We start from the raw sequence: 137,873 nt of genomic DNA, 5'->3' as shown, positions 1-137,873 counted from the left end.
TTGTTGAATATAAGAGGAAAATCTATTCAGTGTAACAATATTATTATCAGGAGTATTATGACTGATCTCTGAGGAAGGAGGAATCCTCTTGAGTGAAAGAGATTGTGGGTAAGTGCTAAATATATCCCACCACTTGATTTTTATATTTTTCTCCAGACGAGGAATGTATTCAAAGTTCTTAGAAGTATTTTAATTAATAGAATATTCCCATTTGACAATACATGGGATTTGATATATGGCCATGAAGTAAAGATGATAGTCGATTTGGTCAGAACAAGTATTATGCTCACTGAATTTATGTTGGAAAGTTTGAAAGGAATCAGGTAGTATTAGGGTAGAAGATCCCCAAATAAAGAACCAATGACGGAACCAATTGGAAAATCTCTCAAGTATAGGCATTTTAAATTGAATATACCATGAGTGAGAATTATTTGGATTTTGGTAAAAAAAGACTTTATGCCAAGCTTCAAGATATTCTGCATATCGATAATATTTATATTGATATTCTGTATTTAATAATTTTTTTCCTTGCGTGGGGTTATTACCCCAATCTTCATATGTCAAGAACTTTTTGATTTGTAACTTGAAGTAGGCATATACATTCGTATTGTCTTGGAAGAAGTGGACAATTGAAACTGAACCTGTTTCTATTAAAACAGACTCATACTATTTTCTAGTTTTGATGTCATTAAGAGGGCTTAAATGGTTTTGGAGATACAAGGGGGCTAATTTATTTGGGTTGATATGAACATGTTTGTCATCAATGATAATATCAGCAATAAAAGCATTGTCAATATATACTAACTTGGTAGAAGAGGAGGACGATTTATATGGGATTTGGGCTGGAGAAAAAGCAGGACTGGATGATGTATTATGCTGTGGACTTTGGATAAAATATTCGGGTACATTGGTAGATCTTAATGGAGACATGGGTTGTATTGGTAAAAACGGTTGGCTGAGCACTGGGAGCTCAGATGGATGTAAAGGAACTAAGTCCATTGAGGTTTTCCCTTTATATTTTTGAGATGTATTGGGATGAATATTCTTATTTTCATGAAAAAGTTGCAATCCGTAAAGGAGTGGCTCTTCAGGTGGAAGAGGTATATATATATATATATATATATATATATATATATATATATATATATATATATATATATATATATATATAGTATGCGGTTTGTATAGAGCCGAGGCTCTAAACTAGAGCCTACCTTTAAATAGTATCGCAAAATGTGGTTTAGCACTGAAAATCTTTGTGATAGCCTTAAAACATATTTTGATCTTTATTTATAAAATATAAAACATTGTTTGGCATTGTTGGGGTAGCGTTTTAGGTTATAGTGATTTTTTTGTTGTGATTCTATAGGTTCTCTTTGGGTTTTTGTACATTAAAGGCTTTATGAGAGTTTGTATTCAAATATTTGATATAGTGAAACATAAACTTAGCAGGAGTATGCTGGACCGAGATAAGCAAATGTTTTTTGCCGATACTTTGACATCGTTTTACATGCTAGGCCAGTCGAGTTGGAACCCTATATTGCTTGGGCATAGAGCACAAACCAAGGTGCGCTAGCAGGGTCATCCTTTGATGAGATCCGAATTGCCCAAGAGAGTGAGCCAAGGAACTGTGTGGCCCTTGTGTATGATAGTAGGTCTCTAGAGACAAGAGCTAAAACCATATCACTGAATCATTACACGACATGTACATATGATAGTCATATCGGGAAAGCAAGTCACCATTGAGAGTGAAGCATGTACATGGGTGAGATATTATCTGTATGCACCATAAAACTGTGATTACATCATGCGTAATCTATGGACTGAGATTGTGTCCCCTTGCCTATTGGCTGTCTTTGGAAGCCCAATCATAAACCCGTGCATTAGCCTATGGGTCATTGAAACTACCGGTTAAGTTTGAGAAAGTTAGTATGGATTATAGTCCACAATAAAATGAGTGCTTGCTCTTAACGATAATATAATTCCTAAATCTAGTCAGATCCGATTCCCTTCAAAATTATTTGGATTTAATTATTTTGATGTTAAATAATTTTAGATTGATTATTTGAATTTTTATGGGTATCTAGATATTTTATTTTTCCAAAAAGAAATAATATTTATTTCTAATATTCTAAAAATTATTCTATGAATTATAATTTACTAATTATATGGGGGGCCACCATGGGTTATGGGCCCATCATACAATATATCACATGGGAAAATTATGTGGGCCCACATGAGGCAACTTAGGGTAGCGCGCCACACCCAAATTGAATTATACTTTATGTTTTTTTATTGAAGCCACCAAAGTTATCAATCAAGTTGATAATATAGAATGATTTGAAATTATAGATTACTGATTTCAATTAATATATCATGTGTATGATGATTATAGAAAATTAAAGTATAATTGATAATATTTTTCATATTTTATTATTTGATCGGATTATGTTTAAAAAGTTGAAGGATAATGTTCTAACACCTTCTTTTGAATCATAATGGCTAATCTAATAAATGGATAACTTAAATATCTCACCCCATTGGTCTTTTATGATCAATGGGTTGGATCCAATCTCCATAAAGATGACTAATCCTAAGGAAACCCTAACCCTTGAAAACTTTATAAATAGAGGCCCTATCTCCCCTAATCTCATTCTCTCTTAGTAATTTAGTAATATGGTAAGAGTAGGGGGCACACCCCAAGATAGGCTCAAGAGGGGGCATGCCCCACTCACTTAGATTGCTTAAGTCATTGAGGCCTTAACTTGATTCTAGTTGTTCTATGCTCTCATAATTGTTAAGGGTTGCAGTCTTGACTTTCTCATATTTTGTAAATCTGAGATAGATCGTTGATCTTATGCGCCAATGGAGGAGGAGACTTGGTGTAAGGTGTATTAAGTCTAGTTATGATAATCTTTCGGCATCTTACTTTGTGCTTTGTAGTCTTTTTATTTTCTTGTACTTTCTTATTCACATAGCATTATGTTAATTTTGTTTAATGAATAAAAGAAGTAGTTAGTGGCAACAAGTGATAGCCTTTTTTGGTTACTTATTTGCTTATTTTGAGTAAATTTTATTGTACTTGGACCTTTGTAAGGGTTATAATCGGTAAAAATAAAATAAAGAAATTATATACACCATGTTAGATCACCTTGTCCAACTTTAAGTTCTATTTTAGAATCCCATTTAGGTTCGAAGCGCTCAAGAAATGCCACCGTTTTGTAAGTGAAAGAGAAATTGAAATACCAGCATTCATTGATATGAAAGTTCCTTAGAAAATTTTATCATTGAGAAATGGACCCGGTTTCTATGCGACCAAGCTCGCATATGTAGAAATGTGGGCCTCTTAATTTTTTAGATGGATTTTAAAACTTAATTTTTAAAGACATGTAAGGTCTAACATAGAGATCATCAATATGAATAAATAAATAAATTTTTAAAACTAAAAATAATAATTCTAGTAGGAAAGCATTTGAATCGTTAATTTCTAATGTTGTTAGATGGAACACCTACTTGCATCCATCTTAAAGATGGATGTTTTACACTTTCTAAACCACAATTATAGAAATGCGGTCCAGCGTGAAACAATTTTCCTTTAGAAATTAAGACGATATTTGAAAATACAAGTTTTAGTAGACTATGTACAAAACATGGAAATCGTAACTAGTACTCACTCAATTTGTCATGGTGCACACCTTGTTGATAGGTTTACATTTGATCCCCACATATAACTTCATTACTTGGTTTATAACTTTTTGGCACTTCCTATCATCAGATACTCTTCAAAAAAACTTTTTCAACATATGTTTGGTTCTCTTCATGAAATTGTTTGAGAGGGCTACCTTGCTTCCCTCTTTTTGCAGGTCAATAGTGATCAAGTTCAATGTCCATTCTATAAAAAGATCTGGCTAATTTAATGTTAGTACCACCTTTACAAAAGACCTTGGGTTCTAAATGCACAAGCTATTACATGAGAGAAGGCAAGAAGACGAGCAATGAGAAATAACAAGAGAAGGGACACTAAAAGAAGCATTTCACTAACTTTCTTTGCTAGAAACACAACACATACACTACACTTTCACTTGCTTGGATAGCTTTGCTTATAGTTCACCTCTTTAAGTAGAGTTTCATACAACCAATTGAGAAGTGGCCCTTACCCCATTTACAGCAACAAATACTCACTACATAACATGTTTGATTCCCAATTTCAATAACTGACGATCCACTATAGCTCAAATGACTATCCATTATACATTAAGTAATCATTACCACTTAGAGAAAATGGTGCATGTCTACTAACCCACAAGGTAGAACATGAATTAACTACTACACTACTAAGAGAGAGAAGCTAGGAGGTAGGATTGCCGTTAGTTAAACAAGTAGTTTGAATTACATTCAACACACACTCCCTTGTTTAAAACTAGTTTAACTATGAGTGATTCATGCAACTTGCAGAATATCTCTTTTAGGAGTGCTTTTGTGAAACCATCAGCAATTTGGTCCTCCGTGTTGCAATACTGAAACTTGCTATCTCTTCTTTCCACGAGCTCTCAAATAATATTAAGATGAATTTATTTAGATTTCGTCATCCAACAAAACATGTGAAATTTTGTCATTGTAATGGATGATTTATTTTTGCAGAATGTGCTTATGGTTCTTTCTTGTTTTCCGTTCAAGTCGAATAAGATTCTAATTAGCCCCACATTTTGGCATGACGCACTTGTGGCAGCGATGTGTTTGGTTTTGGAACTAGAAAGAGCAACAAATGTGCTTGTCATGTCATCTGTACATCCTGTGAAGTCAGTATTAGTATAAGATACAGGCATATAAAGTTATCGACATGATAATATCTGATCCCAAAATTCAATATTCCATCGACATATAATTCGGACACTCTTCGCTGCATGAAGACGGGGCTTACTTGGATTGTACATAAATCTAGAAAGCATACTCCTAACAAATATTTTATCTGGATTTGTACAACTGATATAAATCAACCCACCAATCAAATTTCTATATTCTTCAATACTGGTTTTCTCCACCAGCCATCTAATATGAGCTTTTCATTTGTATTCATGAGATTTTTTGTTGGCTTACAATTCGGCATACCAACCGTTTTCAATAGATAACATAGATATTTTTCTTGACATAAGTAACATCCATGAGAGTCTTGAATAGCTTTAATTCCCAAAAAATAGTGTAGAATATCCAAGTCTGTCATTTCAGACTTTGGCATCATATTTTTCTTAAATTCATTTATCAAACCCAAAGAATTGACTATAAATATCATATCATCAGCATATGGGTAAGCTATGAGAATTTCATCCATACCTTGTGCTTTAACATAGGTTGGCTCATCTACTTTTCTTAAAATTGTTGTCAAGGAAATATTGTCAAGTTTTCTATTGGACTAAGTAGTGAATTTTCATATTAAATCTACTTGATTCCAATAGCTTCTTTCTATCGGAGCAGGTCGACTGATGCAAAATCAATTTTGATGGATAAATCACTCTCTTTATAGCTGCATCTTCAAATCCAAACAAAGCGTGCAAATTCACATGATTGATAAATATCGATAGGACTCCTTAGTCCCCTTGGAGGTGACTCTGAAAATTCTGTTTGCGATGTAGATGGGCTTGCAGGAGCACTCGAAGATCCTTCCTCTTCTACAAGTACAACATATTTTTCTACACCACTTTCCCAATTCCAAGAATCATCATTCTCATTAAAGATAACATCTCGATTTACAATTAACTCATTTTTAGCATGATATAAAGTCTACATCCTTTTGTTTCATCACTATGTCTAACAAAAGTGCATTTTGTACTCTTATCATCTATCAATTTCCTTTTTTCTAAAGGAATATGAGCATACACTGTAGAGCCAAATATCTTTAGGTTCTCACATTCAGTTTCCTCCCATACCAAGCTTCATATGAAGTTTGGCCTTTGAGTTTTTTTTGTAATAACAACTGATTAGATAAACTTTAGAGTCAGAGCTTCAGCCCAAAAAGTCTTTGGAAGTCCTTCATGCACCTCATAGCCCTCACAATTATCAAATTCTCACACTCAGTGGCTTCATTTGGTTGTGGACTGAAGCTTGTTGTGAGTCCTCTATGAATTCCTGCATTTTTGCGAAGCATAAAAATGCATTATTTTATCACCCTTCATATGATAAGTTCAATTACTAAGATACCAAATATTTTCAGCAAGCTCAACATTTTCATTAAGACATAAGTGAAACAAATTTTCTTTCCAACTTTTCATCATTTGTTTTCTCATCATAAAAATTTGCCCAATCTTGACCTATACCAGTAGTCATTCTTGCGAAGAGTCTTAGGTTTATATGAAGAGACTCAATGTCCATTAAACATATGATTATACATACTTATCTTTTATAGACAAATTAAATATGACAACAATAGAATAAATCCTACATACCTAAACCATACCCAAACTTACCATAAAGTACATATACTCTACCAACCCTTCCCATATGTGCCAATTGCAATATATACTTTTTATATTAACCCAATAGACAATATACACACTCTCCCTCAAACTTAAGATGCTAGAGAGAGCAATTGGAGTTTGAACACTAAGTTGTGAAAATGAGCAGTTGGATCTTCAAGTGTATAGCATGATCAGTAGATGCAGTGGTTGCCATGGTCAGATTGCTTGATCAACAAGCACAGAAAGCAGCGGCGGATCAACATGCCTATGGCCTTAGGAACTGAGGGCCATATCAGAGTAAGCTTGTTCAATTAGACAAATTCATCGAGACAACTGAATGAACAAATTGACACTTGAAAGAGACAACAGAACTCGGTTTGGATTCGAGACAGATTCAGTTGCTCGCAGACCAGAACAGACATGATCGAGTAACAGGACAACAAACTCGATAAAATAACACGAAAATGAAATAAATTTTTTTTTTTTTTTTTTTCAATTTTAGAGGGTTGATTTTAAAAAGAGTTTCGGTTATGATTTTAGATCTGGAGAAGGAGCTTCAAACTGAGTCCAAAGACTTTTAGTGAGTTTTTTTATTTTTTTTTGAGACGATTGTCCGAGGCTGTTTTTCAAACCGTAAAAAGATGGTTCACCGTGAAAGGAAAGAGAAACCTAAGCAAAGATGAGGAGAGAGATAGACGTCATGAAAACAAGAGATCTGTGAATATGACAAGAAGAGAACAATGGATACCAAAAAAAACCAGAAGAGAAAAACCCAATAAGAAAGTGGTTCAAAAGCTCACGCACTCCTAGAAGACAAAGACCCAATTCATATTTTCTCTCTCTGCCCGGATCTCACACCCCAGTGAAAAGGCGACATGTGAAGATTTCTTTGCTTATGGCAATTTCTCTCTCCAGGAGAAGAGTGATAGAAATTTGTTGCGACAAAAAATTCAAAATATAGAATAAAAATGATTCTGCACAAATGAATAGATCTTTCACCCAATAAAGAAAATTTCCACTAATGCATGCATTCAATATGGTAAACAAAACAGAAGTACAATCAAATAGTATGGACACTCATTTTTGAGGTTATGCGTACCTCTTTTGCTTATCCCGGAAAAAATTTATAACTACGGATGCATTTCAAAAATCGATCGAAAGAGGTTTTTTTAATGTTAAAAAATCATCTAATTGATCATCTCATCTCGGCATTGAGATGTATGGCTATGAAAAAAAAAAAAGATTTTGAGTCCTAAAAATAGTGCATCGTACAACACATTATCTGGACCGTTCATTTTCGAGAATTTTATATGTTTATAGATCTATTTGATTTTAATCATTTTAGGAGTTTAAAATTTTATAATTTGATATGAAAATAGATTTTGAGATAATCCTATGAATATTTTACATCAAAATTATATGTTATGATAAATTTGTAATTGATTTTAATTATTTTTGGAGTTTAAAATTTTATAATTTGATATAAAAATAGATTTTGAGATAATGGTATGAATAGTTTATATCAAAATTATATATTATGATAAAATTTGAAAGTGGCCTCAATTAGATTGTTTAAGGTTACAACACACCATTTACCGATATTACCGATATCATTTGTTTTGGTCCGATGATTGATACATGAGGGCCCTTTTGTAGAACTTTGAACCGCCTCTAGTGAGCGCTTAGAGCAACCGCCATCTCTGGACGGTTTTCTTACTTGATTAGAGAGCAAGCGCCTTTGAACCTTGCATTTGTTTTGATCACCGCTTTGTCTTTTTACGCACCGTGTCGACGATTGGTTGAAGAGTGATGGGACAAATTACTTTTTTAACAAAGAAGACAAAGTGTTGTAGGAAAATATTTAAGAGACTTGGCAAGTCCGTGGAGTAGTAATGGGGTACATTCCAAGCGCGTGGCGCAAGACGTGAGAGGTTGCAACTATTTACAGTGGCTCAGGCTCAATCTCAAGCTCAGGCTCAGGCTCAGGCTCAGGCAGTACCGTGACCAAACAACAGCAACAACAGCATCCGGCAGCGGGCAGCAACGTAAAATGACTAGAAATCTGTTTCACGAGTAGAATGATCCTTAAACCACTAGAATATACAGCAGCCGGAATGCAACAGATGTCGTGTCGATCCGTTGTAGCGATTTTCTGCACAAGCCTCAATATCAAGACTTGCATATTGCTGAAGATTTATCTTTAAAATCTACCTAGCTCTGATTAGCCTCGTCTTGGATAACAAAAAGTGACAGCAGAGCAGGATCCAAGAAAGAATTCCATAAAGAAAAATAGATATTAACGATTACTCGCCCACTGTCCCTTCCAAAATATCGGCCTTTGAAGATATAAATCCCAGATCCACGGATTCCTCAACATCGAGTTGGTAAAAAAAGCCGAATTACAATCCAATCATGTATGATTCAAAAAAAATCATGGAAAACCTTTTGCTTGTTTATACTATTTGTTTCTTTTTCTGCGGGAATTACTTGTATCCCACTATCTCATTACCATTATTAGATTAGAGAGTCGAAAATGTCTCGACAGAGAGACATATCCGAGAGTCGAAACATGAGTCAACAGAAAGTCGAAACACGACTCGACAGAAGTTGTATCGACTGAATCAGCAATAGAATCGACGACAGTGTTTTAAGGACGAGGAATGGACGCAGCTAAGATCTAGCACTGATACCATGTGAATGTGAAGAGTATCAGGTTTCTCTGAAAGGACTCGTTGGTGTTGGTATTCTTTTTGGTTGTATCTTTGCTTTTGCTTATCCCCATGGATTCTTTAGATCAGAAGCTCCTCAAACACAGCAGCACAGGACTTCTTTTCGTGTAAACGATTTTGCTGTAGAATTTTTTGCTGGTTTAGATTAATCTGCATGTTGGGATCACGCTGAAGATTTCAGATTTCATGGTGCCTCTTCTTCATAGTGTTTCTGCAACTCTATGATATAGGATTCCTCTAGAATTTCTATGGAAAGGTGATGAATTTAGGGGAATAATTGAATCTGATAAGGTTAGTGTATAGAGAGATTGATTTTCCTAAAAAAAAGAAAAAAAAAAAAGAAGATGAAAAAAACAACGAAATTTCCTGCCTCACTTCATGAATAACTCTTTAAATTGTTATTTCTGGTCTGTTTACTACAATTGTCACATTGTCTTGTTTCTTATCTGTAATTTGTTCATTATATTATAATAATTGATTATATTTTGTTAAATTTCCAAATTTGCATGATTTGGCATAACATCAAATTTCGTAGAACCATGATTTTGCCTTGAATTGCCCTCACTGGACCTCAGTGCATTAGAATTTGGGAGTGTCATGAATTCTTGTTTTACCCAGTCCTCACCTTCTCTCTTGATCTGTGACTTTTGAGTCACCCAAACTAGAAATAGATAAACAACGAACAAAATTTTGAGTCCATTTTCAATGTATGAAACTGCTGGTCTCATTTTGATTACATTCAAATACATTTTTTGGCACAATGGCAATGGATTAGACCTTCCTTTAAAGTTTTGATTGCGATGTTTGTTATTGTGCACGTTTAAGCTAAAACAGAAAATGGTTTCAGTGGTACCAAGTTACCAACTAAACTTGTTCTTCCTCTTATCAAAAGAACACCAATCCCAATCCAAAGCAATAACAAGAGGGATTGTGATGCAATTATGTGGAGATATTTCACATTGAGCATCATTGGTGGGTTCAAATATTTCATTTGGGGGGCTTGCAATTTTCTAACCTTGGACACTGAGTTATTTTTTATAAAGTTAACTGGTATTAACAAGAAAAGAGTAAGTTACAAGAGATGGGTGTAGCAGGCCTTACAAAAAAAGGGTACCACCCCGTAGGCAAAGGTAAAAATACCTTTAGTAAAGCCAAAAAGAGGCCGCTATTGACAACAACACGTTGGCAAAGCAAAAACACCGAAGGGTTTATAGAGCACTCTGTTTACATGTATGCAGTACACACAAAAGGAAAAAGAGCAAGAAAACAACAGTGGCCTGAATGAACGCAGGATTACTGAAGGGCTATATGGTCAGAGAGGTTAGCTCCATCATTTGCCAGTAGGTACGCCAGACGTAGGTATCCTAACAATTGTGGTAAAGGATCAGATGCCAATTGTTAGAAAAGTAGATGAAGGAATTCCTGCGAACTCTTTGGAATTGGTTGCCCAGAAAGTGACCATAGAGAAGATTTTATGGAGTACCAGGGGCTGTTGGTAACTTCCCCTGAAAATTCTATGGTTCCTTTTGTTCCAAATGACCCAAAGTAAGGCTGCCGTGGTTGTTTTCCACATAGTTATGCCGGCTTTCGGCCATAGTGCAACGAAGTCTATGGCTTGTAGATTAGGCACAGAGGGTGGGGTGACCCATTGGACGCCGAAGAGATCTAGGATATTATTCCATAAGAAACTCGCTTGTTCGCAGTAGATGAAGAGGTGTGCATTGGTTTCCTCCTTGGTAAGCCACATGATGCACCTATTAGGGGTGTGGACCCCTCTCTTTTGCAGTTGATCTACCGTCAAGGCTCTTTGGTAGCAAGCTAACCAATTAAACAGTTAGACTCTTTGGGGGGCTATAGATGACCAAGCTTTAACATGAACAATAGCGGTGGTTTGAGCCACACTATGGGGTTGGGTGAGTGTTTTATAGAAAGAGGCCACCGTGAAGCAGCCAGAGGGGGATGGAGTCCATACTAAGGAATCATTACCAGTAGGAGGTAAGTTGCACTCATGTAAGGCTGCTAAAAGTTGGTTGAAGGGAGGTACCTCAGCTTCAAAGAGATTTCGTCTGAAGGATGGGTTCCAAATTCGTTTCGTTCCCAAAAGAACCATTTCCTCGGACACCTTAGAATGGAGAAGAGGGAAGGGTAAAGTTTCTTGAAGGGGGTATGACCGAACCAAAGATCTGACCAGAATTTAACCCTGGCCCCTTCTCTTGCATGCAATCTAGTGAACTTTATGAAAAGTTTGAGGGAATGGTTTATGGAATTCCAAAAACCAGAAGCTCTGTTTCAACGTGTTTCTTGTGGTACCCAAGACGAGGTCGGCATATGATACTTGCTACGAATCACTTGGGCCCACAGCGCGTCTGACTGAGTGGCTAGATGCCACCACCATATCCCAAGCCGAGCCAGGTTATGCTTTCTAAGGGATTTGATACCCAGCCCCCCTTGAGATTTCGGTCTACAGACTTTGTCCCACGATAAGAGATGGAACTTAGTTTTTCTGGTTGTCCAGACCAAAGGAAGTTTTTGGATACCTGTTCTAATCTATGGGCCACAGAGGCAAGGATATGGAACATGGACATAAGATAGACATGGATGTTGGCAAGGGTTGCATTTATCAGGGTTCTACGTCCTGCCATGGAAAGGAATCTACTCTTCCACCCGGCTAAGCGTTTATCCACCTTTTCAATAACGTTAGACCATAGGTTCCTTTTGGGTTTACCAATTTCTAGTGGTAGACCTAGATAAGTATAGGGGAGGTTCTCTATTAAGCAAGGCCAACTTGGAATAAGAGATCTGATATGGTTAGGCGTTAAATCAACTCCCAACATTTTGGATTTAGGCATGTTTATTTTGAAACCAGTAGCCTCCTGGAACATCTTAGGAATATCCTACGATTTTTGACTTCAGTGGGGTGAGAATCTAGCAAAACGAGTGTGTCATCTGTGAACTGCAGATGGGAAACTACAGTCCCTTGAGAGGAGCTCATGAAACCAGAGATTAGGCCTGCTTGAAATAAGCGGGTAGGGGATCTGCTGAAGACCTCAGAAACAATGGTAAAAAGAAAGGGGGAGAGAGGGTCTCCTTGTTGAAGTCCCCTGGAGGCAGGAAAGAAGCCTTTTGGGGAACCGTTAATAATAACTGAGAAGTGGGGGCTGAAGTAGCATCCTTTCACCCACTTCCTTCAGATATTTTCAAAACCCATTCTAAGGAGAACTTGGTCAAGTAGCAACCATTCGATATGGTCATAAGCTTTCTCCCAGTCGATCTTGAAGATAAGGCCTAGTTTCTTGAGACTGCGTCTAGAATTGATACATTCATGTGCCACGACTATCGCGTTCAGAATTTGCCTGTCTTTGATGAAAGAAGTTTAGGAGGGGGAGATAACAGAAGGGAGGACTTTTTAAAGCCTAGTAGCCAACACCTTGGATAGGATCTTGTACGAGGAATTGATGAGGCTTATAGACCGAAAGAGTTTTAGTTCATCAGCTCCTCGTACTTTGGGGATCAAGGGAATAAAAGTAGCGTTCATCACCTCGTGAATAATTCCCCTGGAGTGAAATTCTTCAAAGAAAGATAGGATGTCTTGTCGGAAGGTGTTCCATAAGGTTTTAAAAGGCACTATGGGGTAGCCATCGGGTCCAGGGGCCTTATCATTGGCAAGGTTGTTGATGGCGGATAGAATTTCAGCCTCAGAGAAAGGTCTTTGGATCCAAAGTTGCCTCAGTGAAAGGTCTTTGGATCCAAAGTTTGGATTGGGCTGAGATAGAAGGGAAATTCTGAGAAGTCATCCTAGATCTGCGGACCTGGGGGACCGTAAATAAATTACGAAAGTAATCTAGGATAGCTATCTTGATGTCACCCTTATCAGTAAGAAGAACATTATCCTTTTTTTGGGTGGAGATGGTGTTGTCCCTTCTCCTGCAATTCACAGTTCGGTGAAAGAAACTAGTGTTTAGATCTCCTGCTTTGAGCTATTTGACATGAGATCTCTGTTACCAAAACAGTTCTTCTTTTTTAAGATTGGCAAAGTAATCCATACGTGCAGAAGATCTAGAGGTTGACTCTTGCTAGGTCAATAGTCAGGTTTCCTCTAGGATGTCCAAAGAATGGATAACTTGGAGAAGGGAATTTTTGATTAGGGTGTAGTTACCAGGGCGAGTCGAGCTCCAGTGTTTCAGTGCAACTTTAAGAAGTTGAAGTTTTGTTTGAAACATGTACCAAGTGTGGAAAAAGAGTTCCTCCATACAAGGTTCAACTCTAGGAGGGAGACCTCTTGCAGCCACGCCAGTTTGAATCTGAATTGTTTCGGGCCTCTATGCACTACGACTGTGTCTAAGATAATAGGGTAGTGGTCAGAGGTGGTTTTGGTCAGGGTGGAAGCATGAGATCTAGGAAAAGCTTTCTTCCAATCAACAGAGAAAAGAAATTTATCTTGCTTTGAGCAGTTGAGTTGTTGTGCATGGTTGGACCATGTGAATCTATTCCCTTGGATAGGATGTCTATGAGCTCATTGTGAGATATGAAGTCTGAGAAGGCCTGCATACCTCTTGGATTGGAAATGGGAGTGTTTCTTTCTTGAGCCTAACAAATAATATTGAAATCCCTCGCCCCAGGCACTAGCAGGGGTGGGGAAGGGAGGCAATTTGATCAAGTTCTAACCAGAATTGGCCCTTGAGAGCGTCGTTGTTTGGGTCATACACTCCTATGAATTTCCAGTTGAAACTGTCTGAGGATCTAGAGAGGAGGATGGTTAGCAGGGTCTACGACCCCAAACCTGCCTGATTTGCTGGAGGGTAGGATTAGGCATTTTTGTTTTTGAAAGGGCTAAAATGGTAGGTAAGAATGTTGCAGTCAAGTCTATGACTGTTGATTTTTTCTGAGGCTGACCCAAGCCTCTAATGTTCCAAGGCAAGAGCTTCATGGACGTAGGTTATGGGGTGGGAACTCTCTTGGAGGAGGTCAATCTAGGTGACCTTCTCGGGTGCTCAGTGGGACAGGTCCACTGAAGAGAGTGGTTACGATCTGAATGAGCGAAGGAAGAAAAAAGATTAACAATCTCCCTATGACCATTAGGTCCCACCTTCATGCGGCTATGAGCGTCGGCCTGGATAAAGCGGTGCGCTGGTCCCTCAGGTCCTTCATATTCGAAACCCATAATCTTATAGATGTTCTTTATCTTATTCAGGTCTCTCTTGTTGTCATCATCATTTTGACTGCCTACAGTTGGTCCTTGATAGGTGGACTTCACTGTGCTCTGATCATCGACATCAACCGTAAGCTCGTTAGGGCTGGAAACTGCTAGAGACGAGTTAGTAGGTTCGACTACAGTGAGTTAGTCGGTGCCAATAGGGTTCAGAGCAGAGGAGGGTGGAGAAGGGATGTCTATAGAAACAACCATGGAAACCGCAGGTGAGGAGAAGGACGAGGAGGCGGTATCCAGGGGAGGCAGGGGAGAAACAAGGCTAAGTGTGGCAAGAGGTAGCGCATGGTTCCTCAGAGAGAGATAGTGGGAGCAAGGGGGAGGAAAAGAGAGGTGGGAGGGAGGTATAGATAGAAAAAGAGGGGTTGTGCACCAACGACAAGGAGGGGAAGAGGAGAGAGGAAGAGGCGAGTGGGGTTGAGGGTGGAAGAGCACCTCTGGGGGGAATAGAGCGAGGTTGCGCAGCAGGAAGGTAGGGCAGATACTGATGCAGGAAAACTTTCGAGGGATCCGTTGCCCAAAAAATAGCAGGGGGAGGGGGACATGCGAGAAACATGTTTGCTTGCTGGACGTTGATCAAGCGGGGCAAGAAATGGATATATGGAGAGACAGAGGCGGCAACATCTTCAGGTGGAGGCAGAGAAGGATCATTGGAGAGGATTGTGTCCACTCCAAAAGGGTAAAGGGCACTATCCATGACAACATGGGGTATGGGAAGGGGGGGTAAAGATGGGGAGAAAGGGGAGGCGTGAAGAGGGTGAAGGAGGAAAAGGCAAGGGAAAAGGGAGTAAGACCAAGAGGGCTGTGGGGGAAAGAGGGGTACGGGGTGAGAGAACAGAGGAGGGGAGGGGAATAAAAAGAGGATCAAAGCCGAAAGAGAAGAGAGCAGGGAGGAGGGGGGGCAGGGGTGGGGGCAAAGTGAGGGCTGGACAGATGCGAGATTAACGTCACAGGGAGCAAGGGGAAGAGGGGGAAGAGGGCGGAGGGGTGGGGCATGGGGAATGGGGAGGGGAGGGTAAGGGATGGGGTGAAACATCAACAGGGGGGCACGTGTCACAAGGAGAGGGGATAGGGGTGAGGCTCGAGGTCGGCACAAAGCGCGGAGAGCCGTCAAGCGCTGGGGGAGGGGAGGGCGGGAGCCCTTCTGACGAGGTCGGTGGCAGCAGAGGACGCTGACGAGCCGACATGCTTAGAGACGCGTGGCAAGAGGGCGGCGGGGATAGCAACGAGAGGGACGGCTCGTTTATAGCAATGTGGTCCATGTGGTCTGTCGAGGGAGGCTGGGGCAGAAGAGGAAGAGGAGGTGTCCCATCACCTGCCACTTGGTCAGAACTAGGGGGCGATAGGGGGCAGGTGAATGTTGGACAAGGCAAGGAAGGTCCAGCGGATGGAGTGGAAAAAAAACCCTGTTGGACAAGTTGACAAAAAGGAGCAAGCAGGTCAAGGTCCGGATTAGAGAGGGAGGGGTTTACGTCTAGAAGGGGTGGGCTGCAGGGGGAGTGGAGAAGGAGGGGCCGGGCAGTTAGTCTCAACCCGAGGAAGACCATTTAGTAGAGAACATCAGTGTGGCGAGTTGTGACGACCTGACTTATTACCGCCCTGGTTAGGGGGAGGCACCGAGAGTCTGCGTTTGTGGCTCTTTTTCCTAGTTACCACCGACCAGAAGGAAAATTTTTCCAGCGACGGAGCAGGAGCCGGGTGACGAAAATAACAGGCAGAGGGCAGGGAAGCATGTAACCGTCAGCTTCAATCTAGATAGATTTTGGGATCCGGGAGGGGTCGAGAACCTCCAAAAGGAGGCGGATGGAGCCCAACGGAAGGGATTCCATGGAACTCTAGTGGATAGAGATGAGGGATCCGCAAGCAGCTGCGAGATTGGGAAAGGTATCAGGGGACCAAAAGTGAAGGGGGATGCGAGACAGGGTGAGCCAAATGCGCTGATTTTTGTAAACCCCTTCCGTGGGGGACCATTTCCAGAGGGAACACGAAGCTCCGTTGAAGAAGAGGCCAGACGAGTCAGTGAGGGCACCTTGGGCACTTTCAGATGAGGGGAAGGAGAACAAAAATTCCCCACTAGAAAGGCAACTGCAAATAAGGTTGGGCTCCATCCAGTGGTATTTGGCCCAATCTTCAATCCCTCTAAGATCATCACACATGGGCTCAAAACTACCTATGAGAGAGGCTGAGAGTCTGGATTTAAGGGCTGCAAAGTCCACAGGGGCAGCAGTGATGCAAAAAGGAAGGATAGGGGAAGAGCCCAAAGGGTTCAAGGGCAAGAGGTCAGACGGGTGATGGAGGACTAGCTCAAAGAGGAAAGGGGGGAGGGGGGGCTATCTTGGCTGGAACGGATGAAGCAATGATATTAGCGAAGGAAGGCTCGAGGCCAAGGGGCCGAGGAGTCTTCAAAGAAAGAAGGGATGGGGGATAGGAGGAAAGATGCGCCTGAAGGTGGTTTGAAGCCAGTTCAAGAGGGGGCCACGGGAGCGAGGAGCCTGCGGCCGAGAAGTCGCAGGTCTAGTTTTCTTGGCGGAAGACTTGGGGGAGCGAGGAGCCAGTTCGAGAGGGGGCCACAGGAGCGAGGAGCCTGTAGACGAGAAGTCACAGGTCTAGCTTTCATGGCGGAAGACTTGGGGGAGCGAGGAGCCAGTTCGAGAGGGGGCCACAAGAGTGAGGAGCCTGCTAACGAGAAGTCGCAGGTCTAGCTTTCATGGCGGAAGACTTGGGGGAGCGAGGAGCCAATTCGAGAGGGGGCCACCTTGGACACTGAGTTTCATATCGATTCTTGTATGTTGGTCCTATTATGGAACTTGAACTTTGCACAACATGATGACACCAACTGAAACGGATGCCAATTTGACGTGGAAGCTCATCAAAATATGTATTTAGAGTTGTTTTCTGAGAGGCATCAATATTGGTTCATATTTTTGGGGAATATAGCTGCCAAATTTTCTTGCCCCACAAGTGTTCCTTATCTCGTGCCTAAAGAAGAAGTTTGCTGTCCAAGGACTAATATCTAGTCAGCCAATGGATTTTATTACATATTTAGAATGTAAATTGGGGGTTTTAAATGTCACAAACATTACATGGTTATCAAACAAAAACTAGCTTTCATGTTTATTAGTTCACCATGAGTTGAGATTGTAGTCTTCTGAAATCAAAGGAGTCATATTCTAGGAGAACGTGCTTTGCACCTTTTCTGTTTCACCTTTCAAAATGATATCTTTTTTTTAGTGAAATTGACACCCTTCCAAAATGATATCTTGAGCTAAATTTGTAGTGGTTTCGATCCAATATAGAAGCATGTCATGGAAATGGAAATACTTGGCACATTGAAGAGGGACATGCAATAAATGGGAGTGCTGGTTAGGGTGGATTTAATGAGGGTGATTCTACCCCCAAAGGAAAAGAATCGTTCCAACCAGCAAATTTCCAGTTGAATTTCTAAACCATACCCAAACTTACCATACATTTACACTATCAACCCTTCCCATATATACTTTCTATATTAACCCGATACATAATATACACTTTCTTTTTACAATTCTCGACAAAAACAATCGCCTTTCAATTAGAGTAAATTAGAATCCCTATTTTTGTGCCAACAGTTTTTTCACTGGCCCATCGATTTGTGTATATATCGTTGAGGAGGTTCACGATTACCTCCATTGGGATGCTTCTGGCAAATAGGTTATTCCATTAACTCGGAAGTTTTGCGTTCCACCTTCTCTTCTATCATGCATTTTTCGCAATAAGTTAATCGACCTTTACACGAGCATGTCTTTAGATCAACTTTTGATTGAAAGGTATGTTCGACTGATTTTTCTGAGGATCTCTTCACGCTTTCCTCTTGTGCTTGCAGAGAACTCGTTAGAAGATTCAAAGACAAAGAGTAGAATCTTTGGATACCTCAATTGCAATTACAATGTGATCAAATTTAGGAGTAAGGCCTTGTCAAAACCTTTCCAACTACTTTTTGATCATTTAATAATTCAGCAAGAAATCTAAATTGATTTACATTGGAAGAAAGTGTCATGCTTGCTTTGATGTTTTAGTTGAAGTTGTTTTTGGAAATATGGTCTCATCCACAACCTCTTCAATGTAAAACAAGCCCTTGGCATCCTGCTTTTTTATTCCTCTAGCTCCGCATGATGGGCTACAATAAGCAGTATCATCGAATTCGCTTCACTTCGCCGAAGCCATTTAGACTGAAGCGAAGCGAAGTTTGGTGCTGACGCTTCGATTATATTCAAGCCGCTTAGGGATGCTTCAGTCATATTCAAGTTTGCTACAGGCCAATTAGGCCGAAGTAAAGCAATATCTAAATTTTTTATTTTTTGAAATTTTTATTTTTACTTTTTTATTTTTATTTTTATATATTTTAGATATAAATATCTAATTTACTTATATTAAATTTTAAAAAATCCGAAGTCTTCCTCCGAATTAGCCAAAGCACCAAATTATTCATTTGTCTCACCAAACCAAAAAACACTCTGAAACGAATCTGACAACATTGACAATAAGCCTTATTTATTGTCAAACTTTTTTTTGTCCTTTTTTTGAGTAAGTCCGTGGTAGGAACAAAGAAGAGATGTATCACTGCTAAAGTCACACTTAAGCCCAATACCGATTCTTTATAATACTAATTGAAAAAAAAGAAGAAGGTTTTTTTGGGTAGGTCGAATCAAACTTGAGAACTATTGTCATACTTTGACTATCCATTCTCAACTAGTTCCCATAAATCATAATGACTGAACATAATTTTTCATTTTAATGCTCCAAAACTTATTGGAACCATTTTTTGGAGAAATACTGACAGCATTCTAGTGCCTGCCATTGTTGTTACCTTGTCTTTCCTTTTTGTTTTCTTCTTTCTTTCTACTTCTTCAATCCATTCATGTCAATCAACCTCAACTTCTAATGAACCTTGCGCTGATACCAAATGTTGTTGGGTTCTAAATGCACAAGTTATTATAAGAGAGAAGATAAAATAACGAGAAAACCCTTCATTCACCTTTTTTTTTATGGAATTAAGTACAAACGCACCCCACACGTTCACCCCCTCAGCTCACTTTGTTTGTAGTATGCCTCTTTAAATAGAAATTCATACTGCTGATTGAGAAGTAGCTTGTACCCCACTTATAGGGGTGGCAATGGACTCGGAGACCAGACATCCGGACCTGACCCAACTCGGGTTTAGGTAAAGGTCCAAGAATTGGACCAAAATATTGGACATGAGCACTATTCGGGTCCGGGTTCAAATATTGGACTCGAACACTATTTGGGTGTAAATCCATGTGGACCCAACCCAAATAGTGTTATTATATAAATAATATTTAATTAAACATAATTATCTATTTTTTGTTATAATATTTAAATAATATTTGTATATATTTAACATGATATTTAAATGTATCTATTTTATTTTTGGGTTGGGTTCAATCAGATCCAGATGGGTCCATGTCTAGTCGGGTCCAATATCGGGTCCAGGTCCGATAACTTTGAACATGATCTTGGGTTTGACCCGATATGTTGCCACCTCTACCCATTTACAGCAATAACTTCCCACTAACACCAAATGTTTGTCTCACTTACAATAACTAACTTAGTATTACTGACAACCCCCCTGTAATTGAAAGAAAGTTTATATATAGGCGAGGCTCTAAATAATTAATTTAAGACGCACCTCAAAAATTCACTTAAGCAATAAAACAATTAATTTAGGATGCACCTCAAAAATTCACTTACGCAATAAGCTACCATTAATACTTACAAAGAGACAATGGTGCATAACAACCAATCCATTAGGTAGAACATGTGATAACCACTACATCATTAAGGGTGTGTTTGATGCCTGGACTTTTGGAGTGGGAGGGAGTCTCCCACAAATTATGGATGACCGCTCTTCCAACAATTTCAGAAGGGTGACGTTTCAAATACAGATCAGTTTTGATGCTAAAAAAAATTATTGTCTGGAAGGCTGCACTTCCACACAGCGACTTCCATGCAGCGAAATCAAACAAGGAAGTGGGACGTTTAATTCTTGCTTCCAAAAATTCCCTAAAATCAAACACGCCTAGTGGTTAGTAACAAAAATAGTATGAATTAGAGGATACTTGCTAATGCAGCTTTTTCACTGGTGAGTACATTTGTACATGCAATGCCATCACATATCATTCATATGATAAACAGTAGATCATATGTTTGGAAATAAGTTAGTAGTGGAAAGGTTTGCTTACTAGCTTATATCAACGCCTTATTGAATTCTTGTGAAGCATGACTCATGTTTTGGTCCCTGAAATGGGATTCTGTATAGCTCCAACCGACCTTCAGTTGAACAATGTTCCTGATTATCACAATAACAAATAAATGTTACCCAAACGAATCATCACATTTTTAGTCAAGGTGGTATCAGCTGGTTTTAATAGCATTATGTTTCAAGTTCCATTTCTATGTAACCTTCCATATGAACTGTGAAGTTAAATGTACCTGAAAAAGAGCAGTACTAGGATGGGTGACTTCCCAGGAAGTCCTTGTGCTGCATCCATTTATGGGTAGGGGTTCGTCATCCCCACTGATTTACTTACGAGTAGAGGCCTGTCATCCCCACCAATTCACCCAAAACTAAAAATAAAAAAGAAAAAAAACATTAACTCACCCCAAAAAGAATTATCACATTCGAGAGCCAATTACTATATATTTTATGGGTTTGCTTTTACTCAGATGATATTTATTAGGAAAAGGTTTAGGGTCATGGTGGTAGCCGCCCCACCCCCACCCCCACCCCCACCCCCACCCCCTACACACACACTCTAGTTACCCATGTTGTGGTTTTCATTTTCATTGAGATTACCTCACTGACACCTTTCAAAAACTACCTCCTAAACTATTTGAAAAAATAGATAGGAGCCTTTCATCCCCACCAAATTACCCAAAAAAACATGATGATGCTTATTTTGTTATTGCCTCTAATGAGGCAGCGAAGCAACGTGATATTGGCGCGGCTCAATCTGATTATAAGACCTGCTCTTCTAAGGACTTCTCATCTGATTGAGCCGTTCCAATACCACGATTCGAGTTCCATGTTAATGGAGATATCTCCTCCCATTGGTTTTGAAATCCTCTATTGATTTTGAAATACTCTATTGATGGTGATGATATGTCGATGGGATTCATGGCCGTGATCACCGTAATAAATGTCACCAGCTGAATGGATGGATTATGAGGACGACGATGATGATGTTCAAGAAATTGAATGGTAATGAAGATGGCTATAAAATGAAATAAATGCTCATCAATCAAATTGAATGTAGGGGTGGGGTGGGGTGTAGAAATAAGGAGGGTGCAAGGGAACAGTTGAGTTGTCAAAATCATGAATTCAAACAAGAATGAAAGGGTCATGAAATGGAAATGGGTAGAGAGAGAGTGGTTGAGGAAAGAGAAAGGCAGGCTTATTTTAGTTTTAGTTGAGTGTTTGGTCAGCTAAGGACGAGGACAAGTTCCAGATTCCCACCAATAGACTTCTCCAACCAGAGATCACCCACTTCTGTCTCATGCTCCAACGGCTACCAAAATCCTTTTGAAAGGAAAACTAATTGACTTGCAATGATTTTATAACCATTTCGAGTAATATGATTTGAATAAATAACTAAAAACTAACCTTGCTCTTTATTTAAAATCTGTACGCCAGTCGCACCTCAAAAAGGTCATTTGGATGCTAAAAAATCTTCAAATTTATCATCTAGACCTCAAGATGCATGGACTTGAGAAAAATTCCATTTCAAGTCTTGGAAACAGTCTATCTTGTAACGTATTTTTGAAATGTCAATTTTTAAGATTTTTCAAGTGTTATGTTTGATATACATTATTTTTGGAGCTTTAAACTTTATAATTAGATATAAAAATAAAGTTTCAAACCAACATAGAGATTTTCAAGACCGAAAATCATATTCCAGTACTATTTAAAGGTGCGCCTTACTGTCACCTACTCGGGCCTCAGCCCTATACAAACCACACCGATCGGATTGTTTCATTGATTATTTGGGGCCTCATCCCTATACAAACCACACCCATCGGATTGTTTCATAATCTTTTTGTATATAATTTGGATGTATTTATCAAAGATCGGTGAGTGTTTTTTTTTATTTTTCTCTTCTTTTAAAATTTTTAAAACCATCCCAAATTGTAAATCAGTTTTTTTTTAAATCTATTTTTGAAATCTCTCACGCTCTCTTTGTGGGCCTGTTTAGGGTTACAGTGTCTACAGAGAGAGAGACCTTTCCATGAGTAGTAGGATACTTGACATCACCTTAAGGATCATCATACTCATTATTTTAAATAAAGATGGTGGGTGGTTAATTAGGTTTTTATAAGCGTTTGGACTAATGGCAGTCTTAACATTTTCTCTCTCTTCATAAAAAAGATACTTTCTACAGTCGCCTCAACAGAACGTACCACCTTCCATTCCCACTGTTAATACATTAAAACGTATTATAATAAAATTGAAGGGCTGCCTCAGACCTTCACAATTTACAAGTATAAAAGAAAATTGAATTGAAATATTCCTTTAGGAAGCATATAGAGAGTGGGGGAAAATAATTGTCCTTTAACAAAAAGCAACAAATGCTTCTAAAATCTTGTATTAGATTGGAATGCGTCCAAGGCTCCAGCATTAGCAAAGGGCAACTGGTGGAGACCAGTGGCCTACCACCAATAGTTGAGAACTGGGTCCTGGACCATGTCTTATATGATCTATTACCTTTCCAATTCCCAATTTCCTTGAATAAATTCAATAATTTCGATGTGTGAGCATTCTTCATTTGTTTTGATTCCTCTTTATTTGTTAATCATATTATTATACTTCATAATTCATGGATAATAATTCGTGGATACATAATGTGCTATTTTGTAAGGGATTGTATACAATGAGACCATTTACTTTTGATACAAGGTGGTCACAATAAATTTAATAGCGTGGATGTGTCATAAAGTTCAAAAAAATTTCTTTTGAAGTTTGAGCTTGGACAATAGAATAATTGCAACCACCCAATTTCATTTAAAAGGTGCAGGCCTAGGCATGTGAAAAAAAATTAAAGCCTCAACTCAACTTTATCTTGAAAACACTTGAGAAAAACCCCTCAATGATGGCTTTAAAATCTAATTCTACCACTAATTATGAAATTTGTTATTAAAAAATTGGTACCATCTCACCAATCTATGAATACTTGAAAATGGACAGCCTACATAACATGTTCTAATATACACTATTTTTAGGGATTGAAATTATTTTATTCATGATAGTCAAGATCGAGAGATCGATTTGAAGGTTTTCAAAGTTCAAAACTACAATGTTCAGTGAGACCTGAGACTTGACTTTACTTTTCTAATAAAGACTAGGCCTTATTTAACCTTTTCTTTTATAAAAACAAAATGTTATATGGTCAAACATTTCATCAAAATAAAAACTATGTTGTGTATTATATGTTCTTCAATATCCAGTTTTCAACATCAAATAAGATCAGCATGCAAGGCACTATCTGATAGCAAGGAAAGTTCAATTTACCACATGCATATGAATCCATGGTTCAAACTTCCAAAAGACAAGTTTTCTTTGGAAAACATGACTCATAAATGAAGAGGATTTCTCCTTCATATTAGACCACAATTCAAATACTGAAGTTTAACTTTAATTCCTTGGTAGTATGGAAAAACAAGAAGCATCTCTCTCACTACCCCACATTGCACTTAGTGACGAAGGGTATGGAACAAAATTCAGATTTCCATTCCTCCACTGAATCTACCTGCATTCCTGGTTTTGATTTAACCTACAAAAGATGGGACAAAGACTAACTACAACAAGATAGCACAAATAAAACCTGCCAAATGAAGGCCATGGCAACCCCTTTGGCCTTTCCTCAGTCCTTACTCTTCATCACAGAACATAAAGACTAACCAGTTTCTCTCTCCAATTCTACAAACAATAAAGTTCTTAAAAGACCATGGTGAAAGAACAGTTAGTGGTGGGGCTTATTCTTTTTAGGGAAACCCAAAGGGTGATGAAGCTTAAAAGAGGAATAGAAAGTGATTTCTTCATCTTCACCACATCCAAATAGACTGTGAATAATGGAAAAATTAAAAGAAATGGCTTCCTTAGGTCATTAATGGCAGCTGCGAGCTTGGGTATCTCCATGATCTCTATAAAAATTATGTATGATTTTTAGCAAATATATAATGCTTAAAATTCCTAGAATTATTTATTATGTTTTAAATATTTTTATTAAAAAATTATAAAAAATATTTGCTATGTAATTATGTTATGAATAATTTTTCGAGATTCTTTGTTTTGTGGACTATTTCTTCTTTTCAATATGTCGATAAATTTGATATTGTTATCTTTATATGATATTTCATTTAGTTTTTATATGATATTTCATTCCTTTGGTGAACATTGAGTGTTCTGAAATAAAGAGTTTCTCTCGTTTCGACTAAATTAAGGATAGACATGCTTTCTATTTTGTGTTAGTTGTTTTACTCTTATTTTTATTCAATAATTCTAAATATTTTATTATTTATCGTTTGGATTAGTCTACAACTACCAACAAAAATAAGGGAAAGGTTTATATGCTTTTCCTACAGAATAGGAGTTCTATCCTCCCCCAACTATCCAAGTGTCTAATTTTGATCTAGAGAGCCATTCACCGTTTGAGCTTAGATCCGACGTTTCAAAGTTTTTTTTTTTATACAATTTGTATGAATATGAAATTTGGTACGTGCCATCTTTTATTTGGGGCGCACCTATAAAAAATATTAAAATTAAATTTTCGATAAAATATAATAACCAAAATACCCTTTACAGCTTTCAAGGGTATTTTGGTCATTGTTTTATTGAAAATATTTTTTTTATATTTTTTACTAGTGCAAGTTTAATAAAGGAATGAACGTACAAAATTTGGTGTCAAAATAGTTTATTGAAAAAAAAATTAAAAATAAAATAGTGTAGAGATGTGACATTGTGATTGGGACAATTTTAGCCCTCCATTCAGAATGGACGGTTGAATAAGGGGAAGGATAGAGCTTCTATGCTGTAAGGGAAGCATAGAAAGCTTGCCCCAAAAATAATATCAATTTTAAACTATTTCATTATCTTATTTCTAAACTTTAATTGGCAAGCTTTCTGTGCTTGCCCTACAGCATAAAACTTTTATACTTCTCCTTATCCAACTGTCCATTCTGAATGGACGGCTAAAATGGCTCCAATCACAATGTCACGTCTCTACATGATTTTATTTTTAATATTTTTTTGCCAAATATTTTGACACCATAGTTTGGGCGTCCAATCATCTCTTAAAATCGCATTAATAAAAAATATTATAAATAAAATTAAATCACCAAAATACCCCTAAAAATTTTAAGGGGTATTTTGGTTATTATATTTTATTAAAAAAATATTTTAAATTTTTTTTTAGGTGTGCCCAAATGAAAAGATGAGTCGTACCAAATTTCACATTATACAACATGTATAAAAAAAATTAAAAATAAAATACTCTGAGGCATCGGATCTAAATCAAATAGTGAGTGGCTCACTTGATCAAAATTGAACGGCTGGATAGTAGGGGAAGCATAGATCTTCTATGTTGTAGGGGAAGTATAGAAACCTTTCCCAACTTTAATAGCTTAAGTTCTTTATCAGTAATTCATAATTTTACATAAAAATTATTATGCTTTGTAAATAAGTGAACTAAATTTAAAATTAAATTATCAGTTTTCAAATATTTTAAGTGATATCAATTTTATTTATTTATTTTTCTAATTCCTACTTTTCAATGGTTTTTAAATTACATTATGATTGATTTAAGAGATTTTCAAATGATAAGAAAGCTTAGTATTGTATGGTACCCATATACGTTTTATTTTTATGGGTAATTGTATTATCTATTGATTTCTTCGAAACTAGCTATTTTTCTTTTTTTGAAATCTGAAATTAGAAGTAGAAATTTAATGTGTCTCAAATAAATTGAAATTTCTAAAATTACATCTTTTATGTATTTACATTTAAATTTTTAATATTTTGAAATTTCATTTATGATTCATTTTCTATTTTTTTGAGAACTTTCAAAATACAAAAAGTTGATGTTATTTTTTAGCAAATTTTACGTATTTTGAAAATAGTTTATAACCAGTTTCCAAATGTCAAAGCACGAATTTTTTTTCTTTTCAAGTTTTTTTTATTTTTTTTATTTTACCCTTTAACTTGATGTTGGAAGTATTAGACTGATTTTTTATTTTAATTTAATTTCTTTGATCATATGGAGCGGTCCAAAACTTCCAAAGTTTTTTAAAGGTATACGGTCCTATATTAGAGACATTTGACCAAAATTTCTAAAAAAAAAAAAAAAGAGCAGATAGGGGCGGTCCGATATCCGGTATAACTAACATAACCTCACCCAAAGAAAAGCTTTTCAAACCCTTTATGGTGACACAAAGGCCTAATCTATCAAAAAATCGTTAAAATGAGGCGAAATTTCGTAAAGTCTACGAGCATGTTTTTTAGAAATTTTGGTGTACCTTTAAAAATTATGATTTGACATAATTTTATGGAATCTTAAGTAATGAGAGCTATAGAGAGAGATACAAGATTTAGAGGCTAGAGATGGGACTTAAGGTAAAAAAGCATGTGAGACTAGAGATGAGTAAAACTAAAAAAAACATGTCCTCTCAACATGAATTTTTTTTTTTGAACATTCATATTACATGATTATTTACGTGATCGTTTATTTCATTTTTACGTACAACACACGTAATCCCACTAATTATATATACGTATGAGGTTTTAATCAAGTAAGTACTTTATAACTAGATATGAGAATAGAGTGCAAATTGTATTGTGAGGGCCATTTGTTGTTTATTGAATGTTGACAGTGTCCTTTCATTAAGGGTGCAGTTGGCATACCGATGCTTCCGTAATTGTAGAGGTAAGGTGTACCTTCAAATTTTATCATGGTGTATAATTTTGATGTAAAATGTTCTTAGGATTATCTAAAAATTTATTTTTATATCTAATTATAAAATTTTAAAATGGTTAAAATCAAGTAGATCTAAAACATATGAAAATCTTGAAAATAGATGGTGTAGATAATATGTAGTAAAATGTACTATTTATGAGACTTAGAACTTTTTACTTTTCATGATTATACATCTCTATGTCGAGATGATCAATCAATGGGACCTTTTCGATGGATGTTTGAGATGCATCCGTAGATCTATATTATAAAATTGCATCCTTATATAAACGTTTTCCTTTCATTAATGTTAATGTTGTCCAGATGTACAGGCGCAATAGTATAGTGCTACATGAAATTAAGCATATGTACAGGAATTTGAAAACCCCCCTCTCTCTCTCTAACTTCATGCAAGTAAGCGTGACAAGAGTGGAATGCTTGGTCTTCCCTTCGTGTTTCTCCCGACTTCGAGGGTTAACAAAAAAATAAAAAATAAATAGAAAAATTATATAAGGTCCCATCCTTATCCTATTGAAGTAAGGTGTACCTTAAAGGTCTATTCAAGAAGATTATTTCGATACCGGAAAACCCTTGCTTGATCATCTCAAACTCGATATCGGAAAAAAAAGAAAAAAAAAAAAAAAAAATTTTAAGTCGTAAAAATAATGCATCTTAAAACACATTATCTGGACCGTCCATTTAAAAGATTTTCAGAAATTGATACATATGATCAATCTGCATTATTTTAGAGCTTTAAATTTTTGAATTAGGAGTAGAAATATATGTTTAGATCTTTGGACACCAAAATTGCATTTTCTAGTACAGTTTAGAGGTGTGCCTTGTTTTGATTGTTTAAGGTCGATGCCTTATACAAACCTCATCCTTTTAAGAAAAAGAAAATGTTTCTATACTTCCCCTACAACATAGAAGATATATACTTCCCCCTCCATCCAGTTGTCTAATTTAGATCAAGTGAGCCACTAACTGTTTGATCTAGATCCAAATCCTCAGAGTATTTATTTTTTTACAAATTGTATGAATGTAAAATTTGGTACATGCCATCTTCTTGATGAGACACACCAAAAAAAATATTAATTTTTTTATTATAGAAAATAATGATCAAAATACCCTTTGCAGCTTTTAGGGGTATTTTGGTCATTTTATTGAGAATATTTAGTTTATATGTTTTACAAGTATGAGTTTAAGAGAGGAGTGGATGCCCAAATTTTGGTGTTAAAATATTTTGTAAAGTAAAAAGCAAAAAAAAGTAAAATAATCAATAAGGTGCACATTCAAATAATGTTGAAATATGTAGTTTCACCGTAAAAAATGTTTATGATGGCTTGAAAATTTTATTTTTATCTTATTATAAAATCTAAAGATTAAATATTGGTATCGATCGAGTAGATCTAGAAAAACTTGGACAATCTTAAAAATTGATGGTCTAGATAATACATTACAAGATACACTATTTCTAAGCCATGAAATCTATTTTTTCTCATGTCCATATAACTTAAGATCGAGATTATCGAATTAAAGTTTTTTCAGCATTGAAACAACCTCTTCTAGTGAACTTTTGAGGTGTATCTTAATTTGATTGTTTAGATATTAAAAAATAAAAATAAAAATTAGATTTTAAGTCACAAAAACAGTACAACATATTATTTAGATTGTCTACTTTCAAGATTTTTAATTATATATGTACACCATTTTTAAAGCTTTAAATTTTATAATTAGAGGCCATACCATATTTCCGTGCTATCACAATGGTTTGTAGCTCTAAAACTGCATCGTTGAGAATGATTTGGAGGTGTACGGTAAAGATCGGTGCCTTGTACACCATATACTAATTACAAATATACCCATCCATCCACATGCCAACACTGTCCGAGCTTTTATTTTTGCCCTTCACAAAAAAAATGTTGAAAACAAATAGGAGGGGGGAATACGACATATGCACTCTTTTTGAACTACACATGACCTACCTGATAGCTCATTGGTAACAACTTGGGCCCCCACTCTCTCTCTCTCTATATCTCTCTCTACACATGACCTAGAATGTTTATGTTCACAGTTTAATTATGGGTGTAACTGATAGTTAACATTAAATCACTATTGAGAACTTACCCAAAAAACATCACTATTGAGAGCAAAATAAGCTTTGTTTATTAGCGCTGAAATTAAGCCAAATTTAAGGGAGGTTAGTTTTTTAGAGAACCTATCGAAAACAGAAAACATTCTACTCCCTTCATACAGTGAAAATTTGCAAGATACTTAGGTGCTTTTTGAAAGTCTTACATCTCTCTCTAGAAAGGATCTGAAAAGAAAATGCAGGCTCTACAATCATCAACCTTACAGTATACCTATTTTGAGATCTGGGCTTGGCACCCATTCTAAACTTTTGTACTTTTTTTCATGTATAGATTTTCAAATTAGTAATGTGGCTTGTGCGTCGGGGAAGCACAAGTACCTTCTCTCCAAAAGAAAGACAAATTAACGGTTTAAATTTTTCTTCAAATTTTTTTTTTAGATTTTTAAATTTATTTATTTTTACAATTTCATGTTGTACCTATTAGAGAACATGTAAAACTAGATCCAAAACACATCTAAAAAATGGATCATGAAAAGGGGATGCATAGTTACATGTGAATCCTAGGACTCATATAAACCGTGTCCTTATAAATTTAAGTATGTACTTTTGCTTTATGCGAAACTTGTTTCCAGACCTGAAAAACATTTCTAATATTCCAAAATGGTCCATATTTTTTTGAAATTTATGTGGAGGTTTTCTCTTTGTTGTCACTTTTTTTATTATAAGTTTACCACCTCTCCAATGTTACAAATATCGAATTAATTTTTATTTTAATTCTTTTCTTTTTATTTTTCTAGGTAATATGAAGCCGCAACTATTGGACCGACCTATTTCTAGAGGAGTCCGATATCGGGAACATCGAATTGTCCCGTCATTCCACATGATGGGTACGAATGTGGCGGTCCAATATGTTGCAGATTGGTTGCAGATTGGACAAAGTTATAAAAGAAAAATAATCATGCCATCCGATGTTTGAGACATCGGGGACAACTGAATTACCTTAGTACTACATACTATAGTAACTTGGCCTTATTTTGTTGATTTTGGCAGGAGTTTTGGTATCAAGGGGTGGCACATGGGTTAGAGAGACAACTGATAATCTTTATCTCGCCCATGAAGATTATTAGTTGGAACGTGCGTGGTCTCTGTGCTGATCAACGCAAGAAGGAAGTCAATTTTCTGATTTCTAAATTTGAACATTTTGCTTTTATTATGCAAAAAATTAAGTGTGTTTCGCCCTCTCTTTTGGATGTTAAGACTTTGTGGGGTAATGGTTCTGTGTGCTTTAAGGGTGTAGATGCTATTGGATTTTTCTGGTGGTCTGTGGGTTCTTTGGGACCCAACAGCTTTGCCTTGCTTGGATATTTTTAAGTCTGATAGGTTCTTGGCAATTACTTTTGAAAGTCTTGTCAGGAGTTTCCGTTAGGTACTTATTAATGTGTATGGGCCTAATATTGCTACCCTTAAATGTGTCTTTTTGGATGATTTGAAATATTTTATTTCCTCTTCAAGACTTCTTGTTTGCATTGGAGGGGATTTTAACTTTATTCGCCACCCAGATGAAATTTCAACTTTTTCTCGGTTTAATTTTCATATATGCATCTATTTAATGACTTCATTATGGAGAATAATTTATTAGATCTTCCTACTACTGGAGCTCACTTTACTTGGTCCAATAGTTGTTCATCCAATCTGATTATGTTCAAGATTGACCGCTTTCTTGTCTCAGAGGCTTGGGAAAGAGTATTCCCTTTGATCAAGGTTAATGCTCTTACCAAACTTTCCTCTGATCACCTCCTTATCTGTCTTCATAATGAGGAGGTATTATATAGGCCTAGACCTTTTCGTTTTGATATTCACTGGCTGGATGAACCTGAAATTGTGGATATCATCAATCATACTTGGGGTACTTATTATGTTTTGGGCTGTTTTGGCTTCCGTCTTCATAATAAGCTAATATGCTTAAAGCACAAACTCATCTCTTGGGAAAAAAGAAAACCAGTATCAACTTAAAGGCAAGATTGATTCTACTTTGATGGACTTAGAGATGATTGAAAATTCTATTAAGGAAAACCAAGTTTTATCTGATGAGATGATTGTTAATAAAAATTCTCTGCTTAATACGCTACATGATCGCTTTAGGATGGATGACATTTATTGGAAACAGAGATTAAAAGTTAAATGACTTAAAGAGGGTGACAAAAATACCAAAATTTTTCATGCTATCGCGAATGTGTGTAGAAGGCAAAATGATATTTCTACTATTTCTCTACCGAGTGTATCGAAAGGTGACATTTCAGCTCGTGATGAGGCCATTGTTCAACACTTTGAATATGTTTTCTCTAGTAATTTTAACCTTTGGGTTATCTTAGATGGTGTTCCTTTTAAATATCTGCCACCTTTTTTGGTTTCTGATATGGAAAGGGATGTTACTATGAAAGAAGCTAGATTGACAATTTTTGCTCTTCCTGGGGATAAAGTCCCTGGCTTTGATGGTTTTCCTCTTATTTCGTTCAACGTTTTTGGGATCTACTATACGATCATATTTATTTAATGGTCAAGGAATTTATGTCCACTAGGAGTATTCTCAAGGGTATTAATTATACTTATATTTTTTTAATTAAAAAAAAAGATATTATTGCTGATATTGGAAATATTAGGCCGATTAGTCTCTTGTATAGTCTTTATAAAATTATTACAAAAGTTTTAATAGAGAGAATTAAGTTGGTTCTCCCTTTTGTTATCTCTGATGAACAATAGGCCTTTATTAGAGACCGCACGATTATGAATAGCATTCTTATTGCCCAGGAATGCATTCACTCTAGAAATCTTTCTGAGCAACCAGGAGTGGTTATTAATTTGGATATGGAGAATACCTTTGACAGAGTTGAATGTCAAGTGCTCATTAAGATTATGAGAAGAATGAGTTTTGGTGTCATATGGATTTTTCGAATTATGGGGTGCATTTCTTCGGCCCATTTTTCGGTTCTTATTAACGGATCTCGTAAATGGTTCTTCCATGCTTCTAGGGGTATTAGACAAGAAGACCCTCTATCACATTTTCTTTCTACCTTAGTAGCATAAGGTTTTAGCCTGATGTTTAAGAATGTTGTAAATGTAGGTCTTTTACAGGTTTTCAAGTTTCCTCATTTGGGAATACTATTTCACATTTGCAATATGCAAATGATACCCTGATTTTTTGTAATGCTAGTGAAGAGTAAATGAAGAATCTGAACACATTCCTCCTATGTTGTCAGCTAGCTTTGGGCCTCAAAGTAAATTTTCATAAGATTTCAATTGTGGACATCTCTTTCTCTAACAGTCTTTTGGATTCTCTTACTTCAATTTTGGGTTGTAGAGTTCGGAAGTTTCCCCTTAAATATGTAGGGGTTTCTATCTCTGATCATAAGCTCACTCGTGCAACCTAGGACCCTCTTATTCACAGGTATCAAGTTAAATTAGACCTATGGAAGACCAATGCAATTTTTCGGTGGACGTATCACTTTGGTTAAATTTACCTATGCACATCTTCCTATTTATTTGATGTCAGTCCTACAAATACCTAGTGAAGCAATCAAGCTTATTGAAAAAAACACGCGAAACTTCATTTAGGGTAATATGGAGGATAACCATAGAAAGTTTCATTTCAGTGAACTAGGACCAAGTTTGTATGTCGTCAAAGTTAGGGGGTTTGGTTATTAGAAAGCTTAAACTTATAAAATGGGTGCTTATATCCAAATGATGATGAAGAATCTTTCAAAACTCTTCTCATCTCTAGAATGATGTGTTAATTGCTAAATATGGTTTCGATCATCTCACCCACTTGATTAATAAAGGTAGAGGCGACAAATTCACCTCACAAATTCGGACTGAGGATTCCATACTTAGACTGAAGGGCAATTTTGAAAAAATTAAAGAAAGCAGGTGGATTGACTTTCTATGTAATTTTTGCCTATAAACGGAGCATTTTCGTATTTTAGAAAAAATTTTAGGGGTCGTATATAAATCACTCTTTTCATTAAGTCTAGGCCTTATAGAAACTTCATCCTTTTTCTTTTACTACACATTCTCCTTAAAAATATTATTATTCGGAGAAAATCGGAGTTCATTGCTTTCGATATTCAAGGTGCGGTTTGTATAGGGCCTAGGCTCTAAACAATCAAATTAGAGCCTACCTTAAAATAATGTCAAGAAATATGGTTTCAATATTGGAAATTTTTGTGTTAGCCTTAATATATATTTTCATCTTTATTTTTAAAGTTTAAAGCTTCAAAAATAGTGTAGATCGACATATCTATGAGAACTTGAAAATCTTGAAAATTGACGGTCCAAAAATGCGTTACAAAATACACTATTATTTTCAAAAACTTGAGATCCATTTTTTTTCTCTTGTTTATACATCTAGAGTCGAGATGATAAATTTGAGGATATTTAGGCATCAAAACAATCTCTTCTAATGAAATTTTTGAGGTAGGCTCTAATTTGATTGTTTAAAGCCTCGGCTCTATATAAACTTTTCCCTTCAAAATATTGATATTCCAGTAACCAGGATGTGTCTAACTGTTATTGAATTTATGGTGCAGTTTGTACAGAGCTTAGGTTTTAAACAATCAAATTAGAGCCTACCTTCGAACAATATCGAGAAAAGTGGTTTCAATATTAGAAATCTTTGTGATAGTCTTAAAATATATTTTCATATTTATTTATAAAATTCAAAGCTTCAAAAATAATGTAGATCAATATATCTATGAAAATTTGAAAATCTTGAAAACTGACTATCCAAAAATGCATTACAAAATACACAATTTCTAAACCTTGAAATCCATTTTTTTCTCATGTCCGTGCATCTTGATGTCGAGATGATCAATTTGATGATATTTGGGTATCAAAACAACTTCTTCTAATGAAGTTTTTGAGGTAGGCTCAAATTTTATTGTTTAGAGCCTCAACACTATATAAACTTTTCCCTTCATAGGTTTGACCAATATGTTCCCTAAAGCATGTTTAATTTATGTCTCTCCATAATCTCCCTCCTATATCTCATCACAAGTCCATTTTTAATTTATCTTCTTCCATGTTTATGGAGAAACAAAGTTGAGAGACAAGTTTAAGAATGCCCGTGGAAAACATGTTTAATTTATGTCTCTCCATAATCTCCCTCCTATATCTCATCACAAGTCTATGTTTAATTTATCTTCTTCCATGTTTATGGAGAAACAAAGTTGAGAGACAAGTTTTAGAATGCCCGTGGAAAACATGGAATGAATCATAAGGTCCGTCACAGTGCATATTCCAAGGTAAATAATATTTTTACATGAATTCGAGAAGAGTAATTCTCGAGTTGATGGTTTGAAGGTAATCTCTCATTGATGATTTAAAGCTAATCATTATCAATGCCATGGTTTTAATTGCGGCTCCGTTATGTATGGAACGGAAACCTGTGTGCATGTATTGGTTGTTTTCATGCATGTGCATGTGAGTGTATGAGAGAGAGACTAGTTTTTGCAAACTCGGCCGGTCCAACTCAGGCCAGGCAATTTAGAACTAGCCGAGGCACAGGCTGATCCGGTTTTGATTGGTTTAGGTAGTCCGGCGGGGTATTTTAAAAATAATTCAAAAACCAAGTGATTTGTTTGCAATGTGCTTTAAATGTTGTCATTTTGTAAAAAATTGGAAAGTGTTTCGGCCATATATACTTATTTTTATTTTATATTATTTCTAATGTGCTCTTAGGTACAAATCTATTTTTTAAGTCCAATTTGTCCGTACTTTACCGTTTTATTTGGATATGTTTTGTTTAATTATATTTTAAATATACTTTCATATTTATTTGGATTTCTTTATGTATTTTTTTTTATTTTTTTAATACTTTTTGGACCGGCCTTGACCTGCGAGTTAAGCCGGGTGAACCGGCCGGTTTGACAATTACTTAAACGCTGCCCTTGACCAATTTCTTTCTTTGGTTCAATTTGTCCAGCAGAGGGAGAGACATTTTCATTGAGAGCTGTTGCGAGAGGTGGTGAGGATGAAGATTTAGGGATTGTTTGCCACAATTAGGGTGCTCTTCTACAAAGGTTCTCATAGCCAAATAGAAATTACGAGGAAATTTTTTTTTTTTTTTATAAAGAGCCCATTTGGATTCTTGAATTTTTTAATCTTAAGAAAAGTCGATCATGGAATTATGATTTATTGGAATTGAGATTCCCTGAAATACAAATCTAGTGTATGTTGTTTGGATCGTATCCGGCAGAAATCAAGGAAATATAAATTCCTTGTTTGGATTGTTTGGAAATCTTTTTTGAGATAGTTTCTCTCTTTAAAATTTTTATATACTCTCTCTCTCTAAAATCTGATATAATTTCTCTGTCTAAGATTTTGAGATGCCTTTCTCTATAGTTTTTCTCTATAAATTTTTTATATAGTTTCTCTCCCTAAATAATTTCATGTAGTTTTTCTCTCTAAAATTTCAAGATTCTTTCTCTGTCTAAAATTTAAAATTTGAACTAGTTTCTTTCAAAAACTTTTAAAATAGTTTCTCTCTCTAAAAAGTTTAGGTACTTTCTCACTCTAAAATTTGATATAGTTACTCTCTAAAATTTTAAGATGCTCTCTCTCTCTAAAACTTAAATTTTAATATAGCTTCTCTCTCTAAAATATTTTAGATAGTTTCTCCCTCTAAAATAGTTCAGGTCGTTTGTCACTCTAAAATTTGATATAGTTACTCTCTTTAAAACTTAAATTTTGAGATAGTCTTCCTCTAAAACTTTTTTGTAGTTTTTCTATCCAAAATTTTAAATATACTTTCTCTATAAAACTTAAAATTTGATATAGTTTCTGTATCTATATGTTTTAAATAGTTTATCTCTCTAAAAATTTCAAGACTTTCTCTATCTAAAATTTGATATAGTTTCTTTCTCTAAAATTTTAATATATTTTATCTTTCTAAAACTAAAAATTTGAGATAATTTCTCTCTTTAAAATGTTCAAATAGTTTCTTTATCTAAAATTTTAATATGCTCTCTATAGAATTTTAAATTTGTGAAAATTTCTCTATCTACAAATTTTTTAAATAGTTTCTCTTTAAAGTTTTAAAATATTTTCTCTTTCTAAAACTTTAAATTTTAGATAGTTTCTCTCTCTAAAACTTTTCAAGCAGTTTCTCAATCTAAAATTAGATATATCTAATCTCTAAAACTTTCTCTCTATCTCTCTAAAACTTAAAAATTGATATGCTTCTTTCTAAAAAATTTTAAGTAGTTCATCTCTCTAAAATTCAATGTAGTTTCTCTCTCTAAAATTTTAAAATAACTTTTCTCTCTAAAATTATGATTTGAGATAGTTTCTGTCTCTAGAATTTAATACAGTCTATCTAAAACTTCAAATTTGAGATAGTTTATCTCTAGTTGAAATTATTTATCTCTCTAAAAAGATTTGTGTATTTTCTCTCTCTATAAAATTTTGTATGCTTTCTCTCTTTAATATTTGATATAGTTTCCATCTCCAAAATTTTAATATGTTTTATGTCTCTAAAATTTTATATAGTTTCCCTCTCTAAACTATTAATATTTTTTTGTTTTTCAGAAGCAAAATGGATCATTTTGGTGGAATTGAGATATCAAAAATTTAGGCTTAAAATGAGGATTCAGGAATCCCATAAAAATCTCAATTCCAATGGAAATGTCGATTCTAAGCGAACCAAATACAATTAGCCTTACTTTTCCAAGAAAAGTTCCTCCTAGAAATCTGAATCCAAATAACCAAACGGACCTAAGATTTTTTATTTCATTGGTATCATTGATTTTTCATTGATAGAGAAATATACTTAAAATGGAAAACTTAATTGCCATGGCTTTTTTTGTGTCTTCTTAGTCATAAAACATCGATTTTATTTATTTTTTATTGTCTCAAGTAAAATAAGAAAGATAGACATAAATATTTCAATTATAATTATATAATATGAATACTATTTACCTTCGGTACAAGAAGGTTGACAATCTGTTTGAGCTGTGAGAGAGAACCTTGTTATACGTTGTGGTTCAAAAAATTGATCCAGTGATTACGACATACTCGTAATGATTGCGATATCTTCGTTTTACCAAAATAGATAGTAGTTATTGCCTTCAAATAGATGATCTATCAATTAAGGTGGCATGGCTTTCATGGTTTTCGTTTAGCCTCTGTGAAGGGTTTTGGACATACTCTCCACTTTAAATGGGTGGCATTGTGTTGGTATGCACTGTTTGCCTTTTGTATTTCGACCCCGGTCTCCACCCCTGTCTATATTTATCGTAGAGTACGCTGGAGCACCACATGGATTATAATTCTATCTGGAGAAGGGATGTTCACCCTTCTCCATTCTTGTCGCATGCGATGCAATGGAGCACCATAGTGATTGTGCTCATATCCCAATGTGTCCCACCCTAAAACATCTTCAACGACTCATTGGCATAGAATTCAAAGGTAATTTAAATATGGAAAATTGTTTCATACAAGTTGGACTGCACTCTCTATATATGCGGTCCAGAAAGTGTGAAACACAAGTAAGTGTTCCATTTAAAACAATGAAAACTAATGCTTCAAATTTTTTTCACTAGATTTGTTATTTCTAGTTTTTAAAATTTATTTATTTTTTCATATTCATGATCTCCGTGTTAGAGATTACATACTCTTTAAAATTAAATCCTAAAATCCATCTCAAACGTGGGCTTGACCGCATAGAAAGTTATAATTGTTTTTAGATGCACCACCTATTTGCATCCATCTTTGAGATGGATGCTTTATAACTCTGAACCGCATATTGTAGAAATGTGGTGCAGCCTGCATGAAACAATTTTCTATAAGCAAATATACAGTTTGCTCCCACGATAGTATATAAGCGTTTGAGATTCTAGAGTTATAGACTATTGATATGACTCTTTATAGTATTAGGATCATTTACCAACTCTAAATATAATTCTTGTATTTGTTCTTGAAAATTGGAAAATAGTTTGATAGGGCTGCAGCTCTAACAAAATAAGTAAAGCCTCACTTTCATCAAAAATTGTAATTCAATGTTTGGAAAACCTTTAAATGGATCATCTCATCTTGAACATTATGGTCAGTAAAAGCATAGGATTTCAAATTTTAAAAATAGTATATATTATAATTAAATTATCTATGCTGTCCATTTTTCACTAAAAATAAGTATTCACAGATCTGCATGATCTGTACTATTTTTTGAGTTTCGAATTTTATTGTCAGCGATGGAAATTGATTTTAGAACCATCATGGAGATTTTCGATAACGAAAGTATTTTCTCGATAAGGATTTGAGGTGCAACTATAGTTTGTTTTCAGGGTGGGTGTGACACCCTAGGTGGTACTTCATGGGCCCTACATATATGCAATGGTGGACCCATTAATATATTGGGCCTCCCATGCAATATTAAAATTACATTAAAAGTAATTATATGATTTTTAGAAATTCATAAAATCAAATTTGAATATTTAAATCAATCTATAATGAATATCTCTGTTTTTGTAAATCCAAATTTGATAAATAAAATATCCAAAGATTTCGAAAAATTCAAATAATAATTCTAAAATCATATACCATTAAACAAACATAATTAAATTCATTAAATGGGAAAAAGATCCATATGGTCTATGAATTAAATAAATAAAAGCTTGGGCACTTCACCTTCAACTGTGGATTACGATCCACACTTGCTTTATCAAACCAACCCAGTATTTCTCATGACCCACAGTCCATGCAGGGGCTCATTAGTGGGTCACCAAAGTTTGGCCAATGAGCTAAAGGGTCGTAATCCCAATTTTTGGATTTCAGGTTCTCCCCTAGAGACGTACCAAGGTCACCTAGACCTAATTCGACCATAACTCCTATGGCGCAGAGGGGCATCTCACACACATACATAAGCTTCACCCTAAAATGTGGTTTGTTTCTCAAAACAGCTATCATTATGCCGTGTGATGGCTTACGAATGAGGCTTTGGTCCCTATTTCTGAAGTCTACCATCACACACAAGAGTCACACAATCCCTTGACTCACTCATCCAGGTATACTTCGACTTCATCAAGGGATGATCTATTAGAACCCTTATCAAGTAGTTTTTTATGCCCAGGTAACATAGATGTTTCCCAACCGACTGGCCTAGCTCGTTAGGCTCAGTCTGGTATCAGCAAACATTGTTTGCTTAGTATAGCCCACGAGGGGCCATACTCTCAATGAGTTCATGTTCTACTATATTATTTCATTTTACCAGCACATAAGGCATTTAATGACCACACTCACTCAACAACTTCATCCATTAAAAAATGGAAAGTGGCTTGATAGGGCTGCAACCCCATCAGAATTAGTTCATATTCACTGCCTAACTCATGTAAAATTGCAATTCAAGCATTAAAAAAACTTTACTTCGATCATCTCAACTTGAACATTATGATTGTAAAAAAAGTAGAAGAAAGGATTTCAAGCTCTAAAACTAGTGTATATTATAACAAATTATCTAGACCATCCATATTGCCCTAAAAATATTCACAGATCCACAAATCTTACCCATTTTTTAGTTTAAAATTTTATTGTCGGCATTGGAAAATTTTATAGCCATTAGAGAGATTTCCATCACAGAAAGTCCTTTCCATATGAGGATTTTTACTTGGTTATAATGCTGCCGTTGAAAATATTGTAAATTTATTTTTATTTTTTCTTTTTTTTTCTTTTTTTAAGTAATTCAACGGGGAAGACAGGCCTGCCTTTTTTTATCAAGTAGATTAAGACAGGCCTACCTGTTTTATCAAGTAGATTAAGATAGGCCTGCCTGTTTTATCAATTAGATTAAGACATGCCTGCCTGTTTTATCAAGTAGATTAAGAGTTAAAACTTTTTGAAGGTGTTAGTGGTGGGAATGAAAACCACAGCGTGGTGACTTGGCTGTGGGGCACTTGTTGGGTTTATGTAGCCTTTAAAGGCCTTATGAGTGTGTATTGAAATACTTTCATTATAGTGAAACATAAACTTAGTGGGAGTGTGGTCTCTTGATGACTATACTAAGCAAATGATGTTTGCTTATACCGGACTGTGTTTATCGATCTAGGTCAGACGGTTGGAAAACTCAAGGTACCTGAACATAAAGAATTAACCGATGAGGGTTTTGGGTTAGCCCTTGATGAGGTCAAAGCTTATGCCTAGATGAAAGAGCCGAGGGACTGTGTGACCCTTGTGTGTGATAGTAGGCTTACTGAGACGGGGTCCAAGACCTCATCCATGTTCCATCACACGGTATGCATATTAATAGATCATTTGGAAAAGCCAAATATCCACCTTTAAGTGAAGCGTATGCATATGCGAGAGATACTCCTATGCGCCATAGAGCTGTGGTCGCATCAGGTCGTGATGACCTTAACTTGTCTCTAGGGGAGGACCTGTAATTCACAAACTGGGATTGCGACCCCTTGGCTTATCGGCCAGACTTTGGTGACCCGCTAATGAGCCCTTGGATGGACTGTGGGTCATGAGAAACATTGGGTCGGTTCGATAAAACAAATGTGGTCTGTAGTCCACAATTGAAGGTGGAGTACCCTGTGATCGTTCATAGAATTCCTGAACCATATGGATCCACTTCCCATTATATTAATTTAATTGTGTTCATTTTATTATTAAAGTATTTTAGATTTATTATTTGAATTTTTATAAGTCCTTTGATATTTTATTTCTTATTTTTAGACTTATAAAAATAAAGTTATTAATTTGCAAAATTATAATGTCTTAAAATTCATTTTGTTTAATTTTAAAATATTTATTAAAAAAAATACATGAGGGGCCCATAGTGTACATGGGTCCACCATGGGGGTATTAGGTAGGGCCCCACATACCATACATGGGTGGTACGCCCCACCCTTGGATACCTTCTATTGTTGCTTTGTCATCAAGTTTATTAAATATGATAACTCTATCTTGTAGCATATGGTCAAATATTGATTAGGAAATATTGACCATATCTTATCTTGATTATTGAAGGAATATCTTGACTTAATATTATTGAAATATTCTTATGGAAAATATGAGATGGAATATGCAATTTATGGTATGCACTATATCTTTAATAGATTTAAATTATGTAAATATATTGATGGGAAAATGATTTAAGGAAAGGGGGATAATGGTTTATGCACTTTCCATAATGTTGATGACCCATCTATGAAATGGATGACTCAGATCTCTCACCTCACAAGTCACCTTAATCAACAGTCCATATTCAATCTCAAGAAAGAGGCAAATTATGGGAAATCCTAAAGAAACCCTAGACCTACATTTTACTATAAATAGGGGGTGCTCTCCCTCATCTCTACACACCTCTCTCTCTCCCATAAACTCTCTCTCTCTTCCCTAGGGGCTACGCCCCCCTCTCTCTACTCTTTGATTTTCTCTCTCTACTCTCTCTCTCTTAAAAAGACCCAAGGGGGCACGCCCCAACATAGAGACTCTCTCTCTCTCTCATGATCTAATCTAAGGGTTGGGAAAATTAGGGTTTGAGCCTAATTATTTTGGAGTTAGGTTTTTGTAGAGATTTAAGGGTGGTTACTTAGTTTGGCTGAAATTAGCTTTCCCGGTTTGAGATTGAAGCCAGATCGTTGATCTCGAGCCATTGGATGTGGTGACTTGGTGTGGGGTGTAAAAAGTCTGGTTGAGGTAATCTCCGACATCTTTTCTTTTATTTGTTATTTCTTTTATTTTGTATTCTCAAGCACAGTATTAGGTTGTATGAATGGCATCAAGTAGTTGAGATTTATTTATTTTATTGATATGTTTTTTTTTTTTTTGGAATTTCTATTGTTTGTAATAAGACCATCTGTGAGTGATATTGTTGCCAAAGTTATAAGGGGTGATTATTATTAAAAAAAAAATTGTATTTCTCTGACAAAAGAGCACATAGGTCTTTCTTTCAGCACCTCCACACCAACCCATCTCCTTTCCTTGAAGTAGCAAGTCTCAGGATTTGAGCCCTATCCTTTGGTGAGAATGGAGCAAGAGACCTCATCTTGGGCTCCGTAATACTATCATCAAGGCCGGAGGCTGTTCTCAAATATTGTGAAAGTTTACTCTGTTATAATGCAGTTCCGTTTCAAATTTATCAACAGGACCTTTCAAGGCTCCGAGAAGGTACCTGGGGTAATTTCGTTTCAAATTTGTTTGAAATACACCTTCACGCAATTATGTTTCCATTTTGTCCGAAATACATGGGCATTTTTGGTCATGCTGGTCTTGAAATGTCGCTACAAATAGCAGCTCGGAAATGCATGGAAAGACAGGAGATTATTGGTTAATTGGAGAGAGAAAGAGAGAGATTATAATATCATTGGGCACCCGCTTGAGAGAGAGAGGATCAAAAAGTCAGTTTTTGAGCTGTAAGTTATAGTGAGTTGAGGAATTCTAGTTTTCTAGAGAGAGAAAGAGAGTTGAAATATTGTTTTTCTTAGAGAAAGAACAAGTAAACAGATTTGGGTTGTTTTTGTAGAGAGAGAGAGAGAGGGGTCTTGAGAGTTTGTTTTTTTGGTTGAAAAAATGGCAAATGGGGAAGAGGTGAGTAACAAACATATCATACTAAAGGACTATATGACTGGTTTTCCCAAAGAAACAGACTTGGAAATGGTGTTGAGCACCATTAAAGTCAAAGTACCATAAGGGTCTAAGGGTGTTGTGGTGAAGAACCTCTACCCTTCCTATGACCCTTATATGAGGGTTCTAATGACCGAGCAAGACTTTCTGAGCTATTTCGAGTCCTACAAGCCTGGTTCTGTGAGTGCCTCTCTCTTTGACAGTGTCTTCTTTATTGTTGGAAAATAGGGGCATTTCTGTCTTTTGAGGGAAAGATTAGGGGCTTAGAGTTTTTGGTATTTTTAGTTGAGTTATTTTTATTTTGGGATTGTAGACCATTTACCTTTAGGGGCTATTTGGATACTTAGAAATATATTGTCTCTGAAATATTACTGGCGTAATACGTTACCTGTAAATGAATTGTTATTGTTTGGGTAGTATTTAGATGCAACCTGAGAAATACAATGTTATTGTTTGGCTATATCTGGAAGAAATATAGGAAATGCATTACCAACATTTTACCAGCACGTGCCTATAAACTATCATTTCTTTTTTTTTGTCACAACATTCCACTAAAATGCAGAATTATCATTTCTTTCTTTTTTGTTACAAAATTCCACCAAAATATGGAATTAAAATCATCATCACACCATTCTAAAAAGATTTCTAATAATAACATCATCACCGTTTCAAAAAGATTTTCTAATAATAACTTGTACTGTTTTACAGTCATCATGACACCATTTCCTATATATTTTACATGCGTTTGACACTTACATGGAATCACATGTCTTCTAACATAACATTGGTTACATGATAAGTCATTGGAACGATATGATTGGAATAACATGATTTTATTATGATTAGCCTTATTTTTTTTTTATAGAAGTCTTTCAAATGTCTCTCTATATAGTTTCAAATAAACAATAAATTTATGATACTTAATTCAAAATCTCTATGGTACGAGTTCAAAAATAGGAAAAAGATTGATTAGTAAACTAGAAGGTTTGTAATTGCAATATAAAATTTTGAGGTATTGGAGGAGACAAAATAGGTATGTTATTTCAATTGAGACTTTCGTAATCTCTTATGAGGATCATGTTGTGTGAAATTTTTTATTATGATTGTATTGTGTAATTTATCATTGATTATTGGTTTTTATTTTTATCATTTTTTTTTATATGACAGTTGATGCCTTCAGATAAGGGGACGAGCTTAAAAAGGGAGGGATCACCTATGCTAGTTATTATGAAGAGAGAGGGTTTACAAGAGATTTTTTTAATCAGGAATAGGGTAGGAAAAAACGCACGCGAAAGATTTCCCAAAATTACCCGTCACTCCCGTAATAGATTTTTCACTTATCACCGCATGGATGTTTTGATGTTTTGGGAAATCTCGCGTAATCTCTTTCCATTTCCTTATGATTTAGTGTAATGCCATATTTCGTTGTAATCTATTGTCATGTAATATTTTTCTAGGTATAGCACACGAAATATTACTATTACTTACATCCATACAATATGAAATTTGATAGCTTGAGTGTTTCACAAAGTTTGAGAAATTTTTTTTTGAACTTTGAGCTTGGTCAATGACATAAATGAAATCATCCAATTTCACATCCAATTGTCAAGATTTATTGTGACAACTTGTACTAAAGGGAAATGATCTTATTATATATTTTCCCCCTTTTTTTTTGGTGATGTGTACCCATTTTTTAAGTGGAAATTATCAGATATATGCTTTGAAGTTTTGGATCTTACTAATGGGTATGGTTTGCATAAGGTTGCAATCTTAAATAATCCAATTAAGGCGCACCTCTAAATTTATCATGAAATGTATTTTTAGACTAAAGCATTCTTTGAATTGCCTAAAAATCTATTCCAACTCTGATAATAAAATTTGAAGGACCCGGTTTGTATGCGGCCAAGCCCGCATATGTAGAAATGCGGGTTTCTTACTAAATCTATTTTTGAGATGGACTTTAAGACTTAATTTTTAAGGACATGTAATCCCTAACATTGAGATCATGAATATGAAAAAATAAATAAATTCTAAAAACTAAACATACTAATTCTAGTAGGAAAACATTTGGATCGTTAGTTTTTATTGTTTTTAGATGGAACACCTACTTGTATCCATCTTTAAGATGGATGTTATACACTTTATGGACCGCATATGTAGAATTGCGGTCCAACCTGTATGAAACAAGTTTCCTTTTAAAAACTCCTCCAAAAATAGTTCAATCAAGGGGATCTATAAACATATGAAAATCTTGAAAATGAGCGGTTTGAATAATATGTTGCAAGTGCACTATTTCTGAGACTCGAAATCTTTTTTTTTTTTTTTTTCATATTCATACACCACATTCATTGTTGATGTCCAAGAATAAGAATAGAAAGAAAAAAAGGGGAGGTGAGGCCTCTGGCAGTAGGAGGGGTTGGAACAAATGAGGATCATGGAATGTGAGGGGTTTAGGCAGTGACCTCAACTATCAGAACACACTGTAGGAGGAAGAATTGAGATGGTTTCTGTCTATAGTAATGTCATTTGAACGGGGGAGCACATTGCTCAAAGTGTCTTCTCGAATGGGAAATTGATCACTAAAGGTAGTACACTTACTGGACTATGTGAACCACGTTTCTAAAACAAAAGAACTTCTTCCCCGGTCTACTCAGGAAGTTCGGACTGAAAGGGCCTTACAAGTCTATAGCGTGAAGCGAGTGCTTGACAGCGATATTTGATGAAATAGGAGTGAGACGTTCCCCTTTCAAATTGCTCTCGATGTCGAGATGATCAATCAAAGGGTTCTTCAGAGGACATTAAAACAACATTTTCCAACAGATTTTTGAGGTGCAACCTTAATTCTACATTTTTAAGGTTACAACTTACACAAACTTTTTTCATTACAAATATACCAAAACCTCACTCAATATACACTTAACCATTTTTCTTTTTCTTTTTTCCTATCAATGGCATGCCCATTTTTGCCCTTATTGCGGACTTGATACATCTATAATATTGCAACCACTACGCATCTAATGCATCAATAATAGTAGTTTAAAACCACAATGAACTTATTAGGCCTGTGATGATACCCCACAGACCTAGTTGGTCCATAGAGGGGGTGAATTTGAGGACCCTCTACAGTGGCTTAGGCATCGTCATACGTGCTTTATGCCATGGACCTACAAGGTTCGTGATGGGATCGCCACAGAAGCACCAGGTTCGTGGTGACGTTAAAGGTTCTCCTGGGGCAAACAATCAAGAGATGTGTTCGATCCATGGCGGTTTTGTAGCATCACAGATGTATCAAATCCTAAACGAGGGAAAAATGAGTATTAATAAAAAAGTGGGGAAACTGAGTATGAGTGTAAAATGTGAGATTTCAGTATAATAAGTAATATCCAAAATTTTGAGGAATACATCTCATAATTTCCCATTTTTATGTTCTTCATGGGGTGGCGATTGGGTTGACTTGAATTGGGTCCAGGTTCAAGTATTGGACCTAGTAAGTTGGGTTCGGTTCCAAATGACTTGGATTTAGGTTCGAATTTGACCTTATTGGGACGAGTCGAGTCCGGGCTGTGGTTTCTCAAATATTGGTGTATTATTTTTAAAAAAATTTATATCAGGTCGCAATCTCACTCATAGAAGTAAGGCTGCTATAGTCCAAGTCGTCTATATAGATAGAGTAAATTTAGTACTACCTTAGTAATGTCTTAAAAGGTGTACATTTTTTTAAATAATATTTAAAATATGTATCAAGTCTATATCATCTAACTAAAATGAACGATGTAGAATATTGGAACCTTACTTCTGCAAGTAAAGTTGCAACCTTATACAAACCACACCCTTATTATAGTACATTGCTGGATTATTTTGGTTAATAAATTCAAGGATTTTTATAAACAGACTGGGTAAAATTACTGGATTTACCTTTTGATTGATAAGTTCGATAATTTTACTAGGAGGTCCTACTCCCCCTATTTTTATTATTTTTTTTCAATTTCGTTTTGTAGTATGAGGTTTCAAACATCGATGTGCTTATTTTTAAATTTTTTTTATTTCCTACTTTTTGGCATTTGCAGGGCAGTTTAATATCTAATAAATTAAATTGTCCCAGTCATGAGGCAGTTTGATAAATGCAACATTGGATTGCCACCCTACATTTTTTGGTCCAAACTCGATTTCTTCTTATGTTATTTTCCTTCCCATGCCTAGTCATTTGGAATGTTTTACAATTATTTAATATTTGTGCATTTACAACTATTCCAACTCAAGATTGTCTAGGCTTTTATCGGTATTTTCAAATAAAATCAAAAGATATGGGTAGTGTTAAATTTTTATCTCTTATAAGTAACTTGATAAAAGGTGAAGTTTGTATAAGGTGCCCACCTCATACTGTATTTAAAAAAAAAAAAACATATTTTTAAGTATAAACTAGTCTCTTTGGATTCGGCCAAGTCCACTTAAAGTCAACTGAGACATCTCGAAGTTGGTGAAGTAACTCTGCCTCGCCCTAGTGGTAACATGAGTTGGTTGCCCAACTCGCCAGGCACCAAAAACGACTAAAAAAATATAAAAAAGTGAAAATATGAAAAAAATTTAGAAAAAACCAATATATTGGTTAGAAATATGTTTTTAGATTATTTAAATAGTTTTTATGTGATTTGGGAATTGTAATTTTGTTTTTTTTTTTTTGTAAATATTAAGATTATAAATACAAAATTTTCAATAACTCGGTCAAGTCCACTCAAACTGCACCAATAAGATTCTATTCACTCTCTTAACTTTTTTCTTATTTTTTAAAAGCTTTTTACTTCTCTTTTTTGACTTATTACAATTTGTTGGGGTGCACATAACTCGGCCAAGTCCACTCACTGTGCCAAGTTACTCGCCTCAGCCAAGGGCCGAGTACCATGGCTAAGGCGATCTTTAAATCATTGCTATAAAATATTGTGGAAACTGCTATTACTTCATATGATCTGATATAGTATGACATCATCTACTTGGAATATTATTTGTACTACAAAAACTAATAAATAGCACCACATTGGAAATATCTATTCCACCTCTTACCAATGACAAAATTAATTCTGTTAAAAAAACTTTGTAATAAACGGCAAGATTGTCCCATAAATATTAAGTTAATGAAATACTCCAAAGAGAACAGTGTATTCAAACCTAAAGAATAGACTCTCCCTTTATTTCCCCATATTTTATGTTCTTTCGATGCTTTTGGTCATAATAATATGTTATTTCAATGCATGTGTAGTTTAATTTTTGTGCTACTTATCATAATCTTATTTATCAAAATTAAAATTATAAGTCTTAAGTGATTATGGGATGTCAAAGGTCCTTGATTCAGAGCACTCTTGTAACAATTCTAAAACTTTTGGAAAAAAAATAAAAATAAAATAAATAAAATAAAAATAAAATTATATATATATATATATTAATGGTGTTAATAGAAATAAATAAAAAATAAATAAATAAATAAAATAAATAAATAAAATAAACTAAATAAATAAAATACTTACAGGAAATAACTAATTTTGAAGTGATAGTTCATTATGTCGAAAATAATTAGTATTATCTCATAATGATTAGTATTATGCCTAATATTCATTGGCCGATAACTTCACATTTTTTCTTGAGGATGCGGAGCATTAGCTTTTTATAAAAATGTTTTAATAATAACAAAAGTTTTGGATGGTGCCATTGTATTTGGGTGGACCTTAAGTCCACCATCAATTTCTTCAAGGTTTTACATGAAAAGTTGGTTTTGGCCATTTAGGTGGCAACTGAACGACCACATTCTTGGGGCGTGACACTTCTTAACTGACGTGTCACGAATGCCTTTTTTTTCTCTCTCCTTCCATACACTGCCTCTTTCTTTATCTCTCTCCTTCCATACACCGCCTCTCTCTTTATCTCTCTCTATATCTCTTTTGCCTATCTACACATTCAGTTAACCCACGAGTTGAGTATAGAGGAGAGTCTAAATAAGAATACCAGAGAGAGAAAATGGGAGGAACGGCCCCATAATGAGCTTAGTAGGATTACCCTGTGATGTCGCATGGAGCACACTATCTTTGAAGATCCACAGTCATCAAAAGTAAGTGATCTTATTGTATCAAAAAATAATTTTTTTAGTAAAAATTGTGATATTTTATCTGTTATAAAATATTTTAAATGCTGTAAATTATTAGGAATAAATGTGATATTTTCGCTTTTAGTAAAATTGTGAGATTTTTTTCTGCTGTTTTTGAATATTTAGACATTGTAAATTTCATATGCAAATGATTGCCTTATTATTTGAAAACTGATATTTTTGCAATTGATTATAGCATTGTCTGTGAAATGTTTATTTGTGAATTAACATCCCATAAATTGTAATAATTCCGTAGTCTTGAATTTTTATAAGAGTTTTTCTATACATATTAGATTGGCAATTATGCTAGAATGTCTTTATGATATGCTACCTTTCTAAATTTGAGCCCAAAATATTTGACTGGTTATTTTTGAAATGTTGTTGAAAGTGACTGTTATTAATGGTTTCAATGAAATTCATATTAATAATTTCAGTGATATGTTGAGTACATGATATTGCTGCTTTCGAATGTTTAAAGAGATTTAGAAATACTTTAAGTATGCAAGTGGACTCATCCGGTTCGCCGGTGAGGTATGAGTGGACCTATCCGGTACGATGGTAGGGATTAAGTGGACTCATCCGGTACGCCGGTGAGGTATAATTGTACCTACAGGGATTAAGTGGACCTATCTGGGACGTCGATAGGGATTAAGTTGGCCCATCAGGACGCTGATGGGGTATATAGGTGACCTACTTGGGATGCCAGTAGGGTAATTTGTGAAACCCTTTGATTTATGCACTGTCGTTAAAATATTATATGCATTTCAATTATTCGGATTATACTTAATTATGCATTTTTTAAAGTGAAACTGTTAATGCATTTCTGTTAATAGATCTCCTTTTTGAAAATATTGATATCTTTCAACCATGATTATTTTTAGGATTATGATGATCACTTACCGAATAGCCAAACTCATCAAATTATGGTAAACAATTTTTTTCAGGATAACTGCGGTTTTATTTTGAGTGCTCGTCAGGATCAACTCTGGAAGATATTGTAGTTGTGCTTAAACTTCTTTTGTTACTTTGTAAGAATTCGCCATTGTAAATTTTTCCCAAAAAAAGATGTATATATGTTTTGACTGTCACATCTTAGGAATTTCCGTATTGTAAAATCTTGGGGCGTGACAACTTTGATTTCAAAAAAGGTCACTTGGTTTGGGGAAAAACTGGTTGGGAAGAGTTTATCTTGATTACAAAGAACATAAACACTAAAAAAAATCACACACACCAAAGCATCTCTTTCTTAGTGCATTGGTATTTTAGGTATTTCTCTTTTTTACAATCCTTTTTCATTTTCTGCTACAAGTGAATTGTTTTAAGGCGAGTCTTGATGTACTCAATATCACTAATAATTTATTTTTTTAATAAAATTAATCCTGATGGTGAATTATTTGTTATTTGGTGGTGTCCATTATTAAGTTGAATGAGATAAACTTATAGGCAGTTTAACATATAAATTTGTAGTTTTAAAAGTTGAAGTTATTTTACTCAAAGTATTTTCTTAAAATCACACAAAAGCTTAAAATGCCAAAAAATAAAATATTTAGATAATATTATATAGGAAAAGTTTATGTAAGGTTGATACCTTAAAGTATAGAATTAAGGTGCATCTCTAAAAACCTTTGAAAATTGATATTTGGATGTTGAAAAAATTTCTAATTGATCATATCAACATCAAGATATATATTAAATGCTGTAAAAAAGAGATTTCAAGTCCTAAAAATGGTACGCCTAGCCACATATTATCTGGACCGTCTTGATCTGAACAATTTTTGGAGCTTAAAATTTTATAATTGGAGATAAAAATAGATTCTCACATCATCTTAAGAATTGTCGACACCAGAATTGCACCTCTTGATAGATTGGATCCACAAACCACCCCAAAAATAATACAAACAACTTCTATTATGCAAAATGCAAAGTATGTAACAAACAACTATCAAATGTTATCCAAAGTATATTAATTTCAAATCAAATAGTCTATTCCAGATAGAATTAATTGCCATGCAAAAAAGCTCTTAGTGGGTCTTATCTTGATAGTATGTCAATCACCTTTTCTCATATTATTGTAACTTATATCATAATAAATTTACAGCTAAATCAATTTTCTAGCATTTTTGGTTTTCTCTTACCAGTTGCTCATTTTCTTGATAATATTAAAAAGGAGTAGATGCTTATTGTATGACACCTTCTTTGGTGCCTTCAGAAACATTTAGGGCCAGTATAGATGGATCCATTGATGGGTCCTCGTGAAAATGGAACTCTAGATGTTCTATTAAGGCACCTGCCGACTCAACCATCATTTTGCCAAATTTACTTTTAATTCCTTTTCATGTTCAAACAAGAGAATTCTAAGTTTTATGCTTTGCAATTTTTTGTAGAAACGCTTGGGTTGATAGCCTATGCCGTATTTCTCGAGGTTTGCTCCATAAAGAAAGGTGAATATGTATATGTCGAAGCAACATCAGGAGCAATTGGCGAACTTGTTGGCCAATATGCTAAATCGATAGGTTGCAATGTAGTAGGTGTAGAAACGAAAAATAATCCACGAAAACAATAAAAAAGAAACAAATACAAAAAAAAGAGACAACCAACCACAATGCAAAGATATACATGGTTCCGCAACGTGCCTACATCCAAAGAAGACGAGAGCTTCTTTATTAGCAATGGAGATATGGTTATATTAGCTCTCTTCCTTACGCCTCTCTGTTCTTTCTGATTATAAAGAAATCTACGTTTTTCCCCTTAACCCTAAATGAATGCCCCATCGCAACAACATATATTAAATCGTAACAATGTATATCGAGTCGCAATAATATATATCGAGTCCCAGATAGATGGTACAAATTATCGAAATACGCTAAGTACAGATATATTGAATCCCCATGTACGGATATCAGAAATTTTCCTAGGGGGCTGCCGCCCTGGAACCCCTGCAGGGGCCAAGTCAACCAAGTCTACCTACGTCGGACACTCCTCCGGGCCTCAAGCCCTTCAGGCCTTCCGTCCTCCGAAGTTGTCCTTTTGACTATACCTTGACAAACATCAATCCTCAACAGTTGGAAGTGATGGTTCTAAAGAAAAGGTACTATACACTTTCACTTTAAGCTTTCTTTTTTCAATAAATGATGTAAGATTGTAGTTTTGGTTTTAGATGGAAGCAATATGCTGAATTGCAAGAAAATTCATGGCCCTTCTAGGTTGATTTATTGAAGACAAAGTTTGGTTTTGATAAAACTTTCAACTATAAAGTGGAGCAGGGCTTGGTGGGCACTTTGAAAAGGTATAATCTTTACATATTAATACTTTAACCCCTGGACACCTCATTTTTGGGGTTGTATCAAGATGAGACTTTCTGACACCGGGGACATTAGAAGTTTGTTCAGAAGACAAGGTTTGGGATTGAATCCAAGACATCTTGTGCCAAGTTCTTGAGTGCACCTCTTCATCAATTGCACTTAATTGTGATAAATATAAGAAAAAATATCTCCTTACCCCCCATTTTTCGGTTTAATTTCACAATAGACCCAAAGTTTTAATAGATATCTTTGGGCATAAAAATGTAGATTTTATTTTTTTCTAATCCCCTGAGTAATTTAAACTGTTTTTTTAGGTCAAACAAATCTAAAAAGACATGCATTTTCTAAAAACCATCCTCCCAAACTTATCTCTCTTTTTCTCTCTCCCTGTGCCCCTTCTCTCTGTCTTTCCCATCTCTCTCCCCGTCTTTCCCATCTCTCCCCTCACTCTCTCTCTTCATGTTTCCCATATGTCTCCCTTCACTCGCTCTCCTCCTAAATTTACCTTTGGAAAATGGTTTGATCCCTATCAAAATAAGTAAAGCTTCACTTTATAACTCATCAAAAATTGCAATTCTAGCATTGGAAAACCGTTAAATCGATACTTTAGCTAGAATACTATGGTTGTAAAATAAAAAAAAATAGACTTCAAGCTCTAAAAATAGTGTATATTGTAACAAATTATCTAGACCGTTCATTTTGCCCCAAAAAATAAGTGTTAAAAAATCCGTAAAATCTATATCATTTTCTGAGTTTCAAATTTTATTGTTGGTTTTGAAAATTGATTTTAGAACCATGATGAAGATTATTACCACATAGGATTTGATCTTTAAATCATGGAAAAGGTTTATATAAGGGCGAGGCCCTAAATAATTAAATTAAGGTGTACCTCAAAATATCATTAGATTTCAATGCTAAAAAATCATCAAATTGATCATCTCAACCTCAAGATGAATGGACATAAAAGAATGGATTTCAAGTCTTGGAAATAGGTCATCTTGTAATCCATTTTGGGACCATTAATGTTCAATATTTTTAAATCTTTATTGATATGCTTGATTTACCCTATTTTTGAAGTTTTAAATTTTAAAATTAGATATGAAATAAATTTTAAGGCCATCACAAAGATTTCCAGTATTGAAACATCTTTCGACACTATATGAAGGTGTGTCTTACTTTGATGATTTATATCATTGCTATAAACTATTGTGGAAACCGATATTACCGCAGAGGATCTGATATAGTATGACATCATCTATATGGAATTTTTATTGTTCTACAAAAATTGATAAATCGCACTACACTTTTCTAGAAATATCTATTTTACCTCTTATCAATGACAAAATTAGTCTATCCAATAAATATTAAGTTAATGAAATACTCCAAAGAGAATAGACTATTAATACCTAAATAATGGACACTTTTTCTTCTTTCTTTCCCCCTTATTTTCTGTTCTTTCAACGCTTTTAGTCATAATAATATGTTCTTTCATTGCATGCATAATTTTATTTTTGTGCTACTTATCATAATCTTATTTGTCAAACCTTTAGTATTATTCTTTCACAGGTCATACATGGTTATGAGTTGTCAAAGGTCCTTGATTCAGGGTTCCTTGAATTCAAGAAAGGTCATTCGGTTTGGGAAATAGCTGGATGGGAAGAGTTCAACTTGATTACAAAGATATAAACACTCGAAAAAAATCACACACACTAAAGTACATGTTTCTTACTGCACTGGTAATTTAGGTATTTATCATTTTTACCATCCTTTTTCATTTTCTCCTACAAGTGAATTATGTTAGAGTCTTGATCTACTCAATATCACTAATAATTTATTGTTCTAATAAAATTAATCATGATAGTGAATTATTTGTTGCTTGGTGGTGTCTATTATTAGGTTGTATGAGATAAACTTATAGGTATAAGTCTGTCTTTTTAAAAGTTAAGTTATTTTGAATAAAATAACTTGCTTAAAATCACACTTTTTTATCCAGAAATAGCGAAAAAGTATAAAAAATAATAATAATTGAATAATACTATATAGGAAAAACTTTATATAAGGTTCACACATTAAAATATAGAATTAAGGTGCATCTCTAAAATCCTTTAAAAAATGTTGTTTGAATGTTGGATAAACATCTAATTGATCATCCCAACATCATGGTATATGGTTATGGAGGGGAAAAAAAAAAAAGATTCCAAGTCCTAAAAATAGTACTTCTTGCGACGCATTATCTGGATCATCTTGATTTGAACTATTTTTGGAGTTTAAATTTTTACAATTAGATATAAAAATAGATTCTCACATCTTTCTAAGAAATTTCGACACCAAAATTTCATCTCATGACAAAGATTGAAGCGCACCTTAATTTATTTGTTGAAGGTTGCAACCTTATGCAAACCACACCCTATTATGCATAAGGAAAATTGTTTCATGTGGGCTAGACCACATTTCGATATATGAATGTGTAAAGCGCAAGTAGATGTTCCATCTAAAAACAATGGAAACTAACGATCCAAATGTTTTATTAATAGAATTATTATTTTTAGTTTTTAAAAATGTATTTATTTTTTCGTAATCATGATCTCCATGTTAGAGAGTACATGTCCTTAACAATTAAGTTTTAAAATCCATTTAAAAAATATATTTATTAAGAGGCCCGAATTTTAACATATGCGATCTCGGCCGCATAGAAACCGGGTCCTATATATAATACAGAGTATATAATAAACGGCTAGCAAATGGTATCCAAAGTATATTAATTTCAAATAAGATAGTCTGCTCCAGATAAAAATAGTTGTCATGTGAAAAGGCTCTTCGTCGATCTTATCTAGCTAATATGTCAATTACCCTTTATCTTATTATTGTAACTTATATCATAATGAATATATAGCTACACCAGTTTTCTAGTATTTCTGGTTTTCTTTTACAAGTTACTCACTTTCTTAATTACACAAAAAATGAGTAAGTGCTAGTTGTATGACACCTTCTTTGGTTCCTTCATAAATATTTAGGGCCAGTATGGATGGAACCTTGATGGGCCCTATACAATTACCTTCATTTTTTTTTTCCCACTTTTGAATTTAAAATTGGAACTTGGTGAAAATGGAACTTAAGATTATCTATTAAGGCACCTGCCGACTCAACCACCTTTGCTGAAGTTGCTTGTATTTCCTTTTTATATTGGGACACAAGAATGCAAAGTTTTATGGTTTGTAAGTTTATGTGGGAATGCCCGGGATGACAGTCTATGCTGGATTTTTCGAGGTTTGCTCACCAAAAAAAGGTGAATATGTGTATGTCTCAGTAACATCAAGCGCAGTTGGCCAACTTGTTGGCCAATATGCTAAATTAGTAGGTCGCTATGTAGTTGAAAGTGCTGGTTCTAATGAAAAGGTATTACACACTCTCACTTAGCTCATTTTCTTCATCAGAAAATGATGTAATATTGTAGTTTTAGTTTTAGATGGAAGCAATATGCTGGCTTGCAAGAAATTCATGGCCCTTCTATGTTGATTTATTGAAGACAAAGTTTGGTTTTGATGAAGCTTTCAACTATAAAGAGGAGAATGACTTGGTGGCCACTTTGAAAAGGTATAATCTTCACATGTTACCAATTTAACACCTAAACATTCCATTTTCAGGGTTGGATTGACACTTTCCGACACATGGGACATTAAAAGTTGGGGATTGAATCTAAGACCTCTTGTGCAAGTTCTTATAGGGCACCTCTGCATCAATTACACTTAATTGTAATAAATATAATTTTTTTGTTATGTAGTCATTAAAATTTATTATCCTATTATAAAATAAAATCGTATAGATATGTCTCCTTGTGCCCTATTTTAGGTGCCAAATCTGACACCTACATATATCGGATTCGGGAACTTTTTATCTGTCTAGTATTCATGCGTAAGGCCATTCGTCTATGTATGAGGTTCTCACTTCTGTTAAATTTTCAATACAGGCACATCATTTTGATTTGGAGCTGCCAAAACATGAAATGACTCTAACAGTATGCATTGTGCCCTACTGTTTCCATCACCATCCAACCATCGATTGTTAATTGAATTCTGATTAACTACAAGATTCTGGACTTTTTCATATTCCGAACTATCATAGTATAACTTCCCATCTCTGAAATTATACTCCATGACACAATCTTTTGTCTCTCTAATGTGTTACTTTATTTATCTCCATCAAGTACTTCCCTCACGGCATAGACATCTACTTTGAGAATATGGGGGGTGCCATGCATGATGCAGTTCTTTTAAATATGAGAGAACATGGCCGGATTGCAGCTTGTGGAATGATATCTCAATACAATAAAGAGAAGCCTAAAGGAGTGCACATCCTCTTTTAGCTTATAGAGCAAAGAGAATTCATGTAAAAGGATTTGCACTGTTTGGTTATTGGCATATGTATCTTCAGTTTCTGGAGACCACAATTAAGAGCATCAAAGAGGGGAAGATGGCTTATGTGAAAGACATTGTTGAAGGCCTCGAGAATGCACCCTCGGCTCTCGTTGGACTCTTATTTGGTCGAAATGTTGGGAAGCAAGTAGTTTTGGTGGCTCGTGAATGATGCATCGCAATACTTGAAAACTCGGTGAATCTGTCTTGAACTCCCCTGAGATACTCAGACTAAGTAGGTTGCTAAGTTCGAAACAGGATCCTTGGGTACTAGCCGTGTCTCACAGGTTCCCAAGCTTTGTCGTTGGTTTTTTTAACACTTTGCAATCCTATGACAGATTCAGCTTAGTAGAGTTGTATGAGTCAAGCTCCCAACCCTAACTATTCCTATCTCCAGTCCTTGCTTCGAAACCCTTAAGCATGGTATTACTACTCTCAATCAACATCCCCAAAAAAAAAAAAAAATTTGTGCTAGTTGCTGCAATGTCTCGTCCAGTCAAGATATGAGCTATTTGAATATGTTAATGTTATATGTGTGTAACTTTATGTGGTGATTTTATCTGTGGCTTAAGAGCTTTCTTATTATGTCCAAAATGTCACTCCCCTGTGTTTATATACTTTTTGTTTTTTTGGTAATTCAATGGGAAAGAGAGGCCTCTAGCCATTTTTTTAAAATAATATAAAAGTTAGTTTTTGAAAGTGACAGTGAGGTGGTGAGGTGGTGTCTGTTAGAATAAAAATGACAACGTGATGACTAGGGTATGGGGGGCTATCACCACGGCCCAGCCCCTTTCCCAAACTGAGCTTCCCAAACTGAGCCTTGACTTTTCAAAGGATTGAAAAGGAAAATGATGTCTTAAAACACATGTTTGTTCGCTATGGTCATGAGTTTATGATATCATAAAACGTCATAAATTGGTGGAGTGTTTGGCCAACAAACATGTGGTAATTGTAGCTAAATCAGTCAACCTCAATCATAACTTTAGTAAATGGAAAATATATGGATACTGCCTATACAACACTCAAAAGTGAGTTGTTATGCATTAGATACTCTGAACAGTGTAAAGTAACTAGAAGATGATCTTTAGTTTATTCAAAACCTAGAGTTGTTTATCTCTTCATCTCTCAAATGGAGGGTCCAGGGCCATTCTTTGAGGGGGGATTCTATTTGGAGCAATTTTGGACCTTTAGATTAAAAATTTTAAATTTTAAATTATTTTTAGGAATGAGTAAAGATGACATGAAAAATTGCATAAAAAAGGGAATTGTATTAAATTAAAAAACATGGACTTGTTTATCTCTTCATCTCACAAATGGAGGGTTCAGAGCCATTCTTTGAGGGGCCGATTCTATTTTGAGCGATTTTGGACCTTTGGATTAATTTTTTAAAATTTTAAATTATTTTTTGGAATGAGTAAAGGTGACATGAAAAATTACATAAAAAGGGGAAATGTATTAAATTACCTGCAATAAATGGACAGGTGAACATTGTACGTATTTCTTTTTATTTAATTTTAAAATATCTATAAAAACTCATGGTCTTGAGTACAAGTTGGCAAAATGTTAAATAGTACATCTCTATGAATATTTTGATAAATTTCCTGGAAAAAAAAGTAGCCTGACTTTGTTTGTTAGGTAGGAGATCATGTGAAGTGGTAGTCTTGCTAGACCACTCGTACTTGAGGTTGTGATGATCAATTTGAGGACTTTTAAGCATCAAAACAACCTCTTCTAGTAAAAATTTTAAGGTGACCTTAATATGATTGTTTAAAGCCTCAACTTTATATAAAGTTTTCCTTTCCTAAAGGTATAAGAGTTGTAGGGTCTAGTTTCGATTGTCCATTATCCTCCATCGTTTGTTTATGAGCAAAATATTCAAGTTTTGGTCCACCCCACTATTCATGGGCAAGGGACATTTCTTGTGCTTGCTTATATAAAACTAGGGGTGGCAATGAGTTGAGTCTAGGTCCAGGTCCGACACTAGACCTAATCGGATTTGATCTGACCCAAAAATTAAATTATCTATACATTTAACTACATTTAAATATATTCATATATTGGGAGGCGAAAATATTACTAGAACTAGACCCAAGAGGAATAGGATCCGCACCGATTCGGGTCTAAGATTTGAACCCATCCCCAACCTATCAGGTCCAATTTTTGGACCCATACCAGACCAAATCCGAATTATCCCTAGGGTCCTGGGTCCATTGCCACCCCTACATAAAACCTTAGCTCATTGATTCAAAAGGATTTGGAAGTGCTTGTGTTTATGAGTAACAATAGAAATACAAGAACATCCAAAGTGGACCTAAACTTTTTCAAAAGCACTCACACTTTTTCTTTTTTTTCCTTTTTTTTCTTTTTTTTTTAATAAAAAACTCACTTTCGACAACTTTTTTTTAGCTATGCTTATGGGCTTATGAATTATGATTCCAAAAAAAGTCATAGGGTGGACAGTTGGTCCCACCAAACATGTGATAATTGTACGTAATTCATTCAACGACACCAATTCCCTTCCACTAAAGGGAGAATGCACTATCTCAATCTCATTGTGCATTATTGAACTAAAAAAGTGATATGATCTCATGGATCATATTCTGTGTTTATTCCCACGGTAAAATCTTTTCACATAAACTTTTAAAGTTGAAAAAAAGTTCATAGAAGATTGCAACCTTATACTTATATTATAGAGCTTTTTTCTAATTATTTGGGGCCAACTACATGAATCCTGGTTTTCTATATTGTTGAAGTAAGGTGCACCTCGAAAATCGCTTTCTTGCGTGACTCGTAGATCGACCACTATGCTCAATTTAATAGGGCGGAGAGGTCATGTGTTCTTTCTCACTGGAAGGCTTTCTCTTTTGCGGTTAGGTTGCCGAAGGGGTCTCGGGTGGACAAGAGTAGAGAAGAGCCATCAAGATTGAACATGTGTGCAGGGCAAGGGCCATAGCCGAGTAAGGTGAGCATCAGAGGTGAACATACTAACGTAAAAAAAGTCAAGCAATTGAGTGAGGTGCTGGTAGAAAAGAGTGTTTCGAAATTGGAAAACTTTTTCAATTAATCATCTTGACCTCGATATGTAGGTGTAAAGGAAAAAAAACAGTCGAGTCTTAAAAAATAGTTCATCCTATGACAAGTTATTTAGATCGTCAATTTTAAGATTTTAAAGTATTTAAAGATCTTTTGCATTATTTTTGGAATTTCAAATTTCTTAATCATGGTTGAACATGGATTTTCAAGTCATCGGAAGGTTTAGCACCGAAACCAAGGTAAAAAATATCGAACCGGAATGGTTAACTAGATATGGAGTTGGAAGCGGTTCAATCTGGCCAAACCTGGCTAGTCTTGGGCGGTCGAAAATTTGTTAAGAAAATAAAAATATATATAAAAAATATAATAAAATATGAAAATTATATGTAAAGCATGATTAAACAAATCACTTCCAAATTAAGTTGAAAATTAATTTTAAAAATCGATTTTAAGAAATTGATTTGTGCCCAAAGATATTTTTGAAATTTTCCAAAAAAGAGAGCAAAATGTAAAAATAAGTATTAATGGCCAAAATGATTTCAAATCTTTGCCAAGATTATGAAAACTTTAAAAAATGCATTACAAACAAAATCCTTTATCTTTTGGGATTTTATATAATTATTTTTAATTTTTTTTAAAAATACCTGGCCGGTTCACCAAAACCGACCGAAACCAGAACCGGACAGTTTCGATCTAACCGGGTCTAACCTAACGGTTAGAATTTGAACCACCCGATTTTTTCTACACTGACTGGAACTACTTCTTCCAAAACAATTTAGAGGTGCGCTTTACTTGTACACTATAAGGTCCGCAGGTTATACAGACCGCACCCTTTAAAATTGTTGGATGTTGCCATCTCAAGCTTGGCCACTAATTTTAATAACATAAAATTCATTTTCACCTCACATGTGCCTGAATGTTCGAAGATTGCCCAATTTTGGATTGTCGGGTCTAATTGTTCAGAATCCAAAAATCAATATTTTTTCTTGAAATTATAATCTCGTGATTTTTAAAATTGAGTTAGATTTGAATAAGTTTTCTTCTTGAGGGAGTAAGTGTACAACATACTCCCCTAGGAGCATACCATACACGCTCTTTTAGAATGCCCTCGAAGGACATGGTAAAAAAAAAAACAAAAAATATATATCTCAAATAGGAAAAGTTCATATAGAGTTGAGGCTCTAAACAATCAAAGTAGAGCTTACCTCAAAATTTTCACTAGAAGAGGTTGTTGTGATGCTCATATATTCTCGAATTGATCATCTCCACATCAAGATGTATGAACATGAGAAAAAAATTTGATTTAAAATTTTGGAAACAGTGTATTTTGTAACGCATTTATGAACCATCAATTTTCATTTTTCATAGATATGTCGATCTACACTATTTTTAAAAGCTTTAAACTTTATAGATAAAAATGAAATATATTTTGAGTCTATCACAAATATTTCCAGTATTGAAACCACATTTCTCGACACTATTTGAAAGTAGGCTCTAATTTGATTGTTTAGAACCCAGGTTCTTTACAAACCGCACGCCTCAAAATAGTGGAGTAAGGAAGTTACATAAATAATGGAGCAAGGAAGGTAACACATGGGCTAAGGAAGTTCCCTAAATAATGGAGCAGAAAAAGTGACATAGTAAACAGCCCATATGGCGTGCTCCCATGGGAGATTTGTATAAGCATGCTCCCTCAAGCAAAAGAGCTACCCATGATCCAAGTCGAAGACAGACCCAATCCACCGAGTTAGGTTGGGTTTTGGTCTATAAATTTTTAAAAAAAAGTACAAAAAGTTGTTTTATATATTTTATAGCATATTGTTAAATATTATTTTTATATATTTTCTACTAATATATAATTATATACTAGGTCGATCTCTAGCCGGACCGAACCCTACTTATAAGATCCAAGCTGGTCACAGGTTCAACAACGGTCAGGTCAAAGTCAAGGTCAAGTGGACCTAAACCCAACCCATTGGATCCAGTGTCTAGGTCCAGACCTTGAGCCGGTTGGGTCGACCCTTGGGTCCACATGTCGACCAGACCCAATTATCAACTCAAGTTACTAGGTTGAGGATGTTACTGTGGGAAATGGGAGGGTTAAATGGGGCAAAAGAAACAAAATATGTTATAATTTCTCTGATCCTAGGCATGATGCATTTTTTCAAGCCAATATTTGTTCCTTACTAATAAGATGCAATATGAATCTAAGTTTTTACCAGACAAATTTGTCTTCGGGATACATAAGCAGATGATTAAGAAAATTATCTTACCAATATAAATGAACAAATATTGTGAGTTCTAGAACACTTGAGTTGCCTCTTTACATAGAGAAAACTCTAACAAAAAAAACACTTTGTAAAGAAAAAAACTTTTGTATTTTAAACTTGTACCCGAACCGGAGGAAACAAGTTCCTAATTATAGTAAGATAAAATGTTTTTTCACCATTACATCTTTCAAATTCTCAGCCCATCTACTGGAATGGCATGTGTTTACTTGTGGGGCACATTTTGTGCTACACAACAATCCACCAAATCTATGCAAGTTGACGTGGGGCACATTATTGGGATGTTACTGTAATCCACAGTTGGTTATGCTTGTTGCGGTAAGTTATAATAAAGCCACGAGCTTAACCTGCACACGTACTTAAGTGCCTTATGCACCGATCACCTTTTCACAAACACACATGGGTCCGTACGCTACTTTTGTATAGGCCTTTTCCCCATTTGGCACTTAAAACACAATAAAGAGGATATTATCCATATCTTAGATATGCCTTAACTAAACACATTACTTTTCTCTCTACAAATAAGATAAATCATACTTCTCAATATATTGCACTTTCCAAAACACTATAAAATAAAAATGATTGTCTACTATGATTTTTGGCATAAGGAGGCCACAATCATTTTTAGCCATTGGGTGTAAAATCCAATAGATAAAAGTGTCATAATACTTGAGAAAGTTTGTTTGGGACTTTATGCCTCAACAATGTCACATCCTCAACCATCCGATTTCAAATTTAATGGTCAATAATGATTGTGATCTCCTTGTATAAAAAATAACTCGTCTCATTATATATAATTTCGAAATAAAAACGACATTGTTTTGACACAAGGTATTCTCTAAAGCAAATTACGACAGTCATCTGCAAAATTTGAAACCTCAATGTTCTCCTACGTAATATTTTACCTAAGGGAGTAAACAAAAATTATGCATGCTCCCACCAGAGCATACAATCCCTTTACAACAGTAAACCCAGATCTAATACCTCTTTTTGGTTGTTGAGTGGTTCAAAAATTGGTGTAAAGTTAATTGGGCTAGGACTCCGAAAATATCATAGATTTTTCACATTTTATGAGTAAATCACTCACCACCACAAAGATAACCGAAGTAGTATCCGCACATTGTGCCTTAAAAGCGAAGCATACCAAATTGGTGGTCGGTCAAGAAAATGTACTGATGTGCGCTTTGATTTGTTAGATGTTGGTCACTGCGAAACTGCATCTGTAATCCAATTCCTACAGCTGAACTACCCAAGAAAGAATCAATGAGAGCCATATATATGGTAGGCATAGCCGATAGGCGTCGTCTCTGAGTGTGAGAGAGAGAGATGAACTACCCAAGAAAGAATGGACTCGGTTGATAAATAGTAAGCGCAGGCTTGGAGGTTGTCTGAGAGAGAGAGAGAGATAGAGGTCCCCTCGGAGATCAGTGTTTTGCTCTTTGGAGAGAGAGAATAAAAAAGTTGCCCAAGTTGGGTTTTTTTAGAAAAAATGGCAATTGAAGAAGAGGTGAGTAACAAGCAGATCATATTCAAGGACTTTGTGACTGGTTTCCCCAAAGAAACAGATATGGAAATGGCATCAAGCACCATCAAATTGAAGGTATCAGAAGGCCCATGGCCATTCTGGTAAAGAACCTCTATCTCTCATGTGACCCTTACATGAGGCTTCGGATGTCAAAACCAAGCCCACAAAGCTATTTCCCTTGCTTTACACCTGGTTTTGTAAGTCCTTCTCATTAACCTACATTTTCATCTCTTTCCTTTAATTACAGTGACATTGTTATCATTGAGGTGAATATTTTAGACTGCTTTTTATGGATGATGACTAGCTTTTTAGGGAGAAAGTTTATCAGTCTGAAATGTACAAAGGAAGTTGTTGTAGAAAATGGGAAGTGACTATGCACAAAGCTCAATTTTGTATGTTTAATAATAGGAAAAAGTTTATATAAGGATGCAACCTTATAATAATGTAGAACCACAGATGCACCTCAAAAATCCATCCAAAAAGGTAGTTTTAATGTTAAAAAACCATTTGATTGATCATCTCAACATCGAGATGTATGACCATGAAAAATAAAAAGATTTTAAGTCTAAAAAATAGTGCATTTTACAATAAATTATCTACATTGTTCATTTTCAAGATTTGATCTCCCTGATTTTAACCATTTTTAAAATTTAAAATTTTAACCATTTTTAAAATTTTATAATTAGATATAAAAATAGATTTTGAGATAATCCTAATAATATTTTACATCAAAATTATATACTATGATAAAATTTGAAGGTGCACCTTACCTCTACAGCTACGGATGCATATGGATGCTAACTGCACCATTTATAATAAAGAAAAGAGAGATGGGGCATGTAATAGTTGTTAGTATTTTTTATTTGGAAAATTACTTAGTGATTTTAAAATAATGTTTTTCAAAACTATAATTTTTAGAAAAATTTCTTTTGTTTTACCCGTAAAGACAGAATTAGAGGGTTTTAGTTCCAGATTTAAGAGTTAGGAGAGAGTGAAGTTTATATAGAGAAAAACCCTCTCCCTTTATGTTCATGGATCAAAGGAGAGAGAAGCCCATGTGGAGCATGAGATGCATGGTCAGAAGAGTACTTTGAGGTGTGCAGATGCATCCTTAGGCCATATATAAGAGCGAGTCGCGCTGGTGGCTTCCTACTTGACAACCGGCAAGTTTTTAAGATGGCTCACTACAATTAACCAGAGTGATCGAGCTAGTGAGTACTTCGGTAGGTCAAAGTGACCGAGAAACTGGTGCAACCCAACCAACCGGCCCAAGCGATGTAGCCACGCAGCCAAAGTAGTGTCACATGATGAGCACAATGGAACAAAACAATGTGTTCCTTGGCCCAACATGACAATTACAACCATTGACACCGTTGGAAATTCAACCATGACTAAAATTGCCTTTGGAAATTCAACCATTATGACTAAAATTGTTTCATGTGGGCTGGAGTCCAAAAAGGGTAAAGCATCTATTTTAAATATGGATACAAGTGGGTGTTCCATCTAGAAACAATGAAAACTAACGGTCCAAATGTTTTCTTACCATAAATATTATTTTAGTTTATAAAATTTATTTATTTTTTCATATTCATCATCTCCATGTTAGAGATTATATGTACTAAAAACTTAAGTCCAAAAATCCATCTCAAAAATAGAATTATTAATTGGCCTGCATTTCTACATATGCGGGATTGGCTGTATAGAAACCAAGTCCTTATGACTATTGACAATCTAATTACGCTAGAGTTGTAACGAATCGATTTTCACAGGCCGTCAACAACAAAAAATGGGGGAAACGTCATCCGAATTGATTTATTTTTTCAGAATTTGTTTTGTACTTGTTATTTGAATTGTAAAAACTTGTTATTTGAATTGTATTTAACATATTCTCTTTGTTATTTTTATAGGTAGTAACAGATGTTGGGGTATCTAAAGTCCTAGACTCCGGGCACTGTGATTACCAAGAAGGTGACTTGATTTGGGGCATCACTAGATGGGAAGAGTTCAGCTTGATAACAATGACCAATATGGTCACTAAGATAATATCCACTTATCTACCTCTTTCTTACGACACTGGAATTTTAGGTTTTTCTCCTTTATGCGCTCTTTTTTTCCTTTTCACCATTAGAGAGTCAGAGAGACAACAATATTATGTCAACATTCCTATAGAGAGAGGGAAAGAGCGGTAGATTTTACGTTAACACATATAAACACACAGACACACACATATACAAACACACAAAGAGCGAGAAGTCTTATGCCGTGTAGGAAAATCGATCCGGAAAGGTTAACCGGACATGGAGCTGGAAGTGGTTCTCACTACTAATTGGTTAACTGGTTGGTTCAATAGACCTAACTGAGCAAGTCCCAGGCGGTTAAAAAAAGTATTAAAAAATAAAAAATACAAAAAAAATCTAATAAAATATGAAAAGTATATTTAAAACATGATTACACAAATCACATCCAAATGAAGTAGAAAATTAATAGAAAAATGGATTTTAAAGAATCGATTTGTGCCCAGAAGTATTTTTGAAATTTTCTAAAAAGATGGGAAAATAGAAAAAAATATTATTGGGCAAAACAATTTCCAATCTATGCGAATAGGGAAAAGGTTATATAGAGTTGAGGCTCTAAACAATCAAATTTGAGCCTACCTCAAAAATTTCACCAGAAGAAGTTGTTTTGATGCCTAATTTTCTTCAAATTGGTCATCTCGACATCAAGATGCACGATATGAGAAAAACTTGGATTTCAAGTTTTGGAAGTAGTGTATTTTGTAACGCATTTTTTGACTGTCAATTTTAAAGATTTTGAAGTTTTTGTATATCTCTCGATCTACACTATTTTTGAAGCTTTAAACTTTATAAATAAATATGAAAATGTATTTTAAGGCTATCAAAAAGATTTTCAGTATCGAAACCACATTTCTCGACACTATTTGAAGGTAGGCTCTAGTTTGATTATTTAAAGCCTAGCCTCTATACAAACCGCACACTTGCCAATATGATGAAAAATATTAAAAAAATGCATTACAATTTTTATATAATTTTTTCAAATTTTTTTAAAATACCCAAACGGTTCATCAAAACCAACTGAAACCATAACTATCCAATGGCGGGTTCTAATCTAACCAGGTGGTTAGAATTTGAACCGCTCGATTTTTCCTACATTGGTCTTATGTTCTCATTCAGAGAGCAAGGGAGGTCTATGTTAACACACACGCACACAGAGGAATTTGATGTTAGCATTTATAGAGCGAGAGAGAGAGAGAGAGAGAGAGAGAGAGAGAGAGAGAGAGAGAAGCTGAAAAAGAGCCCTATTTTGCTTGTAGGTATTCCCGGATTGACAGCCTATGTAGGATTTATTGAGGTCTGCTCACCAAAGAAAGGAGAATATGTGTATGTTTCAGCAGCTTCTGGGGCAGTTGGCCAACTTGTTGGCCAATTTGCCAAGTCAATTGGTTGCCATGTAGTTGGTAGTGCTGGTTCAAAAGAAAAGGTCATATACATTTTCACTTTGTTTCAATTTTTTGTGTCATATAATATAAAATATGAGATTGTATACTATAAGACCATTTACCTTCAGTGTAAAATCACAATTAGTCATCTACTGTGAAATTTGACAGCTTGGAATGTCACAAAATAAAAAAGATTCTTTTTTCGAGTTTTTAGCCTAGGAAATAGGATACCCACAACAATCAGGTTTCATATGTAATAGCCAAAATTGATTGTAACCTCCTTGTAACAAAGACAAACAATTTTATTATAATTTCTTTATCGAAATCTTGTGTTTTTAATCTCACAATGGGTTCTTATACCAATCCTATTGCCCATTTAGGTTGATTTATTGAAGACCAGATTTGGGTTTGATGAAGCTTTCAATTATAAAGAAGAGCATGATATGACAGCTGCATTGAAAAGGTGGGTTCTCTTAATGTGAAAGTTAACTCATTTGATACCATGTCATTGTCCTCTTGTTAAAGTTTTAGCTTGTAGTGTCCGCATAATTATGCTAAGCTACTGATATACGCTTATCAGTTGTTGACTTGCTTAAGTAGAGGCATTAAAAGGCTTTAAGTAGGAGTATCCAGTGGTATATTTCCTTAGTTTTAGACTCGCAATTCTCGTGGCCAATTAGGAGATATTCATATATTATTTTTATATTATAAACAATTTAAAAAATATTTCAAAAGTAAATTTGGTTGGATTGATGACGATTCGGCAAATATTTATCCATGAGAGACTTGCCTAGTTTTGTAATAGGACTGGGAGTCCCTCTAACCCGAGAGACTTGCCTCCTTGCCAATGTTACTATTTTTTGTTTTGTAACATGTATTTCAAAATAACATTATATTATTTTATGTAGTTTTTTTAAACTTTATTTTATAGAAAGAGAAAGGTGAGGGTTTTCAGTCCTATATTGAAGAGGAGAGTATGGATTTGAGTGGTTTTTGTGGAAACGAAAAGCAATCCACGAAAACAAGAAAGAAGAAACAAACACAAAAGAAAGAGACAACCAACCACAACACAAAGATATACTTGGTTCGGCAACGTGCCTACGTCCACGGGAGATTAGAGATTCTTTACTAACAAATGGAGAATAGGGTTACAATTCGTTCTCTTCCTCTCGCCTCTCTGTTTTTATTTTTATCTAATTACAAAGAGATCTACGTTTTTTCCCTTAACCCTTTACTTTGGATGAACTCTCAATCGCAACGATATATATTAAATCCCAGATAGATGATATAAATTACCAAAATACCCTAGTACGTATATATATATCAAGTCTCAAATATATCGAATCCCATGTATGGATATATCAAAACCTTAGCATATATATTTCCTCATAATACAAGACATCAATCCTCAACAATCTCCACTTTGGCTTGAATTCTGTCGAGCTACCATGAAGATGTCTTCATCTCCATACCTCCTTCAAGGTACGCTATTGTACCCCACCTGCCATATGGTGCTTCCCTCTCTCTCAACAATGAGAGACACTAAGCAAGTCCAAACAAAGCTTGAACTTCTCCGTGGTGACCGACGTTGTAAGTATATTTGCATGGTTGTCATTCATATGAATTTTCTTCAGGTAAATGATTCTTTCTAACACAAGCTCCATGATCATGTGATATCTCACATCAATGTGTTTTATCTTTGTATGAAATACTTGATTCTTTACAAGATTTATGGCACTCTGACTATCACAATGCAGTATAGTACCTTCTTGCTCCACCCCCAACTCACGAGCCAAACCAGTCTACCAGATCGCCTCCTTTGCAGCCTCAACTGCTACCATGTACTCTGCCTCTATCATAGACATGGCAATAGTGGGCTGAAGAATTGCCTTCTATGAGATAGGTCCACCTGCTATTGTGAAGACATACCCTATAGTAGACCTTCGCTTGTTTAAATCACCAGCATAGTCGAAATCGACATATCACACCAGTTCCGTAAAGCTTATCTTCCTATTGAACATAATTCCGAGATCTGAGGTCCCGCTCAGATATCTGAAAATCCATTTAACAGCATTTCAATGCTCCCTTCCAAGATTACTCATGTATCGACTAACAACACTGACAGCATGAGATAAATCCAGCCTACTACAAACCATAGCATACATGAGGCTTCCGATTGCGTTAGCATAGGGCACCAGAGACATCTGCTCTATCTCCTCATTCGTTGTGGGATATTGCCGTTCAGATAACTTGTAGTGACTCGCCAATGGTGGCCTTTTCCATGTTAAAACGCTCCAGCATCTTTTCTACATACCTTTTCTAAGTTACCCAGAGTTTACTTCCACTTCTATCTTTATGAATCTCCACACCAAGGATCATATTAGCAGCTCCTAGGTACTTCATATCAAACTCAAAACTTAACATAGACTTGAGAGAAGTTATGTTATATGCATTCTTGGCAGCGATGAGCATGTCGTTACCATAAAGCATCAAGAGAATAAGGGAATTATAATCAAGAACTTTAAAATAAACACAACAATCATATTCACTTATTGAATAGCTAATACGCACCATAAAAGAGTCGAAGTGCTTTTACCATTGCCTGGGAAATTGCTTAAGATCATAAAGCGATCTCTTGAGCAAGCAAACTTGATCTTTCTTTCCATGCACCTTGAAGCCTTAAGGTTGCTCCATAAAGATTTGTTCCTACAAATCACCATGAAGAAACGTTGTCTTCACGTCAAGCTATTCTAGTTCCAAATCAAACATGGTTATTAAAGCAAGTAATAGCCTTATTGAAGTGTGTTTGACAACCGGAGAGAATTTTTCATTATAGTCCACTCTTTCTTTCTGAGCATAGCCCTTTGTTACGAGCCTAACCTTGAATCTCTAACATTCTATTTCTGTTACTGCCTCTTTCTTCCGAAAGATCCACTTGCACCTAATTACTTTCCTTCCCTTGGGCCTCTTGACAAGCTCTCAAGGCTTGTTCTTTTTCAAAGACTTCATCTCCTCCATCATGGCTATCATCCATTTATCATTCTTTGCGTCACTTAGAGCATCTTTGAAGGAGTCGATTTCTCCAGTACCAACAGTTAAAGCAAATGCTACCATGTCCTCAAAGCCGTATCTCATAGGGGCTTTGTGAATACGTTTTTTTTTTTCCTTTTGCCAAACTGTACTATGTGATTGCTATTGTTCTGGAATGCTGTTAGATGATTTTTCATCTTCTGGTGTTTCAGACTCTTTTAGCTCCATATGGACTATCGATCTTTCTTCATCACTTTCATATATTAATACTTTAACATCTTACATGTTGATTGACTTCACCATGTGAGATTCATCAAACACAACATCCCTGCTAAGCACAACCTTTATGTGAAGTAAGATCCCAAAGCTTGAATCCCTTCACTCCCTTCTCAAAACTAAGAAAGATGCATTGCTTAGACTTAGGTCTAACTTGGAACGTTTTCCACTTTGCACAAGGACATAGGCTGGACATCTGAAGATCCTTAGCATAGAGTAATCCACCGGCCTTCCTGTCCACATCTCTTATGGAATTTTGCAATCAATTGCTGTAAATGGTGAGCTATTAACGATGAAACATATCATGTTAACTGCTTCTGCCTAGAAACGTTTCTTCAAATCTGCATTCAATCTCATACTACAAGCTCTTTCCAAAAGAGTTTTGTTCACCCTCTCAGCCACACCATGTTGCTGAGGAGTTTCTGGGGTGGTAAAGTGACGTACAATCCCATCTTCTTTACAGAATTATTGAAATTCTTTAGACTTGTACTTCCCTCCATTATCTGATATCAAGCATTTCAATTTCTTTCATGTTTTCCTTTCTAGCTCTGCCTTCTATTGTTTAAACTTCATGAATGCTTCACTTTTATGTTTCATGAAGTATACCCATACCTTTTTTGAGTAATCATTAATGAAGGTAATGAAGTATTCTACCTCACCCTTGGATTTGATTAGTGAAAGCCCCCATCCATCAGTGTGTACATAGCCTAGTATATCCTTGCTCGTATAAATTACAGTTTTGAATCGAATCTTGCACTGTTTATCGAAAACACAGTACTTACAGAAATCTAGTTTACATGCTCTGACACTCTTCAATAATTTTCTTTTATGAAGTTCCATCATACCTCGTTCACTCATATACCCTAAACGCATATGCCACAGATTTGTGTCATCTGTGTTGGACTCAACATCTGTGGTTATAGAAGCTCCACCTGTAACTGTATTCCTTATCAACCTGTATAGGTTCCCAGTTATCTGATCTTTCATGACAACCATATATCCCTTACTAACTTTGAGGACTCCACTTGTTGTTGTATACTTGCAACCAGTCAAATCAAGAGCCCCTAGAGATATTAAGGTTTTCTTTAATTGTGGGACATGCCTTACATCTGATAAGGTTCGTACTATCCCATCAAACATCTTGATTTTGATAGTTCTTATTCCAATGGTCTTGCATACCGCATCATTCCCCATTAGAACAGACCCACCACTATATGATTTGTAGGTTTCGAACCAGTTCCTATTTGGACACATATGAAAAGAACAACCAGAATCTAAAATCCAAGAATCAGTAACTTGATTCTTACCTGAAGATAGAGAGAGAAGATCTTCATCATATCCGTCAGAGCTATAGGTCACGCTAGCTTCATCAGATGTTTTTTCTATTTATATCCTCCTTTCTTTTCAGGCAGTTTCTCTTCATATAACATTCCTTTTTGCAGTAATAACAAATAAATTTGCTCTTCCCTTTTGATTTTGACTGACTTCTGCTTCCAGATCTCTTTTGATTTAATATGCCCCTTTCATGATTTTCTTTGTGTTTTTCAAAGAAACCTTCTCCTTAAGATTTAATACTGCTAATCTTCTTCCTTGTCTCGTTTGACATAAGAGTAGCAGTGACTTCGCCTTTCTCAAGAGTCTCCTTCCCATACAATGGTGTCGTAACCAGGTGAACGTATGATCCTAGAAGCGAAGCCACCAGAAGTAGGGCCTTGTCTTCATCCTCGATTTCGAGCTCAAGGCTTGCTAATTGGCTTATGATTTGGTTGAACTCACTGAGATATTCAAGTAGATCTGTACCTTCTTCCATCTGAAGAGAACACAACTTCTTCTTCAAGAATAACTTGTTCGTCAGAGATTTCGTCATGTAGATACTCTCGAGTTTTATCCAAACCTCAGGAGCAGTTTCAAGATCCACCGCATAACGCAAGGCGTCATATGAGAGATTCAGACGAATCACACTTACCGCCTTTTCCTCCATCTTTTGCCACTCTTCATCATCCATCTTTGCTAGTTTCTTCGATTTCCCTAACAAAGCCCTAACCAGACCTTGCTGTATCCAAAGATCATTCATCTTTCGTCGTCAAAGGGTGAAATTGTTCTTTCCATTGACCCTCTCAATGTCATACTTGACGCTTGAGCCATTTCCTATCATCATGGTAGCAAACTCCAGAACGCGGAATAACCTTGTAGGCTTTGATACCTATTTGTGGAAACGAAAAACAATATACGAAAACAAAAAAGAAGAAACAAACACAAAAGAAAGAGATAATCAATCACAACGCAAAGATATACGTGGTTCGGCAACGTGCCTACGTCCACGGGAGATTATAGCTTCTTTACTGATAATGAAGAATAAGGTTACAATTCGCTCTCTTCCTCACACCTCTCTATTTTTATCTTTATCTAATTACAAAGCGATTTGTGTTTTTTCCCTTAACCATTAACTTTGGATGAACCCCCAATCGCGACGATATATATCGAGTCCCAGATAGATGGTATAAATTACCAAAATACCTTTGTACGGATATATATATTAAGTCCCAGATATATCGAATCCCATGTAAGAATATATCCGAACTTTGGCAGATATGTTTCGTCAGAATACAATACATCACTCATCAACAATATTTAAGTACAAACATTCTCATGCTTTATACTTTTAGAACAAATGTGAGAATGATGATGCATATGCGGAGCATGCGAAGTGTACGGGTGGGTGCAAAGGTGCTTGATGGCTCACTTTGTACGCTCGCATCGGCATAGCCTCTTAGAGCTCTATAAAAATGGTCTTTTTTCTCATAGGAGATACACACTTTCTCACACCTAGGGGTGGCAACAGATTGCATCTTGGTCCAGTAGGATTTGGATCCAATTGTACCCAAATTCAATAGACCCGACCTAAAAATTAAAATATATATGTATTTAACTATACTTAAATATATTTTATATATTGGGGCCTGAAAAATATTACAAAACCCGAATAATGTTCTTGGACCCTGACCCGTCCCGTCGAGTCAAAGTTTTGGACCCATACTTGGACCTAGATCGGGTCTACCCCTTGGATCCTGGGATGGGTCTGGGCCCATTGACACCCCTACTCACACCAGTCTCACTGCAATTTTCTAGAAAATAGAGCACTTATCCCTCTCTCCCTCTATCTCTTTGTTTTTCCTCTCTCTCTCTCTCTCTCTCTCTCTCTCTCTGAAAACGTAAGACTCTAGTCTCAGGTGCATAGAGCTTTGAAACATCAAAAAAGACATTTTTGTTTTGCTATATCCCGAGGACGAATTGTCCTTCATATGCACACCTATACTGATCTGAAAGGGGGACAAATATCGTCTTGAAAAAGCACTATGTGTGCCCACAAACAATAATGGACTTTGATTAGTTTGTTATTAATTTTTGCCCCCTTTATCACGCAATCAATTTCCAACAACCAAAAGGCTTTCACATCTACTCTAGTAATATAAGTGGCTCTCTCTCTCAAATATGGTGTTATACTTTCATGTATTAGGTACTTTCCAAAAGGCATAGACATCTACTTTGAGAATGTAGGTGGCCCCATGCTTGATGCAGTGCTCTTAAACATGAGAGACCATGGCCGAATCTCTATATGTGGAATGATCTCACAATATAATAGAGATAAACCAGAGGGGGCACCCAACCTCTTTTCCTTGGTAACAAAGCAAATTCGCATGGAAGGATTCTTAGTATATGATCATAAGCACTTATACCTGCAGTTTCTGGAGACAACAACTAAGAGCATTAGGGAGGGGAAGATATGTTATGTGGAAGATATTGTTGAAGGCCTCGAGAACGCACCCACGTCCCTTATTGGACTCTTCTCGGGTCGAAATGTTGGTAAACAAGTGGTTCTACTTGCTCATGAATAATATTTTTTTTTTTTTCTTATTTTCGAATGTCATGAATGATGCATGTATGCTACATGTTCTTGACTGGTGTGGAGGAATGTGGAAGGCCTCGAGAATGCGCCGTATGCCCTTATTGAAGTCTTCTCGTGTTTAAATGTCGAGAAACAAGTGGCTTTGCTTGCTCGTAAATGATTTTTTTTTATTTATTTTGAACAATGTGAACGATGCATGTTGTTACATGCTCTTAACCAGCAAAGTACTAAGTTCTTGGCTCTTCATGCAGAGGGCTCTTCATATGAAGGATTGAGTTATTGTTCTCTGAGTGGATTTCTATGGTGTTTTATGTTTCAGTATTATGGTATTTATGTGTGTGATTGTTAAGACTATGATGATGATGGTGTGTGATTGTTGTTGGTTGTTATGTACATTGTTTAAAGAGAGGGATTGTCTACAAATAGGTCATTTATCTTTTTTACATAGAGGTCACAAATCATTCCCATTCATTAAATGTCAAAATAGATGACTTCGGATGAGTCAGGACCGGGAATTTGTTTTGTAGAACTTCGTATCTATTATATGTTACTCTTACAACCTTCTATTTTGAAATTTAAGGGACAAGAATAATTGTGACTTCCATGTACAAAAGACAAATGATATCTTTGTAGACAATGTCTTAAGGCGTGTTTGTTTGGTTGAAAGATTTTTTTCTCCAATTTGATAAAAGTTATGTGTTTGACAAGCAAGAACTTTTATTTCTTTCTAAAAGATATCTTTCAACAAAGTTTCCATTTCTTTGTTAAAACATAAAAGTTTAAGTTCCTAAAAAGGGATAGGAACAAACATTTTGTCACTATTCATTATTAACTATCTACAACATAATTTATTATATTATATATTTATATTTATTTTATTAATGTAATTTGTATTATATAGTATATATAGATTATAGATTATATATAATATATAAATATATATATTTATGATATCATATATAATATATAAAATAATATATAAAATATAGAGAAAGTATACAATGAGGCCATTTACCTTGAGTACAATGTGGTCACAATTAATCTTGACCATTGGATGTGAAATTGGGTGGTTACATTTATTTCATTGACTAAGTTTAAAGTTCAAAAGAAATTTTCTCAAACTTTGTGACACACCCGTGCTATCATATTTCACATGGGATAGTTGTAAATTATACTGAACTCCCTATACCAAAAGTAAATGGTCTCATTGTATACAATCCCATATAATAAATAGGGTGCGGTTTGTATAGGGCCTACGCTCTAAACTATCAAATTAGAGCCTACCTTCAAATAGTATCGAGAAATGTGTTTCAATATTGGAAATTTTTGTGATAGCCTTAAAATATATTTTTATGTTTATTTATAAAATTTAAAGCTTAAAAAATAATGCAAATCGACAGATCTATGAAAAATTGGAAATCTTGACGCTCCAAATGTGCGTTACAAAATACACTGTTTCCAAAACTTGAAATCCATTTTTTTCTCATGCCTATGCTTCGTGATGTTATTTGAGCATCACAACAATCTTTTCTAGTGAAAATTTTGAGATAGGCTGTAATTTAATTGTTTAGAGCCTCGGTTCTATATGAACTTTTCCCAATAAATACTGGACAGCTGTATGGATGAGAGAAAGTGAAAGCAATCAATTTGGAGAGAGAATGATTTCACATTCAGATTTAAGGGAGAGAAAACTATCAATTAGAATTTCACGCATTAGATTATTGGCTATGGAGTTTTTTGGAAAGCAAAAAATAGGAGTCCTCAAAAGGATGAGAGAGATGAGCATGTAATGTAGAGAGAGAACGATTTAATATTGAAGAGAAAATTATGAATTCGAAATTTATGGAGTTGAATCAAGGAGTTTTCTTGAAACCAAAAAAATAGAAAAGTCCACATTTTAAAAAATCTAAGATCGATAGATCTTAGACCTTTTAAAGAACAAAAGAAAAGCCTTTGGTAAATTGTATCCATAAATTACGGGAGAAGATAACAATTCCCATGAAAATAGATCCCTACCCCAATGATAACGCCCTCTCTCTCCCCCCTTTGCCCCTCCAAGATCGCATCTCTGTCTCACTATCTCTCTCCTCTCCGAAAGGTCATGCCCATTTAAAAACTTTTTCACTTTTGGAGGTCACTTGCTCTGCACTGTTTTTATAAAGTAGGGTTTTTTTTTTTATTTTTTTACATGTATCCACCTTCAGTAAAGGGAAAGGTTAGTATACGGCCAAACTGAGAGTCAGTCCGACCATCACAGTTGTATTTTATATTTTAATTTTAATATTTTTTATAATATCCAAATCACTTAAAAATTTAGAGGCGGGTTATCTAAAAACAGAAAAATCTAATAAAAATATCAAAACAAAATTTATAAAAAAAATAAATAGACCAAAATACTCCAAAACTTTTGAGAAGTATTTTAGTTAATTTATATTTTATGAATTATTTTTTAATACTTTTATTTGGTGCACCTAATGAGAAAAATAGAAACTTAAAATTTCATTTATTTGTATTTGTAAAAAGAAATTAAAAATTAAATATAAAATGAAGTCGTGATTGCCAGTTCGGCCTAGATTTAAGCCTCGTAGCTGTGTATTAATGGGCCTATGCCATAATTTCCCATAGATAAATTCGGCACCTTAAATTATAGAATTAAGATGCACCTAAAATATCATCGGAAAAGACTATTGTGACGTTAAAAAACTATCTAATTGATCATCTCGACATCAAGATGTTAAAAACATGATTTCAAAATTCAAAAGTACATCTTGCAACACATTATCTAGACCATCTATTTTCAAGATTTTCATAAATTTATAAATCTACTTTATTTTAATTTATTTTTAGATATTAAAATTTTATAATTAAAGATAAAAATAGATTTTAAGATCATTCGGTGTGATTTGTATAGAGCCTAGACTCTAAACAATCAAATTAGAGCCTACTTTTAAATAGTGTCGAGAAATGAAAATCTTTATTATAGCTTTGAAATATATTTTTATATTTATTTATAAAATTAAAAGTTTAAAAAATAATGTAAATCGGTAGATCTATGAAAACTTGAAAATTTTAAAAATTAACAGTCTAAAAATGTGTTACAAAATATACTATTTTTAAAACTTAAAATATATTTTTTTTTTAGTAAAAATTTCCAGATAGGCTCATATTTGATTGCTTAGAGCCTCCGTATAAACTTTTTCCATCTGAAAATTTCGACAACACTAAATTTAATAAAGTTTGGATGTGCACATTATTTTAATCGTTTAAAGTTGCAACATTCAAACCTCACCTTATCTTTTAGATAAAATATAAGGGCAGGGTCTCCATTTGTCGGCCTCAGCTCCATTAATGGACAGTATTTCTCAAGGGATATCCGTGGGCACGTGATGCAAGTTGACAAGGTGACAATAATGCAAGTATGGAGGCCGAAGAATAGAAAATAAAAAAATGGAGGAATAGAGAGAGTGGTTTTAGAGAGAGAGAGGGAGGGAGGGGAGGAGTGAAGAACTCGAGGTGTATTTAAAAATGGAGAGAGGAGAGAGGGAGAAGAATCGCCGCTGTCATTTGCAGAAAGAGATAAGGCTCTGAGAACCTGGGTATTGCTCTTTAGAGAGAGAAACACAAGCCCATATAAGTGTTTTCTCTGGTAGAGAGAGATAGGGATCAAAAGTGTTCGTTCTTTTTGCTCTCAGAGAATGGCGCTAGGAGAGGCGGTGAAGAACATGCAGATCATATTGAAAAACTATGTGACTGGTTCTCCGAAAGAGACGGACTTCGAAATGGTGCCAAGCTCTCTGAAACTGAAGGTACCAGAAGGGTCTAGGGGAGTTTTGGTGAAGAATCTCTACCTCTCTTGTGACCCTTACCTGAGGTTTAGCATGTCGAAACCGAAAACCCCAAGCTATTCCTCTGATTCCAAGCCTGGCTCTGTAAGTGCCATCTACTTAACTATTTCCTCTGCTTTCATCGCTTCCGATTCGATTTTTATTTTTATTTTTATTTTGTTATCGTGTGCGTTGATCTCATTAGCAATTGTCTGTTTTAATCAATTACAGTGAAGCTGGCTTTTGTTTAGTTTTTTTATTGTTTTATGTGCTAGTTTCTTGCTTGATTTCCTCTGTTTTAATTGCCATTTTGAAACCCATCTGGATTGTGAATTGCCCAAGAACGATCCTGTTCTTTGGGTGATATGTTGGGGGTTTTGAGCAGTGGTTTTAAAAAAAGGATCGGAGCTCCGGATCGAGCACCCCAAAAACCCATCCGGATCAGTGAATCGGGGGATCAGGAGATCGGGAATAGGTCGAATTGGTCGGATTTAGCCTTAAAAAAATCCAAAAAAATTATTAAAATTCATTATGAATGATGTTTTTTAATAATCCAATAAAAAATGAGCCACTATTAGAACTTTCATTTTTTTCATCAATATACAAATATTGAAATGTTCTTTACCTGCACAAACTATTGATAACCATTAAATTACATCACACAAAATGATAAGCATAAAATTATTATGGATGAAGTATATCATCATGGACTACAATAAAGAATGAATTAAATCGATAAAAAAATGGCCCCTAAAATCTTGAATCGACAGAAACCCTAATCCACTAAAAAAACCAAATTATTACAACCTAACTAATTATAATCCAAACTTATTATAGCCTATAACTATAATATTATATATTTAAATTAAAATTGTTGGTTTACATTTTATAATTGTTTTACTATACAAATAATAACAAATCCAAAATATCTTATGATATCATCTAATTTAAAATATATTATTGACAACTCTACGAAAAAATAGTACATTACATAATTTATAATGCCATTTTTTTTTTTCAAAAATCTAGTTTTTAAGGTTTCTAGAATAAATTCAGTGGAAGAGATTGTTAGTAGAGAGAGATTTCAAATAGCCTCATTGTATGAACCCTATCTTCAAATTAATAGTCTTAAATTTATGTTAAAGACCACCATGTTATAAAAATAAAAAATATAATTAGACTATTTATTCCTAAGTAAAAAAAAAAAATCTAACAATAGGCATTCATATATGAGAAAAAAAAAACAGCTAACATGCCTCAAGCCTATATTGTATTACCTTTACCTATCCAATTTAAGCTTACGATAATCACAGCTCAATGCGTGCTTGAAAACATGATACTTGTTGTATTACCTTTTATTTATTTTTTGACAAGAAATGCTTGTTGTATTACCCTTTTTTTTTTTTTTACAAGAAAAATAAAAACATAGTGTTGCCTAGGTACCTTTTATTTTATTTTTTTTGACAAAAAAGAATTTGTTTTTTAGAAGAAAAATAAGAAGATGGTACCTTTCATTTATTTTTTGACAAAAAGAATTTGTTTTTGACAAGAAAAATAAGAACATCGTTCGTTTTATTTATTTTTTAACAAAAAGAAAGGCTGCCCAGGTTTTTATTTTTTTGACAAAAAAGAATTTGTTTTTACAAGAAAAATAAAAGGTGGTACCTTTTATTTTATTTTTTGACAAAAAGAATTTGTTTTTGACAACAAAAATAAGAAGATGGTACATTTTATTTATTTTTGACAAAAATGAATTTTTTTTTTACAAGAAAAATAAGAAGATGGTACCTTTTATTTTATTTTTTGACAAAAAGAATTTGTTTTTGACAAGAAAAATAAGATGGTACGTTTTATTTATTTTTTAACAAAAAGAATGCTGCCCAGGTTTTTATTTTTTTGACAAAAAAGAATTTGTTTTTTTATAAGAAAAATAAGAAATCGTACCTTTTATTTTATTTTTTGACAAAAAAGAATTTGTTTTTTACAAGAAAAATAAGAAGATGGTACCTTTTATTTTATTTTTTGACAAAAAGAATTTGTTTTTGACAAGAAAAATAAGAAGATGGTATGTTTTATTTACTTTTTGACAAAAAGAATTTGTTTTTTACAAGAAACATAAGAAGATGATGCATTTTATTTTATTTTTTGACGAAAAGAAATTTTTTTTGACAAGAAAAATAAAAAGATTGTACGTTTTATTTACTTTTTAACAAAAAAGAATGCATGTAAGCATGTAAGAGGGACATGATAACCACTACACCACAACGCCACTTTGTGTATTAACTTTCATAATAAATGGCTATATTACCTTTTCAAGCTATTACAGTGGGAATTGTCCCACATCGAAAACTTCAAGGAAAATTAACATGTATAAAAGACTTGAGGACCAGCACATTAATAACGATTGAATGGGGCATGGGGTCTCGTGATGGTCAGATGTGGTGACATCAGATAGAGTCCCCGCAAAAAAAAAAATATTCCAATTACCTTGAAATTGTAGATTTAACCAATTAAAAACACCGAGTCGTGATGTCACTCGGGCGGTTCACTGGGGCGGTTCACTGTGGAGACTTGCCGGTTCTTCTCTAGAACTTAAAAACTGAGTCGTGATGTCACTCGGGCAGTTCACTATGGAGACTTGCCGGTTCTTCCCTAGAACCGGGCGATACTTGCGAAATTGATTGGAATCGACACGAGGTGACCAATTCCTGTGTCGACTCGCCCGAGTTTGTACTGTCTCGGCAATTTTTAAATCACTGGTTTTGAGCGCTCGTGGATTTGATTGACGTGATTGCACTTTGTTTTTATAATATTGTTGCTCCTTTCTCTCTTAGTTATGAATGATCTTTGTAAAGTCAATTTATTGGAGATTATTTTAGGTGATGTCAGAAAAATCTAAAAGTTTTGGTACTCTGCAGCTGAATTTTAATGGTAGCTAGAAGGTCAACTATTTTAGATGATTTGTAGTGTCTCAACTGTGGAGTATTTCCATTCTTCTCACTAAATCTTATGAAAGGAAAAACTTGCAACATAAGAAACTTATCTACAAAATAATAAAGCAACAAATACAAATAAAAATCTACACAACATTGAAAAGTTTTCTCCAAAAGTTCTACCCATTACAATGTTTATCATTTGAAAGCCAGATCGAGTTAACTGCATATTGTAGTTAATGGCTATGATCAAGATAACTGGTCTCTTTGTAGACAATCCAAATATATAACATATAACTAACAGCCCATTTTGAAATTCTTGTGTGCTTTCGTGGAGTGGTGTAGCATTTTCTCAGTATGGGTAATGACGATGATAGATTTTGGGGCTATTTTAAAATTGTCATTTGTTTTACTTAGAATTGCAGATTATAAATGTGATCAACTTAGTCAATCTGATATAATCTAACCCCTGAGCTAAGCAGGCTGGTATCACATAGATATCTATCTATGTCATACTAGATAGATTCAGGTAGATGCTGGGATTGAATATAGCTGATCAGACTTAAGGATGCAATTCAGAACATAATGATACATTCCTATGGTTCCCTTTGTAAAGGGAGGAGAGGGGATGAAAAAAGGAAGAATGAATATCGACCTTTGCACTATTCCAGATCGGGCGAGAGAAATGAGAGGAGGAGAGGAAGATACATGCGACATGGAGATTCTATATCCATCTATATTGCTATACTGAATTGGAGATGCATCAATGATAGAATCATTAATCATTGCTGATTGAATCAAATACTGCTTCGATAGAAATTCAAGTATGTTCGCTATTTATTAAACTGATTTTGATAGGCTACTGGAATTATGATAAGCATAATGCTGAAGTTTTTATCTTTTAGGAAGTTCTGTGGCTAAAGTGAAGATGTTTATTAGGATATGGAGTAATGGAATATGTACTTCTGCTCTTTCTTTTGCATTTCCGTTTGATTTATTGAGAGTCTTGAGACTGGATAGTATACTCACTGGATAAAGCAATATTTTTGCACCATATACATTAAATTAACAGCATAAGGGTACCAAATATGCCAACATATGTATTTGGAAAGTAGTCTAAGTCTGTCTATTCTCTGTTTTTAATTTTCTTATACGAGCTGGAAACTAAGTGGATATTTTCAAAGTCTTTATGCATCTTTGTTTGGTTTTTTTCCATAGATTTCTAGTAATTAGTAGGCTATTAATAATAGAAATTGGAGAAATCATTCTCCAAGTTTATTTACTTTTGTAATTTATTTTATCTAACACATTTTCTATGCATTCTTTGCAAGATCATGAGTAGTTTTGGAGTATCTAAAGTCCTGGATTCCAGGCATCCTGCTTTTAAGGAAGGTGACTTGGTTTGGGGAATCACCAGATGGGAAGAGTTCTGCTTGATAACAGAGACTGAAACACTTAGAAAAATCACCTACACTGATGTACCTCTTTCCTACTACACTGGCATTTTAGGTATTTGTCTTTTGCCTGTTCCATCTTTCTTTTTTCCATGTGTGTGTGTGACACACACATGGAGAGAGAGAGAGAGAGAGAGAGAGAGAGAGAGAGGGGTATGTAGATCCAGTTTCTTATTCTTTTTGGGTAGTTAAGCATTTTCCTAATTGGAGACAAGAATATTGAAGATCTTTCATTGTTGCACATTGTCTTTAGGTATGCCTGGACTGACAGCCTATGCAGGATTTTTTGAGGTTTGTTCCCCTAAGAAAGGAGAGCGTGTATTTATCTCAGCAGCTTCAGGAGCAGTTGGCCAACTTGTCGGCCAATTTGCTAAGTCGATAGGCTGCTATGTTGTTGGTAGCGCTGGTTCCAAAGATAAGGTAAGCTGATATCAAAATTTATCTCCTCTACCATTAAAATGGGATATAATTTTACTTGTAATCTTGGATGGGAGTCAGAATGTGCATCCTATATGAAATCTATGGCTCTTCTAGGTTAATATGTTGAAGACGAAGTTTGGGTTTGATGAAGCTTTCAATTATAAAGAAGAGCATGACTTGGCTGCTGCATTGAAAAGGTACGCAAACTTTTTCACAATTGAACTCATTTGAGACACTTGCAAAGTCCCGTCTTCAGGTTTGAAGTTTAGACTATTCTTTGTTACAAGGTGGTAGGCTTTACAGTTGACTGGGTGATGCATTTCTAGAGCTCCTTATTTAGTTGTACTTTAATAGTTCTTAATACTCTTTTCCCTCACTTTCTAGGGCTATCTTTGTCATTTATCAGTGGCAAATGAAACATTGTTCCATTCCATTGTATGGGTATGGGGGTTATTTGTATGGGTTCACTCACATTTTCTGTGTTGATAGCACGTCTTCTGGACCATAAATCTATGCCAGCCCCTATGTTACTTAGATATGGGCACAAGTCTCCGAATCCCACGCATGTCTATGTTTCTAGTGCTTTAACCCAAAAGACCAATACAGCTACACATGTCAATAAGTTTATTATTTTATAATAAAATAATAGACTTTTAATTTATATATAATAAAATGTTCATATTTATTACACTTAATGTTGGTGGTGTGGTACCATAGAAATTTTTCACAGGACATCTTGGGTTCAAACTCTTGTGCCCCATTTTTTTAAGGGAAAGGTTTATGTAGACCCGAGGCTCTAAACAATCAAATTAGAGCCTACCTCAAAAATTTCACTAGAAGAAGTTGTTTTGATGCCCAAATATCCTCAAATTGATCATCTCGACCTCAAGATGCATGGACATGAAAAAAAATAGATTTCAAGTTTTGGAAATAGTGTATTTTGTAACTCATTTTTGGACTGTCAATTTTCAAAATTTTCAAGTTTTCATATATCCATCGATCTACACTATTTTTGAAGTTTTAAACTTTATAAATAAAGATAAAAATATATTTTAAGGCTATCACAAAGATTTTCAGTATTAAAACCACATTTCTCAACACTATTTGAAGGTATGCTCTAATTTGATTGTTTAGAGCCTAGGCTTTATACAAACCGCACCCTTTTTTTTAATATCCTCATCTCTAACTGGAAATGTCGACACTGTGTCCAAGTGTATGGAAAAAGATGGGATTAGCCCACTAGCTCATATGAACATATGAGCCCAACGGCCTAGATTGAATCTGGGCCGATCTGACAATCATGCATGTCTGGGAGCGTTTGAATTTTAATTTTTTTTCTACAAATCCAAATCACTTAAAATTTAGGTTTATGTTCTTCTCATCAAGGTGCACTTAATAAAAATATAAAAATAATTATTCGCAAAAATAAAAATGATCAAAATACCTCCTGAAACTTTTCAGGGGTATTTTGGTCAATTTAATTCTTTGATGTGTTTTACATCTCAAAATTCTCCTGTTCACTGGTTTCTTATTTTGAAGTCACATCTTATTTTCACTAAATCTTTCATTGCCGTTGCAATTTTATTTGTTTTAGTTTTTGTGTTTCACTCTTTAGGGTGGTTGGGTGAAGTAGATTAATATTATGCTTTGTTTCCCTTCATTGTTCTTTATGATTTTGGGTTCTGGTCATTCAAAAGAATGATCGTTAATTTAAAGTTAAGTTTTGAGTGATTTTAGAGTAAATCACTGAAAAATACCTATTTGAAGCCTTGAGGTAGCACCCCAAAATGACTAGCAGGCAAGATGAATTTTTGCCATTGTCCAAGCTGAAAATGGCATCCTTTGCTTCCTCCTTTCTAACCACCTAACTAAAATTATGTTTTTAAAAAATAAAACCAAGAAAAATGAAATACTTAACAAATTTAAAAGTAAACAAGAGCCTCAAAAGGATCACACCCTAGGAAAGCAAATTTGATCTTCCCTGAAACTTAACTATTCTCTCCTAACCTATTTCGGGAGAGAATGATGAGCTTCCCTTGTATTGGTAAGCATGAGATTTGAGTCGACAACCTTAAGAAGTAGGACTGGATAAGACCCTACTACTCTCTCTCTCTCTCTCTCTCTCTTTCTCCATTAGATACCAAAAAATCAGTTCCTATTGTGAATCTCTGTCAGGTACTTCCCTGAAGGCATAGACATCTACTTTGAGAATGTTGGTGGAGCCATGCTTGAAGCTGTGCTTTTAAACATGAGATACCATGGCCGAATTGCAGTTTGTGGAATGATCTCTGAATACAACCAAGAGGAGCCAGCAGGTGTACGCAACCTATTAAACATTATGTCGAAGCGCATTCGAATGGAAGGGTTTGTAATATTCGATTATTGGCACTTGTACCCTCAGTTCCTAGAGAGGACTACTAAGGGCATCAAAGAAGGGAAGATAGTTTATATTGAAGACATTACAGAAGGTCTCGAGAATGCACCCTCGGCTTTCATTAAACTCTTCACTGGCGAGAATGTTGGCAAAGTAGTAGTTGAAGTTGCTCGCGAATAATTTATATTGTTACATAATGTTTGATACTATAGCTCCTAAAATAAAGGCTTAAACATTGATATTATGCTTTTGTAAATTTGGTTTAAAGTTTGGATTTGAGACTCTTTTATGTGTTGGATTTGTGCTAGTGTTGAAGGCCTATTAAATTGTACTAGAGAATAAGGCATCTTTTTTTACCTGAAGTTTGAATTTGGGCCTAAAGTTGGTATAATTTGGGATTTTCTTCATATCGTGTTTGTTTAAGAGTCATCAGTCTGTGTGCCCGAATTATTTCAGACATGAAATTTGTCTAAATCTTCATTATCCATTTTAAAGGTTATTTTTTAATTGTGATTTTCTAGCCAATTTCAATCCAAAATCCAAGATTTCCAATTCTGCCAAACCAAAACGCAGACAAAAGTTCATCCTCTTTTTTTGCTATTTCTCTTCAATTTGAGCTCTTGTCTATCAATAATTGTTTGATGAATGAGAACCCCACTATTCTTTGTGGACATTGAACGGTCACGGAGTGCTAGGAAAAAGTAGGAAATCCAAATCATGACATGCTATTTGTGTGTTTCGTGTTAGGTTTATGTGACATTTAAAAGCCATATGAGAGTTTGTATAAGCATTTTATATATTGAAACATAAATTCAATGGGAGTGTAGTTTTTTTGTGGACCATATTAAGCAAATGTTATTTGTTGATACTCGAATTAGGTTCGACGAGCTAGGTCAGTTGAGGTTTGAAAAAACCCAAGATATCTGGGCATCGGAATCTATCGATAAGGGTTTAGTGGGCTATCCCTTAATGACATCGGAGTATGCTCAGATGAGAGCCAAGGGACTATGTGGTCTTTGCGTGTGATGAATAGCCTTTAGAGATGGGGTTAAAACTTTATTGTTATATCATCACACAATATGTACATAGAAAGCCATTTTGAGATTCACCAATGAGGGTGAAGCGTGTACATGTGCGAGAGATTACCTCTATGCACCATAGAATCATGGTTGCATCATGGTCTGGAAGACCATGATTTTTGTCTCTAGGGGAGAACCTGAAATCCATAAACTGGGATTGCGTCTCCTAGTCTATTGGATGATTTTGGTGGTCCAATCATGAACCCCTATAGTGGATTGTGGGTCATAGGAACTGTTAGGTCAGTTTGAAAAAACTAGGGGGACCGTGATACGCAGTTGTATGTGGAGTGCTCCCATATATTGATATTTTTCTAGATCTACTAGATTCGATTCCCATCAAAATTAATTAATTTTAATTAATTTTATATTATGTGATTTTTAGAATGTTTATTTGAATTTTTGTGAATCTTATAATATTTTATTTTTATCATTTAGATTTATAAATTAAGAGAAATTAATTTTTTAATGTTTTAAATAAAATATAAGATTTAAAAATTCTAAATATGAAATAAAATATTTTTTAAAAATATATGGGACCTCTAAAAAAAAATATGAGGCCCAAAATTTAAATACATGTGGATTAGGTAGGACCCATACGGGTGGCACGCCCTACCCATTCACGTACTCTTCTTGAAAAGAATGTTTATCCCTTGTTGGCTTATCTTTTGGGTATAGTCATAATAAGATTGAATATTTAAGATATTTACTAAATCTTTGAATCCAGATTGGTTGATCCAATAATTAAAGATTTGATATTTTAAAATATAAGCTTTCCTTATTTGATGGGAATAGATATAGGAAATGGATGGGAATAGATATAGGAAAGGGAAGATAAGGGTTTAGCTCATCTCTTTGAATCTTGATGGTAGATCAAAGAGATTGATAGCTCAAATCTCTCACCCCACAAGTCTTCATAGATCGACGGTTGATATTTGACCTTATGAATTGATGCAACATCTACGGCATAAAATATCTATCAAAAAAGGTCTCCTCATGAGATATGATTCTCTTCTATCTCTTTAACAATCATCTTTCCCTACTTAAAATTGAGCTCTCTTCCAAAAGGGAGGCACGTTTTAATTTTTTATCTTTCTCTCTCCTATCTCTCTGTCTAAGTTGCATCATATCTCTCTCCAAGTTGTACTATGTTTTTGGTGGCATGCACCGCCTCTTTTCTATATGGGTGGCAAAGGGATAGAACCCCTCCCCCTCTCTCATCATATTCATCTCTCCTCTCTTTAAAATCAAGCTAAAAGGTTTGATGACGATTAAGTCATTGAGTAGATTTTTGCCATAGTAGAGAAATCAACGTACCGATCATAGATCCCGAGCACCATCGGAAGGAGGAGACTCGGCGTGGGGTGTATTAAGCCCGATTGAGGTAATCTGCAGCAATATTACCTTTTTTAATATTTACTTCTCTTCCCATAAAGCAATAAATTTTAGTTTTGTTTCTTGAATAAATAATTGTATTTGAAGAAGTAGCAATTGAGAATCGATTTTCTTTTTATTTATTTCAAGAGTGGTTTGATTATAATTGGATATTGTAAGTGATATTGCTGGTGTAGGGGTAAATAATTTTTTAAAATATATGTACACCGTGTTTTATCCTAAAGTCCTTTCATTGGTATCAAAGCAAGGTTGATATTTGAAACGATTAGATGTTTTTTTTCCCTTTATTGAGTCGAGATAAAGCTTGGGAATGAGATGTAAAAAAAATACTAATATTTGTGGTCAAGTAATACACCTCGATTAAGAATTATTGAAATATTCAAAACACCGAGAAAGACACTTTACATAATGAGTATTCTGTGCTGTTTTGGGATAGTTATATGAAGACGATAATGATGTATTTCTCTGTTATATACTTAAGTGATTTTGTGTGTCTTTGAGAGTAGGATCTACCTACAAAATTTTAGTAGGAGATCCTAAGGGAATTGAGAGTTATGGACTCATGATTGAAGGGTGTAAATTTTGATCACGAAAAATCCAAGAACTGTCCATTGAGTTCTGTGATTTTTTCCACTAATAATATGATTTTATTTCTTGCTGAAATTTTACTGTGAATTATAAAATCGAGTCTACTTTCAAACAAACAAAAAAATTCATGAGAAATTATTTGTGATTTGAAAGATATGAACGATTTATTGAACGGTGAGCAAGCGTTGTTTCTGCAACAAAAATTATTTCTATGACTAGGAAGTCAAGATTTTATTTATACTCTTAACTTAATATTTTATGGCTCACACTAAGGTTTTACACTTCAATTTTGAGTCTAGTCTCTAATGAAATTTATTTGACAAACAACCTCCAATAACAGTGATACTAAAGTATTTCTAAAACCTACCCAATTTGAGGCTTAACAAAAAAATTGAAAGTTGTGCTACCTTTATTGATAGGAAAGGAAAACTATACAATAAAACTATCTTTAATGATGTCACTATCACTTCGGCTGTTGGATGATTTTTTTAACCTTTGTGACATATCACAAACCATGAGAAGATTCAAGTTGACAGCTCTAGGACATCGAGAACTTCCTTGTACGAAAGACAAATAGAACTACTTATCCAAAATGTAGCTATGCGGGCTCTTAATAAATATATGTTTAAGATGGATTTTAATAATTAATTTTTAAAGACATGTAATCTCTAACATGGAGTTCATGAATACGAAAAAATAAATAAGTTTTAAAAATAAAAATAATAATTCTAATAATGAAACATTCCGACCGTTAGTTTCTTTTGTTTTTAGAACGAACACCTACTTGCATCGACATTTAAAATAGATGCTTTACACTTTTTTGGACCGAATATGTAGAAATGTGGTTAGCCTTTCCAAAACAAAAAGTCAAATAGAATTAATATTATGTGATCATATTTGAAATATTTATATCTATCTTTCCTGTTGCGGTTTGTAAAAAGTAGAGGCTCTAAACAATCAAATTAAAGCCCACCTTCAAATAGTGTCTAGAAATATGATTTCCATATTTGAAAGTTTTGTGATAGCTTTAAATTATATAACCATCTTATAGTTTTTAAAGCTTTAAAAATAGTGAAGGTCGAGCAGATCTATGAAAACTTTAAAATCTTAAAAGTTAACTGTCCAAAAATATATTACAACATGCACTATTTTCAAAACTTGAAATCTATTTTTTTCTCATATCCATGTAATCAAAGCAACCTCTTCTGGAGAGCTCTAATTTGATTGTTTAGAACCTAGGCTCTCTATAAACTTTTCCCTTAAAATAGTGAAAAAAAAATTCCGTGTCTAAACAAAGAAGAGCACCCTCATTGTGGCAAACGATCCCTAAATCTTCGTCCACTAACGCTTCCTTTCACCCTCCTGAAATTACCGCGTCCTCACCACCTCTCGTAACTGCTTTTAATACTTTTGAAAAATATCTCCCTCTCTCAATGTTCGAGAAATCGAACCAGATTTAGAAACAAGGGCCATGTCCAAGTAACCGGTAAATCAATTGGTTCACTTGGCCGAGCCAAGCAGCTTAGGGCCGGTCCAATGAGTGTTAAAAGGTTAAAAAAATACAAAACAAATTTAAAAATTTATGAAAAGTATATTTAAAACATAATTAAACAAAATACATCCAAATGAAGTTGAAAAGTAGTAAATAAAATGAATTTTAAAAAATGAATTGTACCTAGAAGTATTTTAAAAATAATACAAAAAAGAAGAAAAAAATAGAATAAATTACTTACAACACTATTTGGGGGTCCAAGTTCATTATTTTCGATATTCAAGGTGCCGTTTGTATAGAGCTTAGGCTCTAAACAATCAAATTAGAGGCTACCTTCAAATAGTATCGAGAAATGTGGTTTCAATACTGGAAATTTTTGTGTTAGCCTTAAAATATATCTTCATCTTTATTTATAAAGTTTAAAGCTTCAAAAATAGTGTAAATCGATACAAATATGAAAACTTGAAAGTCTTGAAAATTGATGGTAAAAAAATGCATTACAAAATACACTATTTCCAAAACTAAAGATCCATTTTTTTTTTTCTCATGTCCATGCATCTTGATGCCAAAATGATCAATTTGAGGATATTTGAGCATCAAAAAAATCTCTGCTACTGAAATTTTTGAGATAAGCTCTAATTTGATTGTTTAGAGCCTCAGCTCTATATAAACTTTTCCCTCCAATTTATATGTATGTTTGACCAATATGTTCTCTCTAAAGCATGTTTAGTTTGTATCTCCGGAATCTCCCTCGTTTATTTCATCACAGGTCTAGTAACCGTTAAGGGCATGTTTGTTAGTTTTAGGGGCAGTTCTCAAAACTGACGCACAAAGGGGAAGCACCATTCAGGTAGTTGCCCGAGTCCTATGCGAGAAAGTGGGTGATTAACTGTCCCCTAAATCCTCTGTAAAAAGCCCTTCAATTCTATACTTCGCATATCATCATTCAGATATTCACTTTCTCACTCTTCCCATCTCCCTCTATATTATCATCCTGATCTCTCTCTCTCTCTATTATCAAAGTTTGGGAAAATGGAAGATTTGATGCGTTCATGCTTTCCACAGGCTTTCTTGAACATGCTGCTCAAACCCGTCTTTTTCCATTTTTATGGAGAAGCAAAGTTGAGTGACAAGTTTAAGAACGCATGTGGAAAACATAGAATGAATCATAAGGTCAGTCACAATGCATATTCGAAAATTTTTACATGAATTCGAGAAGAGTAATTCTCGAGTTGATGGTTTGAAGGTAATCTCTCATTGATGATTTAAAGCAAACATGGTTTTAATTGTGGCTCCGTTATGTATGGAACGGAAATGTGTGTGCGCGTGTTGGTTGTTTTCATGCATGTGCATGTGTGTGTGAGAGAGAACAATATTTGCTAACTCTGCTGGTTCAATTCAGCCCAAGCACACTGGATTTACGCACTGGCTGATCTGATTTTGGTCGGTTTCGGTGGTCTGGCATGGTATTTTAAAGAATAATTTAAAAACTTAAAGTGATTTGTTTGTAATGTGTTTTGAATGTTATTTATCATTTTTGCAAAAACTGGAAAATGTTTTGGCATGATTACTTATTTTTATTTTTTTATATTATTTCTATAGTGCCCCTAGGTACAAATATATTTTTTAAATCTACTTTTTCGCTACTTTACTACTTTAGTTGGATGTGCTTTTTTAATTATGCATTAAATATATTTTTCATATTTATATTGATTTTTTTTTATAATTTTAATTTTATTTTTTTAATATTTTTTATAACGTCCTTGACCTGCCCGGTCAGGCCGGTGAACCGGCCGGTTTACCAAATATTGCCCTTGGCCAGTTTCTGAGTTTGGTTCAATTTATCGAACACCAAGGGGAAACATTTTCCCTAAGGATTGAAAGCTATTGCGAGAGGTGGTGAAGATGTGGAAATTTTAAGTACAAATGGAGGGTTGGTGGACATTTGGGGATCGTTTGCCACTATAAGGGTGCTCTTGTTTGTTTATTTAGGCAGACGCTACTAGGGTTCCACTAGCCAAATAGAAATTACAAGTAAAACTTATTTCTTTTTTCCTTAATGGCCCATTTGGATCCATGGATTGTTTAATCCTCGGAAAAGTCTTTCATAGAATTGAGATTTACTAGAATTGACATTTCCTGAAATCAGGTGTATGCCATTTGGATTGCATCTAGGAGAAATCAAGGAAATACAAATTGTTTATTTGGATTGCTTGGAAATTTTTTTTTTGGAAATGCAAATCCTCTCTCTAAAAATGTTGAGATAGTTTATCTCTCTAAACTTTTTTCTAAAATTTGAAATAGTCTCTAAAATTTGTGTCCTTGAAAATTTTATATACTTTATTTCTATCAAAAAAATTTTATATACTTTCTCTCTCTAAAACTTAAAGTTTAAAATAGTTTCTCTCTATAAAAATTTTGAGATAGTTTCTCTCTCTAAACAATTTTAGGCAGTTTTTCTTTTTAAAATTTTAAGATACTTTCTCTATCTAAAATTTTAAATTTGAACTAGTTCTTTCTAAAACTTTTAGTATAGTTTCTCTCTCTAAAAAATTTTAGGTACTTTCTCACGCTAAAATTTGATATAGTTATTCTCTAAAATCTTTAAGATGCTTTCTCTTTCTAAAACTTAAATTTTGAGATGCTTTCTCTCTCTAAAACTTAATTTTTGAGATAGCTTCTCTCTCTCTAAAAATTTTCAAGTACTTTCTCAGTCTAAAATTTAGTATAGTTACTCTCTAAAATATTGAGATGCTTTCTCTCTCTAAAACTTAATTTTTGAGATTGTTTCTCACTGTAAAACTTTTGGGCAGTTTCTTTATCTAAATTTTAATATACTTTCCCTTTAAAACTTGAAATTTGAGATATTTTAGCTATCTAAATTTTTTAAATTGTTTCTCTCTCAAAAAATATCAGGACTTTCTCTATTTAAAATTTGAGCCCTGTTTGGAAGGACTAGTTAATTAACTTATTTCATCTCTATACTAGTGTTTTGTCAATTCTTAGACATAAAACATTGGTGTTTATGTAGAAATACAAATGCACCTAGAAAATCTATCGGAAAATGTTGGTTTAATGTTGAAAAAACCTCTAATTGATCATCTAGACATCGAGATGTATGAATATGAAAAAAAAAAAATTTGAGTGCCAAAAATAATGCATCTTGCAATACATTATTTATACCGTCCATTTTCAAGATTTTTATATGTTTATAGATATAGTTGGTTTTAACCATTTTTGGAGTTTAAAATGTTAAAATTAGATATGAAAATAGATTTTGAGATAATCCTAAGAATTTGTTTCAACAAAATTAATGAAATTTTAAAGTGCGCTTCTCTAAATAACTATATCAAGAATTTTAGTGTGAGAACCATTTTTTCTCTCTTTCCCTATAAAATAGTGGGATCAATTACAAAATGGGAACATTGTATTATCAAATTATTACAAAATAGGAACATTGTATTATCAAATTATGGGGTGGTATTCATGCTTTTTGCCTTTTTTTTATTTTTCAATTTACCCCATATAAACCAAATACCGGACTATTTGTTGCCCCAAAACCATTCAACCCTCTGGTGCCTCCCGAAAAGTTCCCCTCTTTCTCTAAATAGAAAAACGCTTTTGATTTTAGACAGAGAGAGTCACGAGGGTCAATGGAAGGGGTGCCTACAAAGCTTACGGGGAGGAAAAGAATGAGGGGCTCCGTTCCACTCTCTCTCTCTTCAAAGTTCATGCTTCTAAAGCTTCTTGCTCTGTTATCTTTCTTTTGGGTTTTATTTTAGAGATGCGATGCATTTTGGTGGGGATTTTTGTGCTTGGGGTCAGCCTCTTTACATCAATTCCAATGGGTTTTGTTCGTTTTAAGATGGGTTTGTTTGGGGGCGAAGAATTTTACTTAGTTTGATTATCTTGAGATAGAAGGTACATTTTAGTCATTTATTCCGGTATTTCAAACACTAGACAACAAATATTAAAAACACTAAAAAAACACAAAGCTGTTTGAGCACCGAATAACATTTTTTTACTTTGACAGCGTCTTTTTTTACTTTGAAAGATATAAGCTACTGTCTGATATAATTTGGGAACACAATGTTCCCCTTTTGAATTTGATCCCCAAACATTCTAAAAAATTAATTGCCATGGCTTTCTTTCTATGCCAAAGGGCTTAGGTTCGGTTCCTGATGGATTAGTCAATTGACGTTTTTCATCTCTATACTTGTATTTCGTCTATTATTAAAGGGGAAAGTTTATATATAGCCTCTGAGGCTCTAAACAATCAAATTAGAGCCCACCTCAAAATTTCACTTGAAGAGGTTGTTTTGATGTTTAAATATAATTAAATTGGCCATCTTGACATCAAGATGCATGGACATGAGAAAAAAATGGACTTCAAGTTTTGAAAATAGTGCATGAGAAAAAAATGGATTTCAAGTTTTGAAAATAGTGCATGAGAAAAAAATGGATTTCAAGTTTTGAAAATAGTGCATCTTGTAACGTATTTTTGGATCGTCAATTTTCAAGTTCTCATAGATCCACTCGATCTACACTATTTTTTTATATTCATGATCTCTAGGTTAAAGATTAAATGTCCTTTAAAATTAAATTCTAAAATCCATCTCAAATGTAGGCTTGGCCGCATAGAAATACAAGTAGGTCATAAATACCTTTAGCCATCAGATTTCAAATAGGACAGCTTGAGTTGTTTCACGAAATTTGAGAAATTTTTTTTTGAATTTTAAACCTAATCAATGATACATTCACAACCAACTGATTTGATAAACAACCTCCAATAATAGTGATATTAAAGTATTTCTAAAACCCTTCCCTAATAGAGTCTTAAGAAAAAAAATGAAAGCCGTGCCACCTTAATTGATAGGTCACTTATTTGAAAGGAAAACTAGACAATAAAACTATCTATAATGAGAGGAGTATGTCACAATCACTTCGGCTGTTTGATGAATTTTTTAAACTTTGTGGCATATCACAAACCGTGAGTAGATTTAATTTGACAGCTCTAGGAGATTGAGAAACCTCCTTGTACGAAAGACAAATAGAACTGCTGAGTGGTCTGAAACATTTCCTTTAGCCTCTGTGAAAGGCCTTCCTAGACCTTCTTCTAATCATACTCCTATCATGTTAGCCTCTAATTTTTGGTCGGAGGCACAAAACCTTTCAGATTCAAAGTTGGGTAGTTACAGGAGAAGGATGTTCTTGACCTTATCAATAAAACCTGGGACAATTCTATTTTTGGTGGGACTCTTGACTTCCAAATTCATAAACAGTTGTTGAATATTAAACATAAACTTATGGATTGGAAAAGAGATAAGTGTTATTCTGTTAAAAAGAAAGTGGAATAAGTGTTGGGAGCTATTGAGGGGTCTGATAAGTTATGCAACAGTCTGGGGAGTGGTTTGAAGAGATGACTGGTGTGAGAAGTGCCAAATTGAATGAGTTACAGGAGCTAAGAAGAGTGGAAGAGGTGTAATGGAAATAAAGGTCAGTGGTGAAGTGGCTAAAGGAAGGTGATATAAGCATTAATTTTTTCCATGCAATTGCTAATACTAGGAGACGTCAAAATGATGTTTCTGGTCTTATTATCTAAGGAGTTGATGCTGATGATAATAACGGGATGACTCAAACTATTATTAATCACTTTTAGTGTGCCTTTACTTCTGAAGTAAAATTCACTCCTAGACTCAGTCGTGTGGGTTTTAGAGTTCTCCCGCCTAATCTCATTCATATATTGGATAGGGATGTCTCTATGGATGAACTAAAAGAGATTGTCTTTGCTCTCTCGGGTGATAAGGCACTTGGTCCAAATGGCTTTTCATTAATCTTTTTTCATAAATTCTGAAATTTGATTAGTAGTGAGCTATTAGAAATGACCAGGGGTTTTTTATGGAGAGGAAATCTATTTAGAGGGTGAACTCTACACTCATTGTTTTGATTCTTAAAAAGTCTGGTGTGGTTATCAAACTTGACATGGAGAAGGCCTATGATAGTGTGGAGTGAAAAATTCTGTTCGAAATTATGAAAAATATGGGTTTCAGTGATAAATTAAGACAATGGATATTTGGTTGCTTATCTTCAACCCACTTTTCCATTTCGTACAAAGGGAGTTCGATTGGGTTTTTTAAGGCTACACGAGGTCTTCGTCAAGGGGACCCCCTCTCTCCTTTTCTCTTTACCATTTATACAAAGTATTTTAGTTTGATGTTGACAAATGTGGCAAGGAATGGGCACTTCTCGGGTTTTCAAATGCTTAATGGGAGACCTTGTATCTTCTATTTGCAGTATGCTGATGATACTCTAATCTTTTGTGAAGCTCAGAGTTCTCAGGTTACCAATATTGTTACATTGCTGAAATGTTGCGAAGTTGCCTTAGGCTTAAAGGTTAACTTCGAGAAAACAAGTGTTGTTGGCTTAACTTGCAGTGATGAGGAGGTGTGGTCAACAGCGCAGTGGCTGGGGTGTAAGGTAGAAAAATTCCCGATTACTTATTTGGGGATGCTGTTATCAGATGGACGCCTGCCAATTGCTGCCTGGGATAAAATTCTACAGCGCATCCAAGTTAAACTTGATCTATGGAAGTTTAAATATCTCTCATTTGCAGGAAAGGTTACGTTTATTAAGGCTTGTCTGTCGAAGTTATCTGTTTATCAAATGTCAATTTTACAAATCCCTTCTTCGGTGGCTAGGAAAATTGAAACGACGATGAGAAACTTTCTTTGGGGATCCTCAGTGGAGACAAGGAAATTTCGTCTTCTTCGATGGGATAGGGTGTGCACGCCCAAGAAGGAAGGGGGGCTCGGCATTAGGAAATCAAAACTGTTAATCAAGCTTTACTCTGTAAGTGGTGGTGGGGGAGTTTAATTCTTAAAGATCACCTCTAGTATGAAGTCATTGCTTCGAAGTATGGGTCGGATTGTTTTAGTATATGGGTGGGGGCTAGAAGTGGAATTAGGGGAATGTCTGCTTGTTGGAGGTCTATTCATTCCTGCAAAGGTTTTATTCATAGAGATAATCGTTGGTTCATGACAATGGCAGCAATATTTCTTTCTGACACCACAAATGGTTGGGGGATTCTCCGTTGAAAATACTCTTTCCGTTGGTTTTCCAGAGGATGGCCAACCCCAATGCTACTGTTTCAGATAGTTTTGTTTGTAGGGGTGACCAAATTGTGTGGAGTATTAATCTTCCATATAATAGAATCCCTGACTCTCTTTTCTCTTAACTCTCTGGTTTACTAAAGTTATTGGAGAAAGTCTATATCCCTCTTAATGCTGAGGATGAGGTGGTATGGGAGATTGATACAAATGGAGTTTATTCGGTGAAGTCCATACCTATTACTTTTGCACGATAGATAGAGATGGTTCATGCCTGAGATAACCATTATCTGAAAATCGCATCTTCCTCTCAAAGTACAAGGCTTTTATGGCTGGCGGTTCAAAATAAGGTGCTCACGATAAATAATCTTATCAAGAGAGGGAAAATTCTGCCAAATATTTGTCTCATGTGTGAGGCTGATGGGGAATCTGGCGACCATCTCTTCCTTCATTGTCCTTCTGCTCTTCGCCTCTAGAGTTTGTTCTTTGTTCAACTTGAGATTGCATTTATATTGCCACCTTCAGTGGTTAGGATCTTACAAAATTGTATGGTTGATTTGTCACGAACCAGAATTGTTATTTGACAAATTATTAGAGGTGTCATTCTATGGGAAATCTGGAAACAGAGAAATAAGAGTGCTTTTGAGGGGATATGTCTGCCTTTTGGAAAAATATTGGAGATAGTTTTGCACTCAATTTGGTTATATCTTTTAGTTACTAAAGTTGGTCAGGACATATCGGAAGCGGATGCCAGAAAAAATTTAAATAATTTGTTTCATATGGGTTTCTTTAAATTGTAGACCTAACTGAAGATAGGTGGCTTCACTCCTTGATGTATACAAGCTTAATTTTGACGGCAGTTAGATAAGGAATCCAGGCCCAGCTGGCTTTGGTGGTGTGCTTAGGGATTGGATGGAGAACGTGATCTTTACGTACGCAGGTCCACTTGGGATGCGTATAGCTAATTTTACAGAAGTTGTTGCTCTTTTCTATGGTCTGCGTATCTTTGTGGAAAAGAATGTGGGGTGTTATTGTATCCTTGAAGGGGATTCTCTAACTATCATTAAGTGGTGTAAAGGGGAGCAAAAGCTGTCTTCGGAGCTCAAATCTTAGTTGCTTCAGATTTTGGACCTCGCATCTTCTTTTTCCATTTCCTTTGTTCATGTTTATAGGGAGGCCTATGTGTTGCAGACTCTCTTGCTAAAAGAGGTTCCTCCCTTCCTGAAACTATTGTTTCTTATTCTGTAATTTCGTTCTAGCTTAATACAACTGTGGAATTTCTGTCAAAAATAAAATAAAATAGAACTACTTACCCATAAACAAAAGGACATGGTTTCTATGTGGCCAAGCCCGCATATGTAGCAATACAGGCCTCTTAATAAATCTATTTTTAAGATGGATTTTAATAATTAATTTTTAAGGACATGTAATCTCTAACATGGAGATTATGAAAACCAAAAAATAGATAAGTTTTAAAATAGAAATAATAATTCTAGTAATAAAACATTTGGACAAAATAAATAATTTTTAAAATAAAAATAATAATTATAGTAATAAAACATTCAAACCGTTAGTTCCTATATTTTTAAGATGGAACACATACTTGCATCCATATTTAAAATGGGTGCTTTATACTTTTTTGGACCGCATATGTAGAAATGCAGTCTAGCCTGCATGAAACAATTTTCCAAAACAAAAAGTCAAATACAACTAATATTATGGGATCATATTTGAAATATTTATATCTATGTTTGTATAACGCAGAAGCTAGTATTGAGAAATATGATTTCAATATTGAAAAGCCTTGTGATAGCCTTAAATTATATTTTCATCTTTACTTATAATATTTTTTTTGATAGAAGTCTTTACTTATAATTTTTAAAGCTTAAAAAATAGTGTAGATCGAGAAGTTCTATGAAAACTTGAAAATCTTGAAAATTGACGGCCCAAAAATGCTCCATTTCAAAAACTTGAAATCCACTTTTTTTCTCATGTCCATGCATCTTGATGTGGAGATATTTGATAGCCTAAGCTCTCTATAAACTTTTCCCTTACTTAAAATACTGAAAAAAAAAAATCCGTGTCCAAACAAAAGAAAAGCACCGTCATTGTGGCAAACAATCCCTAAATCTTCGTTCACTAACCACCCTTCCTTTCACTCCCCGAAATGACCACATCCTCACTACCTCTCGTAACTGCGTTTAATCCTTTTGGGCAAAATCTCTTCTCAATGTTCGAGAAATCTAACCAGACTCAGAAACTAGCCAAGGGCTAGGTCTAAGTAACCGGTAAACCGATTCACTTAGCCTAACCGAGCAATCCAATAAGTGCTAAAAAAATAAAAAAATACAAAACAAATCTAAAAAATTATGAAAAGTATATTTAAAACATAATTAAACAAAGCACATCCAAATAAAGTTGAGAAGCAGTGAATAAAATGAAATTTAAAAATTGAATTCTACCCGAGGTACTTTAAATATAATACAAAAAAGAAGAAGAACGATAGAGCAAATTAGGCTCGGACACCTACATTGCTTTTGATATTCAAGGTGCGGTTTGTATAGAGCCTAGGCTCTAAATAATCAAATTAGAGCCTACCTTCAAATAGTGTCGAGAAATGTGATTTCAATATTAGAAATTTTTGTGTTAGCCTTAAAATATGTTTTCATCTTTATTTATAAAGTTTAAAGCTTAAAAAATATTATAGATCGACAAATCTATGAAAACTTGAAAATCTTGAAACTTGATGGTCCAAAAATACGTTACAAGTTACACTATTTCCAAAACTTGAGATCAATTTTTTTTTCTCATGTTCATGCATCTTGATGTCGAGATGATTAATTTGATGATATTTGGGCATATAAACAATCTCGTTAAATTTTTGAGGTAGGTTCTAATTTGATTGTTGAGAACCTTCGGCTCTATATAAACTTTTTCCTTCAAAATATTGATATTCAAAGTAACCATGATATTTACTAGGTACGTAACTGTTATTCAATTTATGGTGCGGAGCGGTTTAAACAATCAAATTAGAGCCTACCTTCAAATAGTATCGAGAAATGTGGTTTCAATAGTAGAAATCTTTGTGATAGCCTTAAAATATATTTTCATTTTTATTTATAAAGTTCAAAGCTTCAAAAATAGTGTAATCGACATATCTATGAAAACTTGAAAATCTTTGAAATTGATGGTCCAAACATGTGCTACAAAATACACTATTTCCAAAACTTGAGATCCATTTTTTCCTCATATTCATGCATCTTGATGTCGAGATGATCAATTTGTGGTTATTTGAGCATCAAAACAATCTCTTGAAATTTTTGAGGTAGGCTCTATATAAACTTTTGCCTTCAAAATATTGATATTCAAAGTAACCAGGATATTTATTAGGTATGTAACCATTATTCAATTTATGGTGCAGAGCGCTTTAAACAATCAAATTAGAGCCTACCTTCAAATAGTATCGAGAAATGTGGTTTCAATAGTAGAAATCTTTGTGATACCCTTAAAATATATTTTCATCTTTATTTATAAAGTTCAGATCTTTAAAAATAGTGTAGATCGACATATCTATGAAAACTTGAAAATCTTGAAAATTGACGGTCCAAAAATGCGTTACAAAATACACTATTTCTAAAATTTGGAATCCATTTTTTTTCTCATGTTTGTGCATCTTGATGTCGAGATGATCAATTTGAGGATATTTAGACATCAAAACAACTTCTTCTAGTGAAATTTTTGAGGTAGGCTCCAATTTGATTGTTTAGAACCTCGGCTCTATATAAATTTTTCCTTTCATATGCTTGAACAATATGTTATCTCTAAAGCATGTTTAGTTTATGTCTCTCCATGATCTCCCTCCTATATTTCATCACAAGTCTAGTAACCGTTAAGGGTATGTTTGTTACTTTTAGGGGCAGTTATCAAAACTGACGCACAAAGAGGAAGCAGCATTCAGTTTGCGGCCCGAGTCCTACGTGAGAAAGTAGGTGGTTAACTCTTCCCCAAATCCTCTATAAAAGCCCCTCAATTGTGTACTTCCCTTATCATCAATTACATATTCTCTCTCTCTTTTCCCATCTCTCTCTTTTCATATCATCATCCGGATTTTTCTCTCTATTCTCAACGTTTTGGGAAAATGGAAGATTTGATGTGTTCATGCTTTCCACAGGGTTTCTTGAACATGCTGCTCGAACCCGTCTTCTTCCATGCTATGGAGAAGCAAAGTTGAGTAACAAGTTTAAGAATGCCTGCGGAAATCATAGAATGAATCATAACGTCGGTCACAATGCATGTTCCAAGGTAAATAATATTTTTACATGAATTCAAGTAGAGTAATTCTCGAGTTGAATGGTTTGAAATTCGAAGGTAAAGAAAATTTTTACATGAATTCGAGAAGAGTAATTCTTGAGTTGATGATTTAAAGCAAATGATTATCAATGCCCCGTTATGTATGGAACGTAAACGTGTGTCCACGTGTTGGTTGTTTTCATGCATGTGCATGTGTCTGTCGAAGAGAGAACACTGTTTGCTAACTCGGCTGGACCAACTCAGGCCAGGCAAACTGTAACGATGTACTTGCTTATCCGATTTTAATCGGTTTAGGTGGTCCGGCGGGGTATTTTATTTGGATTTTTTTATGTATTTTTATTTTTTATTTTTTTAATACTTTTTGGACTGGCCTTGACGTGCCCAGTTAGCCCTGGTGATTTGCCAATTACTTAAATGCTGCTCTTGGCTAGTTTCTGAGTTTAGTTCAATTTATCTGAGGGAGAGAGACATTTTCAACGAGGGCTGTTGCGAGGGGTGGTGAGGATGTGGAAATTTTAGGGGAAAACGGAGGGTTGATGGACCAAGATTTGCTACAATAAGGGTGCTCTTGTTTGTTTATTTAGGCAGATGCTACGAGGGTTTTGCTAGCCAAATAGAAATTACAAGGAAAAATTCCTAAAGGGTCTATTTGGATCCTTGGATTTTTTTAATCTTAAAAAAAGTCAATCATGGAATTGAGACTTATTGGAACTGACATTTCTTGGAATCTGGTGTACGCTGTTTCGATCAGGAAAAATCAGAGAAATACAAATTCCTTATTTGGATTGGTTGGAAATCTTTTTTTTGGAAATGCATATCCTTTCTCTCTCACACACAAAAATTTGACATAGTTTCTCGCTATAAAATTTTCTCTAAAATTTGAAATAATCTTTCTAAAAATTTTAAGATAGTTCTCACTTTAAAAATTTTATATACTTTCTCTCTCTAAAATTTGATATAGTTTCCCTCTCTAAAATTTTGAGATGCTTTCTGCATCTAAAACTTAAAATTTGATATAGTTTCTCTCTATAAAATTTTCATATACAAAATTTTAAGATACTTTTTCTATCTAAAATTTAAAATTTGAACTAGTTTCCTTCTAAAACTTTTAAGATATTTTTTTCTTTACAAATTTTAGGTACTTTCTCACTCTAAAATTTGATATAGTTACTTTCTAAAATTTTGAGATGCTTTCTCTCAAAAACTTAAATTTTGAGATCGTTTCTCTCTCACTAAAACATTTTAGATAGTTCCTGTCTTTAAAAAATTTAAGGTACTTTCTCACTCTGAAATTTGAGATAGTTACTCTCTCTAAAATATTGAGATGCTTTCTCTCTAAAAAAATTTAAGTAGTTCCTCTCTCTAAAATTCAATGTAGTTTCTCTCACTAAAATTTTAGGATACTTTTTCTCTCTAAATCTTAAGATTTGAGATAGTTTCTCTCTCTAGAATTTTAATACAGTCTCTCTAAATCTTTAAATTTGTGATAGTTTCTCTCTCTAAAAATTTGAGATTGTTTTTATCTAAAAAATTTCGTATATTTTTTCTCTCTATAAAATTTCGTATGTTTTCTATCTCTAAAATTTGATATAGTTTCTCTCTCTAAAATTTTAATATTTTTTTGTTCTTAAGCAATAAAATTGGTCAAATTCCATAAAATGTCAATTTCACCTATTTTGGTGGAATTGAGATTTCCAAAATTTGGACTTAAAATGAGCATTTAGGAATCCCTTGAAAATCTCAATTGCAATGAAAATCTCAATTGCAATAGAAATGTCAATTCCAAACGAACCAAATACAATTAGCCTTATTAGTTCTCTCTCTATTGCAATTCCAAACGAACCAAATACAATTAGCCTTATTAGTTCTCTCTGCCCCCCATTGAGTTAAGGCTATAAACCCCTGAAACAGCTAAAGTGAGACCATTGCATAGGGTGGGATTTTCCTTCGATGTGATTAACATTGTCATAAAAGCTAAGTTTGCAGTACCATTTATTAGTCAATTGAGGAAAAGTTACTCCTAGAGGTTTCTTATTTCGTTGAATTCAACACATAGTTGGGCTTAGTTCAGGTATCATTGATTTCATTGACAAAGAGAAATATACTTAAAATGGAAAACTTAACTGCCATGGCTTTCTCTTTGTGCCTATTCCTTAGAGAGCCGAGGCTCTAAACAATCAAATTCGAGCTTACGTCAAAACTTTCACTAGAAGAGGTTGTTTTGATGCCCAAATATCCTCAAATTGATCATCAAGACATCAAGATGCATGGACATGATAAAAAAATGGAGTTCAAGTTTTAGAAATAGTATATTTTGTAACGCATTTTTGGACCGTCAATTTTAAAGATTTTCAAGTTTTTATAGATATCTCGATCTACACTGTTTTTGAAGCTTTAAAATTTATAAATAAATATAAAAATATATTTTAAAGCTATTGAAAAAATTTCCAGTATTGAAACCACATTCCTCGACACTATTTGAAGGTAGGCTCTAATTGAATTGTTTAGAGCCTAGGCTCTATACAAACCTCACCTTTATTATTAAAGATTGCCTGTAAAATCAGTTGGTTGTGAATGTAGCATAGTTCAAAATTCAAAAAAATAAATTATCAAATTTTGTGACACAACTCAAGCTATGCAATTTAAAATCAGATGGCTAGAGCTATATATGATTTCCAGGGACGCATTGGGATATAAGCACAATCACTATGGTGCTCCATTGCGGTGCATGGGATAAGAATGGAGAAGGGTGAACATCACTTTCCATATAGAATAATAATCCATGTGGTGCTCCATCGTGCTCTAAAATAAATATAGCAAGGGGTCTCCACCCCTTTACAAATAGAAGACAAAACATAGCGTATTTGGTCTATTTCCAAGATCCATCTAATGGAATAGGGCCCCAAATATTGACAGGCAAATAGTGAATCCTTGATTACCAATACAATGCCACCCCATCTGAAGTGTTCTTAAAACCCTTCCTAATAAGAGGCTTAACGAAAAAATGAAAGCCGTGCCTCCTTGATCAATAGGTCACTTATTTGAAAGGGAAAGGAAAACTATACAATAAATCTTTGATGCAAGGAGGATGTCACAATCATAAATTTTTTGAACTTTGTAACACAAACTATAAGTGCGTTCAATCCGACAGCACAAGGAGATTGTGAATCTCCTTGTATCAAAGTTAAATAGTATTAATATTATGCAATCATATTGGAAATATTTATGTTGCTTTACTTCAAACAATAAAAAATAATAAAAAAAAGATAAAGATAAAAATAAAAATAAAAAACGGTACTCTAAGAAGGGTGCAGTTTGTATAGCGCAGAGGCTCTAAACAATCTAATTAGAACCCACCTTCAAATAATGTCGAGAAATGTGGTTTCAATATTGAAAATCTTTATGATAGCCTTGAAATATATTATCATCTTTAAATATAAAATTTAAAGATAAAAAAATAGTGAAGACAGTGCATCTTGTAACGTATTTCCCCTTTAATAATAGATGAAATTCGAAGTATACTTGTGCCTTTGGCATAGAGAGAAAGCCATGGCAATTAATTTTTGAAAATGTCAGGGAATAAATTCAAAACGGGAACATTGTGTTCCCAAATTACGTCGGACTGGGGCTTATATTTTTCAAAGTAAAAAAAGACTCTTTCAAAGTAAAAAAATGCTTTCCGGTGCTGGAATGACCATCTTCTTGCTTTTTAGTTTTTTTTGTTGTTTGGTGTTTGAAATACCGGAACAAATGACTAGAATGTATCCTCTATCTCCAGATAATCAAACTAAGTAAAATTCTTCGCCCCCAAGCAAACCCATCACTATTAAAAAGAACAAACCCATTGAAATTTGATGTAAAGAGGATGACCCCAAGCACAAAAATCCCAAACAACATGCATAGCATCTCTAAAACAAAACTCAAAGGAAAGATAAAAGGGCAAGAAGCTTTAAAAGCATGAACTTTGAACAGAGAGAGAGAGTGGAACGGAGCTCCTCATTCTTTACCTCCCCGTAAGCTTTGTAGGCACCCCTTCCATTGACCCCCGTGACCCCTTCCATCTCTCTCTGTCTAAAATCAAAAGCGTCTATCTATTTAGAGAAAGAGGGGAATTTTTCGGGAGGCACCAGAGGGTTGAATGGTTTTGGGGTAACAAATAGCTGTCCGGTATTTGGTTTATATGGGGTAAATTGAAAAATAAAAAAAAGGTAAAAAGTATGGATGCCACCCATAATTTGATAATACTGTTCTCATTTTGTAATAATTTGATAATACAATGTTCCTATTTTGTAATTGATCTAACTATTTTAAATATATTTATCTTTGTCAATGATACCAATACTAAACCAACCTATAGGTAGAATTCAGCGAAATAAGAAAATCTTAAGGCAAAAGAAATAATTTCGCCTTATAATTTCTTTTTGGCTTGTGGAACTCGCATAGCTTTTGCCTGAATAAACAAAGAAGAGCACCCTCATTGTGGCAAACGATCCCCGAATCTTAGTTTACTATCGCTCCCTTTAGGTCCATGAAATTTCCTCCTCACCACCTTTCGAAACAGCTTTTAATCCTTTTAGAAAAAGTCCCTCTCTATCTCTTTCTCTCTCTTTCCATGTTCAACAAATCAAATTGAACTCGAAAAAATGGCTAAGGGCCGGGCCCAAATAACCGGTAAAGCCAATTCACTTAATCTAACCAAACAGGTCTTGGCCAGTCCAAAGAGTTTTAAAAAAATAAAAATAAAAACTTAAAAATATAAAAAAAATATGAAATGTATATTTAAAGCATAATTAAACAAAACACATCCAAATGAAATAAAAAAATAGTGAAAAAAATGAAGTTATGCCCAAGCATACCTTAGAGATAATCTAAGAAACAAAAAAAAATAAATAGAAATAAGTATTTGTCAATCTTTACCAAAAGGATAAATAACACAAAAACGCATTACAAAAAAATACCTTACTTTTTGGATGAGTTGTATCGGCCAACTTTGCAAATACTACTCTTTCTTTCTCATACATGCACACACATATGCATGCAAACAACTAACACGTGCACACACATTTCCATTTCATACATAACGGAGCCAAAATTAAGACATTGGCATTGCTAATTATGAAAAATATAGAAACTTACAATGATATTTAGAAACAATATTTTCTTTCCTCTTATGTGTACCCATATTAAAAATGTGGTTCATTATATATGTTTGTTTCTTTAGTAGTATACAACTTTGTAATCCTATAAATTAGAGGATTTATTCACATCTTTGATAAGCTCAATAATGCATCTTCATGGGGGCTTAAGGCCCAATTATACAAAAATAAAATTTCTTACAATAATGATTAACTTTAAATCATAATGAGAGATTACCTTCAAATAAACAACTCGAGAATTACTTTTCTCAAACTCATGTAAATGTTCTCCTTACCTTCAAACCTGCATTGTGACCTTGTGATTCATTTCCATGTTTTCCACAAGCATTCTTAAATTTGTCACTCAACTTTGCTTCTCCATAAACATGGAAGAAGACTGGTTTGAGCAGCATGTTCAAGAAAGCCTGTGGAAAGCATGAACACATCAAATCTTCCATTTTCCCAAAACGTTGAATTTAGAGTGAGAACATTAGGAGAGAGAGTACAGAGAGAGATAGGAAGTGAGATGTTAATGATGATATGGGAAGCATAGAATTGAGGGGCTTTTTATAGAGGATTTAGGGGGAGAGTTAACGACCCACTTTCTCGCTTATGACTCGGGCCACTAACTGAACACTGCTTCCCCTTTGTGCGCCAGTTTTGACAACTGCCCCTTAAACTAACAAACATGCCCTTAACGATTTCTAGACTTGTGATGCATGGGGGCGTAGAGAGAGAACATTTCAAGAAATACAGGTGGGAGATTACACAGAGATATACTATACATGCTTTAGAGAGAACATATTGGCTAAAGATACATGTAAATTGAATGAGCACGTTTAGTATCTCTCTCATTTGATACATATAAATTGAAGATTGATCTATGTACGAACCCTAAATTTTAGCTAAAATATGAAATGTTTCACTTATATTTAGAAATTACAAAGAAGATTGGTCAACCCACTTTTTATATTTTTTCAAAATTGGCTATCCCAACTCGAAATTAATGTTTTTGTATTTTTTTTAGTTTGTTTAGTATTTTCATTAGTACGGCAATAGCTTAAAGCTTGGGGCAATAAGCTATTAACAAGAAAAACTAAAAAAAATCAAAATTTGGGTTGACCTAGGGGAAGTTTTGAAAAAAATATAAAAAGTGAGTTGATCAACCTTCTTTTGTAAGCTCCAAATATAAGTCGAACATTTCGTATTTTACCTAAAATTTTAGAGTCCGCCTGTAAACCACTCTATACTCATGTGTTTTTTCTTACCAAACCTCCTCAATTGTGTAAGCTAAGCAAATGTTACGAGTTTTGGATCCAAAGTGTTCTTATGAGGGTCCTTGGACTGCTTTAGGCCCTACTTGCATGGACTACCAAACACATTCAACTCTACCTTTTAAGCTCACCACTGTGGGGAGTATTTTACGATGGTCTGTCTAGGGCTATTTGTGTCACTTGTTTGAGAAACGTAGCACGTAAGCCCTTAAATATGGCTTAATTTCAACACCAAAAAACAAAGCTTATTTTGCTCTCAATACTGATTTAATGTTAACTATCTGTTACACCATAATTAAACTGTGAACATAATAAACATGCTAGGTCATATGTAGAGAGAGAGAGAGAGAGAGAGAGGCTCAGTTGTTACTAATGAACTATAAGCTAGGTCATGTGTAGTTCAAAAAGGGTGCATATGCCGTATATGCATGTGGTTTGTATAGGCCACCGACCGTAGTACTGCACCACCAAACCATGTTGAAAGATGCAATTTTAGTGCTAGAAACATATTAATCCCATATGTATTTACATATTAATTATATGTAATAAAAACATACCTAATATTGTATATAGTATTATAACATATATAATATAATATTATAATACTATATGATATTATAATATAATATTGTAATACATACTAATTAATCTATACAAATGTATAATAACATTAATTATATGTAATAATCATAATAATTATAATAATTATATATATTACAATCATAGTTAATTAGAAAGATATCTAGGGTTTAAATTGAATTTTTTTTTTTTGAGGATTGATTATTGAGATGAAGAGTGTGTGTGTGTAAAATTTAAAATCATACAAATACCCCAAACATAGTTTTCTAAAAGTATCATTGCATTATACTATAATACAACCGTTGCATTAGATCATCTCTCAAAAGGAAATAAGGATGAAACTAGATATTTAGATCACCACAAGGATTTTTGGCATTAAAACTACGTCTTTAGGCCATCACAAAGATTTCCAATACTGAAATAACATCTTTCAACACTATTTTAAGGTGCATCTTACTTTGAATGTGTGGGGCCTTAGCCTAATACAGACCACACCTAAATATAAATAAATAAACATTTATTAGGGAAAATTTTATATAGAGCCGAGGCTCTAAACAATCAAATTCGAGCTTACCTCAAAACTTTCACTAGAAGAGGTTGTTTTGATGCCCAAATATCCTCAAATTGATCATCAAGACATCAAGATGCATGGACATGAGAAAAAAATGGAGTTCAAGTTTTAGAAATAGTGCATTTTGTAACGCATTTTTGGACCGTCAATTTTAAAGATTTTCAAGTTTTTATAGATATCTCGATCTACACTATTTTTGAAGCTTTAAAATTTATAAATAAATATGAAAATATATTTTAAAGCTATCATAAAAATTTCCAGTATTGAAACCACATTCCTGGACTCTATTTGAAGGTAGGCTCTAATTGGATTGTTTAGAGCCTAGGCTCTACACAAAGCTCACCTTTATTATTAAAGATTGCCTGTCAAATCAGTTGGTTGTGAATCTTTTTTTTGGAAATGCATATCCTTTCTCTCTCACACACACAAAAATTTACATAGTTTCTCGCTATAAAATTTTCTCTAAAATTTGAAATAATCTTTCTAAACATTTTAAGATAGTTTCTCACTTTAAAAATTTTATATACTTTCTCTCTCTAAAATTTGATATAGTTTCCCTCTCTAAAATTTTGAGATGCTTTCTGCATCTAAAACTTAAAATTTGATATAGTTTTTCTCTATAAAATTTTCATATACAAAATTTTAAGATACTTTCTCTATCTAAAATTTAAAATTTGAACTAGTTTCCTTCTAAAACTTTTAAGATATTTTTTTCTTTACAAATTTTAGGTACTTTCTCACTCTAAAATTTGATATAGTTACTTTCTAAAATTTTGAGATGCTTTCTCTCAAAAACTTAAATTTTGAGATCGTTTCTCTCTCACTAAAACATTTTAGATAGTTCCTGTCTTTAAAAAATTTAAGGTACTTTCTCACTCTGAAATTTGATATAGTTACTTTCTCTAAAATATTGAGATGCTTTCTCTCTAAAAAAATTTAAGTAGTTCCTCTCTCTAAAATTCAATGTAGTTTCTCTCACTAAAATTTTAGGAAAGTTTTTCTCTCTAAATCTTAAGATTTGAGATAGTTTCTCTCTCTAGAATTTTAATACAGTCTCTCTAAATCTTTAAATTTGTGATAGTTTCTCTCTCTAAAAATTGAGATTGTTTTTCTCTAAAAAATTTCGTATATTTTCTCTCTATAAAATTTCGTATGTTTTCTATCTCTAAAATTTGATATAGTTTCTCTCTCTAAAATTTTAATATTTTTTTGTTCTTAAGCAATAAAATTGGTCAAATTCCATAAAATGTCAATTTCACCTATTTTGGTGGAATTGAGATTTCCAAAATTTGGACTTAAAATGAGCATTTAGGAATCCCATGAAAATCTCAATTGCAATAGAAATGTCAATTTCAAACGAACCAAATACAATTAGCCTTATTAGTTCTCTCTTCCCCCCCATTGAGTTAAGGCTATAAACCCCTGAAACAGCTAAAGTGAGACCATTGCATAGGGTGGGATTTTCCTTCGATGTGATTAACATTGTCATAAAAGCTAAGTTTGCAGTACCATTTATTAGTCAATTGAGGAAAAGTTACTCCTGGAGGTTTCTTATTTCGTTGAATTCAACACATAGTTGGGCTTAGTTCAGGTATCATTGATTTCATTGACAAAGAGAAATATACTTAAAATGGAAAACTTAACTGCCATGGCTTTCTCTTTGTGCCTATTCCTTATCGTATTTCATCCCTATATTTGTGTTTTGTCAATTCTTAGACATAAAACATCGATTTTATTTATTTATTTATTAATATTTTAAGTAAAACAGAAAATATAGATACAAATATTTCAAATTTGATCGCATAATATTAGTACTATTTGCCTTTAGTACAAAAAGGTTCACAAAGTTCAAAAAATATGTCGAGCGGCCGAAGTGGTTGCGGCATCTTCAAAGTGATTGTGATATCTTTCTTTCATCAAAGATAGATAATAGTTATTGCATACTTGTCCCTTCAAATAAATGATCTATCAAATTAAGGTGGCATAGCTTTCATTTTTTTCGTTTAACCTATGTTTGGGAAGAGTTTTGGAAATACTTTAAATGGTTAGCATTGTGTTGGTATTCACCGTTTACCTTTAGTATTTCGAGCCGGGTCTCCACCCCTTTCTATATTTATCATAGACTACGATGGAGCACTACCTGGATTATAATTCTAAGGGATGTTCACCCTTCTCCATTCTTATGGCATGCACTGCAATGGAGCACCATAGTGATTGTGCTTACATCCCAATGTGTCCCAGCTTAAAACTTGAAACCATCAACATCTACTACTATACTACAACGACTAATTGGCATAGAGAATTCAAAAATTAATTAAATTTGGAAAATTGTTTCATGTGGGTTGGACTGTATTTCTACATATGCGGCCTTGAAAGTGTAGTAGGTATTCCATCTAAAACAATAGAAACTAACGCTCCAAATGTTTTTTCACTAGAATTGTTATTTCTAGTTTTTATGGGATTGTGTATTATGAGGTAATCTACCTCTATTACAAGGAGGTCTTAAATACCTTTAGCCATCGGATTTCAAATTGGAGTTGTTTTACAAACTTCATCAATTTTTTTTTTGAATTTTGAACCTAATCAATGATGTATTCACAACCAACTGATTTGACAAACAACTATAATAATAGTAATACTGAAGTATTTCTAAAACCCTACTCAAATAGAGGCTTAACAAAAAAACAAAAAAATGAAAATACATGCAACCTTAATTGATAGGTCACTATACAATAAAGATCTGCCACCTTAAAGATGAATTTTTTAAACTTTATGACATACCACAAACCATGAGAAGATTCAATTTGACAGCGCTAGGAGATTGTGAAACCTCCTTGTACGAAAGAAAAATAGAAATACTTACCCAAAAACAAAAAGACCAGGTTTCTATGTGGCCAAGCCCTCATATATAGCAATGCGGGCTCTTAATAAATTTATTTTTAAGATGGATTTTAATAATTAATTTTTGAAGACATGTAATCTCTAACATGGAGATCATGAATACGAAAAAAACTAAGTTTTAAAACTAAAAATATTAATTCTAGTAATAAAACATTCGAACCATTAGTTTCTATTATTTTTAAATGGAACACCTACATATGTAGAAATACGGTCTAGCCCGTATGAAACAATTTTTCAAAGCCAAAAGTCAAATAAAACTAATATTATTTGATCATATTTGAAATATTTATATCTATCTTTCCTACTGCGGCTTGTATAAAGCAGGCTCTAAAAAATCAAATTAGAGCCCACTTTTAAATGGTATAGAGAAATATGATTTCAATTATGGAAAGCTTTGTGATAGCCTTAAATTATATTTTCATCTTTAGTTATAATTTTTAAAGTTTAAAAAATAGTGTAGATCGAGCAGATCTATGAAAACTTGAAAATATTGAAAATTGACAGTCCAAAAACGCGTTACAATATGCAATATTTTTAAAACTTGAAATCCATTTTTTTCTCATGTCCATGCATATTGATGTGGAGATGATCAATTTCATGATAGTTGGGTGCCAAAACAACCTCTTCTAGCCAAAGTTCTAATGTAAGCTTTAACTTGATTGTTTAGAGCCTAGGCTCTCTATATACTTTTCCCTTACTTAAAATAGTGAAAAAAAATTCCGCGTCCAAACAAAGAAGAGCACCCTCATTGTGGCAAATGATCCCTGAATCCTCGTCCACTAACCCTTCCTTTCGCTCCCTGAAATTACCGCATCCTAATCACCTCTCGTGACTGTTTTTAATCCTTGTGGAAAAAATCTCCCTCTCTCAACGTTGTTCGAGAAGTCGAACGAGACTCAGAAATACTAACCAAGGGCCAGGTCCAAGTAACCGGTAAACCAATCGGTTCACTTGGCCTAATCGAGTGGGGCCATTTTAATAAGTGTTCAAAAAATATAAAACAAATCTAAAAATTTATGAAAAGTATATTGAAAACATAATTAATAAAGCACATGAATAAAATGAATTTTAAAAAATGACTTGTACCCAGAGTTACTTTTAAAATAATACAAAAAAGAAGAAAAAAAATAAAGTTGATTACGTATGAACACTATTTGTGCGGGGTCAATTAACATTTCGTGTCTCACTTAGCCGAAATTATGAATACCATACCCCTCCTCGCGACCTTTTTTTTTTTTTTTTTTTTTTTTTTCCTTTTTTTGTTGCTTTTTTTTTTTTTTTTTTGATCCGGTATCCGACGATACAAACATCCGAGAAAAAGGCCTATTTAAATCTCAAAGTCAAAGAGCTATCCAATGTTCAAAATCGTGACATTCACATGGAGTTCCGTAAAACAAGTCTGCCTTTTTTCTCTCTAAACTTTTGCAGGTAACCCTTCAATCGCTCTAACATACTCTTCAAACCCAATAGTGGTCATGGCCCAAAGGAAATCATCTCTATTAATGGTCTTCCTCGTCTCTCTCTGATATTTATCAGAGGCCTCCCTTGTTTTGAAGCTTATGAACTCGGAGATACATTCTTGTACTGTTTCTTTTGCGTCTTTAGAGATCTTTGCATTTGCAAGGAGAGCTTTCTTCATAATCCGTTTACGTTAGTAAAGGGGAGGAAGCCGACTTGATCTCGAGGAAAGAATTCACTGTTTGAATCTGCCATGGATGCAAGTCTAGAGATATGAAAATGGGGCAATTTAGGACAGGGAGGGAAAGACACTATGTTTTGTTTTGTTGAGAGAGAGAGAGAGAGAGAGAGAGATGAGAAATGGGTAATTGGGGACCTGTGAATTTAGAGAGAAAGGGGGGGAGGGATACCAACCAATGCTAGGAAACTTAAGGATTATAATTTTTAGGATGGGTTTTAGACGGGAATCGAGTTGTTACTGATGGTTTTTCTGAGAGAGAGAGAGATCAAAATCCAACCTCTGGCCAGAATTCTGTGGGTTTCTGACCTAATCCAGAAATGTAGATTTTTCCGGTGGGTTGAACTAAGGTCTGATTTTTCCAGCGGGTTGTAGAGAGAGAAATCTATGAGCCCGACCTATAGGTGGGTTACCGAGCTGTCTTTTCTTGAGAAGCCTTATGGAATCCCCAAATCAGACATTGTGTCCGCTACTTTTGAAACCCCCAAATAGTAAATAGAGAAAAAAAAGTTATTGTGTCCGCTACTTTTGATACCCCCAAATAGTAAATAGAGAAAAAAAATTATGTATTTGTATTGCCGAATAATTGGATATTATCTACCTCGTTTATTTTTAAGATTTTCATACGTTTATAGATCAACTTGATTTTATCTATTTTTTAAATTTAAAAATTTATAATTAGATAACAAATAGATTTTGAGATAATCCTAAGAACATTTTACATCAAATTATATATCATGATAAAATTTGAAGGTGCACCTTACCTCTACAGCTATGGATGCATCTGTATGTCATCTTCCCCTTTTGCCAAAATAATAAAAAAATATTCCAAACACATTACAAAAGAATCCCTTATTTTTAGAGATTTTATATATTTCTTTAAATTTGTTTTTTAAAATAAGCTGCCATGAACCCACCAAAACCATATCGGCTAGTGGGAGCCACAATTGAAACAATGGCACTTATAATGATTAGCTTTAAATCATCAATGAGAGAATTACTCCTCTCAAACTCATGTAAATGTTCTCTTTACCTTCGTACATGCAGGGTGATTGACCTTGTGATTCATTTCCATGTTTTCCACCGGCATTCTTAAACTTGTCACTCAACATTGCTTCTCCACGAACAGAAGAAGACGGGTTTGAGTAGCATGTTCAAGAAAGCCTGTGGAAAGCATGAACACATCATATCTTCCATTTTCCCAAACTTTGAGAATAGAGAGAGAGAAATCCGGATGATGACATGAAGAGAGAGAGATGGGAAGAGAGAGAGAGAATATGGGAATAATGATATGGGAAGTATAGAACTGAGGGCTTTTTTATAAAGAAAAAAGTTTATATAAGGTTGCAACTTTAAAATGTAGAATTATATATGCACATACAAAATCCATTAGAAAAGGTTGTTTTAGTATTGGAAGACCTCTAATTGATCATCTAGACATCGAAATGTATGAATATGAAAAAAAAAAAGAGATTTTGAGTCTTAGAAATAGTGCATCTTGCAATACATTATCTATACCATCCATTTTCAAGATTTTCGTATGTTTATATATCTACTTGTTTTTTACCATTTTTGGAGTTTAAAATTTTATAATCAAATATGAAAATAGATTTTAAGATAATCCCAAGAATTTTTTTCAACAAAATTAAATGTTATGATAAAATTTGGAGGTACACCTTAATTGAATTGTTTAAAGTTGCAACTTTATAAAATCCACATCCTTTTATAAAGGAATTTGGGGAGAGTTAACAGCCCACTTTCTCGCTTATGACTAGGGCCGCAAACTGAATGCTGCGTCCCCTTCGTTCGCCACTTTTGACAACCGCACCCTATAACTAACAAACATGCCCTTTTACGGTTGCTAGACTTGTGATGCATGGGCACCAAGAGAGAGAACATTTTTAAGAAATTGAGGGATTTTGTAAAGAGAACATATTGGCAAAAGATGCATATAAATTATATATAACGGTTCGATACCTGATAAATATCATATTTACTTTGGAATACGAATACTATGCTCCCGCGACAGTAAATATTGTGCATCAATTCCATTTGTCAAAAGACCTACTTGGGAGATTATTTCAAAGATTGGGAAGTATCTGGAATCACTTAGATGATTATTTTCAGAAAGAAAAATTTGAATTTTGAGTTTTTTGACATTAAGATCATGTCCTTCAACTGGATAGTCTTTATTCAACCTTGAGACATTGTTTTTTTTCTAGTATATAGAAATGGTTTTTTCTTTCTTTTTGGTTTATTTATGTTAGTGCATCCCTATAATTTGGTGTCTAAAATTACTCCTATATTGGGTTACTTGAAGGAGTAAATATACAATACACTCCTGTGGTAATATAAAATATTTTGGCTTTTTTTCATATTTGGACCACCATGTAAAATATTTGAGAAAGTTATATATAGACCATTTTTTGGGCCAATTACAAAATGAGAATACGTTGTTCCCAAATTACGGGCAGCATCTCCCCTCCCTCCCCAGCTTTTTTTCCCCAAGTTACCCCCTGTCCGGTAAACCGAACACCGGACAGGTAAGTTTTGTTGCGTTTAAATGAAAAGAACTTGTCCAGTGTTCAGAATACCGGACAACTCTTTTAGTTTTTTAAGTTTAAAGTCTGTTATTCGGTTTTTAATATGCCAGACAACTTCTCTCTCTCTCTAAAAATCCAAACTCCCCTTCGTTCCCCTCTTTTTCTCTTTCACCATCAAAACTTGAAAGCAAAACTTATGGTCGATTCTCATGTTTATCTTTGTCTTCTCTTTCTCTCTCTATTTTTCTCTGTTTTCGTTCTCTATTGTCGATGGCCCCATTCTCTATCTTCCCGAGAGAATTACCCAACATGCGCTTTTTCTCTCTCTTCTCTTTCTCTTTTCTCTCTCTTCTCTTTCTCTTTTCTCTCTCTACCCTCCTCGTTCCCTTCATCCATGGCTACATTTGCTCTCTTGCCACGAGAAAAACCTAAGATGGAGCTACCCACCATAATATCTCTATCTCTCCTCTCTATCTCTCTCTTATCTTTCTCTCTCCTCTCTCTAACGTTTCCATTCACAGTCATCTTATTGCATCAAATTTATGAAAGGCTCCTGTTGAGAGGGAAATTTATTGCCCCTGCTCTCATGACCCTGTTCTGAGCCAGGTTTTTGAAGCCAGCCTCTGTAGCTAAATTTGGAGGTGTGTTTGGTGGGTCTTTTTGTGGGGATTTTAGACCAAAGAAGAGGGATCTCAAGGACCTGGTTTTGGGTTGGTTTGGTGGCGACTCTATGTTTATTTTGGAGAGAGAAAAAGGGATAGAGATTAGAGAGAGAAAGAGAGGGAGGGGCTAAGGATGAGGTGCGCTAAAGCTAAACCAGGTGCAGCGGGGAGAGAGGAAGGGATAGAGATTAGATGGAGAAAGAGAGGGATGAGGAGAAAGTTGCCGAGATTGCAGGTAACAAAAATGTGGGGCTCTGATCATTTAAACGTAAAAAAACCCACTTATCTGTTGTTCGGTGTACCTAACAGGGGGTAACTCGGGGAAAAAAAACGCTAGTGGGGGGGTGCTGCCCATAATTTGGGAACAACATGTTCCTATTTTGTAATCGACCTTAATATAGTCTGTACATAATTTTCTCAAAATGTTTTGATAAACTTATGAGGACCCTTGCCGATTAAACTTTAGTTTTTTTTTATTTTTATGATGTAACATGATTGCTCAACACAATGGCCTTCCTTCATACATATGCATTAATACGCATAAAAGTGAGAGGCAAAGGAATGAAAAATATAAGAAAAATTTATAGAAAAACCGAAAGATATTTGCGATATTATATTAGGAAAAGTATATAATGAGAGCATTTACCTTTGGTATAAGGTATTCACAATTAATCTTGACTATTAGATGTAAACTTGGGTGGCTACATTTATTTCATTGACCAAGCTCAAAGTTTAAAAGAAATTTTTTCGGACTTTGTGACACACTCAAGCTATCAAATTTCACATCGGATGGTTATAAGTAACTGTGAACTCCTTGTATCAAAGGTAAATGGTCTAATTGTATATAATCCTATTACATAATACTTATTTTTGTCATAATTTATGCGAAATTTTTTACTTTCTTGCATTTTTTTATTTTTTCTAATTTTCCCAGTAATTTATGTTTGAAACATAATACTAATTCTTTTTATTTTTTCTATTTTAGTTTTTTGAACTCTAGGACTTTATTGGAGTTTAGGGATCAATTAGGGTTCAAATGAAACATAAGACTGTTTGATGTCTCAAATATTGGATAACTATATTATAAAGTTTTTTTCCCATTTTTGTTTGGTCCGACGTTTCAAATATTGAACCCTTTTGTTTTTTTGTTAAAAGTAGCTAGTTTGATAGTTGGAACATCACACCCAAAATATTGGGCCGGCTCTTGATCATCTAAAACAAATACTGTAAATTGATTCTAATATAGGGCAACAACATTTATCATGGTTTGAGATCTTGATTGCATTTGGCGCATTGTAGGGCATCAAATGAGTTTCTCACGTGTGGGAGTCATCCTTTGCCTCTCTAATGTGTGTGTTCGACACTGATTCCAAAAGAATCAAAACTCAGGCCAAATTCAAGAGCATAAGGCCATGTTACCACTTTACAAAGTCGTCGTCATCATCATCATCATCATAGTTTTTTTTCAATTAATTGGGATCGGCTATACAAATCTTTTTTTTGACAAATATTATTTACTTTATTTATAAAATCTACTCAAAAGAAATTACATCAGAGGAGATAGATAGAGCGGACAAAGAGGCCCCCCCTATAGCCAGAAAGTCAGCAAAGGAATTTGCCTCGCAAAACACATTAAAAAAAGAAATTGAAAGTGGAGCCACCAGATCCATAATCTACAACCAGCTAGACCTTAGTTCCCATGGAATACGCTGCTCCTTCTTGCACCAATTAATTGTGTTCATTGAATCTCCTTCAATAGTGCAACTATTCCAGATGTTTCTAGAGAAAAAAATTTATAACCCTTGCAACAAAGCCAATAACTCCGATCGATTAGCCGTAGTTATACCACTAGGGCCAGCATATGAGAAGATGACCTCTCCAAAACAGTCTCGCACCACACCCCCAATGCCCGCCAAACCTGGATTACCCAAAGAGCTCCCATCCAAATTTAACTTAAATCCCCCACTCTTTGGTACCACCCAAATACTCATGGTTCTCATTTTTATTCTACCCATTAAAAACAAATTTGGAAAATTCAACAAAACATCTGATTGTGAAATCCCCTAACCCTCCTTAGTAACTGAAAGCCAAGATCAAATAGACAGTTTGACTTTATTCAGCAGTCTATCAAAAGATAAACTCTCTCCATCAAACGTCCGTCTATTTCTTTCTTTCCATAGTTCCCATAGAGTAGGCCATCTCGCTATTTGCCACACCAAGATACCCTCGGAAGGTAAATAATTAAAGGTTAACTGTGACACTAAACCCATCACAGATTGGGCCAGTGAAGCATGAACCCCAAGTAGCCCAAATAACCAGTACCAAATTCTTGAGGCAACGTGACAGTGGATGAGAAGATGCTCCCCAGATTCCTCATCCGCTTTACACATCAAACATATGTTAGGTAAAATTTTACCCCTCCTAATCAAATTATCCACCATCAGAATCTTATTTTGGAAAGCTAACCATAAAAACACCTACACCTTATGGCGAACATGCCATTTCCACACTTTGGCAGCGACAGGTAAAGACCATCTCCCTCTATCGTGAAAAAAGAACCTATAACAAGACTTGATCAAAAATACCCCATCGCACTTAACTTCCCAAACCAATCCATCTATTGCCCATTGGGAAATATAAACCGAATCCAAGATACCCATCAAATCATTCCATTGAAGATAAATATCTTCACTCGGCATATTATATGGGAAATTAATATTCCAAGCAACACGATTACCTCTCACTTCAACCATATCAAAAACCTTAGTATTAGGTTGCGAAACCTTAGCAAAACGTTCCGGATAAGTAAGCTTCAGAGGGGTATCACATATCCACTTATGATGCCAGAAAGAGATGTTGTCACCACAACCAACATTTCAACGAAAATAACTCATAATCAATTGGCCTACATCTGTAAATAGACGTCTACAAAGAAGATATCTCTCTATTTCTACCCCCTCCTAACCACATTCCCTGCTTATCCAGACCATATTTTGAAGACAAAACCTGAAACCAAAGCTGATATGTATACTAAAAACTTCTCCACCACCACTTACAAAGTAAAGCCTCATTCATATATTTTATCTTTCTAATGCCAAGACCACTTTCACTCTTAGGGGTACAAACACGATCTCACAAAAGTAAGTGATACTTCCTTTCCCAAAAGACCCCCACAAAAAATTACACATCACTCTTTCAATTTTTTTTATCACTGAGGCTGGCATTTGAATAAGAGATATCAAGTAGATTGGTAAATTAGCTAAACAAGAACTTAGCAATGTAACCTTACCACCCATAGACAGGTATTTCGGTTTTCAAATATCCAACTGCACTTGGACTCTCTCTAACACCTTATCCCAAACCACTATAGAGTGCTTAGAATTTGATATTAGCATTCCCAGATAAGTAAAAGGGAAAGAGCCCACCAAGCAACCCAAAATATTTCATAAATATTTAATCAAGGTCGGAGAACAGTTAATACCTATCATTGAGGTCTTATGGAAACTGACCTTCAAACCCAAAGCCACCTCACAACAATCTAAAAATCGAGCACTATTTTTCACTTGCGTCTCATCTACTTCAAAAAAAATAAGCATATCATTCACATATTGCAAATGAGAAACTCTTGAACCCATCTTAGCCACTTTAAAACCAGAGAAATTCCAACAACCTTCCACTTTATGAATCATTAGGCTAAATCATTTTGCATAGATAGAAAAAAGGAATGGTGATATGGGGTCCCCTTGGCCAAGATCCTTGGAAGCCTTAAAGAAACCAATAGGGCTTTTCTTAAAACGTATTGAGAAATGGGCAGATGATAAACATCCAAAGATCCAATTCCTCCATTTAGCCCCAAAACCCATATTAAGAATTTTCATAGACACCCCCCATTCAACTCTATCATAAGTTTTTTCCATATCAAGTTTAATAATGATTATAGAAATTTGATTTCTCACTCTAGAATGAAAGCAGATTGAATGTTAGAGATAAGAAATGTAAGACTAACTTCAATCAATACCTTTTCCATAATCTTATAAAGACTGGTCAGAAGATTGATGAGCCAAATATTTGATAACTCTGCTATCACTGATTTTTTAAGGATAAGAGCTATATAAGTGGCATTAACCCATTTGAATATCTCACCCCTAGTCGTTAAAGCTCTAACCATCTCTAATAATTCAGACTTAATCAAGTTCCAAAATCGATGGAAAAAAGAATGAGGAAAACCATCTGGGTCTAGAGCCTTATCACTAAGTAGAGCAAAAACGACCCCTTCTAGTTCTTCCATAGAAATGTTACACTCCAAATTAGAACTCATATCTACTGTCAAAACTTTAAAAGGTACTTTTTCTAGTTTTGGAGTAAACTTCACCTTTATGGAAAAAGCCTTCTTAAAATGGTCAATAATAGCCCCTTCCATTTTCACACTATCATCTGCGTCAATACCGGGAATAGTCAAACCAGAAATATCATTTTTCCTTCTTCTCGTACTCGCAATAGAATGAAAGAACTTAGTATTCATATTACTCTCCTTTAACCATTTTGTCCTTGATATTTGCTTCCAATATAGCTCCTCCACTCTACGAAGATTATGAAGAGATTTCAACTTCGAATTCCTTTCACCCATCAACTCCTCGGTTAACACACCTATAGATTGAACGTGCTGGTCCAAAGCTTCAATTTCATATAAGACCTCATCGATTTTGGACTGAACATTGAAATTATTATCTTTCTTCCAAACGATGAGTTTATGTTTAATATTGAATAGCTTTTTGTGCAATTGAAAATCTAAGGAACCAATAAAAATTGTGTTATGCCAAGTGGTTTTAATGACTTCTACCACTTCCATCTCTTCCAACCACTTAATATCTAGCCTAAAAAGCTTCACCCCACCTCTCTCCATGTTAGTGTATAACAAAATGGGGATATGATAAGAAGAGCTCTAACAGAGACTAGTGGAAAGGCATCCACCTAATTTGCAGATACCAAAAATCTATCCAATTTCGACATTGAAAGACTAATGGTACAATTATTCGACCAGGTAAATTTAACGCCAACAATCGAAAGATCAAATAAAGAATTACACATTTTAATAGGTGTTGTACTTGTTCGGTGCCACACATGGCCAGCCCACCTAAGTCTATTCTCTCTCTCATCTTATCACCTAGTGTCATACCTAAATTCTACCAAATGGATTCATTTCAAATTCTATCCCTTCTTGTCGTGCCACTCATCCATCTCAATATCCTCTATTTTGTTGCACTCATTCTATGAGTATATTGTTTTTTGTCTGCCTAACATTCTGCCCTATAGAGCAAAGCTGGTCTCACCGTTGTCCTATAAAACTTTCCCTTCAGCTTCATCAGTATGCGACGATCACATAAAATTTCAGTTGCACATCTCCACTTCGCCCACCCAGCTCTAATTCTGTGTGTGACATCTTCCTCAATCTCTACATTTTCCTGGATTATCGACCCAAGATATCAAAAGTGTGGTCTTTATTATACTTCCTAGCCGTCCACACTACAAAGTACTAATGATAATTTGGATGCCTCAATGTCTCAAACATCGGATCTAATTTTTTTCTTTTCTATAATTTTGTCCAATTTTTAAGACATCAGACCGCCTCATTCATAACTATAATATGGGATGATAGGATGGTCTAACGTTTTGAATATCCGACTCATCTTGAAATGGGTTGGTCGATATTTATGGCATCATATTACCACAAAAATAAAAATAGAAGAATTAAAGTAGAAATCAAAGCGATGTGCACAACATCAGATGGGTGGCAAAACTGGAATAAAGAAAGTGACAACAAAGAGGGACCTCCACATAAATTTCTAAAAATATGGACGATTTGATAATGCCATAAATGTTTTCTATGTCTCTACATAAATTTCCCAAAAAACAAATAAAGACTTAAATTTATTATGCCATACATGAAGCAAATATAAAGGTTGAGAATGAGCACCAAGCTTAGATCCATATCATGAGGCTAGTAACTGCTGAGCTCAAATTTTCTTTCAGGAACCATTTTAGAGAGAGAAGCTTGACTTTCAGGAAGCCCCACAGCCTCAACAAATTTTCACCGTGTTTAAGCTTGTTCTCTAACGTCCTTTATATATAAAAATGAAGGGGGTCCAATGTTTCTTTTCTCAATGAGTCACAGAGAAACTAACCTCCTAAATAACATAGATAAATTAACTTTCATACTACTGTTTGAAATCTTTTATAAAATATTATTTATATATATTATATTTAGGAGAATATTTTTTAACAAAAGATAAATGTAAAAAAAAATTTTAAGAGCCTCACGGCCATCCGTGCCAATAATACACAAGCTCAAGTGTGATTTCTTGCGTAACCTTAATTGTGTTAGCTAAGTAAACATTACAAGTTTTGATTCCGAAGTAGTTTTCTATGGTCTTTTGACTGTTTTAGGCTTTACTTGCATTGACTACTGAGCACATTTAATTCTAGCTTTCAAACTCAGCACTGTTTGGATTATTTTATGATGGTTATATATATATGGGATGTATATCATGGGACCATTTACCTTTCGTATAAGGAGGTAACAATTACTAATGACCATCCGAGTTAGGAATTAAGAACCCTCTTAGATGCGGAAACAAAAATCCCAAAAGTTGGATACCACTAAAATCATGTACTTATCCAACTAGAAACAAAATAAGAGAGAGCACAAGCCCGAATACGAGAAAGAAATCATAAAACATACACACCATAAGAACACAAAGATTTACATGATTCACCTCAAGATTGCTACATCCACGGGCATGACAAACTGAAATCCCCACTATCCCAATGAAAGTTATATCACACATTTTAGGTCATGGAGTTATCTATTTAACCCTCGACAAAACCCAGTCGAGCAACCCCTTGCAGATCACTCTCTCCAAATTGGCACGACCTACTAATCTCTCATATCTATTCCACAGTTAAACCACTTTCTAAGACGATGCCTATCTATAGTTTACATCGAAACCAATGTCTAGGAAGAAACTCATCTCTATTCCACAGCTAAATTGTTGTCCAGAAAGAGAACATTAAGTGCAACTGAGACTTTCTTTCACTAAAAGAGGAGACCACCCAAAATCTACATGAGAATCACTTCTCTACAAAAATCGGCCTCTCAATCTGCAGGAGAAACATCCATAGTGTTTCTCTCCATAAGAAGCTCTCTTCTCTCTAAGAGGAGGCATTGTCTCTCATACATAAGAGGCCCCAGCCTCTCTTTTTTTAGAGGAAGACACATTTCCCTTATGATGACCCAAATAGGGCACACATATTCTTTCAATCTTCATCCCATATATATAAGATTAAGAATCCATACTAAATAGGAAACTTCCTATAGGTATTTACATATATATCAATAACCAAGAGATATATCCTAGAGTCCTAATCTTCATCGATTTCTATTTCCTTTAAAAAAATCAATACCAATCACAATCCCACATAACATGGGATTTCCTAATGTAGATGATTTTTTATAGCATCATATCCTGTAATCTCCACCTTAATATCAAAATCACTTGCTCACCTTGTCAACACCCAATGGATAACTTTATGAATTCATCATTTGCCAAATAAATTCTTTCATCATTATTGCTGGAAAGATTGTTCTTGTCATCCTATTTTTCTACCTCAAAAAACACCACTAGCGTATTTTCCTTCCACCGAATGCACGAATACTAGCCCTCTACTAAAACATCTGCTATGATACCACTTGTTAGCATTCAAGAACCCTATTAGATGTGGAAACAGAAATCCCAAAAGTTGGATCCCATTAAGATTGTGTACTTATATAGATAGAAACAAAATAGAAGAGAGCAAGAGTTCAAATACGAGAAATAAATCATGAAACATATACACCACAAGAACAAAAATATTTATGTGGTTCACACCAAAAGGGTTACATCCACAGGCACGACAAACTGAAATCCACTATACCAATAAACACAGATTTTAGGACATAGAGTTACAAAACCCAGTCGACCAAAACCTTTAGACCAGTCTCTCCCGATTGGCACTATCCATCGATCTCTTATATCTATTCTATAGTTAAACTATTATCTAAGAAGATACCCATCTATATTCCACAGCTAAACCATTGTCTAGGAAGAGACCAATCTATATTCCACATTTAAAACATTGTCCAGGAAGAACTCATCTTTATTCTACAGCTAAATTGTTGTCTAGGAAGAGAACCTTAAGAGCAACTGAGACTTTCTCTCACTAAAAGAGGAGTCCACATAAAATCTTCTATAAAAAATCAGTCTCTCAATCTGCAGGAAGAACATCCATGGTGTTTTTTTCTGTAAGAAGCTCTCTTCTCTTTAAGGGGAGGCCTTGCCTCTTATACACAAGAGGCCCTGCCTCTCTTTCTCTAAAGGAAGTCGCATTTTCCTTATGGTGACCCAAATAGGGCACACATATTCTTTCATCTTTTATCCCATATATATAAGGTTAGGAGTCCATAGTAAATAGGAAACTTCCTATAGGTGTTTACATATATCTCAAGAACCAAGAGATATATCCTAGAGTCTTAATCTTTATGGATTTCTATTTCTTTTTGGAAACTTATCGATATCAATTCCAATCTCACATAATATAGAATTTTCTACTGTAGATGATTTTGGATATCACCATATCCAATAATTTCCACCTTGATAAAAAAATCACTTACTCAACATGCCAATATTCAATCGATAGCTTTATGAATTTATCATTTGCCAAATAAATTCTTTCATCATTCTTGCTCGAAAGATTATTTTTACCATCATATTTCTCCACCTCAAAAAAAAATACTTTGCCATGCTTTTCTTCATCCGAATGCACGAACACTAACCCTCTACTGAACCATCCGCTCTGGTACCACTTGTTAGGATTTAAAAACCCTCTTAAATACGGAAACAGAAATCCCAAAAGTTGGATCCCACTAAGATCGTGTGCTTATCCAGCTAGAATCAAAATAGGAGAGAGCACGAGTCCGAATACAAAAAATAAATATTGAAACATATACACCACAAAAACACAAAGATTTACGTGGTTCACACTAAAAAGGCTATATCCACAGGCATGACAAACCAAATCTCATTATACCAATAAAAGTTATATCACAAATTTTAAGAAATAAAGTTACCTCTTTAACCCTTGACAAAACCCAGTTGAGCAAACCCTTTTAGACCACTCTCTCCCGATCTACAAGACCGACTGATCTCTTATCTCTACTCTACAGCTAAACCACTGTCCATCTATATTCTACAGCTAAACCACTGTCTAAGAAGAGACTCTTCTCTATTCCATAACTAAAGAAGCAGAAGCTGTTCTAGCCAAATTTCTCAAAGAACAGGTCAGAATTGGCCGTGTCATGGGGGAAATGGTTGATTCCTGATATTTTGCAGAAATCTGTTCGTCCACAATAATTCTCGATCTGATTGGTCAGTTCCGATCTAGATCAACATTTTTTTAAACCTTGATTTAAACCAAATGATCTTGAAGATCTGATCTCGAGTTAGAGAGAACAAATGAATTTAACGCATATTTATGCATCTTAATAATCTCATCAACTTGCAAATATAATGGATTTCTCATAGCTTCCTATTTTAAGAATAACATGTGTGATGCAACTTAATTCGTTTCAAAAGATGATACATCTCAATCATAATAAAAAATTACAACTATGCAATTCCACTTTGTAAATAAGTTGAAATCTAAACAATTTCATTATTTGTTAAAGTTGCCAAATCAATATTCATTTAGAGCATTCACATACAATGCTAATTATGAGCATAACATGTTTTACCCTATTCAAAATTAATCAATAAAGCTCTGAATATGAAGCAGGCTTCAATGCCACAACCATTCGATGCTCGAGGCCAAAATCTGTGTAATTGGTTGAATAAAATAAGGGATTGTTTATAAAGAGATCATTTATTTTTTGTATATGGACGTCACAATCATTCTTATCTTTTCAATTTCAAAATGGGTGGTTGTAAGAGTATCATTGAATAGACACAAAGTTCCCAAAAAAATAATCTCGGACTTCATGACTCACCCCAAACCATCCAATTTGACATCTAATGAATGAGAATGATTGTGACCTTCATGTATAGAAGATAAATGGTCTCTTTAGAGACAATCCCGTAATAAGATATAAGTTAAGTACGAAGGCAATTAATTGAATGATATCAACTAAAGCACGCCCACTTCTATGTTAGAGCTCTCTTTTTATATTTGTTTGACATCATCATATATGTACGTAGAAAGCTAGTTCTCAACTTAGATTTCACAAACTTCCATAAAAATCTACAAAAGTATAATGGGAAAGTATATAATGAGACAATTTCCTTTCGTACAAAATGATCACAATTAATCTTGACTATTAGATGTGAAATTGAATGACTACATTTATTTCATTGACCAAGTTTAGAGTTCAAAAGAAATTTCTCAAACTTTGTGACACACCCAAGTTATCAGATTTCATATCGGATAGTTGTAAGTAATTGTGACCTCCCTGTGCCAAACGTAAATGGTCTCATTATATACAATTCCAAGTATAATTGTTAAAACTTGTAACCATGACAAATACGAAAGAGGTAAATTTGTTGAAAATTTGGAAAAAAGATATGTAGAATATACTAATTAGGTGTTTTTTAACACTACAAAAATTATACCCTTGTTTATTCTTGAGAAAAGACTAACCTCGATTTACATATACATTTAACCTTATGAAAGATATATAAAAAAAAGGCTGATCTAATGCTGGGAAATTGCCCAAATAATCATCTTGACCTCAAAATTATATATAAAAGATGTTAGGTCATAAAAAAATAGTGTATTTTGCAACGTATTATTTGAACTGTCTATTTTTTCCATATTTTTATGTGTTTAAAGATATACTATACCTATACCATTTTTAAAACTTATAATAAAGAAAAGGAGCAATAATTTCATGCAACTGTTGTATAGTAATATAATGCAACAACCTCAAAAAACCACCTTATGGCTATTTGTTTGATCCAAATTTTGAAATATACACTCTTTTTATTCTAATGAACAATTATAAATAAAGAAAAAATAGAAAACACAACCGATAAAGTATCTTTTTAGCCCAATAAACATAGGCGGTCAATTGGTGAGATGCTTAGATCTAGGCCTTAGAAAGATTTTTTTCATTTCCAATTTTTTTGGATGGCTTTATTATCATTAGATGAACAATGTTAAAAAAGAAAAAAATGCTTTTGAGTTTATAAAGCCTAAGATCTTGAATTTCACAAAATGAATGGTCTAGATTCGTTTTGGAGGGGACTCATTTTGACCATATCTAGGGTTCAAATTGAATTTTTTTTTTTGAGGATTGATTATTGAGATGAAGAGAGTGTGTGTGTAAAATTTGAAGTCATACAAATACCCCAAACATAGTTTTCTAAAAGTATCGTTGCATTATACTATAATACAACCATTGCATTAGATCATCGCTCAAAAGGAAATAAGGATGAAACTAGATATTTAGATCACCACAAGAATTTTTGGCATTAAAACTACGTCTTTAGCTATGGTTTGGCGGTGCATGTTACTTTCATGAATTAAGGTTAACACCTTACACAAAACTCACCCTTGACAAATTTTGGTGAGTCGGCTGACTCACCAATATTGGGTTCTTTTAATAAAGGTTTCATATAAAAATTAAAATAATTTAAACTTTAACTCTATTTGAACTATAAAAAAATCTTGATAACCCCAATAAATTAAAATATATGGAATTTCACTCCCTCCATCCCTCCCTCTCTCTCACATACACGGATAAGCATGTATACAAATAAAATTATAGCATACATTTCCATGGATTTTAGCGTTTCATAAAACCATTTTAAATAATATAAACATACAAAAAGTATATATAAGGGTGAGGCCCTAAACTATCAATTTAAGGCGCACCTAAAAATTCACCAGACGATGTTGTTTTAATGCCCAGAAATCCCCAAATCAATCATATCAACCTCAAGATGAATGAACATGAGAAAAAAGGATTTCCAATCTTGGAAATAGTGCATCTTGTAATCTATTTTTTGGACCATCAATTTTCAAGATTATCAAGTGTTCATAGATTGCTCAATCTACACTATTGTTGAAGCTTTAAATTTTATAATTAGAGAAGAAAATAAGTTTGTAGGCCATCACAAAGATTTCTAATACTGAAATAACATCTTTCAACACTATTTTAAGGTGCATCTTACTTTGAATGTGTGGGGCCTCAGCCTAATATAGACCACACCTAAATATAAATAAATAAACATTTATCAGGGAAAATTTTATATAGAGCCGAGGCTCTAAACAATCAAATTCGAGCTTACCTCAAAACTTTCACTAGAAGAGGTTGTTTTGATGCGCAAATATCCTCAAATTGATCATCAAGACATCAAGATGCATGGACATGAGAAAAAAATGGAGTTCAAGTTTTAGAAATAGTATATTTTGTAACGCATTTTTGGACCGTCAATTTTAAAGATTTTCAAGTTTTTATAGATATCTCGATCTACACTGTTTTTGAAGCTTTAAAATTTATAAATAAATATGAAAATATATTTTAAAGCTATCGAAAACATTTCCAGTATTGAAACCACATTCCTCGACACTATTTGAAGGTAGGTTCTAATTGGATTGTTTAGAGCCTAGGCTCTATACAAACCTCACCTTTATTATTAAAGATTGCCTGTCAAATCAGTTGGTTGTGAATGTGGCATAGTTCAAAATTCAAAAAAATAAATTATCAAATTTTGTGACACAACTCAAGCTATGCAATTTAAAATCAGATGGCTAGAGCTATTTATGACCTCCAGGGACGCATTGGGATATAAGCACAATCACTATGGTGCTCCATTGCGGTGCATGGGATAAGAATGGAGAAGGGTGAACATTACTTTCCATATAGAATAATAATTCATGTGGTGCTCCATCGTGCTCTAAAATAAATATAGCAAGGGGTCTCCACCCCTTTACAAATAGAAGACAAAACATAGCGTATTTGGTCTATTTCCATGATCCATCTAATGGAAAAGGGCTCCAAATATTGACAGGCAAGTAGTGAATCCTTGATTACCAATACAATGCCACCCCATCTGAAGTGTTCCTAAAACCCTTCCTAATCAGAGGCTTAACGAAAAAATGAAAGCCGTGCCTCCTTGATCAATAGGTCACTTATTTGAAAGGGAAAGGAAAACTATACAATAAATCTTTGATGCAAGGAGGATGTTACAATCATAAATTTTTTGAACTTTGCAACACAAACTATAAGTGCGTTCAATCTGACAGCACAAGGAGATTGTGAATCTCCTTGTATCAAAGTTAAATAGTATTAATATTATGCAATCTTATTGGAAATATTTATGTTGCTTTACTTCAAACAATAAAAAATAATAAAAATAAAGATAAAGATAAAAATAAAAATAAAAAACGGTACTCTAAGAAGGGTGCAGTTTGTATAGCGCAGAGGCTCTAAATAATCTAATTAGAACCCACCTTCAAATAATGTCGAGAAATGTGGTTTCAATATTGAAAATCTTTATGATAGCCTTGAAATATATTATCATCTTTAAATATAAAATTTAAAGATAAAAAAATAGTGAAGATCGAGTGGATCTATGAGAACTTGAAAATCGACAGTCAAAAAATACGTTACAAGATGCACTGTTTTCAAAACTTGAAATCCATTTTTTCTCATGTCCATGCATCTTGATGTCAAGATGATCAATTTAATTATATTCAGGCATCAAAGCAACATCTTCGAGTGAAATTTTGAGGTGGGTTCTTATTTGATTGTTTAGAGCCTCGGCTATATATAAACTTTCCCCTTTAAGAATAGATTGAATTCGAAGTATACTTGTGCCTTTGGCATAGAGAGAAAGCCATGAGAATTAATTTTTGAAAATGTCAGGGGATAAATTCAAAACAGGAACATTGCGTTCCCAAATTACGTCGGACTGGGGCTTATATTTTTCAAAGTAAAAAAAGACTCTTTCAAAGTAAAAAAATGCTTTCCGGTGCTGAAATGACCAACATCTTCCTGCTTTTTAGTTTTTTTTGTTGTTTGGTGTTTGAAATACCGGAACAAATGGCTAGAATGTATCCTCTATCTCAAGATAATCAAACTAAGTAAAATTCTTCGCCCCCAAGCAAACCCATCACTATTAAAAAGAACAAACCCATTGAAATTTGATGTAAAGAGGATGACCCCAAGCACAAAAATCCCCAACAAAATGCATAGCATCTCTAAAACAAAACTCAAAAGAAAGACAAAAGGGCAAGAAGCTTTAAAAGCATGAACTTTGAACAGAGAGAGAGAGAGAGAGTGGAACGGAGCTCCTCATTCTTTTCCTCCCCGTAAGCTTTGTAGGCACCCCTTCCATTGACCCTCGTGACCCCTTCCATCTCTCTCTTTCTAAAATCAAAAGCGTCTATCTTTTTAGAGAATGAGGGGAATTTTTTGGAAGGCACCCGAGGGTTGAATGGTTTTGGGGTAACAAATAGTTATCCGGTATTTGGTTTATATGGGGTAAATTGAAAAATAAAAAAAAGGTAAAAAGTATGGATGCCACCCATAATTTGATAATACAATGTTCTCATTTTGTAATAATTTGATAAGACAATGTTCCTATTTTGTAATTGATCTAACTATTTTAAATATATTTATCTTTGTCAGTGATACCAATACTAAACCAACCTATAGGTAGAATTCAGCGAAATAATAAAATCTTAAGGCAACAGAAATAATTTCGCCTTATAATTTCTTTTTGGCTTGTGGAACTCGCATAGTTTCTGCCTGAATAAACAAAGAAGAGCAACCTCATTGTGGCAAACGATCCCCGAATCTTGGTTTACTATCGCTCCCTTTCGGTCCATGAAATTTCCTCCTCACCACCGTTCGAAACAGCTTTTAATCCTTTTAGAAAAAGTCCCTCTCTAACTCTCTCTCTCTTTCCATGTTCAACAAATCAAATTGAACTCGAAAAAATGGCTAAGGGCCGGGCCCAAATAACCGGTATATCCAATTCACTTAATCTAACCGAACAAGTCTTGGCCAGTCTAAAGAGTCTTAAAAAAATAAAAATAAAAACCTAAAAATATAAAAAAACTATGAAATGTATATTTAAAGCATAATTAAACAAAACACATCCAAATGAAATAAAAAAATAGTGAAAAAAATAAAGTTATGCCCAAACATACCTTAAAGATAATCTAAGAAACAAAAAAAAAAATAGAAATAAGTATTTGTCAATCTTTACCAAAAGGATAAATAACACACAAAAACGCATTACAAACAAATACCTTACTTTTTGGATGAGTTGTATCGGCCAACTTTGCAAATACTACTCTCTCTTTCTCATACATGCACACACATATGCATACAAACAACTAACACGTGCACACACATTTCCATTTCATACATAACGGAGCCAAAATTAAGACATTGGCACTGATAATTATGAAAAATATAGAAACTTACAATGATGTTTAAGAACAATATTTTCTTTCCTCTTATGTGTACCCATATTAAAAAGGTGGTTCATTATATATGTTTGTTTCTTTAGTAGTATACAACTTTGTAATCCTATAAATTAGAGGATTTATTCACATCTTTGATAAGCTCAATAATACATCTTCATGGGGGCTTAAGGCCCAATTATACAAAAATACAATTTCTTATAATAATGATTAACTTTAAATCATAATGAGAGATTACCTTCAAATAAACAACTCGCGAATTACTTTTCTCAAACTCATGTAAATGTTCTCTTTACCTTCAAACCTGCATTGTGACCTTGTGATTCATTTCCATGTTTTCCACAAGCATTCTTAAACTTGTCACTCAACTTTGCTTCTCCATAAACATGGAAGAAGACGGGTTTGAGCAGCATGTTCAAGAAAGCCTGTGGAAAGCATGAACACATCAAATCTTCCATTTTCCCAAAACGTTGAATTTAGAGAGAGAACATTAGGAGAGAGAGTACAGAGAGAGATAGGAAGTGAGATGTTAATGATGATATGGGAAGCGTAGAATTGAAGGGCTTTTTATAGAGGATTTAGGGGAGAGTTAACGACCCACTTTCTCGCTTATGACTCGGGCCACTAACTGAACACTGCTTCCCCTTTGTGCGCCCGTTTTGACAACTGCCGCTTAAACTAACAAACATGCCCTTAACGATTTCTAGACTTGTGATGCATGGGGGCGTAGAGCGAGAACATTTCAAGAAATACAGGTGGGAGATTACACAGAGATATACTATACATGCTTTAGAAAGAACATATTGGCTAAAGATACATATAAATTGAATGAGCACGTTTAGTATCTCTCTCTCATTTGATACATATAAATTGAAGATTGATCTATGTACGAACCCTAAAATTTTAGCTAAACTATGAAATGTTTCACTTATATTTAGAAATTACAAAGAAGATTGGTCAATCCATTTTTTTATATTTTTTCAAAATTGGCTATCCCAACTCGAAATTAATGTTTTTGTATTCTTTTTAGTTTGTTTAGTATTTTCATTAGTAGGGGAATGGCTTAATGCTTGGGGCAATGCGCTATTAACAAAAAAAACTAAAAAAAATCAAAATTTGGGTTGACCTAGGGGAAGTTTTGAAAAAAATATAAAAAGTGAGTTGATCAACCTTCTTTTGTAAGCTCCACATATAAGTCGAACATTTCGTATTTTACCTAAAATTTTAGAGTCCGCCTGTAAATCACTCTATACTCATGTGTTTTTTCTTACCTAACCTCAATTGTGTAAGCTAAGCAAATGTTACGAGTTTTGGATCCAAAGTGGTCTTATGAGGGTCCTTGGACTGCTTTAGGCCCTACTTGCATGGACTACCAAACACATTCAACTCTACCTTTTAAGCTCACCACTGTGGGGATTATTTTACGATGGTCTGTCCAAAGCTATTGGTGTCACTTGTTTGAGAAACGTAGCACGTAAGCCCTTAAATATGGCTTAATTTCAACACCAAAAAACAAAGCTTATTTTGCTCTCAATAGTGATTTAATGTTAACTATCTGATACACCATAATTATACTGTGAACATAAACATGCTAGGTCATATGTAGAGAGAGAGAGAGAGAGAGAGAGAGAGAGAGGCTCAGTTGTTACTAACGAACTATCAGCTAGGTCATGTGTAGTTCAAAAAGGGTGCATATGCCGTATATGCATGTGGTTTGTATAGGCCACCGACCGTAGTACTGCACCACCAAACCATGTTGAAAGATGCAATTTTAGTGCCAGAAACATATTAATCCCATATGTATTTACATATTAATTATATGTTATAAAAACATACCAAATATAGTGTATAGTATTATAACATATATAATATAATATTATAATACTATGTGATACTATAATATAATATTGTAATACATACTACTTAATCTATACAAATGTATAATAACATTAATTATATGTAATAATCATAATAATTATAATAATTATAATAATTATATATATTACAATCGTAGTTAATTAGAAAGATATCTAGGGTTCAAATTGAATTTTTTTTTTTGAGGATTGATTATTGAGATGAAGAGTGTGTGTGTGTAAAATTTGAAGTCATACAAATACCCCAAACATAGTTTTCTAAAAGTATCGTTGCATTATACTATAATACAACCGTTGCATTAGATCTTTGCTCAAAAGGAAATAAGGATGAAACTAGATATTTAGATCACCACAAGGATTTTTGGCATTAAAACTACGTCTTTAGCTATGGTTTGGCGGTGCATGTTACTTTCATGAATTAAGGTTAGCACCTTACACAAAACTCACCCTTGACAAATTTTGGTGAGTCGGCTGACTCACCAATATTGGGTTCTTTTAATAAAGGTTTCATATAAAAATTAAAATAATTTAAACTTTAACTCTATTTGAACTATAAAAAAATCTTGATAACCCCAATAAATTAAAATATATGGAATTTCACTCCCTCCATCCCTCCCTCTCTCTCACATAAACGGATAAGCATGTATACAGATAAGATTATAGCATACATTTCCACGGATAAGGGTGAGGCCCTAAACTATCAATTTAAGGCGCGCCTAAAAATTAACTAGACGATGTTGTTTTAATGCCCAAAAATCCCTAAATCAATCATATCAACCTCAAGATGAATAAACATGAGAAAAATGGATTTCCAATCTTGGAAATAGTGCATCTTGTAATCTATTTTTTGGACCATCTATTTTCAAGATTATCAAGTGTTCATAGATTGCTCGATCTACACTATTGTTGAAGCTTTAAATTTTATAATTAGAGACGAAAATAAATTTTTAGGCCATCACAAAGATTTCTAATACTGAAATAACATCTTTCAACACTATTTTAAGGTGCATCTTACTTTGAATGTGTGGGGCCTCAGCCTAATATAGACCACACCTAAATATAAATAAATAAACATTTATCAGGGAAAATTTTATATAGAGCCGAGGCTCTAAACAATCAAATTCGAGCTTACCTCAAAACTTTCACCAGAAGAGGTTGTTTTGATGCGCAAATATCCTCAAATTGATCATCAAGACATCAAGATGCATGGACATGAGAAAAAAATGGAGTTCAAGTTTTAGAAATAGTATATTTTGTAACGCATTTTTGGACCGTCAATTTTAAAGATTTTCAAGTTTTTATAGATATCTCGATCTACACTGTTTTTGAAGCTTTAAAATTTATAAATAAATATGAAAATATATTTTAAAGCTATCGAAAACATTTCCAGTATTGAAACCACATTCCTCGACACTATTTGAAGATAGGTTCTAATTGGATTGTTTAGAGCCTAGGCTCTATACAAACCTCACCTTTATTATTAAAGATTGCCTGTCAAATCAGTTGGTTGTGAATGTGGCATAGTTCAAAATTCAAAAAAATAAATTATCAAATTTTGTGACACAACTCAAGCTATGCAATTTAAAATCACATGGCTAGAGCTATTTATGACCTCCAGGGACGCATTGGGATATAAGCACAATCACTATGGTGCTCCATTGCGGTGCATGGGATAAAAATGGGACAGGGTGAACATCACTTTCCATATAGAATAATAATCCATGTGGTGCTCCACCGTGCTCTAAAATAAATATAGCAAAGGGTCTCCACCCCTTTACAAATAGAAGACAAAACATAGCCTATTTGGTCTATTTCCATGATCCATCTAATGGAAAAGGGCTCCAAATATTGACAGGCAAATAGTGAATCCTTGATTACCAACACAATGCCACCCCATCTGAGGTGTTCCTAAAACCCTTCCTAATCAGAGGCTTAACGAAAAAATGAAAGCCGTGCCTCCTTGATTAATAGGTCACTTATTTGAAAGGAAAAGGAAAACTATACAATAAATCTTTAATGCAAGGAGGATGTCACAATCATAAATTTTTTGAACTTTGTAACACAAACTATAAGTGCGTTCAATCTGACAGCACAAGGAGATTGTGAATCTCCTTGTATCAAAGTTAAATAGTATTAATATTATGCAATCATATTGGAAATATTTATGTTGCTTTACTTCAAACATTAAAAAATAATAAAAATAAAGATAAAGATAAAAATAAAAATAAAAAACGGTACTCTAAGAAGGGTGCAGTTTGTATAGCGCAGAAGCTCTAAACAATCTAATTAGAACCCACCTTCAAATAATGTCGAGAAATGTGGTTTCAATATTGAAAATCTTTATGATAGCCTTGAAATATATTATCATCTTTAAATATAAAATTTAAAGATAAAAAAATTGTGAAGATCGAGTGGATCAATGAGAACTTGAAAATTGACAGTCAAAAAATACGTTACTAGATGCACTGTTTTCAAAACTTGAAATCCATTTTTTCTCATGTCCATGCATCTTGATGTCAAGATGATCAATTTAATTATATTCAGGCATCAAAGCAACATCTTCGAGTGAAATTTTGAGGTGGGTTCTTATTTGATTGTTTAGAGCCTCGGCTATATATAAACTTTCCCCTTTAATAATAGATGAAATTCGAATTTTACTTGTGCCTTTGGCATAGAGAGAAAGCCATGGCAATTAATTTTTGAAAATGTCATGGGATAAATTCAAAACGGGAACATTGTGTTCCCAAATTACGTCAGAAAGGGGCTTATATTTGTCAAAGTAAAAAAAGACTCTTTCAAAGTAAAAAATGCTTTCCGATGCTGGAATGACCAACATCTTCCTGCTTTTTAATTTTTTTTGTTGTTTGGTGTTTGAAATACCGGAACAAATGATTAGGATGTATCCTCTATCTCAAGATAATCAAACTAAGTAAAATTGTTCGCCCCCAAGCAAACCCATCACTATTAAAAAGAACAAACCCATTGAAATTTGATGTAAAGAGGATGACCCCAAGCACAAAAATCCCAAACAAAATGCATAGCATCTCTAAAACAAAACTCAAAAGAAAGACAAAAGGGCAAGAAGCTTTAAAAGCATGAACTTTGAACAGAGAGAGAGAGAGTGGAACGGAGCTCCTCATTCTTTTCCTCCCCGTAAGCTTTGTAGGCACCCCTTCCATTGACCCTCGTGACCCCTTCCATCTCTCTCTGTCTAAAATCAAAAGCGTCTATCAATTTAGAGAAAAATAGGAATTTTTCGGGAGGCACCAGAGGGTTGAATGGTTTTGGGGTAACAAATAGCTGTCCGGAATTTGGTTTATATGTGGTAAATTGAAAAATAAAAAAAAGGTAAAAAGTATGGATGCCACCCATAATTTGATAATACTGTTCTCATTTTGTAATAATTTGATAATACAATGTTCCTATTTTGTAATTGATCTAACTATTTTAAATATATTTATCTTTGTCAATGATACCAATACTAAACCAACCTATAGGTAGAATTCAGCGAAATAAGAAAATCTTAAGGCAAAAGAAATAATTTCGCCTTATAATTTCTTTTTGGCTTGTGGAACTCGGATAGCTTCTGCCTGAATAAACAAAGAAGAGCACCCTCATTGTGGCAAACGATCCCTGAATCTTGGTTTACTATCGCACCCTTTCGGTCCATGAAATTTCCTCCTCACCAC

The 137,873-nt window shown here is 34.3% G+C and overlaps 4 protein-coding genes, 1 long non-coding RNA gene and 1 pseudogene across 5 annotated transcripts; 4 read left to right on the top strand and 2 right to left on the bottom strand.

Moving 5' to 3' along the window:
* Nucleotides 1–20,167: 20,167 nt before the first annotated feature.
* Nucleotides 20,168–21,198, bottom strand: LOC110007631 (uncharacterized). Its single transcript, XR_002281649.2, has 3 exons — nt 20,874–21,198; nt 20,624–20,730; nt 20,168–20,444 (listed from the first exon to the last, which is right to left on the bottom strand). It is a non-coding gene; the product is annotated as an uncharacterized LOC110007631 (long non-coding RNA).
* Nucleotides 21,199–43,034: 21,836 nt separating this feature from the next.
* LOC105420957 (2-alkenal reductase (NADP(+)-dependent)-like) lies at nt 43,035–57,370 on the top strand (annotated as a pseudogene).
* A 9,742-nt stretch (nt 57,371–67,112) lies between these two features.
* Nucleotides 67,113–75,092, top strand: LOC18438050 (2-alkenal reductase (NADP(+)-dependent)-like). Its single transcript, XM_088869658.1, has 3 exons — nt 67,113–67,279; nt 67,619–67,701; nt 74,062–75,092. The coding sequence occupies exons 2-3, from the start codon at nt 67,682–67,684 to the stop codon at nt 74,438–74,440; spliced, it is 399 nt and encodes a 132-aa protein (XP_088725784.1). The 5' UTR covers nt 67,113–67,279; nt 67,619–67,681; the 3' UTR covers nt 74,441–75,092.
* A 2,786-nt stretch (nt 75,093–77,878) lies between these two features.
* Nucleotides 77,879–85,837, top strand: LOC18438048 (2-alkenal reductase (NADP(+)-dependent)). The gene is made up of 5 exons (XM_088869657.1): nt 77,879–78,380; nt 82,540–82,717; nt 82,916–83,082; nt 83,197–83,279; nt 85,258–85,837. Exons 1-5 carry the CDS (start codon nt 78,147–78,149, stop codon nt 85,634–85,636), a joined length of 1,041 nt encoding a protein of 346 aa, XP_088725783.1. The 5' UTR covers nt 77,879–78,146; the 3' UTR covers nt 85,637–85,837.
* A 10,383-nt stretch (nt 85,838–96,220) lies between these two features.
* LOC105420967 (uncharacterized) lies at nt 96,221–96,880 on the top strand. The gene has a single exon (XM_011626662.2). It carries the CDS (start codon nt 96,221–96,223, stop codon nt 96,878–96,880), a length of 660 nt encoding a protein of 219 aa, XP_011624964.1.
* A 23,857-nt stretch (nt 96,881–120,737) lies between these two features.
* Nucleotides 120,738–121,688, bottom strand: LOC105420966 (uncharacterized). Its single transcript, XM_011626661.1, has one exon. The coding sequence runs from the start codon at nt 121,686–121,688 to the stop codon at nt 120,738–120,740; it is 951 nt and encodes a 316-aa protein (XP_011624963.1).
* Between the last annotated feature and the right edge of the window lie 16,185 nt (nt 121,689–137,873).

The sequence above is a fragment of the Amborella trichopoda genome, chromosome 6, assembly GCF_054954075.1.
Source record: "Amborella trichopoda isolate Santa Cruz 75 chromosome 6, AtrichopodaSantaCruz75HAP2 v2.0, whole genome shotgun sequence".
In the NCBI taxonomy this organism is placed as follows: domain Eukaryota; kingdom Viridiplantae; phylum Streptophyta; class Magnoliopsida; order Amborellales; family Amborellaceae; genus Amborella; species Amborella trichopoda.
Note: the sequence above shows the minus strand (reverse complement) of the source record. Positions and strands in the feature narration are given on the sequence as shown.

Excerpts from the sequence above, each read along its gene's own strand:
- LOC105420967 (XM_011626662.2), top strand. The coding sequence starts at position 96,221 with ATGTTGACAAATGTGGCAAGGAATGGGCACTTCTCGGGTTTTCAAATG.
- LOC18438048 (XM_088869657.1), top strand. The coding sequence starts at position 78,147 with ATGGCGCTAGGAGAGGCGGTGAAGAACATGCAGATCATATTGAAAAAC. Across the intron at positions 78,381-82,539 it reads CTGATTCCAAGCCTGGCTCT|ATCATGAGTAGTTTTGGAGT; the intron begins GTAAGTGCCATC and ends ATTCTTTGCAAG. Across the intron at positions 83,280-85,257 it reads TTGGCTGCTGCATTGAAAAG|GTACTTCCCTGAAGGCATAG; the intron begins GTACGCAAACTT and ends AATCTCTGTCAG.
- LOC18438050 (XM_088869658.1), top strand. The coding sequence starts at position 67,682 with ATGACAGCTGCATTGAAAAG. Across the intron at positions 67,702-74,061 it reads ATGACAGCTGCATTGAAAAG|GTACTTTCCAAAAGGCATAG; the intron begins GTGGGTTCTCTT and ends TTCATGTATTAG.
- LOC105420966 (XM_011626661.1), bottom strand. The coding sequence starts at position 121,688 with ATGGAGAGAGGTGGGGTGAAGCTTTTTAGGCTAGATATTAAGTGGTTG.